The sequence below is a fragment of the Xenopus laevis genome, chromosome 2S, assembly GCF_017654675.1.
Source record: "Xenopus laevis strain J_2021 chromosome 2S, Xenopus_laevis_v10.1, whole genome shotgun sequence".
Taxonomy (NCBI): Eukaryota; Metazoa; Chordata; class Amphibia; order Anura; family Pipidae; genus Xenopus; species Xenopus laevis.
The window spans coordinates 23,007,017-23,151,195 of NC_054374.1; the positions used below are offsets into that span (position 1 = coordinate 23,007,017).

The following is a 144,179-nucleotide window of genomic DNA, read 5'->3' on the forward strand; positions in this document are numbered from 1 at the left end:
ACCCTTGACTGGCAATTAGGCTGGTTGCGACCATGCGACCATGCACTTTTCTTCTTTTGCTTGCTGTTGGGAGTGATTTAGCCTTGCACTGTTTCAAAACTTGGGAGTAATTTTTGTCCCAGGTCTTGTATGCCTGTATTGCCTTGCGATTGTGGCATTGCGGGCACTGTATCAGGCTTGCACTATTTCCACTGACTAGCTTCTTTGGCTATCAGAAGTGATTTTGATTTGTGCTTTTTCCACCAATGGGCCCTTTGGCTGTCGGGAGTGATTAAGCCTTGCACTGCTACGTAGTCTGGGAGCATCTTGTGCCTCGGGCCTTGCACACCTGTTTTGCTTTGCGCTTTTTTTCCACTCACGGGCCCTTTGGCTGTCGGGAGTGATTGAGCCTTGCACTGCTACGTAGTGTGGGAGCATCTTGTGCCCCAGGCCTAGCATGCCTGTTTGGCCTTAAAGGAAAACTAAAGTGTAAAATAGAATATTCTAATATGCTGTATTTTGTGTACTAAACATCATTTTGAAGCAATGTTTACCCTTGTTGTGTTTTCATCGGCTGATTCTCTTGCATCTGTCATTGAGCTTTTGGTCACTTGAATTCTCGTAGATTTCCATGTGTAATAACTTCTTTCTTTAAGAACTCTAGTGATGGAAGTGAATTAACAGATCTACCTTGATATTTTTAGAGATTCAAGGGGTTGGACAGATGTACACAGCAGCTCTAGTGAATGAAGAGATTTTCTCTCCCTATGTTGTAGAATGGACATTTTAAATGCCCTCGTTTGGTCAATTATTTTGCATAAATTGTGAAAGCTGTACTCTTATTGGTCAATTATTTTGCATACTTCTCCTCTCCCTATGTTGTACAATGGAAATTTTAAAGCCCCAGCGATGGAAAGTGTGTGCGTTGGCTTCCTTATGACCCTGGCATTATGGGCAATATAGCAGTCTTTGGCTGTTACATAGCCTGGGGGTTTTATGCATTGCCTTGCCTTGCATTGCCTTGCATTGCCTTACATTGCCTTACATTGCCTTGCTATTGTGGCATTGAGGGCACTGTATATGTCTTGCTATGCTGCATAACTTATGAATGCTGGTTCATCATTGGGCAATTATATTGCATACATTATAAAAGCTGTGCTCTCATTGGTCAATTACTTTGCATAAATTATGAAAACTGTGCTCTGTTTGGTCAATTATTTTGCATAAATTATGAAAGCTGTGCTCTGATTGGTCAATTATTTTGCATAAATTATGAAAGCTGATTCCTCGTTGGTCCATTTTTTTGCATAAATTATGAAAGCTGTGCTCTGATTGGTCCAGTATTTTGCATAAATTATAAAATCGGTGCTCTCATTGGTCAATTGTTTTGCATAAATTATGAAAGCTGCGCTCTGATTGGTCAATTACTTCGCATAAATTATGAAAGCTGTGCTCTGATTGGTCAATTATTTTGCATAAATTATGAAAGCTGTTTCCTCATTGGTCCATTTTTTTGCATAAATTATGAAAGCTGTGCTCTGATTGGTCCAGTATTTTGCATAAATTATAAAAGCTGTGCTCTGATTGGTCAATTGTTTTGCATAAATTATGAAAGCTGTGCTCTCATTGGTCAATTATTTTGCATAAATTATGAAAGCTGCGCTCTGATTGGTCAATTATTTTGCATAAATTATAAAAGCTGAGCTCTGATTGGTCAATTATTTTGCATAAATTATGAAAGCTGTGCTCTCATTGGTCAATTATTTGACCATGCATGCTGTGCCCAGATTGGTCAATATTTTTGCTTAATTTATGAAATCTCTGGTCTCGTTGGTCAATTTTTTTTGCATAAATTATGAAGGCTGTGCTCTCTTTGGACAAAATTTTTTTTGCATACTTAATGCAAGCTGTGCTGTCATTGGTCCTTTATTTTCAATTTTTGCATACCCCCACCGGCCCTCTCCCTATGTTGTTTAATGGATATGTTAAAGCCGTAATGATGGAAAGTGTGTGTATTGGTTCTCTTATGAATGTGGTGTTAAAGGTCCACATAGCAGTCTTGCGATCGCTTCTCGGCCTTTTGGCTCGATCAAGTGTAATGCTTGGTTGGGTCTTAAGGTTTGCAGTAGGAACCCCGTAGCTTGGCCTTTCTGGGATCGTCATTGCGACTTCACCCAGTTGCTGCTTTTGGGCTGTGGGCTATCCGAGGCATACCTGAAGGCGATCTTACCTTTGAAAAGATGGATATTTCGTCAGCACCAGAAGCGCCGAACACGGTGCGCCTGTTCTTTCCGAAAGATCGAAGGAATGAATATGTTCTGCGCAAGATCCAGATCGACATCGTGGAGGGACGTCTTGGAATGGATCGGAAAAGTATTTTCTGTGTTCAGGCCTTTCCACAGCAAGGCTTCTACGATATCTCCTTTGTCGATTTGAGTGAGCTGAGGACCTGCTATTTAAGGAGTCAGGAGATGGCTGACCATCCGGATCTGAAAGATCTTCGTTTTGTTGTCAACGAGACAAGGAATCGTGTGCCAGTGGTTGTACACATGTACAACCCTTTCGTCAAAGACGAGGAGATAAGAGCTTTCCTGGGACGCTACAGTTCCTATGTGTCCCCAGGAGAAAGGAAAATGAATGTCTTTGGGACTTTTAACGGGCAAAGGCGCTTTTGGGCCGAGTTCAAGCAGGACCCGAATGGAATTGGTGGCCGTTTACATCCACCCCAGACCTTTTCCATTGGGAACAACAAGGGTTATCTATACTACCCAGGCCAGCCTTCCTTCTGTAGGAACTGTTTTTGTTTTGGTCATGTTAAAACAGACTGTGAGAAAGGACCTGTTTGTAAGAACTGTTTTAAACCTGGACACAGGACTGTTGATTGTGAGGCGGCCCGTGCATGTCATCTCTGCGGGTCGAATGAGCATCTCGCTAAAAACTGTCCAAAGGTCCATGCAACTCAGGGAAAGGCAATTTATTCGGATATTGTGAAAGGGGTGAAACCTGCAGAGCCTGGTGGTGCAAACACGCTGGCTCCGGTTGCAGAGGAAACGGCACCGAATGATCTGGTCGAGGACTCGGAGGAAGAAGAGGCTCCGGATTTGTTGAGAGCAGAAGGGGATGATGCTGCACCTGTCCCAGAGACCCAAGAGGAGATGGATGTTGGGAAAGCATCCCTAAAGAGAAAACCAGAGGACAGTAGTGCAAGCTCTATTCCTTGGAGTGAAAGAGTGGAGGACTTTCACAGCTCTGAGGAGAAAAAGGATGATGATTCTTCTGTCTGTATAGACTCAGACTCCTCCTTGTCAGCAGCCTTTTTGGATCAGGAGGAGGTTGAAAAGTTGCAACAGACCATGAACGTTGTGGACTATAAGACAAAGAAAAAGAAAACCAAAAAAGATGAGAGTGACAGAAGCTCTAGACAGATGAGGGGAGTCGGCAGCAGCAGTAATGCCGACAAAGAGCCTCTTCCTAGGGCAAGGGCTAGGGGAAGTACAAAAAAGAGTTAAAAATTTGTGTTTGTTTTCTTCTTATTACTTCTTAAATGCCTATCAATGTAGGTTCTATAAATGTGCGTAGCATTTCTTCTGCAAGTAGAAGGGCGGTGATTTTTGATATCCTGATGTCTTTTGCTTTAGATATATTTTTTTTGCAGGAATGTGCTATAAAGGAGGAACCCAATAAAGTTAAATGGAATCGGGGTCCGGCCATTTGGTCTACCAGCCATGAGAGAAATGGCGGGGTAGGTATTTTGTTTAACAGCCCGAATTTTGTTGTAAAACAAGTTATACATATTGTTCGGGGGAGAGTACTTTTTGTTATGGTGGAGTATAATAATCAAGTTTTGAAATTATTTAATGTGTATGCTCCAACAAGCAGGAAAGAAAGAATTTTAATTTTTGAAAAACTTAAAGTGTTTTTGGGTGGGAAAGATAATGTTATTTTGGCTGGGGATTTTAATTGTGTTATAAGTGATAAAGATAGTTTTAACCAAAGGGGTAGTAAAAGGAAAGTGGATAAATCTGGTGTAATTTTGCGAGATGTCATTGCAATGTTTAATTTAAAAGATGCGTATAAGGCTAAAGGAGATCCAGCTGAGCCTTTTACTTTCTTTAGCGATAAAGGGGATAGTAAGTCTAGGATTGACTTTTGTTTTTTTTCAAATTCTTTGAATCTTTTGGATTATTGTGTGGATAGAACACTTTTTTCTGATCATGGGTGTGTGAAGTGTAAGATAGAGATAAATGGTGAAAGGGAAAGTGGGAGGGGTTTGTGGAAACTTAATGTCTCTCTATTACAAGATGAGGAGATTAAAAGGGAGTTTGAAATATGGTTTAAAAAATGGGTAACAAGAAAGGGGGATTTTGGGAATATTGGTGAGTGGTGGGATTGGTTTAAAAAAGAAACTAAAAGATTTTTTGTTAAAAAAAGCTGTCAGAAAGCAAGGGAAAAAAGAGAAGAGTATGATAGGTGGCAAAAAAGGCTACTATATTTGGAGGAGTTAAAAAAGATTGGTGAAGATGTGAGTGTGGACATGGATGAAGCGAGAGAAAAAATTAAAAAATGTTTGGAGAAAAAAGGAAAATCAATTATTGCTTTGGCTAAAGTAGAAGTTAAGGAATTTGATGAGAAATGTACAAATTTTTTCTTTAAAAAAGCTTTTAGGAAGAAAGCGGAGATATGGAGTGTGTTTGATAAAGATGGATGTGAAAAATTTGCAGGTGCGGATGTTTTACAAACAGTGTGTGAGTACTATGAGGACTTGTTTTCTGTGAAGGTAAGAAATGAAAGTATGGAGGAAGAGTGTTTGAACGTAATTGAAAATCGCTTGAATGATGAAGATGTAGATATGTTAAAAGAAGATTTGTCAAAAACTGAGTTTGAGGAATGTGTGAGGGGAATGAGGAAAGGGAAAGTGCCTGGGAGTGATGGGCTCCCAATAGAGTTTTACTGTGAGTTTTGGGATCTTTTGGGTGATGTTGTGTGTGAGGTAGGTAAGAATGTATTTGAAAGAGGGTGTTTGACAGAAAGTATGAAAGAAAGTGTGGTTGTGTTGTTATATAAAAAGGGTGATAAAAGAGAGTTGAAAAACTGGAGGCCTATATCTTTATTAAATGCAGATTATAAAATCATAGCTAAGATTGTAGCTAACCGTTTGAGAGATGTTGTTGTGAGAATGGTAGGTGAGGAACAGATATGTGCAGTGCCTGGGCGTCAGATAAGTGAGTGTTTGATGTGTTTGAGAGATATCTTATGGTATGCGAAAGAAAGGAGTCAGACTGTGGCGGTGGTAACGGTTGATTTTGAGAAGGCCTATGATCGTGTGAATCATGATTTTATGTTTATAGTTTTGAAGAAAATGGGAGTGCCTGAGCGTATGTTGTCATGGATTAAGTGTTTGTATGGAGATATTGTTAGTAAGTTTCAGGTTAATGGTTTTTTGTCATCAAAGATTAAAATAAAATCCGGAGTGAGACAGGGGTGTCCGTTGTCCCCAATTCTGTTCATATGTGCAATAGAACCTTTGTTGTGTGAAATAAGAAGGGATAAAGTAGTAAGAGGTGTGGAAGTACCGGGTAGTGGAGGTAAAGATGTGAGAGTGTTTGGCTACATGGATGACGTCACATTAGTTTGTAAGTCTGTGGCAAGTTTGAGGAGAATGAAGTTGTTAATTGAATGTTTTTGCATGGTGAGTGGTTTTAAGTTGAATGTTGATAAAAGTGTGTGTAAGTGTTTTGGGATTTTGAGTGATTTGGAGTCATGTGGATGGCCAGTATGTAAGGAGGGTATTAAAATACTTGGGGTAGTGTTTGATTTAGATATGTGTGGGAATGAAAGTTGGGGTGAAGTGAATGAAAGGATTAAGAAAAAGATTGATTTTTGGGCGTTAAGATCTTTAACGATTGAGGGGAGAATATTAGTAAGTAAGGCAGTATTTTTGCCGATTCTATTGTATATTGCTACTGTTTTTCCACCACAATATAGAGTGTTGGGGAAAATCATTCGGCTCATTTTTGTGTTCATTTGGAACTCAAAGATGGAGAAGTTATCTAGGGAAAAGGTGGTGAAGACAAAGAGGAATGGAGGTAAAGCAATGGTCAATATAGAAAGATTTTTGTCTATTAGATATGTGAGTGTATGCGTGGTTATGAGTACGAAAGAGAATGTAATGGGTTGCATGATAAGATATGCAGCGGGACATATTTTACGGAGGTATAATATATGTCAACTAGATATTAAGAAGCCAGTGTGTTTTGTGGCACCGTGGTTCTATATGAGGATTGATAGGTATGTTAAGAAATATGAGTTAACAGAGATACCTGTGGAGGTGTGGAAAGAAGGGAAAAAGATGATACTTTCTTTTGAAAGTAGAGAACAAATGGAAAGTATAGGAGGTTTATCTGTTGCTGAAAGTAAGGAAGTATGGAAAAAAGTGAATGATAATAGTTTGGTTAACAGACAGAAAGATTTGTGTTGGATGAGTGCTCATGGTTGTTTGCCAACTAGAGTTTTTCAGAGAAGGAGAAGGTTGGTAGATAGCGAAGTATGCCCGAGGGAGGGTTGTGGGGGTTCGGAGAACATTCCTCATGTTTTTTGGGAATGTGTCTATGCTAGGAATGTATGGAAGAGAATGGATAATATGATAAGGGGGTTAGTAGGAATAGAAATATTGTCCTATAAAATGATGCTATATGGTTTATTTGGGGGAGATCAGGCAAAAGTGAGAATTTTGTGGCTTATTATCAACTGTGTTAAAGAAGCTTTATGGGATACAAGAAACATGTGTGTTTTTGGGGATAAATGTGTTGATGAAGAGGGGTGTGTTGGTTTGGTAAGAAGTAGGTTATTTTTATATGTTTTGTGTGACAGGAGGAAGATGGGGAATGAAGATGCAGAGGGTATTTGGAAGTTTAAAAAATGGAGATTTTGGGTTTAATCCTTTGTAATGTAAAGTAATGTCAAAGTTGATGTAATGTAAAGTAATGTCAAAGTTGATATGTTTTTGATTAAATGTATTGTAATTTTGTAATAAAAAAATGAAAAAAAAACCTTTGGAACCACTTGGTTCTCTGGCTGGCAAGACCAAAGAGGAGTATCTGTTCTAATGATCCTATCTGAAGAACGGAGAAACCAATGGTGCTCTGGACTAGGCTGACAAGCAGAAGCTTGATGAAAGCTGGGTCGCTGTGCTCCCATGAGGGTGGCCACTGACTTGCCTTTGAGTCAGGGGAGATGCACATGCACCCATGCTTAATCAAAGCTTCACGCCCTTGCCATTAGGTGGGTGGGAAGTCTTTTCTTTTTCTGGCTGCCAACCAGAGCCTTGCAAAAGGCAACCAATGGCCTTGCACCGCCCACTCCAGCGCCTTTTTGTGTCTGGTTTGAGCACCCTTGATGGGCTCACGGTCTTTTGGCTGGACTCGCAGACCATGACACGCCCTGGGGGACGCTTCGGCAGAACCCAGGGTAGACGGGACTCCCCCTAGCTTCGGCGAAGGGGAGTCCAAATGTCCCCAGACCCCTTCGTGGGCTTCGGCGAAGGGGACCCACCCGTTCGAGCTGTTCGCTGGCGGTAGCTGGGAACAGCTTGGGCAACGGAGCCCATGCCTTCGGGTAGGACTCGGAAGGATGATTCAATATCATCTTGTGCTGTTTCCGCTGATCAGCCTTTTGGCTGCCAGTAGTGATTTAGCCATGTGCTCTACTCCTGACTGGCCGTTAGGCTGGTGGCGACCATGTGAACCATGCATGCTGTGCCCAGATTAGTCAATTTTTTTGCATTAATTATGAAAGCTGTGCTATCATTGGTCAATTTTCTCGCAGAAATTATGAAAGCAGTGCTCTCATTGGTCAATTTTTTTGCATACATTATGTAAGCTGTGCTGTCATTGGTCTTTTATTTTTGCATACCCCCCCACCGGCCCTCTCCCTATGTTGTATAATGGAAATGTTAAAGCCGTATCAATGGAAAGTGTGTGCGTTGGTTCACTTCTGACTGTGGTGTTAAGAGCAAAGTAGCAGTCTTGTGGTTTTTCTGCTGGTCAGTCTTTTGGTTGCTGGTAGTGATTTAGCCATGTGCTCTACTCTTGAATGGCGACCATGTGACCATGCACTTTTCTCCTTTCGCTTGCTATTTGGCTGTTCGGAGAGATTTAGCCTTGCACTGTTTCATAGTTTGGGAGCATTTTTTTGTCCCAGGTCTTGCATGCCTGTATTGCCTTGTGATTGTGGGCACTGTATCAGGCTTGCGCTATTTCCACTGACTAGCTTCCTGGCTGTCAGAAGTGATTTTGCTTTGTGCTTTTTCCACCAACGGCCCTTTGGCTGTTGGGAGTGATTGAGCCTTGCACTGCTATATAGTCTGGGACCATCTTGTGCCCCAGGCCTAGCATGCCTGTTCTGCCTTAAAGGAAAACTAAAGTGTAAAATAGAATATTCTAATATGCTGTATTTTGTGTACTAAACATAATTTTGAAGCAATGTTTACCCTTGTTGTGTTTTCATCGGCTGATTCTCTTGCATCTGTCATTGAGCTTTTGGTCACTTGAATTCTCGTAGATTTCCATGTGTAATAACTTCTTTCTTTAAGAACTCTAGTGATGGAAGTGAATTAACTAGTGATGGGCGAATTTGTGAAACGGCGAGAAATTCGTGAAACGGCGCCGGCGTCTCGTTTTTGACGCCGGCGCCCGTTTTTTTTGACGCCGGCGCCGGTTTTTGACGCCGGCGTCCGTTTTTTCGGATAAAAAAAAATGTTGCCGCCGTGAATTTTCTCGGGCGTTTCGCAAATTTATTCGCTGCCCGTGAAACGCGCAAATTCGCCGCGAATTCGCGCCTGGCGAATAAATTCGCCCATCACTAGTTTCTATCTATAGGAAAAAACCAAGCAGAGCAACCTCTGTGTTTTCAGTAATGCTGTCAAGACTTTTGTGCACATATATTTTTGTGGTGGGTCGATTTTTTTATTTAAAATGTTGTCCAACCTGCTTTGCATTTAAAGGAAACACCAAGTGAGTATATTTCTCAGCCAACCCTTGAGGCATGTTTTTCTTGTTGGTTTTCCCTTTTAGCCAAGCGATCCTGCTGAAAGTAATTGTAGCCGTATGTCCTGTAAAATCATGACAACTTTGGTGGTTGAAATGAACACGCACTCCTGGAGCCAGTAGCGATTAAACTTGATTTTATTCCAGTTACCTAAAACAATAAGGTTTTGTATCTGGAGATACGTAATCATAGGTATATGTTCTCTAGACTATGTATCTCTAGATACGAAATGCGTTAGGAATTATTGTTGTTTTAGGTAACTGGAATAAAATCACTTTTTATAGGCACCGGCTGGCTCCAGGAGTGTGTTCCATTTCAGGTTGTGGTTGGTAATACTCCCAAAGCTATGGGTTCGGGGCACTGCACCACTGGATGCTATTGGTGAGTGTGGCACATTTATTGCTTAAATTCCCATATTCACTGTCGTTGTGTAGAGGTTGAGCCTGAACGCTATAGACCTGGAGTCTTTACACCCAGGTCCTTTTTCGTCCTGGGTGAGCCACATTTTTTAAATGATTTCACGGCTCGGATTGAGCCGCTAATTTCTCTTTTTGGTGCTTCCCTCTAGTTTAGGAGCCCTAATGGGTGAAAAAAATTGTCACACGTAACACGTCAAAAATCAAAATTGTTGCGCCTTCTCACACATCAAAAAAAAGTTGTCTCCCATAGACTTCAAAGCATTTCGGCAAATTTTCACCGATTCGTATATTTACGGGCAGGGGTCAAAAGGGTCAGATTTGTCCATCACTACCAGTAATTTATGTTGCAGTAAAGATCAAAAATACCCCTAAGACAATTCAAAAAGAGTTCTTCAAAGGGAGCGACTCAGTGTTGGTATCATTACATTACACTTCCTATATGTTCACGGCCAGTGTGAGTGTAATGGGTTTTAAGCATAACAAATGTAAGTACTGGTATGGGACCCAGGCCCGGACTGGCAATCTGTGAGTTCTGGCAAATGCCAGAGGGGCTGCTATAAGATCCCATAGAAAGTCAGTATTTAGTGGGCTGGTGGGGGCTGTTTGGGCCTCTATGTGGGCTGATTGGGCCTCTGAGTACCTGAAATGCCAGGGCCTATTTTAATTCTCAGTCCGGACCTGATGGGACCTGTCACCCAGAATGCACAGGACCTGGGGTTTTCCATAAGTCTGAACTTTATACTTTAAGTCCACTTGAAAATCATGTAAACATTAAATAAATATCTAGGCAGTAGTGATGAGCGAATTTGTCCCGTTTCGCTTCACTGAATAATCTGCAAAACTGTTAAAACATTCGCAAAATGCATTGAAGTCAATAGGCGACAACACTTTCTCTTTTTTCTTTTGTAACTTATATTTTATTTGCAATTTTTCAATAAGTAAGGCACATTTCAGTAACTACATATGTAGAAGCATATGTCACAGTTTGGTGCAAAGTAACAGTCTTGGCTTAAGACATTTATATATATGAGGGGCAGGAAGAGCAATGAGGCTAAGCACATGTGAGTTGGTAGAGCTGGGGCTATGGCCGGAGGGTCGTGGGCTTTAGAGCATGCTATTGAAGAAACTTCTCCAGATATCAGCTGACTTCTATGAGGCCAAACCCCTTAATTCCCACATCGACCAGACCTTGAGATAATAGTCCATCCTGTTTTGCATATAATCAATATTTGACTCTATTTGATGCTAAAGGTTATTCTACTACAGGGTCTCTTACCCAATAACCCATAGAAAGAATGAAAAGATTAACTCTCTATAGGGCCTATTAACCCTACAGCTATTTACTCTCCGGATAATTTCGGCCTTTGTAGGTGGTGTTGGGTCTTTCCATTTGGAGGTGATTGCCAGGCGTGTAGCTGTTAAGATCTGGTTTACCAGAGCCTGACCACCTCTGCATAATTTGGGGATAGGCTTACCAAGCAGGAGAATGATCGGATCCAATTGGACTGGCCGAGCTATTATCTGGCTTATGTGAGCCGCTACCTCTTTCCAGAGCTGTTGTATTTGAGGGCAGTCCCAAAAAATATGTGGAAGCGTGCCTCGGGCCCCACAGTTTCTCCAGCAAGTGGGTGGATGGTTCAGAAACAGTCTGTGCAATTGGTCCGGGGTGTAGTACCAAAAGGTTATGCTTCTGACGGACACAAGAAACCATTCGCCTAGCATTGTCCCAGATAAGGGACCAATCGTCAGCCGTTATTGGTTGTGGTAAAGCCTGATCCCATTTGTTCATATACTTATGTGTCTGTTGTGCAGGACCCGAAGGGAGGGAGAGTAGCTGATAAATTCTAGTGATGAGGCCTTTCTGTGGTAAACCAGTTGCTGCTAATAGTTCAAAAGCCGTGGGACGGTTCATTTTTTCAAGTGATGTAGGGTCCTAGAAAATGTCGAATTTGGAAGTATTCAAAGAGTCTGATGGTTGCCTGTGGAAGCTTTTCCTGGATCGTTTGGAGTGGTAGGATCTCATGAGTGAGCGGATTTAGTCCCGGATCATGAAAAGATGGAATTTGGACCATTTTGGGTAGAATGAGGATTCCATTCCTGGGGGAAATGCAGGATTATGAAGGAATGTGATCAGGGTTGACTTGGACGAATTTAGATTGTGCTTGTGTCTGGTTTTGCGCCATATTGAGCAAGTGAGTCGGGTTGCAGAGTTGGTGATCTGAACAAAGTCTGAATGATCCCAAATATAAGCATTTAGGTGAAAGTCATTAATCAGGGCATTTCAATTTGACCCCAACTAGCATGAGAGGACCAGCTAGACCAGGCCAGTAGCTGACTTAGGTGTGCCCTCATAATATTTTTGTAAGTCAGGAATACCCAAGCCTCCCTGTCTAAGTGGTGTCAGTAATACTGATTTAGCTACTCTGTGGCCTCGGTGAACCCAGATAAAGTTATGAAATTGGGATTGGATAGCCTTAAATGTAGCTGGAGAGATAGCGACTGGGAGAGTTTCAAATAAGTATAGGTATTTAGGTAAAATAGACATCTTTAAAGCTGCCACTCTACCTAGCCAGGGAATGGTGTATTTGAACCAATTCTCCAGTAAGCTCTTTGTTTGCTGTATAAGGGGTTTAAAATTCAGGTTGTATTTCTGACTCAGATCAGCTGGGATTTGGGTGCCTAAGTAGGTGACAGAACAGTCCTTCCATGTATAGTTAAAAGTGGCCTTCAAGGCAGTTAGGGCTCTTTGTGGGATACGTAAGGGAAGGGCCTCGTACTTGTCGACATTTAGTTTGTATCCTGATAGGATGCTGAATTTATTAATCAGCTAATGTAAGTTTGGTAAGGAGATGAGGGGGTTCGTGATGGTAAGCAAGACGTTGTTGGCAAAAAGAGCTATTTTATAGTGAGTTTTCCCTACAAGGACTCCCATTATGTCTGGATGGAGGCATATATCTGCTGCCAAAGGCTCTATGCTCAGGTCGTAGAGCAGGGGGGATAGGGGGCAACCCAAAATATCCCAAATTAGGGTTGCCATCTTTGGGGAAAACAGGCAGGGGCGGGCCGGTGAAAATATAACATGCATCCATCTACACAAGTCTATGGGGGAATAAAATCCAATTATAAAGTGTATTTAAACATGAAAGTGTTTTAAAGGCATGGCAATATAATGTGGTGTTGCCCTGCACTGGTAAAACTGGTGTGTTTGCTTCAGAAACTCTACTATAGTTGATATAAACAAACTGCTGTGTAGCTATGGGGGCAGCCATTCAAGCACAGGATACACAGTAGATAACAGATAAGTACCACTATAGTTTATATAAACAAGCTGCTGTGTAGCCATGGGGGCAGCCATTCAAGCACAGGATACACAGTAGATAACAGATAAGTACTACTATAGTTTATATAAACAAGCTGCTGTGTAGCCATTGGAGCAGCCATTCAAGCACAGGATACACAGTAGATAACAGATAAGTACTACTATAGTCTATATAAACAAACTGCTGTGTAGTCATGGGGGCAGCCATCTAAGCACAGGATAATAAGAAAAATAAATCCCATTGACTTTATTGCATTTGGAGTGAGAAAAGATTTTTGCATGTTTAAAAAAAAATTATGTGTAAAAGAAAATTTTGATGCCTATTGACGTCAACGCGTTTCGTGTATTTTTCACTGTTTCGTGAATTTTTTGAAGAAGAGAAACGGGACGAATTTGCTCATTACTACTCAGAGTGTTTGTTTCCATCTGAAGCATTTGCAGCTGGAGGGAAAAAAAGTTTGCACTAGATGGGGCACCATGGTGCATTTGTCTATGAAAAATAAGTAAAGATGAGCAAATGTGTCCAATTATTGCTTTGCTGAAAATTTTGTGAAACTGCAGGAAAATTAGCAAACAAGTGAAAAAGAGCTTCTGGAAGGAATCCCTGAGGGCTATGCACAATAACAGGACAGTAAATGCTTCTTTCCTCTTGTGAGTTTTTCACCACATTTTTTCCTCCTTTTGTTCCTTTTTCTTTCAGTTTCTGTAAACGTTCTCTCAGTCAATGGCAATGTATTTCTCAGAGGCATATATGTCTTAGAAATTCCACTGCAACTAATTAGAATATCCCTAAACCATTTTGCAGTATTGTTTTGAAAATAGTTGAGCCTGGGGTGTCACAATTTCCAAGTTTAAGTGAAATTTGTTCCGAGCTTCTGAGAACACATATTTTTAAGAAACTCATGCATACATCTCGCTGCTAATGATGTTGATCATTTGGTGACTCAGCACTTTGCACACTGACATCCCAGGTAGTGATGGGCGAATTTGCGCCATTTCGGTTTGCCAAAAAATTGCGAATTTCCAGCAAAATTAGCAAAACAGCGAAAAATTTTGGATGCTGGTTTCCGTTTTTTTGGACGCCGGTGTAGATTCGATGCGGAAAATGCGCCAGGGAATTTTTGCGGCCGTTTCGCAAATTTATTCACCTGCGGCGAATCGCGCATATTCGCGCCAGCCGAATAAATTCGCCCATCACTAATACCAGTTATAGATGACCCCACATATGTGGGGTGGTGTCAAATAATGGTGTAAATGCATGAAATTGGAGGGTGTATAAAAAAAGTGTTCTTTTCAATGGATGATTTCAGGGATCACGATGGATTTAAAATCTAGAAGAAATAAATAGCTATATATATACTATTTGACCCCTACTAATGGTCATGCAGATTGGTCATCTAGAATTAGTAAAACAAGTATCAAAGTATAATTGGTCTGTGAGTGGTCAACTCAATGCAATTCCTTTAATTGTGAGAATACAGTGAGAAAATACAACTCAACCCAATGATGATAGCATTATCAGGGCTGGATTTACATAGTGGGCACCCCTAGGCCCACTGCCATTAGTCGTCCCTGACCCCTGCCCTTTATTCATGCAAATTTTCATCATCTGGACTGGAGCAATGGGGATTGGCGCATGGGAAATGTAAAAAACTATTTTATCTCCAGCACATGCCCAGTGTATTTGAACCAATGTGGGTGTGGTTGGGCAGCATGCCGCCCCCTAAAATCCTGCCACCCTAGGCCCGGGCCTAGGTGGCCTTTCCACAAATCCGGGCCTGAACATTATTCAGTCTTCATTGGTTCCACCAACACTCACATGTCCACCAGCCTCTAGGCTTTGGTCTGGAAGAGTGGGACTTATCCCTTACAGAAAAATACACACATATCCAAGATGACTGTCGAAATGAACATTTATTTAAAGACAAGTTCATGTAAAATTGAGCATTTTTTGGATAACTCATAAATATTTTTCTTTGAGCTTTCGATAAATATCCTTCAAATTTGGTGCACAAGATAAAAATACATTTGGCACTAAACAGGACATGGAAACTTTTTTCAAGCAATTGTAGAAATATAAAGCAAATTGCTGTTCAACTGCGATGCAGTTCCACATCATACAAGGTCAGACTCCGCACCATGGGACATATTATATGATATTTGCCAGAGTCTGGAGATGAGCAGCTCAACCAAAGTCTTTTAATCTGCTCAGTCTTAAAAATCTGTAATCAAGATCCATTCTGAATGTTTTAATTTTAAGGACAGAACAAAGTTGACTGGCACCCCCATAGCATGCAAAATCTTACCAAGGGTACACATTGGATTTAACAATTAGGGACACACTGAATAAATCATTTCTAATAAGAGTTAAAGGATACGTAAACCTTAAAAATAAGTGAATGTAAAATTGATGAGGGTGCTATTCTAATAACATTTGCAATGTACATTCATTCTTTATTTATTTATAATTCCAAGATATTAAGGGATACCTGCACTGTTAATATGAATGAATTGTGTTACAGCAGCGGCACCTGCTGGTCAGTTTCCCACCAGTCTGACCACCAAGTAGTCAAGGAAGTTGTCAGGAGAAAGAAAGAGGCTGCTCTGTTGTTCTTCTGCTTAGGAAAATAATTAGAAAACCCAGATAACTTTTCTCACATCTTTCCTAAGCAGAAAAACATCACAGCAGCCTTTTTCTTTCTCCTGACAACGTCCTTGGCTACTTGGGAGTGCATGGTACATGGCTCTGAATGTGAATTATTATTATTATTATATTATTATTTTATTATTAACGCAGGTTAAGATATATATTTACTGATCGGCAAACCACCATTCCATAGATGTGGTGACCTGACTTGGAAGTGAAGTTAATCAATTATTGGTATTGCCCTCCGCAGAGAGACAAATTAAACAAATATACAAGAATCCTGGAATGTTTAATTTTTCTTCATAAATATAATAAAAGTTTTGAAAAAAATTAAAACAGAGCAGCCAATTTATTACACTAAACTATATTTCAAAAAAGGACATTATGAAACCTATGAGGTCTCCTTAGTGTGCCAGCCCAGAGCTAAACAGTAACAGTGATGAGCTGACACTTTCATCTGTAGCTCATCCCTCTGTTTCATTGCTAGCTCCTTGTGCATGTTTAGAGAATCTAGGTTGGAACGCAACTCTGGAAGGCATGGTGAAGATAGAAAAATTTTAATGAAAAGAAAGGGATGATTGCTGAAAATAAACCTATGCAAAGAATCAAGTAGGTTAAGGATCAGCAGTAGGACTTTGTTTTTCACAATGACATGACAGAGCTAGATGTCCACTATGTCCAAAAACTTACAAAATGTCCAACTTACAAAATGGAATGTGGACTTTGCTGATTCAGAATGTGCAAACTGACTGACTTTATCAAAATATTCCCTGGAAAGAACTTGTATAATATTACCTATATTTACACTGTATAATAACTATTTGTGTATATAGCTCAGAGCCGGCAACCTGCTGTTAAAAAAAGGTTGAAGATCTCTGATTGAAATACTTTTCAACTTGGGGGCCCTGGGAGCCCACTGTACTCTTAAATTAATATGACAGGAGGGGAAGCAAAACTCACATAAAGTCCAAAATCTTATTTTAAGGCTGATATAACAGTTCCCATTTCCATCAGTAGATCATGTTGATCTCCTGGGTTTGCCTTGTAAGCTACTTGGCTCTACGTAGTTTGACTTTGCTGGTAAGGACAAAGAAAGGTACAATCACTATGGGTTACCAAGTGATTCTAGTGTATTTCTTCAGATTTTGCACTGGTGCTCCTTTTTTTTCCAAAAATGCACTGGCCCAGGATATTTTTTATTCTCAGTGCTGCACTGCCATACTCTTCTGGTGACTCCACATAATCTGTGCCACCCTGGGCCAGGCCTTAATTGGTACAGATGCTAGGGAAGATTGTTGGAAGAGTAAAGGTGGCCATACACGGGCAGATAAAGCTGCCGATATCGGTCGTTTGGACCGATTTGACAGCTTATCTGCCCGTGTGTGGGGGCTTCCGACGGGTCTTCCCGATCGATATCTGGCCACGATATCGATTGGGAAGGTTGGATTTTTACCCGACCGACCCGTCGGAGCCGCTTGGCGCATCGTAATTCAATCGTTCGGCCATACGGCCGAACGTTCGAATAACCCACGATATAGCCATGCAGTTAATGGCATATCGGGGAAAGATCCGCTCATTTGGCGATGTCGCCAAACGAGCGGATCTTGGAGTCTATGGCCACCTTAAGAAATGTCCTCCAGGCTAGTGCATTTTTAGAAGAAGAAGATCACTGGGCCAGGGTTTGATTTTGAAGTACAACTTTGCTCCCCCAGTTATACTATCGTCCTTGTCCTTGAGCTGTGGTGTCTGGGCAGGGTAGAATAGAAACCCAGAACATGAGTAGAACAAGATGATATACCAATGGGCTCATTGGTGCTCAAAGTGCAAAAAAACTGCCCGAATTCCAGTGCAATAAGTGTAAACATAAGGTGCAATGATTTGAGACAATTGGTGCACAAATGGTCACAACTTGAGATGGATTGAATGCAATGCAGGTGGTACAAGGTCAGTGACTGTCTCTTCTGCAACAAGTAATCACAACGGGCAGTTTGGTTCCCAGCACGGGTATAGATGAGTGCAAATTAGGACCAAATGCATTGCATTTGCCTTGTTTGTCGATTTATGCACCGAGTATTTTTTTACATAAGCACTTCTTTATGTGAGGTTTAAGTAAAGAAAGTTATAAAATAAAACCAGACATGAATAAAACAATATTTACAACTATTTACATTTACAAAAAAGTAGCAGTGCTTTCCCCGAGAAATTGCAGGACTGCTTGAACTGCCAGTCGTAACATCACCAAGAGATGTCAAAACACTTAAATACCTTGTGGGTAAACTGGTGTCGTCAACAATGTGCTGTTTTGATATAGACAATCATTGCACGTGAGCACAAGAGCGACATTGCTGATGAGTGATCAGTTGCAGATGCTTCTTCCAACCCCTCCCGACAGAAAAGTAAAAAACACAGAAAAAGGGACCACTATTAAAAAATATATTAAGTCCTTTCGTCTTCCGATGTCCTCCACTGGGAAAAGCATTAAAAAAAAAACTAGGGTCAATACATTTATAGCCTTTTATTTTATTCCCCACCATTCTGAGGTTTTCCTTTATCCGTAGGTCTGCAAAAAAAAGAGCAAAAACAATAAACTGAGTAGCACTGCGATGGACACAACATCGACCCCATTTCTTTGCCCCCATAGAATCAGATGTAACTGCAGAATCAGAGATGATGGCAGTTTATTCAAAGAATCAATCTTAATTTTGCCTAATTGCAAATTATTGGCTCAAAGTCGAATTGGCAGAATTTGGAATATGTGCGTTCGTTTTCAGTGTCTGGGAATCTGTTGACTGTTCCTACCATTATGACTGATGAGCTCTCTTTTTAGAAGTTAGGTTTAATTTATTTATTAATTCATTTATTTAATTTATTATTAGTTTATTCTCTTTTTCACTAAGCTAGGAGGGCTGAGTATATTGAACACACAGGTTGTTAGCTTCTTTTGAAGCCTATTGTCAGTACTCTGGTATGTGGTTTCTGGGAACTATGCACATTCCAGTTCAGCTACTAGAGGCTCTCATGGCTGCTCTTGACCAGTCCTCCTACCTATATACTGTATATTTATTGTATTTTCTGTCTGCTCCCTTGTATCCACCCACTTTATTAGTCCCATGTGTTCTCCATCCCATAATAAGGACCCTTTTTAAACCTGTCCATGACCATTGCTCCATGCTTGATCATCTGCGCTCCTGAGCCCGATCTAGCCTATATGATCCCTGGTTCCTAATTCCTGGTTCCTGTGTCCCCTGCCTGTTTCCCTATCTGCTGCCTGTTTCCCTTGCTCCTGTCCTATTGTTCCCATCTTGTTCCGGATACCTGTCTTCTGTGGATCCCCTGGTTTGACCTTCGGCCTGTTACTTTACCCTGCTTAACCACTGCCTGCCACTGACCTTGCCTGCCATTCAGACATTACTAGTCTTCCACCAGCCCTGACCTTCTCAGCCCGTTACTGGATTTCGATCAGTCTTCTGGCCTTTATCTGGACTCTGTTTTTTCAGTTTGCACTGTTGTAGTTTGTTGCTTTAGTTCTAACCATTAAACCTCCTTCACTTTACCATGGTTTCTGCTGTTAATCCTACAGTTAATGGGTATTATCTGGGTTACCCAGCATATAGGCTTCAACCTGGTAGACATTCACCAGCAGTCAGACATGACACCTATAGACAATGTCTAAGGACTTGATATGTGCACCCAACTACTGTATGTGTGATAAGTGATAAGTCTGTGTGTGCAGATAAACTAAGTCACTATGTTTTACTGTACCCCATACTGAAATGTAATATCAATATAACCCCTACTTATAAAAAGGGTTTGTTTCCATTCAGTGATCAAGACGTTGGATTTCTACCTGCATCTGTAGGAATATCCATGGCAGAAACTCTGTAATGTTTCCGTACACGCCAGGCTTGTTCACATTGGCGCAACCAGTTCCCCAGCTTGTGTCCCCAACCAGCCACCAGAGGGAGTTTGTTTTGGTGACCAAAGGACCTCCGCTGTCGCCCTGTGTATATAAGAAGAATCAGCCAATTATAGCCAAAATCTGCTTTTCTTTCACTGCAGAAACAGGACTGGGTACACACCTTGCCTCAAAGCTGAAACAGAATTTTATTAGTTTGTTGTTTAGTTTAAATTATATAGTGATTTATGAGCAGGTGAAGCTTTTAGGCCTCCTCTAGAAACCTATAGCAACCAATGAGATGGTAGCATTTAGTAGTATGCTGTCTAAAACACATGGCAAATTTTTTCGTCATGTTTTGCCGCAGAAATCATGCCCATAGACTTCAATGGGAGAAAAAAATGTTCTGCATCAAAAAAAATGTCCTTGTCAAAAAAAATCGCACTGCGTCCAAAAAAAAATTGTCGCCCATAGACCTTAATGCATTTCGTTGAATTTTCGTTGGCGGCGAATTTTTGGCGAAACAGGTTAAATTCGGTCATCCCTAATTATTAGTCCTGAAACAAGTTGCTTATATTACATTACTCCTTAAGTTTTAAACAACTCACAGACATTTGTTAGTATTTAGTGGAAGAGCTAATTCTCCTTTATTATTCTTTATTACCTGGCAGCTGTCTATGCCTCCTCTGAGGTAACCTGCGCATATCATGGTGGAAGTGACTGCTCCATTGTACACAGCGGGTCTGTTGCATGTGTCGGCGTCTATCAAGGGAACCATAGCCGCATTCAGAACATTGCTCGATGTGCCTGTAGAACAAAAGTAAAGGAGTCAGATTGCAACATGGAAGTGTAGAAGGTACCAAAGGGTCTAGCGAAGGTGTCAGGGACTGTGGGAGGTGTTCCATGGGGAAGGGATTTCTGGGGACTGTAGTCGTTTGCGGGATTGGGTGGCAGCACAAGGGAGGGACGGTTATTTAATGGGATTCGGTCATGATTTGATTTAGTTTTTATTTCTAAATTACACTGCAAATAATTCACTCTACCATATAAAATGTAATTCCTAACCCAGCAAGTGTATTTTTTTAAGTTGTAATATTGGTGTGTAGGCTCCATCTCAGGTCATTTTTCCTGATCATGTGCTTTCAGAAAAAGCCAATGCTGCACTATGGAACTGCTTTCTGGCTATTGTTTCTCCTACTCAACGTAACTGAAGGAGTCACAGTGGGACATGGATTTTTCCTATTAAGTGCTGTTCTTATATCTACCAGGGAGCTGTTATCCGGTTTCCTTCCCATTGTTCTGCTGATGGGCTGATGGGCTGCTGGGGGGAAGGGAGGGGGTGATATCACTCCAACTTGCAGTGCAGCAGTAAAGAGAGACTGAAGTTTATCAGAGTATAAGTCACGTGACTAGGGGCTCCTGGGAAATGGCAATATGTCTAGCCCCATGTCATATTTCAACATTAAATATAAATACATTTGTTTGCTCTTTTAAAAAATGGACTTCAGTGCAGAAGTGATGCATGTTGAAAAAAAATTACAGTATCCCTTTAACTGCATTAGGAAATGCTATAAACCAATATAGTGTTCAGAGTCAGACTGGGCCAGCGGGGCACCGGGAAAAAATTTGTTGAGCCCCGCCAGCTCAGACCCACTGCTGCTGCTACTCCCTGATTTGATTGTGGCCGTAAAGAGAAAACCAACTACGTGCTGGTGGGAAGGTGGAAGAGGCTGGGTCGGTTGCCCCGTAAGGGGTGCTGGAAGGGGGTGCAACAGGGGAGGGCCTGGGCCCCCTGGTCCTATGCTGATAGTGTTTGTTCATTGTGTATGTGACCCAACTTGAAGACCATGAATCGTCACGAGTCTCCTGTACCTTCAGGCTGCAATATTTGCAGCTTCAATCGTTGCGGCAGTTCATTTCTTCTAGTAATTGTTAATGTAGGAACAGGTAAAACAATTGATTCTGGTCTATTAACCCATAGCAACCATTCATTAGGTATGCTGCTGTTTAGAAGCTAATATTTGATTGACTGCTAAATAATAATATGGCTGGAGACAACTTTTTAATACAATAAAAATAGATTTAGGGTGAAGCTAAAGTGATATAAAAATAAATTTGAAATAAATATGTTGAATTCCAAAATTTAAACTCTGCTAAGCAGTGTTACTACTTTGTTGCTTTCTACTTAGGGTGCATGCCTAGGGTAGTCATGTTTATGTTCTTTGTATTGGGGTGTAGGAGGGGGCACTGTTGGCTGGGGCAATTAAATATAGGTAGTTCCAAGGCCCAAAGTGAAAAAAGAATAAGCTAATGGAAAGTGTCCTATACTGGGAGTCAGTAGTTCCAAGGCCCAAAGTGAAAAAAGAATAAGCTAATGGAAAGTGTCCTATACTGGGAGTCAGTAGTTCCAAGGCCCAAAGTGAAAAAAGAATAAGCTAATGGAAAGTGTCCTATACTGGGAGTCAGTAGTACCTGGGCCAACTGGGAGTTGCTCTGTTAGGCCAGTCTGTCCCTAGAAGGTCTAGAACCTGTGGTAAGCTTTGGCATTAGAACTGTCAGAATAAATGTATATTTCTATATGTAGCCCATTTTTCCCACAGTATTTCCTACATTTCTGCCAAGATTGTGGGGAGGCATGCGTGATTTCTGTAGTGCATGCATTAACTCTCGTCTCATACCATTACAACAGTACCACAATGATAACAAAAACACTGAGCCAATCACTTCCTTTTAACGGGTGGAGGCTAAGACAGTAACAAAACCAAATAAAGTACTTAACACATGAAAACAGATACAATCGTAAGAAGAGTAAAACAAGCATAATGACAATACACAGAAGTATAATTTCAGCAAATTACCAGAACCGCTGGGAGAGTGGGTGCAGAAGCTCCACCAGTGCGCCTTAATGGGTTGCAATTGGTTATTAGACCTTGGCAAAACTTTCCAACTTTTACTACATCACCCCCTAAATGTTCTCATTGTTCCTTCAAATTAGATCTATGTTCTCTGCAATTAAAGCAGATGATCCTTTAGTTAGTGCCTTATCCCTTCTTATCTTTAATTACTTAGACTAATTAGAAAATCAAGCATGTTATTAAGTAAGTGTTCTATAGTAAACCTGAAATGTATTCTAATGATTGCCTTGTGCTCTTGGCATTCGGCTTTTGTAACACTCGTGGTTGAGAGCCAATGTCTTTGGTTCAGCTAATTATAATTAAGAGGGATGAAGCTGTAGGATAATGGATTTTACAATCTTTGTTGTTCAATGAGAAGACCTTCCATTCATTGTTTGTTGGTTGGGATTAAACGTAAAAATGCTCCTCTGGTCAAACACATGTAGACTTTTCATCATCAAATGTCTATGTATGTGTGCTACAAAAAGACAGCAATCAATTTATTCCATCAGCTGACTATGTTGGATAAGATTTTTTTCAAACACCTTTATAAAGGCAAAAAGTATTCTACCACATGCCAGATGAATGTCACCAAATGAATTGGATACTGCAACCAGGAATGGCCAGGCAACCCTTATTCAAATGAATACATCAAAATTGAGAAATATACAGTTCTACAGAAATATAACAATACAAGGGTCAATATATGTAGTTTTGATCTCACCTCCTTCATAGGTGGCTCCCCATCCAGAGGTCCAACACGACTGGCCAGATGCCCAAGGCATCCCTGCATTGGGGAGGCACACGGGTTGCACTGTAGCTGTGACAAAATACAAATGAGTGTGAAAAATACAATGTGTCAAACAAACAAGTTTTTGTAAAGATTGTTGAGAAATTGTTACACAGTAGTGATGGGTGAATTTATTCGCCAGGCATGGATTCGCGGCGAATTTCGACACCTCGGCCACTGCAAATGTTTTGGCGAAACTGCTGCGAAAATTCGCTATGGAAAAATTCACTGCGTGTCAAAATTGTCGCTCGTCAAAATTAGTCAGACGCCCATTGACTTTAATGCATTTAATGCGTATACTCGCTTCAAAATTGTTGCGCATCACAATTATTTTGACGCCCATTGACAAGGGGTTTCACAAATGTTTCGCCGTTTTGGCTAAATGAAACGGGACAGAGTAACTCAAAGTAAACCCAATTGGAAAGGACAAAAAAGTGTTAAATGGCTGTAAAAAAATTAATTTAAAGGATGAGGCAACTAGAAGACATCTACAATTCAGACACATTCAGAGACTTGATGTATTGTATTATTATTTTAGCTTATTATTTTTTTAAAGGGATCCTGTCATCGGAAAACATGTTTTTTTCAAAATGCATCCGTTAATAGTGCTACTCCAGCAGAATTCTGCACTGAAATCCATTTCTCAAAAGAGCAAACAGATTTTTATATATTCAATTTTGAAATCTGACATTGGGCTAGACATTTTGTCAATTTCCCAGCTGCCCCTGGTCATGTGACTTGTGCCTGCACTCTAGGAGAGAAATGCTTTCTGGCAGGCTGCTGTTTTTCCCTCTCAATGTAACTGAATCTGTCTCAGTGGGACATGGGTTTTTACTGTTGAGTGTTGTTCTTAGATCTACCAGGCAGCTGTTATCTTGTGTTAGGGAGCTGCTATCTGGTTAGTACATGGCTCCTAAAGAAGAGAGGGCACTTGGCTCCCTAAGGTACACCAGGTGCATTGAGAAGGAAACAATGTTCCACTGGAGAGCAGCAGAACTTAAATCCCACTTGGGGAGTACTCTGCCTTGAGCAATGTCATAGTTTTAGCGCAGTAATGTTGACACTCCCATGTTGGTATATACAGAAAAGTGGTTCTATAACTTGCCAGTCCAAAACTGACAACCTCCAGAGAACCCATTATGAGCCAACCACAACCACTGCTAGGTATTCTTGATGTATTTATACGGATGACTCCAAAAAACTCTCTGTATTATTCCTTCACTAGTAAGCCACTCCCACAGCTCATTAGACACCATTTTGCCTTATTACTTGAAACTACCCACTTCCCAAAGCTCTGACACAGTTCTGTTTGTGGTACTGTACTTTGTCTTACTGTACAGAATGCACTTACAGGAAAATAATATGGAAATTTTCAGCCTCATCAGGGCAACGTCATTGTTCTTTGTCTTTGTATCATATTTCTGGTGCCCAATCACAGATTTCACATAATATCGGATTCCGGCTGTGCTTCTGGAGATGGATCCAACATAAACCGTCCATGCGTATGGAGATGAATACGCGCTAGAATAAAAAGAGAAGACAACAGAATCTTACGAAGTGTACATACAAAGCACAAGAAGAACAGGTAATAAATGTAGGGATACCGCATGACCCATGGGGTACTGAGTTCAGTGAGACTGGTGGGTCACACATTGGGGGTTCTAGAAGAACAAACAGCTCGAGGTGCAACAATGTGCCATGCACTAGAGTATTTCTGTTTCTTTGTGGTCTCTTAGAGGATAGAGTTGTGCCAATGTGCAGGCAGCATGGATGATGACAGCACAGTAGGTACAATATGAAACATGCTGAGGTGCAAGGGAACCATGTATGACCTGGCTTGGGTGACTAGGGAATATTGGGGTTTGTGTGCTACTACCTATTAACGCAAGGTAAGTTAACCATAGCCCATGTGATTTCATCTTGCTGCTTCTTATAATGCACTCAATTTTGTTTCAGGCGCAAAGATTTGCTCCAAATTATGACAGGGGCAAATACTTTGGAAGTCTGGTGCATCATGGATGAATCAATCAGGGCGACTTGTTCATTTAAAAAAAAAAACTTTGCAACACTTTATACTTTTACAGATGCAAGTTTGGAACATTCTGCATATATTTGTATTTATAAATACCCATAGTTTCATTTTGCAGGGCATTTGGGAGAGCTAGGTCATGAATATGTTTGTAAATTTCCATTAACCAAACAGAACAAACACTTATGTGCTGTATGGATTATAGAACCTACTGGTATAACATTTGCATAGCTTTGTTCTGCTCAGTGCAGAGCCCAATGCAGGTGTATTTACCACACTGTATAGTTATTTACTTTGTGCATCATAGTAATGCGGATGGTAATATATGGAAACAAATAGGCGGCTCTCCGGATAAAATGAATAAGGAGTATTTATTCCAACAAGAGACGGATCCATCTCTTGTTGAAATAAATACTCCTTTTTCATTTTACCCAGAGTGCCGCCTATTTGTTTATATATATTACTAAGGCACAGCTGGGGGGCTGGTGGCTGAGTACCCGGTATTGAAGTGGGGGAAGAAAACTCGAGAGGGGTGAGTTTTGACCGGCTATTATTTTTGACTGTATAATGCGGATGGTAGCCACACACACAGGTACTTACCCCTCCACACAATGTGCAGCAGTGAGTATATAGTTGGATGTAATTATGGAGCCGCCGCAGACATGCCTCTCATTGTACTGAAGACTCACTTGCCACGGCCAGTCTCCCAGTGATGCCTGAGAACCCCCCACTATCCTGTTCTCCACATTCTTTGTAGAGGAGCCGCATTCTGCATTGAAACAAATAAATGTAACCGAAATGACCAAAAATATGCATACAACCCTTGTACTAGGTTAAGTAACCCATAGCAACCCATCAATTCTTTGCTTTTAGGAGACCAGTAAATGCTTTATGCTGTTTGGTTGGTGTTGGTTACCAGACAGGTGACTCTTCACAGAGACGTCAACCCCAATGAGTAGGAATCTAGGGGAATGGCACTATCGAAAAATTTGTTCTCATGATGTCAACAGAAGTGATGCCCAGTGCTGACTGGGCATGTACACATGGAACACAATGAAGAAACAAGAAACCCCATGGAAATGGAGTATAGTGACGAGAGACCGGGGAGAAAGGGAAACTACTAGGGAAATCAGGGGAGTTGATGAGGGTTGGACTGGGGTGTCCAGAGCCCACAAGGGCTGCAACCTCAGGGCCAGTCATGAACTCCTCCATCCGCTGATGCACCTCCTCTGCCTCGTTTTAATTTCGGAAGCTTTAGGGAGTTGCTAGCAGGAAGCAGGCCTGGGTAGGTGGGCCCACCGAGTTTGACCCTGTCTGTCCCTGGAGTTGCTATGTCTGTATGCCTGTCTCTGTAGATCTTGGTTTAATGAAACTGTCATAAGGAAGTTTGCTTCTTACCTATACAGCGTAATGTGACCACTCCAGATGTGCAGAAGGAGCTTAAAAAGGAAAAGAAAGCAAATTAATCAATTGAATTTGTAATGTAAAATGTTGCACAATGAAACAAGATGTGATTCTTAGCAACTTTCCAATATACAGTCATTGCGCAAAGTTTTTTTTTATTTGTAAATATAATGGCTATTAAAGCAGCACATGTCTGTCCCCTTCACTGTTCTTCATGACTTTTGAAAAACGAATGTAATCTCTCCTCTTTTGCTTCAAAAGTGAGAAGCAGCGGTGATGCTTTAACTGCCGGCAGTTGCAGTTCCAAATAACATTAAACCATCCAAAATGTTTAATTCATGTATAATGGATAGTTGCTTAGAACTACAGTATCTAGTGCAGTCAGAACTACTGATGTTCTCCTGTTCTCTATTTTCTCTATTTTTTTCACAAATAGAGGGAACTTCCTTGCTTTAGCTACCCTCCATGTGCCTCCCTATATGCCAGGACAGGCAAAAGGCTCTAGGTCAACTTTTCCTGAAGTTCCATCAATCTACCATACCAGGCATGGGTTTCAGCAGTCTGAAACTCAAGGCACAACTGTCCACTAGGTGGCAGGGTACCTTCATCTGTAGAAGTCTACTGCCAACAGTTTTGTTTATGGTATCTACACACCCAAAGAATGAAAAAAAAAACAACCAAACTATATTTAAAAAAAGAAATAAATTGTCTTCAAATTTATTTTTCTCAGCAGACCTTTAATAGGAATGCACATCCTTATTATAGCCAAATGATCACCTTAACAAATGGATCACCGTCCAATAACTGCACGTCTTACTAACAATGATGCCAAAATAATGCCATCCCTACCTAATAAATGCTGACAGATAAGAAAGGGCAAGAAATCTTATATATACTGTATGTATATATTAATGCAGTGATCCCCAACCAGTAGCTCGTGAGCAACATGTTGCTCTCCAACCCCTTGAATGTTGCTCCCAGTGATCTCAAAGCAGGTGCTTATTTTTGAATTCCAGGCTTGAAGGCAAGTTTTGGGTGTATAAAAACCAGGAATACAGAGCCTCAATGTAGGTTGACAATCCACATAGGGGTTACCAAATGACCAATCACAGCACTTATTTGGCACCTCAAGAACATTTTTCATGCTTGTGTTGCTCCTCAACTCCTTTTACTTATGAATATTGCTCATGAGTTCAAAAGGTTGGGGATCCCTGTATTAATGCAATCTCCCAGACTGAATGTTAGACTTGCAGGATTGTGATTTCAGAACAGATACAGGTTACTGGGAAAGAAAAACTGGAAATCCATACCTCTTGTAAATTCTGCTCTGTAGCTTGCCATTAACCACACTGGTATTGAGCTTGAGATATCCCTCGGTGGCAGATGTGGCACTCACAGAGCTGCTTTTAACATAACTGAAGGGGAAAATCAGAGAATTAGAAATTGTATCCCACATTAGATCAATATAAAGAAGAACTCTCTGTTTCCCAGCTCAAGATCTAATAATAAACATAAATATCCATAGATTAAAGAGACAGAATTTGACTTCAAATCAATAAACAGAAATGAGTAATAAGAGTGATGAATTGGTATTGTATGATTTGCTACAGATATCAGCTCATTTCTTGAAGCAATCTACTATATCTGCCATCACAATTTTGACAAAAATTCTACACACAGTTATTTATCAAAATCCTAAAAGTTCTCACTATTTTCTGAAAACGACTCAGACCAAATCCACACAGATTAGATGTCCCCCTATTTATCAAGCAATTTTTATTGTGTGTAAAAAGTTACTATAAAAAAAGTACAAATCCTATGAATTTTTGGGATTTTGCTCTCGAAACCTAAGATTTTTTCGTAAAATCAACCAAAAGCTATAATTAGTTTGGAAGCCCAGTGCAACTCAAATCTTCCAGTTGTTAATGGGACATCTGTCATTGACTTTTACATGTTCTTGGCAGGTCTGAGTTGGAGCACTTTTTTCATTTGACTTTTCACAACATCAGACTCTAATAAATCCCCCCATAAATTTTTTTTCTTGTTCTCTGAAAAAAATTTTTTTTCTCAGACCAGAAAAATTTGGCGTTTAATAAATTGTCCTCACTGGACTGTGTCACCTTCCACCTTTTACAAAGTTATGACAACGGGTTTAGTTATTGAAAGATTTCCCCACTTTTTTCATCCCCCCATTTTTCATCACCAGAAACCTTTCTACCCTAAAAGTGTGCTCCAAATTCAGACGAATTCAGTCAAATAAGGTGAAACAAATATAATTTTTTAATATCTTTGTTTCATGTTTTTACAGGTGATTAAAAAAATTATATTTTTTTAACAGTCTTTAATAAATCCGCCCTGCATGTTCTATGTTTGTAACATTTTGACAGCAATTATATTTTTATTATATGACCTATAATATTCAGAGTATTCCTTTGACTACACGGCGACATGTTAAAAAAAAATTTAAATTGTCCAAATCACACTACACATTCTCAGGTGACATTCCTGACATTCTTTTCTGCCACTACCAACAATTTTGCAAAAATATCATTAAAGAAGTTGGGGCTTGTTAATCTTTGTACCATGGCTGTGACATTTTATGAGAATTCTTAAAACATTTTCTACCGAGAATTTTGATGCCAAGGTGAAAAATGTTGGTACATTATTTTTCCTATGTCAATTATAGAGAAGAATTGTTGGAGCACACATTACATTGACATTGACATTGAGGTGCAGTAACAACATATTTTTACTATTTATACAGGACATTTGAAAAAATGATGGCAAGGAATTTGTCATACAGGTATGAGACCTGTTATCCAGAATGCTCAGGGCCTGGGGCTTTCTGGCTAATAGATCTTTCTGTAATTTGGATCTTCCTTAACTTAACTTTACTAGAAAATCATGTAAATATTAAATAAACCCAACTCCAGTCATAGCCATAGCAGTAGCTTCGATCTCACATTTTTGTTCCTTAAAGGTTTACTATTGATTTTCTGGATTTTAATGTAGAGTTGTGTAAAGTTATCAATTATCAACCAGCCTATCCCCATTCAAGCTAATGTCACATGCAGAAGAATTTCCATTGGTGGATTCCATCCAGTTGTTCCCGTTGACTTCAACTTCAACACATTTTCTCAATTTTTTTGGGTGGAAAAGTGCTCAGACCTGCACTTTGGCATCTGAAGTCAAAGGAGGCAGTGGAAGGATGTCAATGGCAGTTCTCCGCCAGTGTGACATTAGCCTGAGGCTCAGTGAACGTTTCAAATAGCAATTTTGACCTATTGTAGACATTTTAACCAGTTTTGTATATTTTAACGATGCACCATATAGTCTAGAATATTTTTTTTATCACTCTAAAGCTTAGAAGTAATAATAGAGCAATTGGCCATGTACTTGACCCTAACCAGGGGCATTGCTGAATTCTAGGTGGAGGTGTATATCTTCCAAGAAGATATGCAATGCCAATTCTTCTATGGCTGATACTTGCAACCAGTAGGAAGTAGGCAATAGGTTAAAATATACAATGGCAGCAATTATAAGAGCTAAGACTTGCAGTTTGGAGAAAGGGAAGGTCAGTTTCAAGATTTGATCCCAATGAGATTTTAGGATTTAGAGGAAGGAAGCGCGGGTAGTGGTGACGTGGCGGGTGCATTGAACTGTGTGGACAGCTCTGAAGCTTGGGGTTGGGACACACACACACAATACAAAGTAGCAGTCCCTAGGGCTTACGTGCTGTATCCCATGTCCTGGCACACGCTTCTCCCCTGGGAGTCACCCCAGTTCTCGTTGCACACAGACAGCCAGGATGAAGTTGCTGGAATATAGGCTTGCAGCTGGAAATCAGGTCCATACATTCGAACTGCAAGAACATTGAAAGGGACATTAGAGTCAAATGGGCACATTCTTAATTTCTTATACATATGTTCATGTTATATACTGTATTAAGTATTACATGAGGCTTCCTATTCTGTACAATAGGATAGCCTGCCGTGGTGTTTTTGGCAGATAGGACTTATTAGCAAGGTCATTATCAATATAGGTATAGGATCGGTTATCCAGAAACTCGTTATCTAGAAAGCTCCAAATTATGGACAGGTCATCTACCATAGACTCTATTATAATCAAATAACCCAAATTTTTAAAAATAATTTCCTTTTTCATAGTAATAATAAAACAGTATCTTGTACAAGTATGGGATCTGTTGTCCGAAAACCCGTTATCCAGAAAGCTCCAAATTATGGAAAGGCCATCTCCCATACACTCCATTTTAATCAAATAATTCAAATTTTTACAAGGAATTTCCTTTTTCTCTGTAATAATTCAACAGTTAAGAGATACAAATTACGGAAAGATCCCTTCTCCGGAAAACTCCAGGTCCCGGCATTCTGGATAATAGGTCCCATACCTGTACTTGATCCAAACTAAGATATAATTATTGCAAGCAAAACGTATTGGTTTAATTTTATGTTTATGTGATTTTGTAGTAGACTTAGTGGAATGGAAAGATCCATTATCTGGAAAACCTCAGGTCCAGAGCATTCAGGATAACATGTCCCATATCTGTATAGTGATTCTGGTCTTACCACAATAGCTTTCATCCTCTCCACCTGGACACTGGGCGACCCCATCGCACCACTGGATTGAGCGCACACAGCTTCCGCTTGTACCACATTTCATCTGGCAACTCATTGTTACTACAGAAAAATACTGAATTATTTCCAAGAATACATTTGGCCTCGCTTACAAAGTGCAATTTTGGTAACCTGTATGGTATGCAATACCATACAGGTTACACACACAAAAAAGAACAACCAATAACCAATACACTCGACATATTTTCTGGAATTGCTCCCCACCCTTTCCAAATGGACGAGAACAGTGTTGGCCCTCCTGCTTCTAAACATTTGGCCTATTTCATGGTCATTACCTATTTCTACGAGAATAAAGAGGCTAAATAGATGGAATAATAGGTTATAGTATGTAAAGAAAAGAGACTAGGAGAATAGAGGTTGAGTAAGGAAAGGAAGAAAACAATACTTAGAGTGGGCCCCTGGTCTAAAGGTGTTTGGGTGGGCCCCTGGTCCAAGGGTTATTGGTGGGCCCCTGGTGTCCCAGTCCGACACTGGACGAGAACATAAATATTTTGATCGTTCAATCTAATTAAGTTCACCACAAGTTTAATGCAGGATTGGGAGACATCAGACAAAGGTTTGTTCTGTGCTGGCAACATAAACAAAATTATAAAAAATATTATTAATAGATAAATATAAATACATCTTACCAAAGTACCAGCAGAGCACCGCCCCAACGATCAGCAGAGCAATGAGCACACTCGTGGCAGCTACAATACATGCAATTTTTTTTCTTCCTATAATAAACAGGATATGTATGTCTATATGTTTTGGCATTTATATTACTGAGCTTACCAAAACGATCATTAAATAAGTGGGCTTGGCATTAACCAGAAGGCTGATGTCTGTATAGAAAAATACAGATCTAGTTATTTAGGTACATAGGGTCCTATTCCTGATCCTTATCTTGTAAAATGGTAATTCTTTCACTTTATTAGCAAAAGTAGCGATCCCTTTAAACCCAGAGTTTTGATTCTTTTTTTACCTAATACTGTATGCCAGACCTGTCAACCCGGAGGCCTGCTGCATTTTGTGTAAATAAGAAGATAACTGACTCACAGCATGGGAGATCTTGGATAACACTGCTCTAGGCCACATAGGATTATGCATATTCCTTCTTTACAGTAACGTATTATAGTTTAGAGCTGTGATCCACAAAAAGTGGCTGAAGCGCAAATTGTTGCTTACCAACCCTTGGACGTTGCTTTCAATGGCTGCAAATCAAGGGGCTTATTTTTGAATTTCAGGCTTGGAGGCAAGTTTTGGTTGCATGAAAAACATATGAACTGCCCAGTAGAGCCTCCTGTAGGCTGCCAGTTCACATAAGGGCTACCAAATAGCCTATCAAAGCCCTCATGTGGCATTCCCAGGGACATGTTTAATGCTTGGGTTTCTCCCCAGTCTTTATACATCTGAATGAGGTTCACAGGTGAAAAAGGTTGGGGACCCCTCATTTAGAGTAATGCTATGCAATGCTATGAAGCTGTAGGCCTTTTATTTATCATACTACATGTATGAGGGCCATATTACATTAAAAAGATCCCATACAAAGAAATCTATATAGACTATGAGTTAACAATGGAATATAGAAATTCCTTAGAGAGCCACATCTAGTCCATGAACCTCCAGTTGGACAGTCTTGAGATTGAAAAAGCAAGTTCACTTTTGAGGAACTAAAAGTTCTTCAGTAGTGAAGTAAAAAACTACAGTATGTGACCGTTCAGATCTGAAATTGCCAACATTATTTGGTTTTTGGTTAAGGGCATATTTTTTAAATTTTAGCAGATGCTGGAAGAAGATCTGGCCACCATCTGCAAAACATTTGGTATTTAAGTTTACCATGATAACATGTAATACTGTAACATATTAACATAAATAACATGTACGCAGAGCCATGAACTGAAGTATGACTTACTTGGAGTCCACCATGTCTGGGACTTGTGTTCATTAATGGCTGGCACGGAGTGAATTGTAGATACTTGGGGGATATAGTGTGGCGCTGGAGAGAGTTGGGGTCTGGGTGGCTGAAAGGCTTCATAAAAATTGGGCTGGACTGGACGACTGAAGGCATTATTATTGTCCTGCTGGAAGCCATAATTTTCAAAGTATGGGGGTGATGGTGACTTCTGTAGAGAAAGAGAAAACAATAGCCAGTTGTATCCATAAAAATACACCAGATAGCCCAATTTTTTAATGGATTTCATTTTAATTTACATTTGGGTTTATTATTCAGTTCTTTTTAGGGTAGGGGCACACTGGGCGATTGGGGGAGATTTAGTCGCCTGATGACTAATCGCGACTAATGCGCCAGCTATAATGGAAGTCTACTGCGGCATGGCACACGCGGTGCTTCGTATTCCGAAGTCGCCCGAAGTTTCTTCATTTCCCCGAATCGCCCAGTGTGCCCCTACCCTAAGACTTGTCCCTGATGTTCCAATAACATTACCCAACAGGGAAGTACAAAAGAATGGGTAGAAACCAACATGCCCAGGGGCACAATGAGTGCAGTTTCATGTTTGCTCAATGGTATAATGATTACGAATGGCTTTGTTCATTCCTGACTACTTATTAATCTATCTGGGAAAGTTATACATCAGAGTAGGTCTAAAACACAGTTATATCAATAAAGGTCAGAGACAGAAACAATAATTTTTTTTCATTTGTTTACATGCCAACAACCCCATGAAGAGAAACACAATGAAATCTGTGGCGCAATGCTATAACAGGTTTTACAAAGTCTGCTATAGGTCTATTGAGCCCTAGACACCATTAATTTGTTCATTGGTTGCAAAATGGGTTACTAGATCTTATGCTTTTTACATTCCCAACATCTTAAATAGGATGACTGACGTTAGAGCCAGAGGAAGAATAAGATACAGTATAATAGTGGCCTATGACTTGGGACCTCATTGTTGCACTGTCAACATAGTTTCCCTTCAAGTGGAACTTACAGAACTGTTTTAGGAGGTCAAAGAAGAAGGAAGGGTTATAAAATATACTGGAATACTAAAAAAATTGTAGTAGGAGAATGCAGAAGGGGATTTTTTTTTTTTTTTGCTTGAGGAGGCTTCCAATAGAAGGCTTTCCATGGAAGAGCTTCTAAATATATACACTGTACTTATATATAGCAGTTGGTCTCTATTTCAGTAAAGGACTCTTAGTTACTCTTTGTCCAAGGTGTCAACAGTAGAGCAAGATGGTGTCAACAGGTAAGATGGCAACATCCTTGCTTAAGATGACCACTCGAGTACCCTAGGGAACTTTGTACATAATGCAGCTCTGCTTATGGGAGGGAATGTTGAGGGCACAGCTTTGGCGTTAGACACCCGCACATAAAAGTTTCCTTACAACTGAGCCTACGCTGAGTTAGTTTAGTTTCCTCTTACAAATCAGTCTATGCAAAACACGGTGACTTGACATGAATCTTTTATTTGCTTTGGCTTCTCATAAACCAATATAATTCTGGGCTGTGTGTAAACTCATGAGTCAGGAACTGTGTTGGAGGTTACTATCCCTTGACAATGTCATTGTTTCTTCATATTGGTCTGATTATAAGGTTTTACTGGCTATGACTGCAGTTTCAGCCTTGGCACTATTTGTATCTCCCATACCTCCTATTCGGTATAATCTATTATTAAGAGACCAGAAGAGCAAATGGCCTATCAGTCAAAGAACATGCCCTGCTGCCCTACTTTAAGCATGCAAACATGACCATAACTGGAGCCAGTGATATTACTGGGCCCCACAGCAAATTATTTTTCAGGCCCCGAAGATGTCTAGAGGTTGTCCTGTTTTACCAAGTTTTATTGAAATTGTATATGAATTAGGGCCTCCTGCAGCCGCAGTGTCTGCTCCCTCTGTAGTTCTGCCCCTGACTGGAGCACTATATAGCAACGACAACTTCCTAGGTTTGCTCATAGTGTGAACAAAGAGACACTGCCATAGGGATTGCCCTGTGCTAAGCACAATTCAAAATTAACAGCCCTACCCCCACCCCCCAATTCAACATACCCATCGATAATCTCTGCCAGCCATCCGATATGGACTAACTTGGGTGATTTCAGGCCGTGGAATCTAAAATGAAAGTTACAAATGAAATGAAATGGTTGCATTATGGAATTTACAAGACATTAATAATAAAGAAAATCCTATAACTATTAAAAATGAAATTATGTCTACTTTGGCTAAATATAAAAACCTAGATCCTGACACAACCCAGTTTTGTGGATAAATTATCAACAGGAAAGTGCCTCTCGTTTGACCCACAAAAAATAAACCTGACAGAAAAACCCATTCATTGGGAGCTATAGGCCTAACATCCACTGATCATTAACACCATTATCCCTGTCGGAAAAGTCCACTTGATTTTCTGTGTCTCTGTTTATCTAAGTCCCTGGCTTCTCTGCTCAACAAACCTTTTACCCCCTGTGAGAGTCCTTGTTAGGTTATCAGTTAAAAGAACAATTTTTTTTTTTGCAAACAGAAGGTTAAAAAGGTTTCAGCACAAGGTTGAAAACTGTCATATTGTTTCACCAGGGCACAGTATTAGGGTACAGCACATTGCTACTCTGTATAGTTGCACTTATTTCATATTTCTTGCTTCTGCTGGGGCCCTGGGCACTGCCTTAGCTAAAGATGACCCCCCTGAGTACCATAATGAGCTTTGTGCTTTGGTTACAGGATGCAATGTAGAGGGCACACCTTTTGGATAAGATACCCACACATAAAAGTCTCTTTTTCCTGGTGACTGAACCTACCCCAATGTGCAGAGTTTGTTTAGTTTTCCTTTTCCAAATCAGCCTACACAAAACATGGTAAGCACCTTCATGAAGGTGACACGGGACAACATCTCCATCAAACCAGCTGTTTTTATGTTCTGTCCTTGATAAACACATGCCTCACCCTCTTGACGTGCATTTAGTTGAGTGGTTGTCCAGCAACCACTCAACTGACCCAGTACTGTATGTTTGCCCATCTCTCAAGCCCAAGTACTTGAATGCCCAAAATATGCCAATGGTCTGGATGGATGAAGAGGGAGAAAGCAGTGGTCAGTTATGTGTTGTCTAGACCCCTAGACTAGGCAACACTAGGCCAAGTGATCTCTTCAAACAGAGAGGGACTTATGTGGATCTCCCATCATGAACGCATGAGTGTTGAACTAATAGCATGGCTGTCATGCCAACTGTTGATAGATCCAGAAATAGTTAACGCTAGCCTTACATAAAAATGTCTGACTGTTACATTGCCAAATAGTTATACCATTAGACCCAATACAAGGTTTGTCCAATCACTCTCTTCCACTGTCTAGGCTGTAGGTTGGTCAATGGGAATCTCTGGGCAAGTTATCTTGCAATCTCTACTTCTCAGGTTGGTTAGTGAACCCCATGTATTTGCTAGTATATCATTCTAAATGATTTAAATGCATTTGCGCTTCAGATAGACAGCGTTCATCACATGTGACACTTGCTAGCAATCCAGGAAACTGCATTGTTCATTACTTGGTGGGCATTTGACTGCAAAGGCATTCTTGTTGGTACAGCCAATCATCTGTCCTCTGCTGCCACCTTTGACAAGTAGTGCCAATGTTGCTAGTGTGAGCAGGACCTTAATGTCTTTGAAAGAACTGTACAGGTCAGCTGCATTCTATTTAGAACGCACCCCCACCTCAAAGAAATAAATACCTTTCCACTATCTCTATTAACAGAAATATGCAATGGCAATTTCCAAAGGTTAATGTTATGAGATGCTCTTTGCACTAATCAGTCTATTCCCCTCCTGTTCTACCTGTGAATTTCAAGTGGGTTAACCTGCTATTTCTATATTAAGCACAGCTGTTGGATGCTTGCTGAACACAATAAATTCATCAGAATCTGAAATACATTTATAGAATTCTATTGGGGGTCACACGTTTGCACCAGGCAAGCGACGAGCAGGTGGCGTATGCTTATCACGGCCAATTGGGACCTTGTGTGTGTTTCTAATAATGACAACGGGAATAGGATGGAAATGATTACTGGTGTTTTGTTGCCTGGAGGAAGGAATCATATGCTGCATGTGCCATTGCCCAAACATATGTACAAACCTCACTTAACCCTGTGTCTGGTCCCTGCTATCCCTGCTGTGCACACAAAGCCCTGATTCAGTAATACACAAATGCAAAACATGCGCCTGTTGACACAAAGCAAAACCTGCCTGTGCGCCTTTTACCTGCCTGACTGATTCTCTATGGCCGGACACATTTTCTTTGCCAAGTACTAAAGGTTGTGTTTAGAGAGTTGCACTGCACAGTGATTTAGGGACAAGCTTAAAGGAGAACTAAACCCTAAAAATGAATATGGTTAAAAATGCCATATTCTATATACTGAATTTATTGTACCAGTTTCAGCTTGTCAATAGCAGCAATGATCCAGGACTTCAGACTTGTCACAGGGGGTCACCATCTTGGAAAGTGTCTGTGACACTAACATGCTCAGTGGGCTCTGAGCAGCTGTTGAGAAGCTAAGCTTAGGGCTCGTCACTAATTATCCAGCAGAAAATGAGGTTGGCCTGTAATATAAGCTGATGCTACAGGGCTGATTATTAAATTCTGATGCTAATTGCACTGGTTTCTGTGCTGCCATGTAATAATTATCTGTATTAATTACTAATCAGCCTTATATTGTGACATTTCTATTCTATGTGTACTGTATATTGTGAGTGGGTCCCTCAGCTCAGTAAGTGACAGCAGCACAGAGCATGTGCAGTGAATTAGCAGAAAAGAAGATGGGGAGCTACTGGGGCATCTTTGGAGACACAGATCTTTACTGCTAAAGGGCTGTGGTTGCCTTGGGCTGGTACAGAAGCCTAACACATAATGTACAAGATTTCTAGCTACTTCTTTAGTTAGGGTTTAGTTGTTCTTTAATCATAGGAAAGTTATCATACAGGAACCTATTTTAGCCCTTGTCCCTATATTTTTCTGTCTTACAGTATATTCCTATAAATGTGAATTTATACTTGTACATGTAGTTAGGAGCGGCACATGATGAAACATTTAGAAAATTCACCTTTGGTGATGCCTGACAGACTGAGTTAGTTATTAGCTGCTGTCAAAGGGGCCTCTAAATATCAGCTGAACTTTAAAAAAAAAACAAAATATGCATTTTGGCTATTTTAGTTGTTCTTTGAGAAGCTTAATGATAAACATACTGTATGTGTATATAGTCATGCCTTGGTTTTCCAATCAGTACACAATGGTATTTAAAGAGTCAATATTTACCCTTAACCAAATCTCTTAGGTTTTATTCATGTAGAAAACCCAAACATTGCATCCAAGCTTTGTCCCAACTGCCACAAAAACCTGCTCAAGCAAAGCTCAGAACAAGTCCAGTTTGGTATTTTGATTGCCTTGTTTTGCCTGATAACTGATTTCTGATGACCAGCCCATTCAGCTGATGATTTATAATCAGACTGAAAAGCAACTATATGCCTTTACATCATCTGTTCTTATACTCAGTCTGGCATCTGATTATATTTGTGTATAGGTAGGAATTATAAATGTCTATAGGTGGGAAATAATATCATTATATTATCCTATATTTATGTAGTGCTGTGTTACTCAGTCCCTTTTCAAGTAGAGCTCTCAACAGCACCGGACTGGCACAACAGGACACCAGGAGAAAACTCATTTCACCCCAGTCCTGATAGGCCCTGTGATCTGCATGGCTATGACGTGCCATGGTAGAGCATGGGGATCCAGAATGCAGTGATCCATTGAAAGAAGTGAAGATCATGGTTCCGGAGGTTGGTGTCATTACATGGTATGCTGGAGGGGCCCATAGATGAAGAGGTGGGCCCTTATCTCATTCAGGTATGGCTTTTCTACATTCTCCTGCCATAGATTCTTTTGGGTCTAATTCTGACCTTAAGAAGTCTATGGTGGCCAAGGGATTGTATTTTATCCACCAAAGGAAGACAGAGTTGAATCTATGAGCATCTATGAAGATGTCGCTGGCTCAGCTGGCAGATACGGTCTGGCCTAACTGGTCGTTTTCTTGGCACTTTTGGCTGGTGACATTCATTGGATATGTATTATATTTTGAGTATAGAAATGTAGTGGAATAACAACTATTCGCAAAGGGAGGATTCTGTACATGTACTTTTGATTGGAACAACCTCTCATGATTACTTAAGTGCCATTAGCATAGAGCTTTGCATAATGGCAGAGGAAGCAAAAAAACTACAATATGTTGTATTATTGTATAAACAGGACATACAGAGAGGAGCTGCTGTGTTGCTGGCAGAATAAATCCCCATGAATCGGATTGCCTGTCAGTATCATTGTACCTTGTGTTGGGTCGATAAGACCTTAACCCATGGTTCTGGCCTGACACCCCGTCCTCCTGATTTAGTTTATAAGCCTTAAAGTACAGAATAACTTCATTAAAATATTCCTATGTCTCTTTACTTTACTTCCCTAAGTTTAGTGAACTGAATCTCTCGTAAGTCTTTGCAGCCATTGTCTCACTAGCAGGCTGGCTACAATATCTATATTAACAGTGGCCTCCTGTTGTATTTATTTCATTACAAGAAGGGGAGTATGGCATAACAGTCAAGGAGGGCATGGTGTGACATCATTGTGAGCATGGCAAGTCTGAAGGTGGCCATCAGTGGCACTCTCCATAGTGGGGACAACTAACTGGCTTTTATCTGTACAGAAATACTGTATATACTTGAATATATAGTTCCCCCTGAAATAAGAACAATTCTGCTGACAAATGTTAGGGTATAGTGGTCCTAAGACATTCCCGTGTACTTCCATTTCTAGTAAGCCATACCTGCTGATTCTTTGCTATGGCTTATGGGAAATGTAGTTGATGTTGCACTTTTTCAAGGCACCTCTTTCAGTGACCTATACATAGCAACCAAGTAGAGTTGGCCTGGGCCTGCGGGACACCTGGAAAAAACCCGAAAGGGGCCTGATCCTCCTCACCTCGGACCCTGCATACATTTCCCAGTCCAGGGCTGTCCCCTCTTGCCCAATCACAGCAGCAGGAGGAAGGTGGTAAAAGGTAGGAGTGGGCCACCTCAAGGGTGGGTCCTTGAGGTGGTAAGGAGGGCCCTTGGGGTTGCAGTCTTGGTGGGCCTTGGACATCCCTGTCCTACCAGTGCAACCAAAACATTAATTAAACCAGAAGAAATGGATCAAGAGGTTCAGCTGAGCTTTGTCTCAATCGACAATCGCAAGAAAGAAGTGAAAAGCCAGGCAACATGCCAGCAGGGGACAGAGTGGGGGGTAATAGTCAAGAGCAGCAGCAGGAGGCATGAGCAACAGGAAAGGTCAGCAGCAAAGAAATTGATGGGCAGGTAGAAACAAATGCAAAATATAAACAGAAGAACAATCCTTGGCAGTATTAATTGGCTATTAATATTTCTGATTTTCTGTTTTATCTGCAGGTCCCTACAGATTTGCTTTAATGGCAGGGATTCCCAACCTCTTTGCTACCTGTGAGCCACATTTAAATGTGGAGTTGGAGAGCAACATAAGCATGAAACGTGTTCCTGGGGTGCCAATTATGGGTTGTAGTTGACAATTGGAAGCCCCTATGAGGACTGGCAGCCTACAGGAGGCTCTGTTTGACAGTACACCTGGTTTTATGCAACTCAAAATAAAAATTCAAAAATAAGCACCTGCTTTGAGGCCACTGGGAGCAACATCCAAGAGGTTGGTTAGCAACATGTTACTCGTGAGCCACTGGTTGGGGATCACTACTTTAAGGGCAAAGAACCCCCTCTATGGAATTTTCATTCTGATAAAAGCTAATATTGCTCCAGTCATGTGGACTGACCAATAGCCATGGAAGCAGGGGATGTTTCTTTGGGTTTACAGAACCTTCCAATAACGGCATTATGCTCTGCTGACAGTTATGTGTGAGATGGGATTACTGTATGTTCTTCAGCAGACATTAGTACAAGACAGTACAGACTGTTCCACACTGGCACCAAGAATACAGACTACTTGATCAGGATCCTAAAGCACTGATTATGCCATAAAGTAAAAGTATGCAGTTTATATTTGTATACATCAGTTCATGCAACACCTACAAATAAACTATTTCTTAGCAACTCTTATATATAAGAAACATTGTCAGACATTTGAGACCGGTTTATCTTTTCTGTGTACGAACTGTAACCATTGTATTCTATGCAGCTTATCTTTTATCAGCTGTGTATCTGTGCGCACTATAGCCTTATTATTGCAACTTGAATGTCAGCCGCCATAGCTACACAGCACCTTATTGCTATGAACTGAGTTTCACAAACAAACACACAATTTGTTCCACTTCATTATGTGTAAATCCAAACAAAATCTTATTTATACTGAACCTTTAAACAATCTCAGTCATAGAAAGTGTTAGAGAGCTGCTACCGGGAGTCAGTTACAGATAGGATTCGAGCCCACTGGGACAGAATGTTCAGATATAAATAATATTACTAATGCCAGCCTCCAGCCCTAATGATATTTTAACTTCATGATTCAACAACAAATGCCTGATCGTTAGAATATGAGCGTCAGTGAGTATCAGTAAATAATAAAATCCACAAGATATGTATAGAGAACTGATGAAGACACTCTGTACAAAGACTCTTGGATTGTAAATCTCACATGTAATCGCTTGGGTTTGTACCACTGAATCCAACTAAGGGTCAGGCCCCACTGGGCGTTTTGGGGAGATTTGATCACCTGGCGACTAATTGCCTTGTTTTTATGGCGACCAATCTTCCAGAACGCCTTCCCTCACTCTGCGCCGGCTAAAATGAAAAAAAACGCAGGCGCTTTTTTCTGATGTGTAGCCATGGGGGCAGTCATTCAAGCACAGGATACACAGTAGATAACAGATAAGTACTACTATAGTTTATATAAACAAGCTGCTGTGTAGCCATGGGGGCAGCCATTCAAGCACAGGATACACAGTAGATAACAGATAAGTACTACTATAGTTTATATAAACAAGCTGCTGTGTAGCCATGGGGGCAGCCATTCAAGCACAGGATACACAGTAGATAACAGATAAGTACTACTATAGTTTATATAAACAAGCTGCTGTGTAGCCATGGGGGCAGCCATTCAAGCACAGGATACACAGTAGATAACAGATAAGTACTACTATAGTTTATATAAACAAGCTGCTGTGTAGCCATGGGGGCAGCCATTCAAGCACAGGATACACAGTAGATTACAGATAAGTACTACTATAGTTTATATAAACAAGCTGCTGTGTAGCCATGGGGGCAGCCATTCAAGCACAGGATACACAGTAGATAACAGATAAGTACTACTATAGTTTATATAAACAAGCTGCTGTGTAGCCATGGGGGCAGCCATTCAAGCATAGGATACACAGTAGATAGATGAGTACTACTATAGTTTATAGAAACAAGCTGCTGTGTAGCCATGGGGGCAACCATTCAAGCACAGGATACACAGTAGATAACAGATAAGTACTACTATAGTTTATAGAAACAAGCTGATGTGTAGCCACAGGGGCAACCATTCAAGCACAGTATACACAGTAGATAACAGATAAGTACTACTATAGTTTATAGAAACAAGCTGATGTGTAGCCACGGAGGCAACCATTCAAGCACAGGATACACAGTAGATAACAGATAAGTACTACTATAGTTTAAAGAAACAAGCTGATTTGTAGCCATAGGGGCAGCCATTTAAAACTGGAAAAACAAGAAAAGACACAGTATATATAGAGACTAAATAGTTGCCATAAGGAAAAAAAAACACCCTTTGACTTTAATGCATTTGGACAAAGAAGTCGCCAAGACAAAAAAGTCTTCAAGACACAAACATTGCCACAAAAAAAACACCCATTGACTTAATGCATTTAGTGGCACGCAATGAAGAACATTGACAAACAAGTGTTGGGGTGGGCTCCATAAAAGTATGAAAATAGGAATTTCCATTTCAATCTGCATCAGCGAGGAAGGAAGGGAGGAGGATCAGAGTAACGAGCTCTGGATGAGGCTGAATGTCTCCTTTATCAGTTTGACACCTGCCTGTGCTGGAGGCTCATTATCACCGCAAACTGAATAATAAATGTACACAGAGATTAGACACAGTTCAACACCTCAGCCCCTGCAGGAAACTGCTGTTTGTAAACAAGTGTGACCTGATCCCAGTACTGATCAATAGCCATGATTCATCTTCTGCTCTACGTGGGTACTGCTGGCACTAATTGTCACCATCTTACCCTATTATATCCAGTCTTACACACACCCTAAACCCAAATGCTGCTCTGTAGTAGGGATGTAGCGAACTCCTGGATTCCTGCAAATGCCCAATCTCTGTTCTCGGTGGGTTTCACGGGGATCCTTCCACACACAAAAAACATGCGCTGGTTAATACATGTTTGTATAAAAGGAACCATAGATTGTAAACTCTGGGGCAGAGAATGATGTGTAATCCCTGTAAAGTGCTGCTGAATGTTGTGGTCCCATAAAGGTAGGATCCAGAAACCCATCATCCAGAAAGCTCCAAATTATGGGAAGGCCATCTTCATAGACTCCATCTAATCATTTTTTTTTTTATTATTATTTCCTTTTTCTCTGTAATAATAAAACAGTCCCTTCTACTTGATGCCAACTAAGATATAATTAATCATTATTGGATGAAAAACCAGTCTATTTGGCTTATTTAATGTTTCCAGTAGACTTAAAGGAGAAGGAAAGGCTTTGTGCACTTGGAGGTGCCAAATGTTAGGCACCCCCATTTGCCGAAAAATTTGCAAATTTCCCACAAAATTCACGTAACTGCCGCCCGCGTCAAATTTTGTATGCTCATCTGAAATGTCGCACATGCCAATTCTGATGCTGCCATTAAAGTAAATGGGCGTCCAAATATCGGCGATTTTGATGCGAGCGAGTTTTCGGACGCGTGACACAGGCGAATTTTCCCCAGCGAATTTTTACAGGAGATTCACGAATTTATTCGCCGGCGGTGAAATGCAGAAATTCGTGACAGGCGAATTTATTCGCCCATCACTAGTGCCTAACATTTGGCACCCCCAAGTGCACAAAGTCTTTCCTTCTCCTTTAAGGTATGAACATCCAATTTACAGAAAGATCCCTTATCCGGGAAAGCCCTGGATAACAGATCCCATACCTGTATGAATAAAGCAAATTATGCACCTTATACAGCACTAATTCATTATACTGCACAAGATCAGGCCACACATGGCAGCCAACTCATAAGGTAAATGGGGGAATGATCTAAGACAGTGATCCCCAACCAGTAGCTCGTGAGTAACATGTTGCTCTCCAACCCCTTGGATGTTGCTCTCAGTGGCCTCAAAGCAGGAGCTTATTTTTGAATTCCAGGCTTGGAGGAAAGTTTTAGTTGTATAAAAACCAGGTGCACTGCCAAACAGAGCCTCAAGGTAGGTTTACAATCCACATAGGGGCTACTAAATGGCCAATCACAGCCCTTATTTGGCAGCCCAGGAACATTTTTCATGCTAGTGTTGCTCCCCAACTGCTTTTACTTCTGAATGTTGCTCACGGGTTGTAAAGGTTGGGGATCCCTGATCTAAGAGGTACAAGGGCATCTTGAAATCAAGCTTTACTTGCCCTTTATCCTGAATGTTTTAGTAATGGAAAGATTTGCCATTTGTTACTGCAGGTTGCGACCTGCCCATTCCAGTGAGAGTGATGTTTTATATCTATCATGCCAACCTTTGTAATAAGCCAAACAATCAGAGAGAAATGTTATAAGCGGATGGAAAGGAAAGAAGCCATTCACATTTAGTCACTGTGCTTTCTGGTGGCCACTTGCACAACATTCACATTGCAGAATATTTGGTTCCATGAAACAGACAACGTCTAGAATAAACTTCTGAGCAATTATGTTAAACAATGTACATTTAGGCTCTGCACAATGTCGTCTCAGGGGAAGAGCCTCGGTGTTTCCATTGTTTATGCCTATGAAGTAGAAATAACGGCCACGATATGCCTCACACTTCTTATTTGCTGCAATTTGCAACCAATTGAAAGGCTGTTATCAAGAGGAAAAAAAAATCTTTTTTTTCAAAAAAAAAAAAAAGATCCTTATACAGGTAGAGGACCTGTTATCCAGAATGCTCGGGAAATGGGGCTGTCTGGATAATGGATCTTTTTATCATTTGGATCTTCATACCTTCAGTCTACTAACAAATCATGTAAACATTAAATAAAAGCAATAGGCTGGTTTTGCTTCCAATAAGGATTAATTATATCTTAGTTGGGATCAAGTACAAGCTACTGTTTTATTATCACAGAAAAAAAGGAAATCGTTTTTTAAAAACTTAGATTATTACTAGACATCTATAGGAGATTCATTTTCCTTAATTCAGAGATTTTAGGATAACTTGTTTCCGCATAACAGTTCCTATATCTGAACATATAAATACGTTTCCTTTAGAAATTACTTTTAACATTCTGTATGGATGTGGATCTTCACCATCTTGCATTTTATGTTTCCAATTGAACGTAGCACCCAACTGAATATTACTTGTTTTTTTCTTATTCGTTATCTAGTCTGTCATTCTATCCACTGGGTTATTGCTAGGAGCAGTTATCAGGGTATTTCACACATTTGTCTAACAGGGCCCTTATGAACAATCCTATATAGAGAAGTGCCAAACTTTGAGCAATATGGCAGAGACCTTCAACTCCATAGTCATCATTCCCCAACACCGTGGCACACATACATTCCAGGGGGCACAACATCCTGCCCTTTATCCTTTATTTATATAACGCCAACATTTTCCCACAGAGCTTAATGGAAAATGTTGAATCATTTCCAGTCCCTTTTTCAGTGGTGTAGTCACATGTACAGTAGGATCAGTTATATAGTGAATAAAGTACCCCCTCTTGTAAAATATAAGGATATTATAAGTTACCGAGGAGTTTCATGACCATATAAAAACACGAGGCTGAAGGCCGAGTGTTTTTATACAGGTCATGGAACTCCAAGGTAATTTCTAATATCCTCATATTTTACAACTGGGGGTACTTTATTTATTATAATACACAAGTTTCAGTGAGTCATGTGACAGAAATGACATCAGAACTCACTGTTTATAAGGATATAATTTACAAGATATTCATGGCTTTTGTGTATTATATAAGGTTCTTTAACCCATCAGTAGGTTTTTTTCATTCCGGCAAAGGATAACTCAAAACAAACACAGGCACAATATAAATACTCAGGACAGACAAGGCACCCGGCGAGCACAGACCTCAGGGCTCAGCACCATTGATAAACCCACCATGATAATAATGGTGCAACCCATTATTTACTGTATATAGGAAGTGTTAAAGCACTATGGTGGCTCAGTAGCTGGGGTCTTGAGTTGAATTCCAGCTTGAGCTGCAAGGAGTTTATAAATTCTCTCAGTGTCTCCATGGGTCTTCCACAACCCAAACACATACAGGCAGGTTAATGGGCTCCTGACCCTAATGTGTGTGAATGTGACCTTGGATTGTAAACTCTGCTGGGGCAGGGATTGGATTGAATGATCTATAAACTCTCTAAATAATAGATAATAATACATTGTTTTTGTTTAATAAAACCCAGATTTATATAAAATTGTGGAGAAACATAGGAACTGTAATTATGTTGTCCAACTCTATGTTAAGGTGACCAAACATGGACCAATGAAAGTTAGTCCCTCCAAAGCATGTTGCAAGTTTGCCCTATATTGGGAGCTCCTGATGGAGAGAAAAACAGGTATCTGGCTGACTATTGGGCAAATATATATGAGCAAGGATATAAAAAGCTGTTGGGTGAGGACCGCATAGGCACATTGATGTGGCCATCTTCCATTGGCTCTGCATAAAGCCAAATTAGGATCCATCACTGACCTTAAAGTGGCCATAGATGTAGAGATCCGCTCGTTTGGCGATGTTGCCAAACGAGCGGATCTCTCCCCTATATGCCCACATTGAAATGGGCGATATCAGGCTGATCCAATCAAGGGCCCTAGGGCCCAACAATAAGATCAGAATGGATCCAATACGGGCAGTCGGATAGCGGGACCGCATAGATGCACAGATGCGGCCGTGATCAAATGGTATTTTTTAACCTGCCCAATCGAGATCTGGGCAACTTTCGGACAGATGTCGATCAGGGAAGCCCGTTGCATGGCGCCACACACGGCCAATAAGCTGCCGACTCTGTCTGTCGGCAGCTTTTATCGGCCTGTGTATGGGGGCCTTAAGGGACACACAGTCAGATTATGCCAATAATCTGGTGAATATGACCAGTTTTAGCAAGGCAGTGGTGGAATGTCAACCCTTGATAGCATTTAGGAAGAAAAATGGAGTTGTAAAAATGCCTTAAAAATTAACATATTTTTTATAAGTTAGGTGGAGTGTGTCATGTTTGAAGGTGCAGCTTCAAGTCCCAACTTTATTCACCGTCTTCAACAGTCAGTGGCCACCCACACAGCAGAATGTAATCACCCAGCCAGAACAGTGGTTATAAAGCCAGACATTCCACAATAATTGTAGTTATTACAGCCATGCCTAGAAACTATGCCAACCTCTATACCCAAATGGTCCTGCCTCCATCATTAAAAGTTATTTGTCTTTAACATAGAAGATACATATTTTTCAGGTAGAACTTTGTCTTTTATTTGTGAATTTTTTTAAAAGCTCCCATGATTCCCAAGACATTTGCTAATAGAAAATGCCAGTAACGCATTGTGCCAGGAAGGCATTTTTACCTTAATTAGGACACATTTCAGATAACATGCCTGACAAAGTCTCCAAGTGGCTGCATCTGTCATCCAACAAGTCACCGGTGTGGACTGCCTTGTTGGAATCAGTGGAATTGCCTCCCTGAGTTCTGACCTTGGGACAAACAAATACAGCAGCTGCAGCTCTGAGGTTTGACCCTTAACACGCCTTCTGGAATATTGTGTCCATTGTGCACATTGCTATCAAGATGGTAAATGCCACAGCCAAAAACAAACTAAATGACAAAGGCTTCCTCTCCATGTTGTTGATATACTATTACCTGTACCTTCCAACAGCCATAGGACACTGTTGGGGGGGGGGGGTCAAAGTCAAAATTCCATATTTGGTCATTGAGCTTGTAGATTTTGGTTCTGTCTATATCAATACACAATAATCTTGCAATTTGAAAAAAAAAATCCATCTTTGGAAGCAAAAGTGGGGCCACAGAAGCATGAAAGTTCCTGAGACTGCCATATAAGGGCTGAGATTGTCAGAACCCAACCAATGGCTCATTATTCACTGGTTGAGGATCACTTTTCTAGAGGGTTGCAACCATAGCTTTGATTAATAGACCAACCACTATAGAATAAGGGTGAGTGTTCTAATTTATGTCAATGATCCCCTTGTCGTTAGAGAGATTGCACTGCAGCATTTGAGACCTTATTTCATGTCACCATTGAATCCAGGACTGAATGGTTAATTTGCTGACCACTTGTTGTTGGTTGGTCGATGACATGGATCCTACAGAACAGCAACTGTAGGTACAGCATATAGAAACATGATATAACATAAACAAGATAAGAACAATTGGGCAGGTTGGTGATTGCAGGGCAAAATGGGGACAGCAAAATACAATGGTGAACAGATAGCAAAATGAGGGTAGTAGGGCATGATGGGAAGAATAGAGCAAGATGATGACTACAAGACAAGTAACATGTTACTGCTGCCCAACCTGCTACCTGTCAGGTAGAAACATATAGTGATGAAGACCACACAAAAGTCCTAAGCACATAATTAAAACTGTATTCTCAATGCTCATTATAAACCAAAATTCTGCCTGTTCTTACCTGAATCTGTGCTCCCTCCACCCGTATCTTCAGTAATTTCCTTCCCGAGCTGTTCCTTGCTGGTGTGATGCTGACAAATCATGGGCAAAGAGTTACCTATTGACACAGGTATGACGTTCCTCTCCTCCCCCTGAGCCAGGACACGCCTCCCCTGATCCTTTCAGTGCTGGAGGATCTTGAAGGAAATGCAGCTCAGGTGTCCTCAGGTGTCTCTGCCTGCCCTGGAGACATAAATCACAGGGATTAAACTGGAGAATGGAAGAAGCAAAACAAGTCCTCACTTCTCGATACATAATGAAATCATTTGCAAACAATCAACAAAGGTTTTTAGGGTAGGGCAGAAAAGGGCATTTACCCAGGGCCCCTGAATGGATGGATGAAAGAATGTAAATAAAAAATGACATTCTATTACGTAAGGGATGTGCCTTCTGGCCAAATGTTGAACTAGAATTTCCCACATCTTCCCCAATGCCCTTGTTGATAGAATGATTAAGTTCTAGCACACTAGTTCTAGTTCTAGCACACGTGGTGTTTCGTCACTATAATTTTTGGCAGACTTAACAGCTGCAGGATAATGCACAAGTTGTCGCAATGAATTGCGGGACATTTGCGGTATGGCAATCAGTTTCCCATGGTGACGAATCGCCAAGTGTCTTCACCCATAAAAAACAGGATTGTTGTATTATCACCCTAAAAACATGGTATTGGGACAACACTGACGTCATTTCACTTTGGCATGAATCAGCCTCAAGTGCACTGAAGATGTTGTGTGTCTAGTTGGCATAATTCCATGGTTTGGCATGAGTGTGACATTTGCACCTGATTATTTGACACATCTGCGCTCTGTCTATTGACACAGGCTACTGAGGGAACCCTGCAGCAACCACTGGGTTCAGAAGTGGTGGTAGCTCCAGGGTTTCCATTGTGACCTGTGTCAAAAGCTGCAACAGTTCTTTATTTGGAACAGGAGGCAGGAGGAGTTGCCATAAGTACCTTTAATGAATAGGATTTTTCAGATGGAGGCGCAATTCTTAATTCTAGGAAAGAAAGACTCGCACCTTAGAGTGCAACATGCGGTGCAAGGAGAATAGTGCAAAAATTCCAAGCATAACTTTTTGTACTCAATACCAATGAGCAGTGAGTTGTTACCGGTCAACTGCATCAAAAGGAATAAAAAACCCAGATCCCGATTGGTTGTTATGGATTACAACTCCATAGATACAGTTACATGTGAATGTGTTTCTTTAAGAGGATATTAATTAAAAAAAATATATATAAAGTACCTAAAATGCCTTAAAGCAAAAACTATCATTTTTCTCATGCAATTCTACTTAGCAAACAGCCACCAAACTTGTTTTGTAATGGATTTAGCAAGCTTACCGGCCACGGACTAGCAGAGAAATTCTGCACTGTGACAACATTGAGGCAGTAATCTCAGTTATCATTTCCTTTGATTTATATACTAACAACATATTCCATAGTGCTTTACATAGATTATACATCAATCACTGCCCCAGTAGACATTCCAGTCTAAGGTCCCTCTTCAGGACCTGAGACATCATTCTCAATACAGTCATCAAGGTTACCTATTCTGCACTCAGACCAAGGCAAGGTGGGAGCAAGATGCAGAGCATGCAATTCTGGTCCTTCCTTCCACATTATAGGGAACCAAACTGCCTGTATGTTTTTGGAGTGTGGGGGGAAAACCACTCTACCTGGAGGAAGCCCACACAGATAGAAGGAGAACATACAAACTCCATGCAGAAGTGCCCTGGCTGGAATGATCCTAGGACTGTAGCACTACACTTTGCTACTGTATGTGCCACCTCTTTATGATCCTTAATTCGATTTGAGAGGCATGAGCCCTGCATTATATATATTAATTACATCCCCCTGTTAACCTTATTTTAAGCCTATTCATGCACTGACATTCTGGTAGCTCATAGTCCACCCCATGTATCCATGTACTTCATCCTAAAACTACAGCTGGAACTTGCTCCTCAATGGAGTAGAATAAGATATATAAGCAAGCCAATGGATTTGAGCCTGCAGAAATAATTAAAACTGTAGAGGAAAATTTCATAAGCTCCTAACTGATCTAAGTGATTGGAAAATGTACTGATAAAATGATCAACCCCCCCCCCCTCCTACCTGTGACAAAGAACCTTTGAATACTTTAACAAGTTTACACCTATGGCAACTATGTGCCAAGGCTAGTTAGAGATATTCGTCAGGACCGGCTGTGTTTGCTCTGTTCACACATATAAAACACATGAGAGTGGATTAGCTTTTAGTGTTTAATGAGCACCAACAATTGAAATCCAACTGCATAATGGAGCTTTAGCCCAATCTGCATCCCATAATGATTGTAGTAAATATTCTTATGTCACTCAGCAGGCTGTTACCTTTTGGATGCTGCTAATCTGTCCATGTCCAACAGAACACAGACACCCTGGCTTGATTGTAATTTAAAGAGAGACGACTAAATAATAACTGCTCCAATTTTGTTTTTTGTAGTTAGACTTTTTTGGGGGGGAATCTGTTAATACCTGCAAATGTAAAAGGTTGAGGTTAAAAAAAAAGACTCAACCTTCTGTCCAATAAAAACGTGCCTTACTTCTAGAGAAGGATTCCCTAACCTTTTCTACCTATGAGCCACATTCAGCTGTAAAAAGAGTTGGGGAGCAGCACAAGCATGAACAAAGTTCCTTGGGGTGCAAAATAAGGGCTGTAATTGGCTATTTGGTAGGTCCTATATGGACTGGCAGTCTAAAGAAGGCTCTGTTTGGCAGTACACCTGGTTTTTATGGAACCAAAACTTGCCTCCAAGCCAGGAATTCAAATATAAGCACCTGCTTTGAGGCCACTGGGAGCAACATACATGGGGTTATTATGCTACATGTTGTGCACAAGCCACTGGTTGACCCATAACAGCCACTCAGAACATGAGGTTTCATCAGTCTAATGCAATCAAGGACAATGTTTATGATAATGATTGTGCATGTGAATTCATTCTGTTTGCTCCAATACAAAACTTGTAGAGAATGCACAAGGAGGTACAGAGCACTGGTTTCAATTGACTTTCAGAGTGTTCCAAGTGTTTTAGTTAAGGTAACCATCCACCCAGAATGACCAGGAATGTGCAGAGGGCCTAAAGCTGGCCATGGATGTAAAGATTTTTAAAAGATCTTTTCATTATCGCGAGACCAAGATTATCTTGAAACAATCGTTTAAATGTACGATTTGTCCATCAACTAAAAAGACCATTTCAAGCGATATTGTCTACCAGGAAAACCAAGGGTAGCTTCCTGCTTGGCCCTGCAAACATTGATAGATTTCACTGTGACTGATGAAAATTTTTTAACTGGCCGATCAATTCTCTGTCAGATGTTGGACGAAAAATCGTAAGATGTACGATCGTTCGATTCCAACTAACTTCACGATAATTTGACGGATTGGTCGGATTTCACTAAAATCGGTCGTTCACCAAAGAAAAATATTTGCGTCTATGGGGATTTAAGGCTTAGATCAAACTAGAATCTGCTAAACTGGCAGTCAGGTACTTGGCAGCCACCAATGTAGACTCTATGATCTATGGCAGTGTAACAACGTACCTCCCTGGTTGTCCAGTGGTGCGGCGGGGATGCCCGCTGCGCCATTGGCGGGGACGCCCACCTCGCCGTCCTGGTTCCTCTGTATGCGTCAGTAACTAGGGCGCGCACGGCACACCTCTCCTGCATTTATTGGCGCATGCATGTTTACGCCAGCACGCAATGGCGCCAAACTTCAAAGTATTTAGTATAGGTTTCCTCATTGTGAGTTTCTGGTGCCTCTGTGCTATCTAAGCTTCTGTATTCTGCAATCTGATACTCTGTTGTGACCCCTGCCTGCTACTGATGATCCTGACTTCAGAATCCTGACCCCTGCCTGATAACTGACTCAGCTGAATCTGTATCCCTTTCTTGATTGATCTCCTGGTTTGACCCTTGCCTGCCTGACTCCGTTTGTACTCTGCCTGCCCCGATCCGGCCTGATCCGACTACGCTTTCTGTCTACGCCTTGTACCGTGACCTTCTGCCCAAAAGACTTTGCTTTACCATTGTGCCCCTTTACTCGTTCAGAACCCTTCGCCTGGCACCTCTCTTATTTAAGACCTGTCGGCATCCGATTAGCCGAGGGCTCCTCCTGAGGTGAAAGGCGGCGGTTAAAGGCGGAAGCAAGAGCCGAGAACAGGGTCTTTAGCATTGGTTCTGAATTTAGGGTGCCGACCATGACAGGCAGACCATCAGATAAAATGTTCCATTGAAGTGGAAGTACTGTATGCCCGACTATTTGGATAAAACCATGTTTAATCTAGGTATCAAAATAGGATTAAGTGAGGAAACATGGTTGAAGGTCTTGCTATGAACACTTTTTTAGAAACAGGGAAAAGGATCCAAATCTGAACAGATTTTATTCTATATATGCTATACCAATAGGAACCAGTTCAGTTGGTCATGTAAAATGGCCAGTACTCTGAGAGAGCCTAGAGAATCTGGTACCGCTTGTTCTTCGGTTGATAAAGCCAACTTGGATCTCTTTAACCAAGTACTCCAGTAATGGTGGCATGCCATGGCTTACTACTGGATATTTTGTGTTTTTGAGTGCTAATCCTTGGTGCCTGGAGACCCCTAACATTTCAAAATTAAGGGGCAAATTTACTTATGGTCGAATATTGAGGGTTAATTAAAATATCGAAGTCGAAGGATTTACCGCAATTCGTTCAATCGAACGAAAAATCATTCGATCAATCGATTAAATCCTTTGAATCGTTTGATTTGAAGGATTTTGATCTATCGATCGAACGATTTTTCTTCGACCAAAAAATGATTGCTAAGCCTATGGGGACCTTCCCCATAGGCTAACATTGACTTCGGTAGCTTTTAGGTGGCGAACTAGGGGGTCAAAGTATTTTAAAAGAGACAGTACTTCGACTATTGAATGGTCGAATAGTCGAATGATTTTTAGTTTGAATCGTTAGATTCAAAGTCATAGTCGAAGGTCGAAATTCGATGGTCGAAGTAGCCAAAAAAAACATTCGAAATTCTAAGTTTTTTTTATCCTATTCCCTCACTCGAACTAAGTAAATGGGCCCCTAATAGTTCTGATTATGATCAGATGAAGACTTAGGATTTCTGAAGTGAATCCTACATCCAGGAATCCTTGAAAAAGTGGGTACCATTCTTAGTAAGTTCCCCCAAGAGAAGTGGACGTGGAAGTTGATATTGCTCGGTTGCCTAGATTCAGTGAAGAATTTTGTTCATCTTTTGGGTTTGATTAACAGATTATTGCTAAGATTACTGAAAGCTTCTTTATTCATAGTGCAAGTAACTCATTGTTCCTATCATTCTTCAATAATTAAAGTTCCTGTGAGGAGCAGATTCTGTCAATATAAATTACTGAATATAAATTGAGTTTTTTAGTGAAAGAATGCTTCACTTATAAACAATGCATTTTGTCCCATTTAAGTATATATATTTAATAGATTAATCAAAAGCCATACAATCAATAAGTAATCATTACAGATGTGCTAATTGATTTTTTATGTCACTGAATATTCATATTAAGCCTGATCTCATAATTCTGAGTTAATATGTGATGAATAACTCACCCCGTATGACATTAGCCCAGAATAGCAGCATTGTCATTGTAAGCAGACTATCCCTTGTCTTTTTACAGACACACCCAACTGGATAGTCAAGAGGAGAAAGGAATGACAAAAATGCTCTCATGGTTGTTCTAGTAAATTGTGTGTTTTTGGTTCATAACATTTGTTACTAATTCTGCTTATAAACTAGAGAGATTCAGTTGTGTTTCAGATGCTATAAAGTACAGTAACTACACCTTCTCCTTTCAGATTTTAAGCTTTATTGGGCTTCAACTCTTGTATCAGTTGGTTGTATCAGTATCAGTTGTATGGTTGTATTATTCTCCCTCTGCCTGGTCTCTATAACACCTTAAAGCAGCAGCAGAGATAAAACAAACCATACTATACTCTTATTGGACCACATCTTGTTATGGATACTGGCAGAAGAGAAAGTCAGAGAAGTTGCAGCTCCTCTCAGTTGACCCCAAACAAATTGTAATCCTCAATTTATCACAATTACGGTTGTTGCGAAATCTTCCCATTTACCCCAAACATATGATTAAGGCCCAATTGTTTTCTTATTTATCTTTGTAAAAAACAAAATAAAGGTAATTTCATGTAGGTACATACCAGTAGATACAGCAGACCCAGTGTAACCTCAGATCCTGTTAGTTAGCTCTAACACCAAAAAACACATTGTGGGAGGAAACCAAAGAAGTACTTTGGGGCTGACTTGATCATTCAGCCCCTATCACATATTGATTAGGAAGGCCATGTTAATGCTTCCTTGATGGGTCATAAGTCTGATCTATCGGGGAAATCTGTCCAAGTGTGACCAGCTTTAAAAGGTCTTGTGACCAATAGTGTTGGCTCATAATTAAAAAGAGTGGTTATAAACTATTTTGCTGCAATCTGCAAAGTCCATGATGAAAAGAGGTAGCTGAAGAGACTTCAGATAATAAAATCTTACAAGGGAGAGTGTAATATAGTTGGATGTTAGAACCCAGAAAAGATGAGTACTGCAATTCCCTTTTAGATCCGGAAATTTCTTCACCAACAATATGGAGAATGTGTCTCTGACCTGACAGATAAAACAGCATAGGACCAGGGAACCAGAAATGCAGGTAGCCAGGCAAATGTTAAATAGCATATTTGGCACCAAAGTCCTGAGACATGACAACAGATGCCAAGGCTGGCACAAGCACAGGCCCCGCTTTATGCTCATGTGCAAGTGGATGTGGCAGTGTGCCTGGGCAGTAAATTAAAAGGCATGGTGATGATGACAAACCACTGGTTTCTAAAACAACAGATGTTTTATATGAGCCCACATGCAGAGTAAAACATTGGTATTCCCATATCTGAGAGGCAGGCCCGATTTGTAAAAGGGTTACTAGCCCACTTAGAGTAGCAGACCTGTAGGGATAGTAGACTGATTATACTTTAATATAATTATTTTTTAAGAGATATATATATTCACCAAATAAAGCAATGAGCCTGGCACATGGCACATTCTGTCTGTCGCTGGAGAAAAGGGACAGACAAACCAACTCGCTCGAACTCTCTCTCTACTTCAGTGATCCCCAAAAAGTGGTTCATGAGCAACATGTTGCACACCAACTTTTATATGTTGCTCCCAGTGGCCTCAAAGAATCTTGGTTGCATAAAAAAAGCAAAGCAAAGCCTCCAGTACACTGCCAGCCCACATACGATCTGCCAAATAGGCAATCACAATCCTTATTTAGCACCTCCAGGAACTTTTTGCACGTTTGCATTGCTTTCTAACAGTTTTTACATTTGAATGAGGATCATAGAGATAAAAGATTGGGGTCCCCTGCTCTACTTATACAAGCAAATGGCAAGTGTCCTATTGAACACAAAAGGAGCAGTGATAGGACCTTGGCGCAAAAATGCTCAGGCTAGAGGGACATCTTGTCTGGTACTGGTAGAAATCCCATTGTGATGTCTGCTTATATACAATATATGGTTAAAATCTGAATAAAAAGAGAAAAATGGGTTTTAGCATATGTTCTTAGCTTATGGATTTTCAAGACATTATCAACTAAGCTAGGCATTTCATAATCAGCATGGCCATGTGGTCATTAGGAACCGCTTAGATCTACAGCCAGCAGAAAGGTGTCAAGTGCAGAATTATAGCAACCAATAGAGGAATAAAAATAAACCATAGGTCTGTATTAAACACAGGAGGCTTCAAGGAGAAATAAACCCATCATGTAAGCACAGGGCATCTGCACAGGATCTAAGATTCGCTAGCGTTCGTTTATGTCTAGTGAAAAGTCCTTAGTGATCTTACTCTTAGGTCAATTTGAATAGGGCGGATACATTAAAGTTGTATGGACGTCTTTATTAGAGATGGTGCAAATGCTTGAAGTGGCCACTTTTTATTACAAATGTCCAAGGAACCTGAATAAAGACAAAATAGATCATACTGTATAATGCCCTAGGTATGAGCCCACTGAAAAATGAATGTTCCATGGCCCTCAAATGACTGGGGAAATTTTTTTTTTAATTCAATTACTTTTGCATCGCCATTTGGTTATCTAATATTGCTTGAATTGCATTTGGAGGTTAAGTCCCATATTGGTGTGGGTATATATGGCAATTTAAAGTAAGTGTGGACACCTCCATTAATGCGGGCTAGAAATTAGCTATTGATTTACAGTATATATGCACCTTGCTTGGGTTGAATAGGTATATGACTGGGGAAAAATCTTAACCCAAAAAATTGTAACTTTTGCAGGCAATCCTGCTTAAAAAAAGGAGAAGTCGCCAGTGTTTTTTCAACTTTAATGCATTTTCGGCAGACAGGATATGATGTAAGTGACATAAGATTGAGGAAGATCTAGCTTCATGTTAGCAGTTCGTCTGGTCTGAGGTGGCGGAGTCAACTCTGGCAAAAGAGGTAACGTTCAATAAAATCCGCACTTTTCACCATTCGCCTGTTCGAAAAGTCGCCTGGCGATAGAGTGCGAATGAATTCTAGCGACGGTCTCTTTCGCTAGTGAATTGTCGTCTGCGTCTGTTAATGAATTGGCGATGTCTCTGTGGATGTGATTTCTGGCGAAAAGTCACTATCGTTAGCCACTCCGCCCTTTAGTAAATCTGCCCCATGGCTCTACTACTTCTTTTGTGCAGGTTGAATATCATGGAAGATCATGGAAGAAGTGAAAGAGATTGTCCAGTTTGTGACTCATATAATGCCCAGCCATAAAGAGAAGAAAAAACATTAGAGGATAGCATTATTAAAACCTGTATTAGCCTATGCTTGTGCTTGCAAAATATTTTGTAGTGCTCAATACAATGCTTTATTATACTGATATTATGCTAATATTTGCTTTTAGCATTTTGCCGACAGTAGTCCCTGTTTCCCAGGGACAGGCCCTGTTTTAGGACTATTGGTTCAAAACCGTCCCACCCATCTCCCCCAATGATTCTGATGTAGGGGTTTCTGCGTTTGCATTGACAGTAGCAGCAATGTGACAACAGCAGCTGTTAAATGTGACATGCTAATAATTTTTGCATCTGCAATAATGCCGGAATTTGAAGAAGTCATGTGACTATTTTCTACTCCCCCAAGACAAGGAACATCTACTCTTTATCTGAAAGGCTCATTAGCTTCATGTGTGCCCATATTTCTTTAAGGCAAAAGAAGCAGTGGTCCCCTTGGCTTTATGTAGAAGGGACAGTTTTGCACCTTCAACCCATTCCAACCATTCAACATGAACTTGAAATGCTCAATAATTAGCCATGTGGCATGGGGATTTCATCTGTATCTGTAGGGCTGCAAGGGCTATGAATGACAGTCATGCCATATTCGGGGAAAGGTGCTCTCCCTGAGATCCTCGCGATGTTAAATTCTCACTGTAAAAAGAATATGTGAACTCTTCATAGTCAAGGGTTATATCCAATTATAAATCCAAGGACACATTCTGGTCTATATTTCATCAACATTGTTACCAAAAAAGACATTATTTGTTAATTGATAACGTCTGAGTTGACAAAAGTATCAAATAAAAGGAAGAGTCTAATAAATAGCAAAAAAAACTGGACACATTGATTTCGATTTATAAAATATCAAACTGGAAAATTCTAAAAGATTCCAAACAGATACTAACATTTTAAGGAATTGATACATTTATCAAGTTCAATATCTATGTTAATTTCTCAGAACTGGGTCATTCTACACCAAAGTTCAAACACATACACCGTTTTGTATGGATATCACGTATTAACCAATAAACAAACCAATTTTTGAACATAGATCCAACAGTGTAAAAGGCACAAAACACACCTACAATATGTTAAGAGGACAGCTGAAGATCAGCTTGGTCCAACTGGAGCACCGGCATGGAGCTGCTAATGCAAAAGGAGGTAGAGACTTGTGAAGGACACAGTGTAACAAATTACCCTGGTGGTCTAGGGGGCCGGTGGGGGTGCCCGCCTCACCTCTAGCAGGAGCACCGCCGCGTGGTCCTTCCCTCTCTGGTGCCGGTTGCTCCTAGGATGGGCACGGCGCGCACTTCCAGATTTTATGTGCCATGCACGTGAAATCATCACATCCTTGGAGCAAAATTCAAGGTATTTAAAGGGGCTTTGAGTTTGTGATCACTGCCTGTTGTTAGGTCTAACTTGTTTAGTTCCTGGGAATAGGGCTGTATTTAGGTCCGATGCCACCCTAGACATCAGACCTAAACATGCCCCTGCGTTGTGCGTGCTGATGTCACACGCGATGACATCACACGACATATTCAGAGGAAGTGACGTTAGCGCCCAGTGCATGTGATGTCACTTCCGCATTCTTCTTCGACCCCCTACCTCTCACCCCCTCGCCTCCGTCACTGGATTTCCTATGGAAATCGTTGTCGGAGGGTTAAAAAAAAAATTAGCCACCCCAATATATATAAATACAGCCCGGCCTGGGAAGGGATTTTGTATTTCAGCTTTGATCCCTGCCTGTCTGACTGTTCTGAATTCTGCCAATCCTGACCTTTGCCTGACTGACCACTCTATGAACTCTGCCTGTACTGACCCAACCTGTCTGACTGTCCTTGAACTCCACCTGTACCGACCCCGGCCTGCCTGACTACGCTTTATTGTTTAATCCGTGAGAACCTGGTGTTGCCTTCTATCCTAAACCTTGGAAACGCACGTGCCCCTTTGCTTGTTCAGAACACTTGCTTGGTTCCTCTCAAGTTAAGACCTGGGGGCATCTGAGTAGCTGAGGGCTCCTCCCGAGGCCAAAGGAGGCTGTTAAAGGCATTAGATTGAGCTGTGACCAGGGAGCCTGGCACTTGTTCTGAATTTAGGGAGCTGCAAATTACACACAGATATTGAATGCATTTTTTTGAATACTGAGCCCTAATAAAGTTTTTAGTTTTTATGTGATCACATTACAAAAATTACATTCATATTGTAAAATGTATTACATGTGTAAAATCGTCATGCTTCAGAAACACTACTATAGTTTATACAAACAAGCTGCTGTCTAGTAATGGCTACTGTATATGGCACAGGTTAAATAGTGAATAACAAATAACATCATTATTTTCTACAGAGATAATCTGTTATCTGCTGTGTAACCTGAGCCTTTTCTCCTTTGAATAGCTGTCCCCATTGCTACACAGCAACTTATTTATATAAACTATAGTAGTACTTATCTGTTATCTACTGTGTATCCTGTGCTTGAATGGCTGCCCCCACGGCTACACAGCAGCTTGTTTATATAAAGAATAGTAGTGTTTCTGAAGCAAACACAACAATCGTACCAGTGCAGGGAAACACTGCATTATATTCTTATTACTTTAAAACAATTTCATTTTTGGATGTTACTGTTCCTTTAGGCTGGCCATTCCTAGACAGACAAAAGTTGTTGACTTGGTCCCTGTAGCTCAAGTAAGAAGCTCTTTGGTCCATGTATGGGGAGTCTCCTAAAGACCCGCACACCAGTATATTGCTTTAAACAGACAGTATATCATCAGGGATTGGAAAGTCATGTTGGACAAAACCATACAGTCTGCACCTTAGTGGACAAAATGTGCATAGATTTTCATTCTTGGTGCTCTTCATAATTTTTGTGTTTAATTACATATTCATCTCTCTCTCTCTCTCTCTCTCTCTCTCTCTCTCTCTCTCTCTCTCTCTCTCTCTCTCTCTCTCTCTCTCTCTCTCTCTCTCTTCTTAGTCAACTTGGAAGACATTGTGGAAGCAAGACCCCAGCCAACAAACCCATAAAGGACATTTACATTCATTATTGAACTTTGTTATTATGTAACTATGTAAAACATTTCATTATTAATGTGAGCTATACCCAAAACCAAAATGATACCCTGAAATTAAATTAGTAACTTTCAGATATACAGTCACATGAAAAAGTTTGGGAACCCCTCTTCGTCTGCATAATAATTTACTCCACTATCAATAAAAAAGATAACAGTGGTATGTCTTTAATTTTCCAGGAACATCTAAGTACTGGGGTGTTTTCTGAACAAAGGTCTTTAGTGAAGCAGTGTCCAGTTGTAAGAAATTAAATCTAATGTGATAATTTTGCTAATTTGAATGCATGTAACTGCTCAATACTGATTACTGGCAACACCAGATTGGTTGGATTAACCCATTAAGCCTTGAACTTCATAGGCAGGTGTGTCCAATTATGAGAAAAGGTATTTAAGATAGGCAATTGCAAGCTGTGCTTCTGTTTGACTCTCGTCTGAAGAGTGAAAGCATGGGATCCTCAAAGCAACTCTTAAAAGATCTGAAAACAAAGATTGTTCAGTATCATGGTTTAGAGAATGGCTACAAAAACTATTTCAGAGGTTTAAACTGTCAGTTTCAACTGTAAGGAATATAATCAGGAAATGGAAGGCCACAGGCACAGTTGCTGTAAAACCCAGGTCTGGCAGGCCAAGAAAAATACAGGAGCAGCATATGCAGAGGATTGGGAGAATGGTTACAGACAACCCAAAGATCACCTCCAAAGACCTGCAAGAACATCTTGCTGCAGATGGTGTATCTGTACATCGTTCTACAATTCAGCGCAATTCGCACCAAGAACATCTGTATGGCAGGGTGATGAGAAAGAAGCCCTTTCTGCACTTACGCCACAAACAGAGTCGCTTGTTGTATGCAAAAGCTCATTTAGACAAGCCACAGTCATTTTGAAACAAAGTGCTTTGGACTGATGAATAATTTAGTCATTTGGTCATAACAGAAAGCTCTTTGCATGGAGAAGAAGAACACCGCGTTCCTATTTGGTGGAGATTCCATCATGCTGTGGGGCTGTGGGGCTAGTTCAGGGACTGGGGCCCTTGTTAAAGTTGAGGTTCGGATGAATTTAACCCAATAGCAACAGATTTTTCAGGATAATGTTCAAGCATCAGTCAGAAAGTTGAAGTTACGCAGGGGTTGTATATTCCAACAAAACAATGACCCTAAACACACTTGGAAATCTACAAAGGCATTTATGCAGAGGGAGAAGTACAATATTCTGGAATGGCCGTCACAGTCCCCCGACTTGAATATCATCAAAAATCTGTGGGATGATTTGAAGCAGTCTGTCCATGCTCGGCAGCCATCAAATTTAACTGAACTGGAGAGATTTTGTATGGACGAATAATCAAAAATACCCACATCCAGAATCCAGACAGTCATCAAAGGCTATAAGAGGCAAATGGCTCAACTAAGTATTGATGTAATATCTCTGTTGGGGTGCCCAAATTTATGCACCTGTCTAATTTTGTTATGATGCATATTGCATATTTTCTGTTAAGCCAATAAACTTTATGTCACTGCTGAAATACTACTGTTTCCATAAAGCATGTTATATATTAAAAGGAAGTTGCTACTTTCAAAGCTCAGCCAATGATAAACAAAACGTATGCCTTATGATTAAGGGCAGCCGTGACCAAAATTAAAGTACCCCGGTGTGTGGAACTCCACCTTTTGTTCTCCTAACGATAAACAAACCGCCAAAGACTTAAGAGGGGTTCCCAAACTGCATAACTTTTTTAAAAATGTTCTTGACTTTTGTAGATTCCACCCACCATCAACAGAAGGAAGAAATTTAAAAGTAAAAAAGGCACAGATGTTAAAAACCTCAAAGTAATGATCTTTTTACATAGTAAAAATTGAGCTTGTGTCTCAAATAATGTTTTGTTTTGTTTTTTTAAATATTTTTAATATTATAAACAATGCTTTTTCTGCTATGATATATATATATTTACTTGTATGCTTTCTCTACTTTATGTAAAAAAGGTGGATAAACACTTTCTGACCTGCCAAAAATAAATGTATTTTCTTACACCAACATACTTGATTGCACAGATTGAAAGGAAGCCATAATACTTGTCAGAATCATTTCTTAACCCCACTTAGGCTCACAGGGTAATATAACCCATCTCACCTTATTCCATTATAAACTGACGGATTCTGGAAAACACTTTTTCCAGTATGTCAAATGGTAAATAATTGTCATCATTTTATAAACAGGGCCCTTAATGTAACATTGTCACTCAATTGTCCTCTTACGTCTACACTTGGGAAACTTGCTTGACAAAGGGCTCAGTGGAGTCCGAAACGTTGCCCTGAATTTGTATGCACATGGGCTAAATAAACCATTGATTCATTTTTCACCTTTTTCAGAGTGCTACCGGCTTTACTTTACATGAATACATGACCTGAAGGCAGGTCCGGACTGAGAATTAAAATAGGCCCTGGCATTTCAGGTACACAGAGGTCCAACCAGCCCCCACCAGCCCACTAAATAGTAACGTTCTATGGCACCTTATAGCAGCCCCTCTGGCATTTGCCAGAACCCACAGATTGCCAGTCTGGGCCTGCCTGAAGGACAGGCCAAGGTCATCCAGTTTGAGCACCTGACTCCCGGCTCGGGGTGTGTAAATAAGGGTCTGAGCACTACACAAAAGAAAAATATACACAGTCATCACAGTAAAACAGCACTTTCTCACTAGACAATTAAACTTAGGAATGTTCTACATTCTGCATTCTAAATATAGAGGAATAAAAAAACCCAAAGCAGTTCCAGGAAATGTTTTGTGAGCATTTATTGTGTAGCTATTGAGCAGTTTCAGACAATGTCCCTGAATGGATTAACAGCAGCTTGTAATTTTTCATTTATATTTCTGTCTTGCTTGTCTCTCTGCCAGAAATTTTTTACCGAGTAGTTTATTATAGTGCGTAATAAGGCATATTTGCATGATTATGTGATAGACATGGATACCTTTATAACAGAGCATACTGTCTGATCCCAGCAGTCCTGCTCTGCTTTATGGCTGATACTCTAACTGGGACAGAGCATTCTGTCCCAGTGGTTGTACAGATCCCATCTGATCCCCATTGCAAACAGCAGTCCTGTCCTGATTTATGGCTTGAGACAGCTCATTCAATTCTGATTATTTTTTTCCAAGCAAGTGGCTGAAATCGTTCTCCAATCAAAATCCTGCATGTGCTGTATAGAGGAGAACTAAGTCACATACAGTTGTTGCCAGAATTAATTTTTTTTCTATTTTTAAACACAGAGACAGTACTATATCTGCCCTTCTGAAGTTTGGTTCCATAGTAATATCAGTAGGCTAAGCTACACTCTGCTCAGCATGTTATCTAATGAGATGACTGACATTGCACAGGAGGTAAGGATAATTGTCAGTTTATAATTTGCATCAGTAATTAAGCCTGGGATGCCTGTCACAATCAGACTAGCTGATCCATTCGAAATCCAGGTTCACATTTTGAGATCAATAATTCATTTTTGCAGTTGGCTAGGTTATATCCATTTCATATTTTAGGTACAGGTATGGGACTTGTTTTTCAGAATGCTCGGGACCTGGGGTTTTCCGGATAATGCATCTTTCCTTAATTTGGATCTTCATACGTTAAGTCTACTAGTAGTGATGGGCGAATTTGCTCCGTTTCGCTTCACCGGAAAATTTGCGAATTTCGCGCGAAATTCGCGAAACGGCGTCCCATACCTGTACCTTAAATATGAAATGGATATAACCTAGCCAACTGCATAAATGAATTATTGATCTCAAAATGTGAACCTGGATTTCGAATGGATCAAGCTAGTCTGATTGTGACTTGTCAGTTGACTTTATCGTTTTTGACGCCGGCGCCCGTTTTTGACACCGGCGCCCGTTTTTTTGTTGACGCCGGTGAAAAATTTTTTTGACACCGGTGAATTTTTTCGGGCTAATTTTCGCGGGCGTTTCGTGAATTTATTCGCTGGCGGCGAATCGCGCACATTCGCCGCGAATTCGCCCATCACTATCTACTAGTTAATCATATAAACATTAAATAAACCCAATAGGATTGTTTTGCCTCCAATACGGATTAATTATATGTTAGTTGGGATCAAGTACAAGCTACTGTTTTATTATTACAGAGAAAAAGGAAATCATTTGGATTATTTGGATAAAATGGAGTCTATGGGACACTGCCTTTCTGTAATTCGGAGCTTTCTGGATACCGGGTTTCCAGATAACGGATCCCATACCTATACTACCATGGGCTTTAGTTTGGAGCAGTTTATGAATCTACTAGACACGCATTGTGCAATAAAGAGAAAGGAAAACAACAATACATTCCTTAAGGCTAAATAAAAGGAGGCAAACCAGATAAACAGATTTAGATTTATTATTAAATGTGCTAAAGGTCGATTAAGCAATGGCAACCTAATTAAGAGTCACACCCATGGGGTGATTAACCGCTGGGTATTATTATTGACGTGGTTCTTATTGTTTCTACAAGCTGAACTGATATAATGTTTAATCATTACAGGAAAGCAAGTTGGTTTCCCCATAAATGATGACAACATTGTCTTGTTATTGAAACCAGTCTTTACGTTAAATTGGGAGGGGGATAGACTGTGTGAAATGAACCTTTCCTAAAGGTTGTGGGTTCAAGTGGTGCAGACATGGCCAGATTCAGTTGACAATCTAGGTTTCTGTTAAAGCCTTGCATCAGTTGCTTTTATTAAAGCCTTGCACCTTGGATGTGGAGTCGGATGGGGGTGCAGGTTCATTTATGAATTTAAAAAAAATGTATCTTCCATTGTCATCCACTGCCCATAGTGACGTTACTTCTGGGTTATAGTGACGTCAATTCTAGCGATTAATGTTCCATATTGGTCTATAGGGTAAAAATGCAGATCAGTAGTCTTAAAGGGGTAGTTCGTCTTAAATTAAACTTTTAGTATGTTATAGAATGGCCAATTCTAAGCAACTTTCAATTGGTCATCATTATTTATTCTTTTTAGTTTTTAAATTATTTGTCGTTTTCTTCTTTCCAGCTTTCAAATGGAGGTAACTGAACCCATCTTAAAAGCAAATGCTCTGTAAGGCTACACATTAATTGTTATTGCCACTTTTATTGGTCATCTTTCTATTCCAGTCTTCTATTCAAATCAGTGAATGGTTGCTAGGGTAATTTGGACCCTAACAATCATTTTGCAAACTGGAGAGTTGCTGAATAAAAAGCAGAATAACTCAAAAACCACAAATGATAAAAAATGAAAACCAATTGCAAATTGTCTCAGAATATCACTCTCTCCATCACACTAAAAGTTAATTTAAAGGTGAACAACCCCTTTAATATAAATACTGGCCACCTCATTCATCACTCTGGGTAATTGACTTTAACTCAGAGAAATGTGAGGGTATCACTGTGCATTCCATTCATATATCATTTAAATGTAAGCTTTGCATATATCACCAAGGCATGATGTTGTATGTACTTTTTATATATTTTAAGGTTTAAATGTATCTGGAATTACCTTTCCAGTCATTCATCGAACATGTGAGATAACCATTATGAGTTGGCCATTATTTCTTTAGCAAGTCTGGGCTTTCCCCTCAGCATGGATAAGGAATTAGGATTTGGGTATCGAGATAAATCCCATTACGTAACACCTTTCAATCTCACAAAACCTGACATGAAAAGTTTGTAAATTCCTCAGAAAATGCAGAGATGATTAGGTTACAGGAGAAGCTGGAATGGCCAGGGATTAGAGCTAATAACTTAAAACTACCGGAAGGCAAGTCCACTGTCGCTCCAAACAAATTGATTCTAAAACTTTCCAGTTGCTTTTTAAGGGAAGTGGCACACAAGGACTAATCGCCTCTTCTTCGGGTGACTAATCTCTCCTAAATGCCTTCCCGCCAGCTAGAATATATATCGGTGGGATGGCACTCGGAAAGCTCCGTCGGCTCACGAGGAAACTTCGGACGACTTTGGAAAGCTGAAGTGATCCAAGTGCATTTAGGGAACATTAGTAGCACAAAGAAGACTAATCTCCCCCAGTAGTCTCGTGTGCCACCACCCTAATAGGGTCGGACTGGGCCGGCAGGACACCGGGAAAAAACCTGGTGGTCCCCAGAACTTGTCAGCCCCACCAGCCCCGACATGCTTCACACAGCCTGCACTCTGGGTGGGGAGAGACAGCAGGGGATGCAGAGGGGCAGAGAGGGATTTCTGGCAGGGCCAGACTGGCAATCTGTGGGTTCTGGCAAATGCCAGAGGGGCTGCTGTATGATGCCATAGAAAGTTACTATTAAGTGGGCTGGTGGGAGGCTGTTTGGGCCTCTGTGTACTTGAAATGCCAGGGCCTATTTTGACTCCCAGTCCAGACCTAGATGAGGGCCTTGATCCACTAGCCCTCGTGGGCTCCACTTGCCCATACCCACTCCACACAACCTGCGCTCCTGACCTACACCCCCCCGCGCGATCAAAGCAATGATAAGAACAGGCAGGCACGGGAGGCTGATGGTCAGAGAGGGATTAGCTGCTCGGTAGGGGGGTTTTAAGGGGGCTCCTGCGGAGAGGGGCCATTGGGGGCCATGGTGGTTGGGGGCCCGATGCAGTAGCCCCAGTGGCCCAGACCCCCCAGTCCGACACTGCTCTTTAAGGAGTTATTTGGCCCCTGGTGCATAGGGCCCATTCATCACTTGAGTAAATAAAGGGAACACAGACCCTGGGATGCCCAGTGGGAACTGACTGATAAGAAGTTTCAATAAATAGTTATGGAAAGTCATTTCTAAAGTTTATTTGGGCCCTAAAATGATTTTGTAGTGAGGCCCAGTAAATTCTAGTCATTTTCAGCAGATATTGCTTGGTGAAAATATACGGAGGATTAAAAACTGATCCTGTGAACATTCTGACCACCATTGTGACCGTCTGAGTTTGGGTTCTATCTCGGTAGCTCAGCCAATTACTCTGTTGAACATACACTTTGTGCCCTTTATGTGCAAAACTACTTGACAAGTATCTATTAACCCAGCCGCACATATTCAACTGTCCTTATTCCCATGGGAAAGTGCAGAAGTTCAGGCAAGAAAAGGGGAGGTGATTACTGTGAAAGGGGCAGGGTTTGTTAGATTGGGGAATGGCTGGGAATGATTGATGTGTGGTGCAAAAGCTTTCTGGTGATTTAAGCAAGTTACTTGATTTCGGAGTGACATTTACATTTTTTATTTGAAATGTTAAAGCAGGTGAGGATCCTCTAAGCCCCTGGGGGGGTATATTTGCTATTCAAGTCAGGTTCCTCAGACCACTTGCTTCCAATGTGCATGATTTCTAGTAGCTTTAACCTATGACAATTAGTCCTAAAAGACAGCCTGTGCCATTTAGGCCTTCCCAGGAGTGAATATTTTGTTTCTAGGCTCCTGTCTTCATATCCTCTCCTATTTCCCAGGTCCTCCTCCTCATCCAGAACCTTTATGGGACCCCAAACAGGCCCTGTGTTTGAGATTAATGCCCTCTAGTGCTCAGGACAGGAAATGACATGTAACCATAACATGAAAACAGCTCCTCTCATTAATCACCAGCTCTGAACTGCCATTATAGTTAATGAGCATTGCAATAAGGATTTCCACTGGCTCTGAATTTAACTGATATAACTCATATTAATTAGCCATCATTAAGACTCATCATTAGACTTCTCAAAATAATCAGTATTTGATCTAATGACTCTCCAAAATAACCAGTATTTGATCTAATGAAGTCTATTAAATGAAAGGTAATTCAGATCCTAAGGTCCATAATTTTAATGTATAACTGAATGCTATAAATTGCCCAACTCTTTTATATAAAAACTGAAAATAAGTAATGGCTTTCTAATCCCTCACGTCTAATATTTTATCCTTCTGCCACTTAGTGGTGAAATAGAGTACTGCACGTTTTGTCAATGCTATAAGTGGCTTCATCCACCTCCTAGAGCCAATGGTGTAGGGGGCAGGTCGGTGATGTACAGTGGGCGGGCTAGTGACATCAGAGGCAGGGCTACGAATTGGTAACCAAATACTGCTCAAAATATGCATAACTCAAGGTTATAAGGTCATAAGGCAGAGTTCTGATTCAGGCAAATCATTTTCATTTAATTAATTAAATTACTGATGCACCGAATCCAGTATTTTGGATTCGGTCGAACCCCCTTCACGAAGGATTCGGCCGAATACCAAACCGAATCCGAATCTTAATTTGCATATGCAAATCAGGATTCGGATTCGGTTTGGCCAGACAGAAGGATTCAGCCGAATCCTGCTGAAAAAGTCAGAATCCTGGCCCAATCCCGAACCTAATCCTTCGTTGCATCCCTTAATTAAATGAAGGTTCCAACAGTTGCCCCCCCCATCCTGATGCATGTAATTGAGGTGGTGGTGAGGCCCAGCAGTATAATTTTCTGGGATGCATGGGGTTATGTTAATCCCCCGATTACACTACAGGTATGGGATCAGTTATCGGGAAACCAGTTGTCCAGAAACCTCCGTTTTACAGACAGGCCAAATCCCATACACTCCATTTTATCCAACTAAACTAAACTTTTAAGAATTATTTCCTTCTTCTTTGTAATAATAAAACAGCACCTTGTACTTGAGGCAACTAAGATATAATTAATCCTTATTGGAAGCAAAACCAGCCTATTGGGTTTATTTAATGTTTATATGATTTTCTAGTAGACTTAAGGTATGAAGATCCAAATTATGGAAAGGTCCATTATCCTGAAAGCCCCAGGTCCCGAGCATTCTGGATAACAGGTCCCATACCTGTATTATATTTTTACCTGCCCTGGAAAACTACAAAGGTTAAATCCTTTAATGGAATAGAAACTAAATGTCTAAACAGCCTTTCAGATATTCCTGATTTTGCTCTGATCTTAACAGAATGTCTGACGCCACACAAACTTTACCCAGAAATTATAAATGATTTGTAATGATCCCCATTGGCCTTTGTATTAACACAGGCAGATACACTGCCATCTGCTGTGAGCAGTGGGTATTGCAGCAGCTACTCTCGTTTTTCAGAAAGCTCAGTAGGTGCTTGGGTTTATGATTGGGCAACATCAGGCAGGATGTAATTAAACAATTAACATGGATGTGACCCCAATGCCTTTCCCTTCAATTGTACAATCACAGCTTTGTCAGACCCGCATTACAAAAACCATATGACTTCTGTGGGACGTCACCTGAGATTGCACAATGGGACAAACTGTGCGTCCAACTTCCACATAAATGCAGCCAGAATGTGGAATTAGTTTAGTGACTGATTTTAGTGGTCTACTGGAACAGGATCCCTTTTGTGGAAAACCTGTTATCCAGAAAGCTTTATATATAGGACCCATTATGCAGAAACCCTTTATCCAGAGGGCTCTGAACTATGGGATGGTCATCTTCCCTGTAATAAGAAACAGTAGCTTGTACTTAATCCCAGATAAGATATAATTAATCCTTATTGGAGCCATAGATTCCATTGGGTTTATTAAATGTTTAAAAGTTTTTTCAATAGACTTAAGGTATAGAGATCCAAATTATGGGGAGATCCCTTATTTGGAAAGCCCCACATTCTGAGCATTCTGGATAACAAGTCCCATACCTGTACAGGTAGGTCATTCCCATAGAGTCCTGTTTAACTTTAATTCTAATTATTAAAAATGACTCCCTTCACTCTGTAATAATTAAACCGTACCTTGTACTTGATAAATCCATATTGGTGGCAGATTTCAGGTATGGAGAAAGACCATAAGGTATGGAGAAAGACCCCTTATTCATAGGTCCCAAGCATTGTGAATAATAGATCCAATATCTGTAGAGTATTTCTTGCCATCCTAAACTAACTTAGACACAAATGCAGCTGAAAACATGTGATTTTGAAATCCAAAACACAGACACTAGGCTCATACCTCTGCTACCATTGGTATCTCCAGCCCTGCACACAGAACAGGAGAGCAAGCAGTGTTTGGAAATGCAAGAAGTCCAGCTACATGGGGTGAGATTGGTTGGTGGTGAAAGGTGGGCATGGAGGTGTCTGGATCCAGGTGGTGGACAAGCAGGTGTCTTTGCCTTGGGCACCCGTAGCTCTTGGCCTGGGTCTCCCCCATAGTTCTCATTCAATAAGCACTTGAATAACACACAAATTATGGGAGTTGGGATGAGAGGGGGGGCAGCTAAATGCCTCCCCCAGATTATCCCTCATGCATATACAGACTGTCAAATACAGACAGTGTTGCACCAGTACCAGTCACTGTGCTTCAGACCTGTGCCCAAAGGCAGAGTGTTATTGCCCAAAACATGCAACTTACTCTTACTTTTTGCACTTTGCACCCTGTCCTGCAGTTTGTTAATGAGCCCTTCCAATGTAATCTAAATACTGAGGCTGGAAAAAGTCATTCTGCCTTTGGATTCTATCCTTCTGCTACACGGATCCTATTTGAGAGGAAACGTTCAATTGAAACTGGACTTTTTTTCATCATAAAGTTGTCATATTGCTCCAGATTAAGTACATTTCCTATGAAGGTTTTCATTCATCCAGATCATGGTACATCTAGCAGACGTAACTTTAGATCTGGTGTAGATCTGGAGTAGATTAGAAGTAAATCTAGAGCAAGTTCAGTTGCTCTAGATTTACTTAGGGTTGGACTGTGCCTGCGGGACACCAGGAAAAACCCGGTGGGCCCGGCTCTTGGGGACCTGCCAGCCCAGACCCATTCTCGTCATAAATCTTCAGGTCACGCGAAAAAAAAAAGGTACGCATGTGCATGTGCATGCGCAATCACGGCGTGAACCCAGTACTAGCACATACACAATCAGGGGAGGGTAAAACTACATGCGCATGCGCAATCGTGGTGCACCACAGTAGGGCGAAGGCCAGGAGGGGACCTCTGAGGCCAACCCGGGCTGCTGTCTCCAGTGCCCCCTCCCAGCCCTATGCCTCGCTGTGGTGCACGCAAATCCAGTCCAACCCTGGATTTACTTCTTGATACACTGGGAATTCCTTTGTGATTTGGTTAAGTTTTTTCATGGCTCAGCAACTCTATTGTTGTATCAGCTACAGCTACTTTCACCCTTTAGATGAAGTGTGCCCAAATTCACAAAACCACATCGGATATACCCAAACATCTGTACCCAAACTTGGGACTGTTACAGAGATAATGGGGCAGTTGGAACATGGTATCGGAGCATCACACCAGACGTCGGCCAAGTCAAGCAGGCACCTTAGGCAACCTGACAGGCCATCTTGCCTCCCCCTGTTTGTGCGTATGGACATGTGAAGGCCTACGCTGTGAAGTTTTGTGTGTGGGGGGGGGGAGCAAGTATAATGGAGCGATCGGGGAGAGACTTGATTAGGGTTAGCAGAGGACTGTTTAAAGGGTACCTGCCCAGAGCAACCCATCGTGGCACATTAGGCAGGAGCCTCTTCTGCCTACTTCTCCCTAGTTCTGAGCCCTGCATCACACTACAATATGTGCAACCAGTCTTTGGGTACAATCAGTAGTGATTAGCAAAAACCAGTCTTTGGGTACAAACAGTAGTGATTAGCAAATCTCACCCATTTTGCTTCGCTGAACATCTTTCGAAACTACGAGAAAATCTATTGGTGACATTTTTGTTTCAGTGACTTTTTTTGTAGCAAAATACATTGATGTCTGTGGGCGAGTTTTTTGCCTCACGAGAAACGTGCCACGTGGCAAATCTTTGGCTCTGCGAAACTCTGAAATTTGCTGCAAAACCATACATGCGAAAAAATTCGCTCATCACTACTACAATGATGTCGCAGCCAGGCCTTGAAACTTTCTTCTAAATAAGAGCATGCCAGAAGGTGAGTTCCACCAGTTACTCTAGGAAGGTTCCCATTCACTGCATACACCATGGCAAGCTACAAGTAATAGGCTTTGGTTGTGGGCACTTTTATGTGGGTAAACAAATGTAGGAGACTCAAGGAGTTATTTCCTCTACTGGATCAGGAAGTCCCATCAGGCCCAGGAGTGCTTTGGGAAGTTTTTATAAGGGAAGGGGGCACAAGGCTCTTTCTCTTTGGACTCCCCTTGGTACCAGGGTGGATGTGCTGGGGAGCCTGGAATAGAAGGCCCCAGTAAGAAACATTGTCCCATAAGAGAAGGAGGGCCCTTGGTGAATTCTGGCAAAGGGATCATGTGAAAGAGGTATAGCGAGTGGTTGTAGCTCCACTGGGGCTGGGACTGATATGAATGTGGTTTAAAAACATACAATTGATTACAATACAAACTATGAGCTTTTTATTCAATTACCCCATACATGTCTCAAAAATCATCTAAAAAGCTGCATCTCCCAGTTGCATCTTATGCTTTAATACCAGTCATGAACGGCATGGATTCAGAGACACGAGCCTGGTATAACTACAATATGGCAACCGAAAAAATATGCTTAGTGAGTTACTACACACAAGGAAGCCCATGAGAGAATGCCAGGCTCATTAGTCTTCTAACTAGACCTTTGTCTAATCTTGACATAGAGGATCCAACTGTGTAGATAAAGGCAGGCACTCAAGAAGCAATCTCCCAAACAGGCTATTAGAAATTGAAGTGGTTTATAAAGGTACAGATAAGGATGGCCTTACGCGTTTCGTGTACAATAGACAATTAATCATAGGCTGTAGGAGTAGAAGAGATCAGAGATGAGAAAGTCTACAAAAATACAAATTAAAGGACCAGTAACGTCATTTATTTTTAAAAAAAAATTAGTATGTATAGAATGAAAAAAAGACACCAAGTATATCGTGCGCCGCAGGATGGATCGTCGCCCTGTCGGGTTTTCTGAAGAAGAGCGCAAGTGGAGTTTTGTTAAATTTTTAAAAAAGACTTTATTTTTTTAAATTTACATATGGCTTGGTGTTTTCATTCTATTCAAAAAACATTTTTAAAAAAATTGGCATTACTGGTCCTTCAAGAGACTAAAATATCCCTTTCAGCTAAAAAACAAACAAACAATACCTTGTCTTGTCACTAGATGGTGATACAGCCATATGATTATTATATCATCCAACGCTGAACCCCTGGAACAGTTGTGGTTATCAGTAATAATTTAGCAATTCTATTTATTACACAAATAACGTCCAACTAAACCCCTCTGAAGTACTGACTGGGGAGTGACAGATATTCTGTAGGGATCTTCTGCAATGACAAGTTCTATGTGCAAAGCGAAACTGCTGAAAATTTTGCAAAATGGCATTAAAGTCTATAGGCGACTTTTTTGCATTCAAGTCAACGGGTGTTTTTTTTTCTGGTGTTATTTTGTGGAAATTTTTTGTCACAGTTTCGCTTAGTGCTGATCGCTGGAATAACCCCCGGTGCAGTTTTCTGCTGATAGGAGCACGACCTGGGGTGTCAGGTAAGTATATACAATCACTTGGGGTGCCTAACAAGTAAAGAGCACCTTTCCTTCTCCTTTAATGGCAAAGAGCTTTGCTGCCACACATGCTTCCAACGTGCCCCTGCCAGTCTGCTCTGAAGAACTGCATGCAATTGCATGTATGGGCACAAGGGAACCCCGGAATTACCGGAATTCTAGGGGAAAATAACAGCATTGTGGGTAAAAAAATCTGGACATTTATGTTGGAAGGTTGCACTTGAGCCCTAGTGTTTGAGACACATGCACCCCAGCCCCCACCCACAACACAATATCCCCTCCCAGGTAAGCCATATGGGCACATTCACCTGTAATCTCCCTCTTCCTCGCTTGAGGCTCACGTGTTTCATGCTCCCTCAGCAGATGAACGGAGCCCTTGCAACAAAAAACACAAACAACACATTTCCTTATTTTTCTGCTGTGACTTTCCCAAAATATGATTCCCGGCAGGCGATTATGTACATCCTCTATAAATAGATGATAGGTGGGCTCATTCTATAAATAATTCCAGCAGCCAGAAATAGAAACTTACTGTGTGAACAATTTAGTTGTTTCTCGGGTAAGATAACAGATTTTTTTTGTTTAGTTTGTTTATGGGGAAATTTCCCAACGAATGCCCCCTGCAGATAAACATGAGCTAAATATAGCAGCACGGCTAATCTGAGCATCGGCAAGTTAAAGAGAAAATTGGGTTAATTTTATACTGTATTTTGTCACATATTCCACAGCAGAACAATGTTTACACTGTATATATACTGTATATATATATATATATATACAGAGAGAGAGAGAGAGAGAGAGAGAGAGAGAGAGAGAGAGAGAGAGAGAGAGAGCAGGGTGACTGTTACCCCAATGTTTCTATATATCTGTAACCTTGTTATGAGCTAAGGGGGCCCAGTCTGAAGGTCATTTAGGGGAGATTTGGGGTGAGTGCTTATTTGTGCCCTGGGTACCCCTGGAACTATAGCAGGGTGACTGTTACCCCAATGTTTCTCTATATCTGTAACCTTGTTATGAGCTAAGGGGGCCCAGCCTGAAGGCCAGTTAGGGGGAGATTTGGGGTGAGTGCTTATTTGTTCCCTGGGTACCCCTAGAACTATAGCAGGGTGACTGTTACCCCAATGTTTCTATATATCTGTAACCTTGTTATGAGCTAAGGGGGTCTAGTCTGAAGGCCAGTTAGGGGGAGATTTGGGGGGAGAGCTTATTATTGTACCTGGATACCCCTGGAACTATAGCAGGGTGACTGTTACCCCAAATGTTTCTATATAGATCCCATTGTTTTTAGATTTTCAAACATCTTTTTAAACTTATCAAAACAAAGACTAATCTGTGCGTGGGAAGAGGGACCTGGTGCATTGCCAAAAACAATGTATTCTGTGAAATCAGAAAACAAATTCCAATATAAAGGAAACTTACTGTAATGAGAGAAAAGAGGGGGGGGGGAGGTATGTAATACCTGAGAGTTAAACCAAGCAATAATAAATTTTAAAGATTGGTTAAAATACAAGTAAAGGACATTATAGTCAGATGAGCTCTGCAATTTCTTTATGACTCATTGGAAAGATGGCTGATGTAGAAAACTATGGAATTAGTAATAATGATGCCTTGATAACCTGTAAGCTCTTCTGTCCAACAAAAATAAACATGTCTTGTGTTTTCTTATCAACCGATAAATCGACATAAATCTACTTACTATTGTTTATTTAAGGCTATGGTCCAAGAAGAATTTTGTCCTTTCAGAGTAATGGAGTATGCAATGCTCGTGGCCACAATGGGTTGCTTGTTGGATAAATCCAAGAATCCCTACCAGTTGATTTTCATTGACTGTAGTAGGAACTGCAACCCAAAAACTAATATCAAGATGTTTTGGGTGGACTATAATGAAATGCTGTTTAAAACTCGGTAGGCAGAGGCATTTTTTGTGTTTAGGGAGGCTAAAAAACAACATTCTCTACTCAGATCCCTTCATAGCAGTGGTACCTAACCAGTAGCTCGCGATCAACATGTTTCTCACCAACCCCTTGGATGTTGCTCCCAGTGGCCTCAAAGCAGTTGCTTATTTTTGAATTCCTGGCTTGGAGGCAAGTTTTAGTTGAATAAAAACCAGGAGCCAAGCAGAGCCTCCCGTGGGCTACCAGTCCACATATGGGCTACCAAACAGCCAATAACTGCCCTTATTTGACATCCCCATGGACTTTTTGATGCTTGTGTTGCTCCCCAACTCTTTTTTTAAATGAGGCTCACGAGTAAAAAAAGGTTGGGGAGTCCTGCTTCATAGTATGCCATGGCCAATTCCATGTATAATACTCCAGAACATATCAAAAGATACAATACAGGTATTGGATCTGTTATCCAGAAACCCGTTATCCAGAAACCTCAGAATTACTGGAAGGTCATCTCCCATAGACTCCATTTTAATCAAATGATTCCAAATTTTTAAAAATGATTTCCTTTTGTTCTGTAATTATAAAACAGTACCTTATACTTGATCTTAAATAAGATAATAAGTTATCCTAATTGGGTTTAATTCATACTTCTATTAATTTTAGTAGACTAAAGGTATGGCGATCCAAATTTCGGGAAGATCCCGTATCCATAAAACCAGGTTTCGAGCGTTCTGAATCACAGAATCCATTGCCACTGTATGTATCCTCTTCTGGGATGTATGATATTGATACAGGTATCAATTTTTTATATAACGCCACCAGAACACGTGGTCATATAAACAAAGTAGCAATTTAATTTATAATCCCCCAGAAGACATAAAATGCAGGGCCAACTTCATGTTTATTACCTCCATCCTGTTTTTGGTAAGCAGTTCATTGGTGTAGGTTTGAGCATCCCAAGCCTTCATGTCTGACACTTTGTATTGCAGTCAAGAGTCCGTGGCATTTCCCAGTCTTTATACTAACTTTGTTTTGGCAAATATACATATAAACACTTTGGGACTGATTTAGGAAAAAATCAAATGTGATTTTTTTTCAACAATTCGAATTTTGCACCCAAATTCACACATTCAAGTTATATTTTCGAAAACTCGAATGTCTGTGAGTCAATAAGCAAAAAAACTCGAAAATTCGAATGTAAAAATTCGCCATCTAAAAGCTGACGAGTTCATGTAGAAATCAGTGGGAGTTGTCCTAGACAAAGCTCAAGTTTTTGTGGTTGATTTGAGGATTTTTATCCAAAAACTTGATCAATTTGTGTTTTCGGGACATAAATTTGACTGATTGGAGTATCTTCGGGACATGAATTCGATTTTTTTCCCCGTCGTTTTTCATTCAAGTTTTTTTACATTCTGATTTTTCCACAAATACTCAAACATTCGAAATTCGAGTTTATCCAAAGTACAAAAAACCCTCACACAACTCACATATTGGATTCTTGATAAATATGCCCCATAATATATGAAGTCAAATATTGGGCAAGTTTAAATTCGTAGAGAAAAAGGTTTATCGTATGAAAACTCTCGGACGAGATTCAATTCAAGGAGAAATATCTTTTCTCCTAATCAAGTTTCAGTTTATTTCCCCGTAGACTTCAACAGAGTTTTCATGTGATAAATCGTAAGATCATTTTTTCTGAATTGAATTGAATCTCAGGCCTTACACCTGATGGCAACTGACACCAAACTGTTGTTGAACCCTAGTGGAAGCACTCCAATTTGTGATCCAATGAGCATGATGCTACGGATCCTCTGCAAAATTTTGCATTTCACCACCAGCTAATTTGTTTTTGTGAAATCACGGCAAACTGTTTCTGTGAACATTTATGAAGTGAAAAAAGCAGAACAAACACTGAAAAAAAAACAGCTAAAAATGGCAACTGACTTCAATGGAATTTGCATGAAAAAAATGCTGCAATTTTTTGTGATGATTTTTTCACAGTTTCGCAAATGTTTAGGCCAAGTGGGACAGATTCGCTAATGGGAAGCATGTTACAGCAACGATACTGGGGCTGTCAAAAATTCCATATTCAATTACAAAAGGCAGGTTCTCAGACCTTGTCCTCAGGCAGAAATACACCATTCGACTAAATACCCCATGTGCCATTAGCCATTGGCCATGGTTGAAAGTGCAGGTCAAGCCAACAACCCCTTCATAGATGCATGGAGGCTAAAGGGAAATCAATATACATTCAGCTGTTTATATATACTTTATGATCAGGAAAAACAGTTAAAGCCTACTTATAAATTTCCCTTTCCCTAATGTCATAAGCACACCTGCATTCCCACATGGGAAACTACGCTACTGTTTACAATTTAAAGCCCTTTAAACATGTCTTCTCTTCAGCAATCAAATAAAATAATCAGCACCCTTAGGTCAAACTCACTGATTATACTGTCAAAATACTGCAGCTTGGTACAAGCCTTATTTCTCTTTCAATTGCATGGGAACTTGACTTTTCAAGATGTTATTTTAATTCAAGTGCTAATCTGTAAATGGCCAGGGGGGAGAATGTGGGAGAAATATGTTTTCTTAAAAGCTTGCAAAGAAATAATTGCTCCGGCTTCCAGTTTCTCAGAGTTTAGCCCAAAGTCTACTAATATTACAGAGCAGCAGCGGTGGGACTAATGAAACGAGTAGACGCAGGCTGTGTACAGCGTGGCAAACATGAACTAACAAGATTTTACAAGCCTGCCATGTTCTGTGAGATTGAGTAACCTGGAATAATTAATATAATTTTGTCCAAAGTGAATAGGTGCAGCCACCCCCGAGCCTGATTTGTTGGCAGCTATAACGCAGGGCTTTCACCATGTATGATTGGTAGGGATTTTTTTTTCAGTATGAAGGATTAGGGGCCTTATTCATTAAATGGGTGCAGGGCACTGTGCATACATACCAAAATAATTACCCAGCGTTTTGTGAAGTTGGTGATATGTGCAAACAAGCAGGACTAATTCTAACCAAATTCCTTCTCAGTTTCCAGGCCCAGATCTACCCAACTCTAAGTGCAGCACAAATATTATCTTTCTCTCCAGCTTTAGCCTTATTCTCATTCCACCAATGCCTGAAACCTTTGCTCCCACCACACATTCATACATTCTTTCTACCACGGCCTTATTCCTATCCTCCCACAATTGCCTTGATCCTCTCTCACAGGGTATAACCAGGGCAACCATCGGGGGAGCACAGGGGGTACTAGTGTACCAGGCCATGGCCTAATGGGGGGCCCAGCTGTGCTGCAGTTTTTTAAACAGCCATGACCCCCTTGGCAGCGCTGCCTCTTCGAAAGTCCTGAACCGGCGAAAAGCCGAAGTCCCGAACTGCCGAAGCCCCGAAGTCATGAAAAAGGCTGAACTGCCAAAGTCCCGAAGCCGCGAAAAAGAGCCAAAGCCACGAAAAGAGTCAAAGTCACGAAAAGAGCCGAACTTGAAGTCCTGAAGCCGCAGAAAGACTGGGTAGGCAATGCCCAGGGGGCCCTGTAAATGTTGTTGTAGTGGGCCCCGTCATTTCTAATGGTGGTCCTGGCTATAGCATTGCTTATATCCTAACTTGTCCTCACCAGAAGTTGTCCACAAGTTTCTGAACCTTCTGTCTGTATTTCCAGGACCAAAGTCCTTCCTACATTTTCCCCTGAACATTTCTGCTTTGTTCAAGCTGATTTGGCTAAATCATTCATCTCTTGAAATATGCACCACCACAGCATGCCTGGTTTACTACTACATTACTATGGGCATACATTTTTTGTGAAAAGCCTGTGGTTGGCACTAAAAGTCATTCTCTTCACTTTTAGCAACCCTTCTGCATTGTATCTGAGGCCTGAACTGCCATCACCTGGCACCTTCAGTCCTTCATCTCCAAAACTCTTCACAATTTCTTATCCACTGTATACCGGCTGGCCAATATATTTGTGCCTCCAGAATCATGTTATTTTAATAGTATGTATCTTTAGGATTATTATTGTCTTTATTGCATGGAAAGGGTAGATGGTTAGATGTTGAGGGTCAGACACATATTTGCATAGATGTTAGAGAGCATGATATGCTTAATTTAAATTGAGGGCATCTGTAACATATTGTCCTGAAGCTTCCCACAGCACTGTTGGATTTTGGATCGGTACTAAAAAATACCACCCATCATTCCCATTGTGACTATTGAAACATTGACCAGTCTACTCAGACCATTCTCTTACTTAATCAGGTTCACCTGATTCTGCTATTCAGAGATGGCCCAACAGGACAATTGTAAGGGATGTAATTATGAAATTTTCCAAAGTTATATCTACAGAAAAGAACAAGAAGCCCATGACGGAAAAGAACAAAGAGGCCTGCAACGGAAAAGAATGAAGACCAGTCGCCGTGGAGGAACTTTAAAGGGTAATTTTAATTGAACACAAATGCTTTTTTTAAATTGCAGGGGGCACCATTAGTTTTTTTTAACTTGTAGGGGGCCCTGGCACCAATGTTTTTTTTAACTTGGGGACCCTGGCACCAATTTTTTAGCTTGTAGGGGGGTCCTGGGCACCAATGTTTTTTTTTAACTTGTAGGGGGCCCTGGCACCAATGTTTTTTTTTAACTTGGGGACCCTGGCACCAATTTTTTAGCTTGTAGGGGGGTCCTGGGCACCGATGTTTTTTTAACTTGTCGAGGACCCTGGCACCAGTTTTTTAGCTTGGGGTAGGTGGGGTCTGGGGTGGTCAGGGCCCAGGGGGCCTAGAAAATGTTGTATGATGGCATCCCTGAATATACATATAGGATAGAAGAGACAATCTTTCAATACCAGCCCAAGGTAGTATTTAAAATGTCATCAAACACTTAAAACACAGCACATATTAAATGTATCACAGTGCAATAGCAGAAGGAAACTGGAAACTGGAACTTCTAGGAAACTGGAACTTCCAGAGGTTTTCATCAGATGAGTTTCCAAATTATAACAGGTTCATTTTCTGCAAAGAATATCTTTTTACGTTGGCTGAAAAGAAGGTTTTATCTTTCTTTCATCCTACTCTTGTCCCAAGTATGAAAAGCTTGGTGCAATTTTACCCCTGTGTTTTCTTCAAGTACACAGGAGACCTTATCATGTTTATTTTGTTATGTGTAGAGTCTTTGGCCTTTTGTATAGAAGCCATGATTTCAAATGCACCTGGTTGCAATACTATCTGCAGGTTAGATCATAAAATTAATGAGCAGATTCAAGAATTATAAGGATCAAAGTACAGCTAAAGCTGGCCATAGACGCAAAGATCCGATCGCACGAATCGAGGATTCGTACTATCTTCGAAGCGTGTGTGGAGAGTCCCGACATTTTTCGTCCGGCGGAGATCGTTCATTTGGTCTTTAATTAAAAGATTTCTGTCGGCTGCCGAAAATATCTCTGCATGTATTGCTGATCGTACGGTTTTCAGTGGGAGACTCTCACTAGCTTTGTCGGAAAATTTTTGGATTACAATTTTGGAAGTCCTGAAAATTCAAGCTGAGAAAGTAGTAAATAGTCAAATTCATAATTAAAAATAATTGCCACAATTTTTTTTTTTAATAATTAAAATGTACTAAATTCACTCATGACGCTGTTTTGTTTTTCACTGGAATGTCATCATGACAACCCTAAATGAGGATTTGTTCCTGTCAAGAAGCCTTCTGAAATATAATGGCCTATTTTGGATATGAAAGGTATTTGTTCTACAGAATTGCGCACACTACTTCCATTGTTGGCTGAAAATCCCCCAAAAATTAAGAAGAGATTTATTTCAGCATTTCCAGTGTCTTAGTAAATAAAGGTAATATGGTCAGAAGAATTTCTTACCCAACAAACAAGATACTGAAGTACTCAGATTGCCTTTGCAGTTTCAAATGAATTCATTTACAAAACAATGAAGTCCAGTGGACACTTAGGGAAACTACTTTCTCACTGCTCATCTTCTGCAGAAGACAAAGCTTTTCCCATGCTCACGGCATCTGTTCTATTCTCTTCACGGGATAATTTTCATCCATTTCAGTTGAAATGTCATGGATTAAATGAAGGCAGACACGAGATATGGTTGAGTCATTTAGATGAAACATTAAAAGATTTGCAATATAATGTTTGTACCTATTTCTTTTACAAGCATCGGAATGTGATTCTAATTTCAGTTGGGTGTGGTATAAAGCATGTACATCGGCACTTTTTCCTTTTTCTTATTGTTTTTAGCATCAATGATAAAGAAATATAAATTGAGAAACAGAGAGAGAGATGCCAACTAAACCCTTTTATTATGGTGCCAAACTTCTACTTCAGATATTTTAAGATTTCAATGAGGTCATTTACAAAAACACCCGCAAGTGCTCTAAAATGAGAAGACCTATTGAGGGAAACCTTTAAGGTGCTTCCATCAAAACATGCTCCTGCACGTCTAAACCATTTCCAATGCATTATCCATTCTGCCTCTTCTGATGAAAGGTGCGCAACTGTATTTACTAAAGCTGGGGAACCTGCTACTGTAGACCTGGTGACAACTCTAGGGTTCCCACAACAGGTTGCATTAACAGGTGCACCTGACTTACAAAAGTGGATGAAACATGTAGTGCTCATTTGTTCTGGAAGTGGCCTGACTGTGTTGACGCATTGGGTATAAATTCAGATTCACAACCCAGGGTACGATGGATTTATGCTACATTGTGGATAAATAGAATGCTAATTTAATTACAAAATTGTCCTTTGCATACTGCACTGTGTTGCATTTGTGACCCTTTACAAATGTTACCATGTATGGATTAGGGATGCACCGAATCCAGGATTCGGTTCGGGATTTGGCCAGGATTCGGCCTTTTTCAGCAGTATTCAGATTCGGCTGAATCCTTGAGCCTGGCCGAACCAAATCTGAATCCTAATTTGCATATGTAAATTAGGGACAGGTAGGAAAATCACATGAATTTTCATCACAAAAAGAATCATTATTTCCACTTTTTCCATCCCTGCCACTAATTTGCATATGCAAATTTGGACTCGGATTCGGTTTGGCATTCGGCCGAATCTTTCACCAGATTCGGGGATTTGGCCGAATCCCAAATAGTGGATTCAGTGCATCCCTAGTATGGGTTAGTGTTAAGGAAAAATGCCGAAGAGCCTGAACCACTTAACAGCACTTAAAAAGAGTCAATTAGTCTGCCAATTTGGTCCCACAGACCCAGTCTACAGATCAGTGGCCTATGTATGGGGCCCCCTGCCCAATCACTACATATCTATCCTGATATCTCTCTGACAGGTTCCTTGAGGTGAGCCTCATTTAGTGGGTCTCAGTAGACCTCACTGTATGATTTGACCATTAGTCCAACCAGTCCGACATGGCCCAGCACGTGGACAGCCAAATCAGGCCATGTATGGTTTAGAGAACTCACACATCCAACCATAGCTTTCCAGTGATTTGCACCAATCCAAATCTTTTTTTCAAACAGGTTATGGTCCAGCAGGAGCCACATAATTATACCCCCTCTCCCATTTAATATTATCTTTTAGAAAAAGAAATTAAAGAATTTCTACTGGTATGGTATCACTATTTACTGTACAGACTTTTTCTAGAAAAAAATGGCATTAATCTTGTTGGTATTTTTAGTAGTACCATTTTTACCTCGTGTAAGACAAAACTCAGTAAAGGAAAACCTTTAGTAATAGTCAGGCAATTTATTCATACAGAATACAACATAACAGTTTTGTCTGGGTAAGCTGTTGGAGTAACAAACAGAATGTCACCCAAGGACTCACCAAAGACACACCTCTTGGTCCAGGCGTTATATAGCTTTCAGAAGGCATTTACAGTAATTGTGACAAGGGGTACACGGAAATACCATACATGGTCTGGCGAGGAGACTTACTGGCATATACATTTATACATTCCTGTAAGATGAGCAGTTTTGCAACACAAGAGTTTTTTGGTTCCAACTGTCCACAGCCTCGTAAACATCTGTTGGCTAAACATAGCCATTGTGGTAAAGCCAGTAATTGAGCAACAAGAGACATGCTGACACTATGCTGACACTCTGGAATCTAAGTAACAGAGTGGAGATCATTTATTTGTATGGCCTAGTATAAGTTATATGAGTGACCATTGTCCACAGTTGACCATAAGCCCTTATAGTCCATCCTGCCTTGGGCCCTATAGCGTTATGGCGTCATAGAGGGCGGGGGTAATCAGGGGCGATCCTGGCCCCTCCGCTGCCTGAGGCAGCAGCAGTTGCTGCTGCCCCCCCTCCCTCGGAAATTCGCTCTTAAAGTACCAGGTGCAGCATTTTTGCTGCACCTGGTACCTGGTGGGGCACTGCTGCCTGAGGCGACAGCCTCAACTCGCCTCATTGGCGAAGCACCTCTGGGGGTAATAGATATCGACCCTCTGACACTAGCCATTCGTCCATCATAGGAAATAGACCGTTCCAGATATATAAAAGATATAAAATATATAAACAATCTGATGGGGTCTTTTCTTCCCTTAGTTGGCAAGCCTGATAAATAAACTTGGTAGTGTGAAAGGTTTGTGGAATGATCTGACTCGTGGTAAAGCCCTGTCCCCTTGTCCCCAGGTTGTCGGAACAAAAGTGTTTTTTTAGCACAGGAAATGTTCGGGTTTAGCTCATGTAAAACTAGACTCAATGACTAATGCACAAAGGATGATTTCTGGAATTACAGTATAATTAAAGCTATAGGGCCCACTTTAATTTCTAAGTATTATATTTCCTATGCCTGCCTCTGTGCTAGAAAGTAATGAGATGCTATCACATTGCAGAATACAATCAGAAAAAGGAGGAATTTTGTATTTAAACTGGATTTTGTGTTTTTGGATTTTGTACAGATGGGCTAATGAGATCCTGAATACACCCAATCAAGTTTTCTAGATTCTATTTTTGTTGATACCCTAGTTGTCGAAAATAAACTGCCTCCAACAAATTTTTTTGTTAGAGAATTTGTGCAAAGTCATCACAGCAAATCACATCTAAGCATAAAAGCTTTCAAAAAACTTTATCTTAAACACACAACAAGACTGTGTTTTTTTTTTTTTGGCATCATTAGAGGAGTCCATGACTGCGGTGAGAGCCTACATGAATGAGAAAGAATGGAACCCATTTTGGCAATAGTCTATGAGTAAAAGGGACAAGTTTTGACATTTGTGGTCAGAGAAGGAGAGAGAGAAATCCAAGACTACTCCCAGGTTGGGCACAAGGTCAGTACAGGCGAAATAAGTTCAAGATACAAAAAATCAAGGCTGAAGGTCAACATAGGAAAGTCAGTCTGAAGAGAGAGCTTAGTGTCACACTAGTAGTGATGATCACTTCGCAATGAGAGGCCTTGGCAGGTATTTAACTGTAACTTCTGCCTGCCAGCATCAACATGTGTTCAACACATATCTGTGCCAAGGTGCACCCGAGGACCTCTAGTGCTGGATGCCTAACCCATTACTTTGGAGGTGTATCCAATTAATGTAAAAATATACCAGCTAAGGAAGAGCTCCCCATGTTTTGTACGTCCAACAAAATGTAAGAGAAACTCTTCACAGAATCCCCCCATCACTGTACCTAAGAACATTGCCTTTAGTTAAGACATTTTTTTTCTGAGTTTAAGTAATTATGAAATTCTCCTTTTTACGTGAGAAATCTAGTGCGTGAGAAGGATTTTTCATCACCTAATTATGATTGACTCATTCAGACAGACGTGGAGTAAAGGAGAAGAACGCATTATGCAAAGCACACAGTCACCTTGACTCAGCCCCTGGAAAACACATACTCCATAGTCCTAGTGTTCCAGGGAAGTGTGAGGGGCTGTGCTCATACCCCTGTAAAGTCCCGGACAGGGTTACAGAAAATTAACCCTTGGTAGTTCAAGATATTGAGTAAAACAGCTCACATGTAAAACCCTGCTTCATGAAAATAAACCATTTTAATAATAACATACTTTTTCAGTAGTATGTGCCATTGGGTAATCATAAATAGAATATTGCCATTTTAAAAAATAAGGGCCATCCTCTGGGATCGTAGGATTCAGGATGCACACAAACAAACCGCATGTTAGGTCACATGAGCCAATTAACAGACAGAGTTCTGTCTTTTGCTCCCACACTTCTTCCTGTTACAGTTAGAGCTGCAGTATTTCTGGTCAGGTGATCTCTGAGGCAGCACACAGACCATCACAAAAAGGTGGTTCAAGGCAAGAGATGTAAAAGGGCAAGATTTACTTTGGTTTGATATTTTGGTAATATGGCACTTAATCTGATATAAACTATCTGTTGCTTAAGTATTTATTTTGGGGGGTATAGTTTTCCTTTAACTCTACTAGAAACTAATGTTAACAATAAATAAACCCAATAAACTGGTTTTGCTTCCAATAAGGATTAATTATATCTTAGTTGGGATCAAGTACAAGCTACTGTTTTATTATTACAGGGAAAAAGGAAATCATTTTTTTTTTAAAGTTGGATTATTTGGATAAAATGGTGTCTATGGGAGATTTTCCATAATTCGGAGTATTCTGGATAACGTACTTCTAGATAACAGATCCCATACCTGTATATGTTTTTATTCAGTACTGCAGAGGCGCATTTACTGATATTACAGATACCTTCATTCTTATACCGTCTGAAGACCCAATAAGATAACTTCTAATTTGTTAGACACTTCTTAGATCCAAGCCTGATGGTCAATTAGATTGAGATTGGGGTGGACTTTTATAGCACCTGCCAAATCTATTCATCCCCTTAATCACTTTTCTCCTTTTAGAGTAAAACCTACAGTAAATCTGTGTCTCTGATATTTTGGTTTCAAAGCACTGAAACTCTTTTTGTAAAACAAAATCAGAAAGATTATTTTTTTTAAATGTTTTTGGGAAAGTATTAATACTTTTTTTTAATAATAAAAGGTTTAATGGTCTTATTTATAAAAATTTGAGTTTATGTAAACTTTAGTGTAAGTAAAATCGAATGTTTGCTAGTTTACTAAAAAAAATCAAATATACAAGTAAATAATTTGATAGACAAAATTTGAGCAAGAAATTAGAAGAACTTGCATTTTTACTCTACCATTTTCAGTGGGTCAAAAAAATGGAAAAATTTGAATTAAAGAAATGCCTTGAAATTGCCACTTGATGCCTTCATGAACTCCGCAGCTTTTAGATGGCAACATTTTACATTCAAGCTCCTTGCACTAGTATCATATGTACAAATGTTTAAGAGCATAATTTGAATTCATGAGTTTTAGAGCAATAAAAATATAATAGTTAACCCCCCGCCCCCAGTTCTGACTTTGCACATTGTAACACATGGAGTCATTTTGGCTTATTTTTCCTGGCAGGTTTTTCTCTTTGTTATTCAAGTCAGAAGACACCTGTGGACCTTAATTTTCTAATAGACCCACAGCTGGACTGAGATCCTGAGGTCTACTTGCCCATTGCCAGCACTCTGTAGTACTGGGTAGAGAGCTAGAGGGGTTTGCCTGTTTATTGCAATTTCCACTCCACCCCAATGGTCAATAAATGACCCCTCAAGGCTGCAACAAGGCCACTGAACACTATGGGGTATATTTATCAAAGAGTGAAGTTAATAGTGAACGTCCACCACTAGAGTGAAACTCCGCCACTTCCCATTAATTTCTATAGGGTCTTTAAAGGCGTATTTATCAAAGGGTGAAATTTCACTTTCACTCAAGGATAAATACGCCTTTAAAAATCCCATAGAAATGAATGGAGAGCTGCGGAATTTCACTCTAGTGGCGGAACTTCACTCTTTGATAAATTTACCCATTTTCATCTTCTTGTCCTTGAGTCACTCCAATTTTACGTTACCTTGTGTTTGGGATAACCTGTCGAATAACCTGTTGAACGATGAACTATCAAGAACACCCGAGATTCAGGGTTTTTATCAGACGTAAATGGTTATTTTGTAGTATTTCTACCCATAGTTGGCATCATTCATTTTCCCTTCTACTTTGACAAGATTCCCACACCCTATTTATGAAAAGTAGTTCAAAAGCATCATGTTACCAACAACATGTAGGGTTAAATTTGCACAAAATAAACTTTGGCTAGGTAGGAGGTTGTAAATGGAATTCTCCAGAAGAGGAAAGTTTACTTTTATATATATATATATGGCAACATAAGAAATCCCTTGTGCTAAGCACAATTCAGCAGGAACAGCCCACTAAATTTGCTCATAACCTGTACAGAGAGATCCCATAAAACTATGGCAGTATAGGTATTCCTCTGTACTAAGCACAATTCAGCAGGAACAGACCCTAAGTTTGCTTATAGTCTGTACAGAGAGATCCCATAAAATGATGGCAGCATAGGTATTCTACTGTACTAAGCACAATTCAGCAGGAACAGCCCCTTAGTTTACTCATAGTCTGTACAGAGAGATCACATAAACTATAACAGCATAGGTATTCCCCTGTACTAAGCACAATTCAGCAGGAACAGTCCCCTAAGTTTACTCATAGGGGCAAATTCACTATGCGCCGAAGCGCCTAACGCTAGCGTCAATTCGCTAGCGTGGGCCATTTTCGTTACTTCGCAAATTCACTAACAGACGCTGGTGTAACTTCGCTAGTGTAACTTCGCACCCTTACGCCTGGCGAATTTGCGCAACGGACAGAACTACGCAAATTCACTAACACGCGCTTTGTTCTGAACGCTACCTTTTACGCTAGACTTCCTTCGCCACCTCAGACCAGACGAAGCGCAATAGAGTAGATTTTCTTAAAAAAAAAGTTAAAATTTTTTCTATGTCCCAAAAAACGCTGGTGTTTTTTCTATATTATGGGTGATAGGCTGAAAAAGATCGAAAAAATTTTTGGGGCTCCCCTCCTTCCCCCCCTACATTTCCTAACTCATAGCAACTTAACTATAAATTGGACACATGTGTAGGGCAAAATAAAAATTTTATTTGATGTTTTGAAGGTTTCCCAGGCTTGTGTAGTGCTACTACATATACCTCCATTGAAATTTGAATTTGGCGCCGTATGCAAATTAACCATCGCTAGCGTAACTTCGCTTCGCTTAGCAAATCAACGCTAGCGCAACTTCGCAACCTTACGCTACCCCTGAGCGCAACTTTGGATTTAAGTGAATTTGCGAAGCGCTGGCGAAACCACGCCTGGCGAAGTGTGGCGAAGTTACGCCTGGTGCAACTATGAATCTTAGTGACTGTCGCACATAGTCTGTACAGAGAGATCACATAAACTATAACAGCATAGGTATTCCCCTGTACTAAGCACAATTCAGCAGGAACAGTCCCCTAAGTTTACTCATAGTCTGTGCAGAGAGATCCCATAAAACTATAACAGCATAGGTATTCCCTTGAACTGAGCCCAAATCAGAAAGTAAAGAGTTGAATTCAGTAGTAACAGCCCTCCACAATTGCTCATAACCTGAACAGAGAGATGTCCTAAAACTGCCAGTGTCCTCCAAGAGAAAACAATTTAAAACATTCTCCCAGCTCACCCAAATGTGCAGTTATTTCTAGACACACACTGCAGTTATGCTACCTTTAAGAGCAGGGTGATGTCAACTGTTATAAAGTTCTGAGCGTACGTATCTCTATTTCAAACAATAACCAGGACATACTGTACATGCACAGCATCCAGCTTACGATACACAAAGGAGAATGCACAGGGCTTGCCTCAGGCCACATCTCCTATGTGCTAAATATAGACATGGAATGGACTGTTTCCTTTTGATATAGGAGTTGCAGCTTGAGGGCTGTATTTGACTACCCTTATGTGTAAATAAAAAACATATTGTTATACAGTATTATATATTATGTCCTATGTCAATTATAGCTACATTATGTAGGTCCATTGAACTGACCTTTCAGCAAATGTGAGTGCCGTTTATATATAGTGAATAAAGTACCCCCTCTTGTAAAATATAAGGATATTATAAGTTACCGAGGAGTTTCATGACCATATTTTTATACAGGTCATGGAACTCCGAGGTAACTTCTAATATCCTCATATTTTACAACTGGGGGTTCTTTATTTATTATAATACACAAAATTTAGTGAGTCATGTGACAGAAATGACATCACTACTCACCGTTTATAACTGATGACATCACTACTCACCGTTTATAAGGATATAATTTACAGGATATTCATGGCTTTTGTGTATTATATAAACTATATGGATGTGTGGAGAAATGTTTATTATCCCAAGAGTTGAGGTGTATCCAAAGGTTGAAGTGTGTTCAGAACCTGGGGAAGGCAGGCTCTGGGAAAGTTGTGGAAGGGGTCCCCATAAACTTTTTTAATCTGTGAGTCATATTCAAATTTACAAAAAGTCGGGGAACAACACAATTATGAAAATGGTTACCAGAAATGCAAATAAGGGCTATGATTGGTAGGATTTTGTAGCCCTTATTTGAACTGGGAGCCTACAGGAGACTCTGGCAGAGCACCTGGTTTTTATGCAACAAAACTTCTCCAAGTCTGGAATTAAAAAATAAGAACCTGCTTTGAAGCCACTGAGAGCAACATCCAAGGGGTCGGTGAGCAACATGTTGCTCGCAAGCAACTGGGGAACAGTTAGTAGAGGGCTAGAGGGCTAATAGTGGTGCAGCCCTGGGTAGAGGGCAGATTGTGTAGGACAAGGTATTTAAAAGTTAACAGAGTAGAGACCAACCAACCAATGGTGTCTAGTACTATATGGAAGGTTCCCTTATAGATATTGAACTTCACTGTTACTGTCATTGTTCTCTGGTTTATTTCGTGAATCTGTTTATCCCGCCTGTCACTCAGTTGTCAATGAGGGAATGTAGAGTTGCAGGTCTAGTTCCTGCTCAATGAAAGATAGGAGGTGCAGCAGAACTTGGTCCTGTAGCCTTAATGTAGCGTTCCACCAGCAGTGACATTATTGGGGCATGACTTCTCAGAAGCCTCTCCACGCTGACAGCCCCTAGCACGAGATCTATATCATGTAGCCTTAAAGGAGAACTAAACCCTAAAAATAAACCTGGCTAAAAATGCCATATTTTATATACAGAACTTGTTGTACCAGCTTAAAGTTTCAGCTTGTCAATAGCAGCAATGATCCAGGACTTCAAACTTGTCACAGGGGGTCACCATCTTGGGAAGTGTCTGTCAGTGGGCTCTGAGCAGCTGTTGAGAAGCTAAGCTTAGGGGTCGTCACAAATTATCCAGCAGAAAATGAGGTTGGTCTGTAATATACAGTAAGCTGATGCTATAGGGCCGATTATTAAATTCTGATGCTGCACTGGTTTCTGTGCTGCCATGTAGTAATTATTAATCAGCCTTACATTGTGACATTTCTATTCTATGTGTACTGTATATTGTGAGTGGGTCCCTTAGCTCAGTAAGTGACAGCAGCACAGAGCATGTGCAGTGAATCAGCAGAAAAGAAGATGGGGAGCTACTGGGGCATCTTTGGAGACAATGATCTTCCCTGCTAAAGGGAAAGGGTTGTATTGGACTGGTACAGAAGCCCAAAACATAATGTACATTTTTAGCTACGTCTTTAGTTACGCTTAAGTTCTCCTTTAAATGTAGTACCTGCTATATCTACATGCTGGGAGTTCTGGGGTTTACCTGCAGTTATATCCAAGTGTTTCTAGTACACAGTGTGGCTGTCGTTGTATGGCAGACAATGAAGGCCTTGCACATCATTCATTGCTTCTTTTTTTGCAGTATTTAGGCCCAAGATACCTAATGCAAGCTTTTTTTTGACTGATCTCTAATTATTAAAGTAAAACAACTTAAACTGCTTTCCGCTGTCCCCTTTTGCCATATGTGTGCTGGTCTAAAAATCCCAGCACATTTTTACACAATTCTCATCTATAAATGTTCCCAAACCTATTGTTTTAATGGTAACATTACACTTCTGATAAGTTTTTAGAGATCTGTCCCCTAAAGAAACCTAAAGTGGGGGAGACGCCAGATGAGAAGGTACAAGTCTACCATAAGCAATACGTCAGGGCCACTTCAGCATGAATATGATGGTTTAGTCTTTTTACAATCATAAAAGTTGCAACTAAAGGCCCATATTCCAGGAAATGTTCTTTAATCATTGCTGGTTTTGGTGTGGTTGTAGCATTTGGATCAGTATCTCTTCCGTTATTCTTTAATTAGCCTTGTACCCCTTTTTTTTAAAACCCTATTGTTCTTGATTTTTTGGGAGGAATCATGCTTAGACAACAATTGGGGGGTCCAATTACTAGTCCTTATCCCAGTAACGTAAGTACTGGGTGTGTGATCACACCTAAGCCTATACCTTCTTGGGGCCCATCAGAGTAGTGAAAATGGTAAATCACAGGAGGGAGGGGTGGATGGGGATTTTTTTCACAAGTGCAATTGGAGAGGGGACACATCCTGCACCCAGACCCTGGCCTCATTAAGTACACCACTGCTTTATCCTTAAAAACCAAAGTAAGGAACTTATCTGCTTGAGGCCTTAGAGCTGTGGCACAGCAACAGCACCCAAAACCACCACAACTGTATCCCATTCACTTGAAGTGCTGGTACTAGAACTTTTCATCTCTTTTTCCATTCACATGAATGGGAGGAGAATATGCCCTGGAGTGCCATTAGTCTGAGATCAGCTAAACCAGTCAAACCCATTGTGGGCTTTTTGTTCACTTTAACTTCATTTTTTAAGGCTCTACATTGCAAAATGTGTGCTTTGTTTTGTCTATAAAACTAATAAAAGGATTCTAAAAACAAACACACAAATAAAACTGACCTCAGTCTTAATGTGAAATTCATTTGCAGCATAATAGCTTGTACTGGGAGGATAATAATTCCTGTCGGACAGGTTCTGCAGGATTCCGACAGGGATGTGATGGCAGCCACAGTTTGCATACAGCAGGCTTACAGAATCCTCTCTGAATGACATGTTCGGCTTACACAAGCTGTGCCGAAGACAAATGTCAGGACATTGCTTTGTTATTGTGGGGCAGTGTAGCTTAAGGGTGATGAAACAGAAATCCATGTGTTATTTCCAGAAAGAAAACTTCCACAACAAATGAAAATAATAATACAGCTAAAATGACACTCTTGTTAAACTCTACTCCCTCTGTTATGAAAGACGGCATTGTAGCTCCAACACAAAGGGGAATCATTTATTCCCCAGCTTTTAAATAAGGAAAGATCTTTTTAAAGCACCAGTAATCTACTGCTAAGGGGTCACTGTAGAGAAGGGTTCGTTCAGGAAAGCGGTGCCACATTCTTCATGTACATATATTTATATATATTTACCATAGATCACATGCTAACACATTGCATTCAGGAGGATATATATATATATATATATATATATATATATATATATATATATATATATATATATATACATATATATATATATATATATATATATATATATATATATACATATATATATATACATATATATATATATATATATATATATATATATATATATATATATATATATATATATATATATATATATATATATATATATATATATATATATATATATATATACATACAGCAGAATGCCGGCACAACTGGTGTAGGAGTATATGGTGGCTGGGTGCAGAAAGCTCAAACAAATGTATGTAGGCTCAACAGAGGCTCGCACTCACAGGACTTACAAAAAACTAAAAGTGTTCATTAAGCAAAAAACAACTGACGTTTCAGCTAGATCCCTAGCCTTTCTCTGAGAAAGGCTAGAACAGTGTAAAGTCCTGGTGCTATCCAAAACAGCCTTATACAAAAAATCAAGGACAAAGGATGCACACAGGTAGTTTTCAAAAAAGTTAAAAAAAATCTTACATTTTATTTAATACATCTTAAAAAGCAGGTCGATGTTTCAGTCTGTACCTAAGACCTTCCTCAAAACAATAAGCCTTGAGGCTTATGGTCTTGAGGAAGGTCTTAGTTACAGGCTGACAAGTCAACCTGCTTTTTAAGATGTATTTAATAAAATGTAAGATTTTTTTACTTTGCATCCTTTGTCCTTGATATATATATATATATATATATATATATATATATATATATATATATATATATATCCTTAGAAGGCCCCAGTATGGGCCGAAACGTTGGAAATGCATTGTGAATAAAGTACATCTATTTTTTCATGATAAACAAGGAGTGCGGGTCCATTTGCTATGTTGTATTATAAGATTTGACCTACGCACCCATCTGTATATTCCAAATCCGGAAAGAGCGCGTTCACTATATGGACATTATATATATCCTTATATATATTCCTTAACCTTCCTTCCTTGATACAACAAAAATAAAGATTTTTTGTATGGATATGCCGGTTGTCTGATATTCAAGAATATACATACATTATAACCGCGCACCCCAGCTGTATATGAAAACTGCCTTGGAGTGCGGATACTCATTACATATATATACTGTATATATATATATATATATATATATATATATATATATATATATATATATATATATATATATATATATATATATATATATGTAGCAGAGAAAGAATTTCAGAGAAACAGCTAACATTAAAATTAAAATTAAGAAACCATACAAAAGATGTGTAAACACAAGGTGCATGTCATGGTAGAGAAAGGGGTGATGGCATTAGAGGTAAACATCAGGCCTTCCCCATGATGAGTTTTCCTGCCTTGGTGGGCCAGGGTGACCCTGCCATCCCCATACATTTGCTGAATCAAGATCATAATCCTGAACTACATCAACACTGTAGATCGGAACATCTTTGCCAAAACTTAGTAAAAGTGAAGGAATTAGTCAAATCACATTTACGGTACTCAGGTTTATTGTCATCAGGTGTAGACATCTAAAGTTTTTGTAGCTGTAAATTACTTTTAGTGAGGTGATCTGCACTGCTTTAGTTAAATATTAAGCCCGCCCTAGTGCTTGTTTGTCTATTATTTCTACTGGGGCCACACACAGGTGTAATGTCAGATCAGATTAGATGGAAGAAGCCCACTCAGTTTTACCAGGTTCTTCCCAGTCTCTTCCCATACCCCATCATGTTGTGACTAATGTTTGTCCCATGGCACCGAAACCAATCTGACTCTCCAGCATTTGTGGATGGATCTACTCTACTGGTTGGATGGATCCCATCTGAAAGGGAAGTGCTGAAATTTATATGGGTTGATTGATTGATTGATGCATTTCTGAAGCACAATATATATAACATTTCAAACTAAACACCATATATTTTGGATAGCTATTGATTTCATGCATTCAACTGATATGATATTTTCTTGCAAAGACTGGCACATTTTTTTACACCTCAAGGCAATATCATTGAGAAATATTCCTAGTTGTGTGGGTGGGAAACTCTGCAGAAGTTCCAGAATCTTCTGAGGATATTTTTAAATGAACTGTTAGCAGGAAAAATATTTTTGTTTCAACATATCCAACTTGGAAATAGACAACCTATGCCAAATATACATACAGGGCTAGTGGCTGTGGAAGTAATTATAATTAATATCTTGGAAATACTGAATTAGCTGCGCCCTTAAGGGTCAATATAATGTGTTAATGTCCCTACATGACCAACACTGTCACCTTGGGGTATCTGGAAACCCCACTAACATGATGCCCACATTAGAAGCACCATTGCAACTTTTATATTTTTCACTGACAGATGCAAGTACTACTTTTTTGGTGGGTCTACAACATTCCCATGTTCTGTTCATTTTGGGGTTTTTTGGGTTCTTTTCAAAGTTTCATGCAACGCGTAACCTCCCCTAGTCTGCAATAGTGTTATACAGAAAGGGACATGAGCCAACATCATTGAGAAAGTATTACTGCGGCTGAGGCCAACAAACATCTGGTAATGGAAGGCTCCATATAGCAATAGGTGGGATAACCATCTAAAGTATTGTATCTCAGAAGGAAAATATTATTTTCGTGCATTCAGACAATAAATGAAACTTCGTCTAAAGGTAATCAGCTTAGTGCCTAGTGAAAGTGAATATAAAAAACACAGTTACTGATAAGAATCAGTGTGACTTTGGTCCTCTCTTTGCTGCTAAAAAGCTTATCCTCTTCTGGGAAGGGTTTGAACTAGATGTTAGAACATAGTTTCTGGAATATATTGTTATTCATACTGTATGTCAGAGATTTGATTAAAAAAGCAGCAAGAATGTATCTATAGCAACTTTTTTAACCATGCCATTTTCTGCACAAGTTTCAAGAAACATAAGCAGCTTATCTCATGAAAACTAAGTCTATGGGAATACTGTATTTTGAATCTACTGTAATTAGGATTCTCACCAAATGGACTCTGACCCATGGTGCCAGATTCAATCCAACGCGAAAAACTTATCACATAATTGAATTCTGTAGTTCCTCATAAACATTAATGGAAGATAGATAAAGTCTTCATATTGATATAACTCTGGGTCATAGTATGATACCTTGTCAGTAGTGATGGGCGAATTTGCGCCATTTTGCTTTGGCGAAAAATTTGTGAAATTCGCAGAACGGCGAAAAATTAGTGAAACGGCCCCGGTGTCTCGTTTTTGACGCCGGCATCCGTTTTTTTTTTACACGAAAATGCGAAAATGCGTCCAAAAATTTGCTGGTGAATTTTCGTGGCCGCTTTGTGAATTTATTCGCCGGCGGCGAATCGCGCAAAATTCGCGTCTACCGAATAAATTCTCCCATCGCTATTTGTCAGTGTCGGACTGGTATGCCAGTGGCCCACCAGAAAACCTTGGACAGTGGGCCCTCCAGAAAACCTTAGACCTTGGGCCCACCGGAAAACCTTAGACTGTGGGACCACTTTTCAAACTATTATTCCTCCTCTCTCAATATTTCTACTTCTACTTGCTATATTCTTCCATTATTAAGCATTTTCCCCCATAAAGAAATAGGGAATGACCATGAAATATGCTAAATGGTTAGAATCAAGAGGCCCACTGACACCTTGGCCCACCGGGAGTTTTCCTGGTATCCCGGTGGGCCAGTCCAACACTGTACCTTGTAGTTAAAAGGGTTCAAGTAGTAACTTTTATAGATTCAATGAAAATTAAATGGTGGCATTCTTTGATGGCAGAAAGGCTTATTTATTAAGTATTTTAAAAAATGTTAACATTTTCATTAATGTTGTGGCAACAGTGTAGAAATGTTGTTGAAGTGGTAAAAGGTTACTGAAATCCCATTAAATTAAATGCATGTCAGTCACTTCGACAAATTCTCAACGGTTAATAAAATAAAAGTTGATTTTTTTTAAATATATATATTTTTTTTATTAAATCGTTCTTTTCCTCCTTGCATAGGGAATAATGTGATTTAGCTTGGTTTTAGCTGGTAAACAAACTTGAACTTTGAGTGAAGTTGACGTTGAAGGCGAAATCATAATGAAACTTTTCTCCCAATGGGCCAAATTCAATTCAGTGAGAAAAAGGTTTATCACATGAAAAGTCATGGAAGAGATTCAATTGAGATGCAGTTCAGTTCAGAAAAACTTTTCTCACTGTTTATCACGGGAAATCTCTATGGCCGTCTCTGGGAAAAAGACTAGTGATGAGCAAAAGTTTTCACCAGGCATGGATTCAAGGCAAAATTCTTAACTTCGCCATCTGCATTTTTTTTTTTGCTAAACTACAGCACAAATTGGCACAAAAAATTCCACCACAACAAAAAAGTCGCCAAGACAAAATTGTCACCTAGACGCAGATTGACTTCTTCTGCAGCTCCCCCAATGGTTATCAAGGTGCTCCGGCCCCAGGATATGAACAAAAGAGCGCTGCCAAAAAACTTGCTGCAGAACCTCGCCCATGCCCACTTTAGGTAGAACTGAAGGGGAGGGTTGTTATAATGTGGTAATGTTTTTTATTGGTGCTCACTTGTCCTTCCAAATGGAGAGGGGGACTTAACCCCATGGGGCAAATTCACTAATGCACGAAGTGCCTAACATTAGGCAAAATTCGCTAGCAAAGTGGACCTACTCTAGCGCTACTTCGCACCTTTACGCCAGGCGAAGTTGCGCTTTGGCGAAGGGTCAATATAACTACTCTAATTCACTAACTTGCGCATTGATGGGCTGAAAAAGATCGTACATTTTTTTGGGGGTACCCTCCTTCCCCCCTACATTTCCTAACATATGGCACCTAAACTATACAGTGGGCACATGTATAGGGCAAAATACCAACTCTATTTTATTTTATGAAGCTTTCCCAGGCTTGTGTAGTGTAATGTATTTGCTGCTACATATACGTCCATTCAACTTTAACTTGGCACCGTATGCAAATTAGGCATCGCTAGCGTAACTTCGCTTTGCTTGACGAATTAACGCTTGTGCAAATTCACTAACATTCGCCTCCCTGAGCGCAACTTTGGATTTTAGTGAATTGGCGGCGCCCTGGCGAAAATTGGCCTGGCGAAGTGCGGCGAAGGCGTAGCTAGCACATTTTTGATGCTTAGTGATTTTGCCCCCATATGTGCTGTAGTATTGGACCTGAATGAAAAATTGTGATGACTATTGACTTCAATGCGCAGGGGCGCTCCACCAATGAGGCGAGTTGAGACACTCGCTTCAGGCGGCAGCACCCCCCTGGTTACCAGGGGCGGCAAAAATGCCGCTCCTGGTAACTAAGAGCCGAATTTCCGGTTTTCAACCCGGAAATTCGGCTCTTCTAGTGCAGAGAGCGCAATTGCGCTCTCTGCACTAGCGTCGTGCAGCGCCCCGACCCCCTCCTGCGCAGAAAATGTGAGCGCCGTGAGGAGGGGTCGGGGCGGAAACGGAAGGCCGCCTCAGGCGGCATAAAGGCGCGGATCGGCGCTGTCAATGCGTTTCACAAATTTTTCACCATTTCAAGAATTAGAAGAAACATTTTTTATCCTTGAATTTAACCTTGTCCATGAGTTTTCAAGTGATAAACCAAGAGATAACTTTTTCTCACTTAACTGAATCTGGCCCAGCATTACATAAAAAGGTCCGCTAGAAATATCAGCAAAATCTGCTAACTTTACTACTTTAGAGCAGTAACATTTTGAGGGTTATTCAATAAAATCTGAAAATGTCTCAGTATTTTCTTAAAACCAATTCTACCAAACACCAAAAATAAAGTTATGTATTTAGCTTGTAGTCAAGTTTGGCAGAACTTGAAAGTATCTGGTCTTTTATTCAAACCTAGTAATGTAAAAATGTTTTTATAACATCAAGATTTACATCGTTTGAATAACTTTCAGTGTAGAAATGGCAAAGGTCTCCTTTAATGCTCTTAATGTAGGTTATGTGCTAAAAATACGCTCAATGTGGTGAGAGCTGTTCTAGTAAAATATAAAGCAAGATTAGTGCTTGCCCTTTAGCCTGTTCTGACAAATGTGAAGAATAAAACCTGTCGTACTGCATGCTTATTACTGTGGGAATGTAAATGTTTTGTCATTTTAAGTAAACAGTTGTTGCCCAAGAGAAATGACTTCCAACTTGTAATGCTGGCCTGGTCTGGGGCCCTAACGTTGTGCTTATTTATGGTCTTACATATTAAAAATACAGTGAATGATGAAGACCATAACGTCCTATATAGTGTTAATCTTATAAATGTTGGTCCATGAAGGACCATTCCAAAATTTGAAAACCTTCCGCCCTGACTATTCTCATTCATATTGATTGACAGCATGTAGCCACATTAATATAACATTTCAAACTAAACACCTATTTGGTTTACAAATCTTAAAACAGTTATAAGGACTTTACATAATCGGGCTGAAATTGTGGCAGAAGCCGAAGAGAAAGAATACAAACATCTGAATGGAGCCCTGAAAACTTGTGGATTCCTGGACTGGATTCCCTTTATCAAAATGAAATCAAAGCCAAGCAAAAAGACCAGCCCATGAAATAAAGGGGAGGAGCACAGCAATTTTCAAGAAAAATCACATTCCTGTGCAGTTCAAACCCAGTAAGACAGAAGTTGGTGCATCCTAAAGACCCAATACCAAAGCACATGATGAGCAATGTGGTCTATGTGTAGTGAAGAGTTCTCCGAATTATACATTGGGGGAGACAAAAAACTTGTAAGAGAATGGCCCAACATAGAGGGGCTAAGTCTGCAGGAGTAGAAAAGGGACACTTTTTGAGGACAACAATGTGCACATTTTGAATAGAAAGGACAGATGGTTTGAAAGAGGCCGTACATGCCAAAGTGGAAAAACCATCCTAGAACAGAGGAGGAGGCCATCAATGTACAATGTCGCTTTGACAGCCTTACCCCAGTAACACTTCACACTTCCAGTCATGTACGTTGAAAGATTAACACCTGCCTCAGTGAAAATCATGGTACCATTGTGACTGGATCCCACATTCACACATCTGTGAGTTTTGGCCAACACCTTACTGAAGTTCAGTGTGGAACCATTGTGAATGGATATCAGTAACTTTACTACCCTCAAGGGTTTAAATGCCAGCGATTTCCCTACCACTTCAGTTGAACTGAAGAAGCCACTTTGATGTGTGATGAAACTGTAAATGTCCAGTTGCCTTTGAATGAATTCTACTAGATATTGTATATTAGTACATTGTAGTAGACTTTATTCCTGGTCTACATAATCACTAAAAAAACATTTCTCCCTTGCTATGGGTTCTGTATATATTTTCCTGTCTTAAATGATCTGTCCTACTTTGAATCAGACAAACAACACTTTTAGAAACTTTATAAAATTCCCAGAATTGTACATCAACAAGGTCTACATCGGAGCCATCCAACAATAGCGGGTTTTGTTGTATTCTGCTTACAAGAGGTTGGATTCTAGGGTACTGGAACTCTCAAGGAACCTCCTCTAAGGATGTCAAGATATGTTTTCATTCTTGCAGAATGCACAGACCAATCAGATGTATTCGTGCATACAGGCCTAATTAAAGGTAAATATCTCTCAAAAGAACAAACTTCTCGTAGATAATCCCCTGGCTGAAATCAATCCAAGGAACTCAATACAGAAAAGCAGCAATGCTAACCACCGTGCCACTGAGTTAATTTTTACAAATTATTCAAACGATTTTTTTTTAGAAATATGCAGTGCATTGTCCTAAGTTTTTATACATGCAACCATTTTGTCCAAATAAATGTCAATGGGCTTCTGAGTAATTTTGACGCTCTGCAGTTTCTTTTGTAGTGGCAGATTTTTCGCCGGTGAATTTTCACCACGGTTTTGCGAATTTATTCGCAGGCAGCAAACCGTTTTGCTGTGAATCCATGCCTGGCAAATTCATTCGCCCATCAATAGTTGCCAGTTTTATTCTGTACATCTCTACAGATAATACAGTGATTTGCTTAGTTTTGCTTATGAAGGCCAGTTTGAAAAAAGATGAAGTGAAACCTTATGACTGTTACACAAGCCACAATATACTTGGGCAGTTTGCGTGAGTTTTGGCCTTAATGTATATAGCGGCCATCATGGAAGCCGTTTTGATTCTGCAATTGTGTTTTATTTACTCCTTTTGCTGTCTGGCCCTTGCTTTCCATCAATGAGTATAAGTCAACTGATATAAAGCCTTGCACAGCGGCTTAACTAGATGTTAATGGGCACCACAGCAAATCAATTTGAGGGCCCCCACCATATCCATAAGTTGTCCAGTTTTACCAATAGAACATGATGGGGCCCCCTATATCTCCTGGGCCCCCCTGCAGCCGCAGGGTCTGCTTCATCTGTAGTTTTGCCCCTGGCTTTGCACATCGATGGCCAAATAGGACTAGATTTTTCCATTTGATATCACATTGCTATCTTTCGAGACATCATCTTCCCAAATTCCTCACCATCAATCAATCAAGCATTTTAATTCCACCTATAAATCACCCATCAGTCATGGATTCCGAAGTTTCATGTCTATTATGAGGCAAACTTCCGGCTCTAGGCTCTGTGGGTAAAAATGTCAATCAATCGTGATTTACTTGTTCAACGGATTCCTTGTCATTGAGGCTTCTATACAGGTGATGGAACTCTTAAAGGGATTCTGTCATTGGAAAACATGTTTTTTTCAAAATGCATCAGTTAATAGTGCTACTCCAGCAGAATTCTGCACTGAAATCCATTTCTCAAAAGAGCAAACAGATTTTTTTATATTCAATTTTGAAATCTGACATGGGGCTAGACATTTTGTCAATTTCCCAGCTGCCCCTGGTCATGTGACTTGTACCTGCACTTTAGGAGAGAAATGCTTTCTGGCAGGCTGCTGTTTTGTCTTCTCAGTGTAACTGAAGGAGTCTCAGTGGGACATTGGTTTATACTATTGAGTGTTGTTCTTAGATCTGCCAGGCAGCTGTTATCTTGTGTTAGGGAGCTGCTATCTGGTTACCTTCCCATTGTTCTTTTGTTTGGCTGCTGGGGGGGAAAAGGGAGGGGGTGATATCACTCCAACTTGCAGTACAGCAGTAAAGAGTGATTGAAGTTTATCAGAGCACAAGTCACATGACTTGGGGCAGCTGGGAAATTGACAATATGTCTAGCCCCCATGTCAGATTTCAAAATTGAATATAAAAAAATCTGTTTGCTCTTTTGAGAAATGGATTTCAGTTCAGAATTCTGATTCAGCACTATTAACTGATTCATTTTGAAAATGACAGTATCCCTTTAAGTGATCATCATATTTTATAACAGGGGGTCCATTATTTGTTATGCACCACAAGTATTTGTGAGGTATGACACTAATTATTCATTAAGCACTGATTATAAGTGATGACATCACTAAGAGCCATTTATATGGATATCACTTACAAGATATTCGTGGCTCTTATGGAAACCTGTTATCCAGAAAACTCTGAAAGACTGTCTCCCATAGACTCCATTTTATCCAAATAATCCAAATTTTTTAAAAATGATTTCCTTTTTCTCTGTAATGATAAAACCTTGTATTTGATCCAAACTAAGATATAATTAATCATTATTGGATAACACTTCAAATTCAGGTTAAACATGTCACGTTAGGAATGTTGCAGTGTTCCTATAAGGCCTGTGAGCAATACGTCCATCATTGCAAGGGGGGAGACGTAGAGTAAGAATGTACTGCACCCAAGGCTGACAAGAAGCTGAATTTGCACAGCTGGTTTGTGGGTTTTCCAGGAGCAGCAACACATAAAGACTATTGAAGTCAGATCTGAAAAGAACTATCAGCAGATCAGGAGGAACAGGAGTTACGAACTTTCAGTACATTGACTTGTAATTTGGTCTTTCTGTGGTTTTTTAACTCCTGGCATTCCATAGGGTCAATGGCTTCTTTTATGTGTAGCATCCTTATTAAATATGTGAGCAGGATACTATTACCACTGAACCCCTCTGAACCCCAAAACCAATGGCCTTGCAAATGCAGGAAATATCAAGGAAGAAGAGACATTAAAAAGGACAGTGTTCTTCAGAACAATTAGAACTGGTGGACATACAGACTGTCCTTCGCAACTAGCAGTATTGTAAATTGCGGCACCTCCTTTCCTCTCCTAGCCTGGTGGTGCCGATCCCTTTAGACGGTCAGCACACATCAGTCACATGTAACTGAATTATGGAAGAGAGTCGCACAACACCAATTTTGTCGCAGGTGGGAAGCTTGCCCCTTTTATTGGCACCACACTTGCATCAATGTTTCGGGGGAGTTATCGCCCTCCCTTCATCAGGGTGAATATCCCCCTGAAACGTTGATGCACAAGTGGTGACACTAAAAGCTCCCCACCTGCGACAAAATTGGTGTTGTGCGATTTTCTTCCATAATTCAATTGCTTCTCAACTAGCAAGCCATTCAGTGTACTTGTCAATTATGACTTGTTTATATATGTGTAGGGAGCTGAAGATATAGTTACCTTTTATTCAGAAAGTCCCCTAAAGTTTCGCCATACTAAGTGTCCTCATTTACATTTGCAACTGGCCAGGAGATTTTATTGTTCTATCCTATAAAAGAGGAAGCCATCATGTGTTCCGCTGGGTGGCAGTAAGTCCAGTAGATGAAGCTAGTGTGAGGATAGTTCTGCAATAACTCACTCTAGTTGTGATGAATGGATTTAGGTTAGCTACTGAGCATATTAAGACTCCATTGAGGTAGGGATTTGAGTGTACAAACTTAGAGACTTCGATAGTTCACCTAAGTTCCACTTAAAGGGCTTGACACTTAAGTGTTGACTAAATTCAGTTTGAATCCTGGTGGGTAAAGGTCTGGCTATGTTCTTTGTAACTGAGTAAATGTGAATATCTGTGCTGTGTACTATCCTAGGTTTTTATTTGGCATTTTCTTGGCATATTTAGGTAATAAATTCCAAAAGTCCACATTTTTGTTTTATATTTTATGCAACCATGCATGGAGGCTTGTTGTATTTGGTATTGTTTTACCTTGTCAATGTCCCTTATCCTCTGTTAGTTGGGATAGAAGCTTCCAGTTGAGCCATTACTATGGTCACCCATCCGCCTCATTACATATGTATATAGGCTGGCAGGTGTCGATAAGTGGGGATATATATCCCGCTGATGGAATCATAATTAATCATGTAAAGGATATTCACAGGCTCAGCCAATCGAGAGAAGCTGTGGTGAGATCACCATATGTGGATTAAATTTAAGTTTTTCTAAGGTTAGAGGGTGAGTAGGAGAATATTCCTTCTGAAGAAGCATGGTGGTCCACATGAAAGGATTCAGATCCATGCCATTATATCTTTTTCAATTGTACAATGTTCTCAATTTCCTATTATCTTCAAAGTATGCCCAGTTGTGAGGGCACTGTTATATACTCTTTCCCTTTCGTGATCATGAATATCAAGTGAATGCTTAAAGACAATATGGACTCCCTGGTGTATTTACAACTGTGTTCCCATTAGCATAAAACAAGCAATCTCATTAACTAATATCAGACTCTGCTGCAAAAAGGTCAATAAATTCACCCCAGAGGCAATACCAAACCAACCCACACATCTTGGGCCATGAAGACTGAATTAAGGTCTCCTGCTGACCTGTAATGTGAGGGCTGCTTTACCCTTAGAAGTTACAATGACAAAAATTACAGCCCCCTCAGGAATGTAAAAGAAAAGGTTGAGAACTTCATATTGGAATGTTGATGGGAACTTGGACAACAATGCAAAGTTCTAAAGTTAAACAGGTGACCCTATTCCAAATGATTTGTAGATTAGCAGTAGAATTAAAGCATTTGCATGAAACTATTCATATGGATCTACATTATACTAAGTACAAATAGTGGGGGCTATATACTCTTACCTTTTGGCCCCAGATAGATCATCGGATCATCTCCATCATGCATTCTAACCCCTCTCATTCTTATGTGTCACTGTAAAAGTGTAAAGGATATTCACATAAGACAGAAAAAAAAGATTTTGTTCTTCTAAACACCACATAGATTTAGCTTCAAAAGCTTTGTTAGACAATCTCCAAAAGAGGAGATGAGAAATATTATCCATAATCATAGTCTGAGACAATGAAAGTATTCGTTTCCCCTCTGGAAGGCTACTTCCTTCTGTTTAGTACAGCAGAACAATAACTCCATTCTGAATCATATTAGATGAAAGAAGATAATACCAGGAAGACATTTGTGTGTATATTGGGGGTGAATCTATTAATGACATGGGAGGGAGAGGGGATGAAGTGTTGTTTCATGAGTAGATTGGCCTGCTCCTAGAGTTGACCTCACCGATGGTCAATAATGACTGAAATGGTTAGATATTCCTCTGTGAGTAGGACCCTCATTCAGTGAATCAAAGCAACTGAGACCAAGGTTTGATCTGATTGTATTGTAGATGGAATGTCTGCCAGCTGATGATGTTAACGTGTAGGAGGGATGCTTCTAAATTCATTGCTAATTAGCCTAATTGGATGTGGATTCATTGAGTTTGCAAAGGGTGTGGTGGCAACCCAACCAATCACAATGCTTTTTTAGAAAAGTAGATAGGGTATATTTCCACTCAAAGATGTAAAGAGACAATATCACATAATTGAGTGTATTGCATGCAAGCTAATTTGAACAACACTCATACTCTGATCAAGTTGCTTTAAAGCCTTGAGGGCACATTTAATCATACAGCACAGTTGGGGGTCATGCATAGTTTGCCACCGTCGTTGAGCGAATATATGCCATTTATTTAATGCATCTAAATTCACTCCTTGCTGTTCTGCCTAGTTGCAGTCAATGCCAATGTTTCATTCCTGCCTCCTCTTGGGAATCTCATGCAGTATGTTAAAAGGCTCAGTGATTTGCACCTTAAGAATCTGTCATAATCTTCATTATTCAGAACTATTGCAACCAATTTGTGTCACGTGCAACTGAGCTCATTTTAGCAAATCGGTCACAGCTGCATCAGATACATTGCCTCCTTGTGGCTGCAATTAGGCTAGAATTAAGAGGAAAGCTGCATTGTGGGTAAGAAACATTGAGGCTTGGGTCCGAAAATACACTTTGCACATTGTAGTCATGAATTACCTCTTTGGTGACCCAGGGAGAAAACTTGAGGGAATTGTTCTACAGCAGATGCAATCGTTTTCGATATGGGGTGCTATATACATCTACATCTAGGGGTTATTTTTCAAAATTCAAAATTTTCTAATTTCTGAAAAACTCTCAGACCAAATCCGCATCAACTTTTCTTCCCCATTTATCAATACATTTTCAAAAAAAAATTCTTGTGCAGGACAATAATTGATAAAATCGTGAAAAAATCAGAATCCTACGATTTTTCCAGATTTGCCACCTGAAATCTCAGAAAAACACGAAATCTTCGGATTTTTTATAAGAAACCCAGCACAGATCAGGATATCTTCAAATGTCAATGGGACATCTGCCATTGACTTCTGAGTTTAATAAATCTTGTAAAAATCAAGGGTTTTTTTCCTCTGAAAAATGTGTGTTTTCCCTTAAAAAATCAGACCTGAGAAAATCTGTTAATAAATAACTTCCTTAGTGTGACTTTATAGGGCTCTGTTTGCAGTTTTAGCCTTTGTCTAAACTGCCATTGTCTCTTATTCAGACTGGCCACAGCCTTTCTTATCACCTTCCATAACCCTCTGAACTGTTAGATGTACTGACAGATACTGTCTTACATTATAAACAATGTCTACGAAGGTTTTCATTAAGCCATATCATGATATGAGTCAATTGGACCTGCTCTCCACGCTACTGGCTTGACTGCTGGAACAAATACAAAAATGACTCATCAAGTCCACTTGACTTGGAATTAACATAACTAGATATCATAAACAATGTGCAAGTTCCATAGTTCACAAATGCAAAGCAGATAAAACTGGTTGTAACTTCCCTGTGATCCTTACTGAATGTTGTGGTTGTCTAGGCTTCCCAATCTCTCTCTTTGCAGATTTCTGCCAGTAGGTCCTGCTACAGAGGCCAAATTATGACATATGCAGCTACACAACTTGTATTGCCCCAAGCATAGTTTTTTCCCTAGACATACCTTCATATATATAATTATAAATCCCCAAGAGCCCTGCAATTCGGTTTATATGGAGAAACTTTTCTCAGAAATTTCCCCAAAAACTGCAGTAATCGATGCTTACTGTAAATGGGAATTTAACCCAAAACAAGATATTCTCTTGCAAAAAGCCTTCAGAGCTAAGCAGCCTTCTTCCGTCTAGTGACTCATGATAAAGCCCTTATTGAGCTGAACTAATTGAAACCTTTGAAATTATAGGTGTGTTTGACATTGTCTCCAACTGTCTTACTATGATGGGAAATCTTACGGCGCTGACCCCAGTTCATGTTATTTATAACCGTGCCTGCAGTTATATAGGATGGTGGGGGATTATTTCTCGTCAGTTCAGATTTATTACATGATACAAATAGTAATTAAAGTTCTTTTGTGTCTACAAGAGTGGATTGTGTGGACTTGAAATGCCAGTACAGATGATGAACTGTCATGGTGCCATCACCAATTAATCTGATGAATTTTCAATTTAGGCCTCAGTAATTCAACTGCATATATAAATAAAAGGTTGTTGATACTGACCCACCACATTAAAGTTTCTTATTGTAATATGCAAGAGCAGCACTTACCTTTTATGGTGTAAAATTATTTTATAGAAGTCTCTGTTACCATACTGGGGAGTAGGGATCTCCATGGGACAGAAAATGAAACATTCTTCCCCCATTCCCCAATTTCATGCAGTGACATAAGAACAGTGTAAGGCTATGGTAGTGTGTTGGGGCCTCTTAAGTAAAGATTTGGGGATAATTGTGGATAACAATCTGTGTAACTGTAGACAGTGTCATTCAGTGGCTACTAAAGCAAATAAAGTTCTGTCTTGCATTAAAAAGGGCATTAACGCTAGGGACGAAAACATAATTTTGCCTCTTCATAAGTATGATATAAATGAGCTGGAGAGAGGCCAGAGAAGTGGCAAAAGGAATGTATGATCAGGAAAAACTGTGAAGGTTGATGCTGTTTCCCCTGAAGAAAGTGCTTGCATGGGATTACTCTTTACAAGTACATGTAAAGACCCATAGGATTAATGTGCCCCTATGGCTTTAAATCCCTACACTTCCTGATCTCCCTAGTTGCTGGGCAGATGCCCATATAACTAGTTGTAATTTGCATAGTTTTTTTATTTGCCAAGAGGCACTGTGACTACACCCTGTAACACTTTGGTATAGTGAGTGAGAAGGGGTGGATCCTCCTCTTTGGCTTCTGGTTGCTGATCCAGCTGGATGTTTCCAGGGAGCCTGGGTACAACAAGGCCCAGTAAAGCCAAGTTGCCTTAGAGGAAACAGTACCTCTAGAGAGTAAAGTTAGGGAGCAGGGCCCCCGTGAATGAGGCCAGCTAGAGATAGGATACTACCCATAATAGAACTCTCTAGGAGAGTAAGACAAATAGAGCAGGGGCCCCCAACCTTTTTTTTTACTTGTGAGCCACATTTAAATGTAAAAAAGAATTGGAGATCAACACAAACTTGAAAAAGTCCTTGGGGAAGTCAAATAAGAGCTGTGTTTGGCTGTTTGGTAGCCCCTATATGGACTGGCAGCCTACAGGTGGCTCTGTTTGGCAGTGCATCTGGTTTCTATGCAAGAAAAACTTGCCTCCAAGCCTGATATTAAAAAAATCTGCTTTGAGGCCCCTGGAACTGCAGTAGAGGATATTTTAGGCAGACAGCAGGGGATCTTATTGCACATAGGAAAGGACCTTGACAGAGGCCATCCCTTTATAGGAACAGAACTTCCATTTGAAGCAACGTAGAGGGTTCTTCACAGTCAGGACAGTGAGGTTGTGGAATGCACTGCCGGGTGATGTTGTGATGCTGATTCAGTTAATGCCTATAAGAATGGCTTGGATGATTTCTTGGACAGACATAATATCCAATGCTATTGGGATACTAAATTCTACAGTTAGTTCAGCATAGGAATGTATAGTAAGTTAGGTTGAAAAAAGACACACGTCCATCTTTTTCAACCTTAAAGGCACAGTAACATCAAAAAATAAAAGTGTTTTAAAATAATAAAAATATAATGCAGTGTTGCACTGCACTGGTAAAACTGATGTGTTTGCTTCAGAAACACTACTATTGTTTATATAAATAAGCTGCTGTGTAGCAATTGGGGCAGCCATTCAAAGGAGAAAAGGCTCAGGTTACACCGCAGATAAGCTCTGTAGAACATAATGGTGTTATCTGTTATCCACTATTTAACCTGTGCATATAGCCTTGTTACACATATCGCCATTGCTACACAGCAGCTTGTTTATATGGACTATAGTAGTGTTTCTGAAGCAAACAGTTTTACCAGTGCAGGGCAACATTACACAATATCTTCATTACTTTAATTGGAGGTCCAGGACCCACTGGGGCTTCAGATTCAGTGGCCCACCAGATGTAACCCCCAGACACATCACCCCATGTACTTTCTTCTCTTCTTGCGGCAAGATCAGGGCCAGAGCAGGAGATGAGAGAGCAGCGTTCAGCTTCTTTGACAGGGAGCAGGTCTGGCTCGGCAAGCTCCACTGTTTTTTTCCTGGTTTCCCACCAGCCCAGTCCGACCCTGTATATTTGAATATATTTGAATATATTTTTTGGAGGGGTTGTACTTTGGGTACTTTGGGAAACATTGGGGCTCATTTATCAACACTGGGCAAATTTGCCCATGGGCACTTACCTATAGCAACCAATCAGCTATTAGCTTTTTGAAGCCAGCTGCAAGCAGAACAATGAATGCAGCAATTTGATTGGTTGCCGTGGGTTACTGCCCATGGGCAAATTTGCCCAGTATTGATAAATGAGCCCCATTGTCTTTTTCCCCATCAACTGAATCATATTCCTGTGTTATTGTGGGAACAGACCTATAAGCTGCAGAAGGTAGAGAGAGAGAAGACCTGTTAATGGTAAGTGCCCAGAATCCCATTGCCATTAGCAGCCCATTCTACAAGATGACTATGTGTCAATGGTAGAGGTCATAAGTAGGGGCATAGATATTTTTGATTAAGTAACACCCCTGGTTATATGCAAGGATATTCAATTATTTTTGTATCTGGATCTTGTGTTGATCATTAATGAACATTAAATTGTGGTTTGGTTAATGATCATGAGAAAAAGTACACTCAGCACAGTGTTACATGATATTAATATTATACAGTATATTATGCGTGTCGTTTCCATTGCACTTATAATGCAGTAACCCAAGTTCTTATTAACAGACAAATCTCTTATATATATATATAGAGAAGGAATGTCGTGTTTTGCTGCCATTGGTTAATGTATTATCAGATTATTGGAAATACAGCAGGAGTCCTTTGACCCTTAGGTTTCTATGTCAAGACTCATAAGATAAACAGATAAAACAAATCATTATTGAAGGGGAAAAATATTGTGTTAAAAAAGCCTGGGAAAGTTAGACAGCGATAGTTAGTAGCTCTGTATAAAGTACACCAGGCTCATTCCAAATTAATTTTTAGTGCTGATTTGATGTTCTAGAGCTTTTTAACTCTTGCCGTGTAATGGGCCTGTTACTCACTATATTACAAGACTCACTTACAACCTCAAGAGCAATGTGCAAAGTGCAACTTGAGATGCAATTCACTATGTTTTTTTTTTTTACCTAGAATGCTTGGTTTTTGTCCCACAATTCCAGTGTCATTGTACCTGAAAAGGGAATAGAGCCATTGCCGTCAAAATGACATCTCTACTTGATTGTTTAGGCTGAGTGCAGCTATAGAAAAGTGCAAGGAGTGTCTTTGGAAACAAGTATAGGTATGGGACCTGTTATCCAGGATGCTGGAGACCTGGGGTTTTCCGTAATTTGGATCTTCATACCTTCAGTCTACTAGAAAATCATATAAACATTAAATAAACCCAATAGGCTGGTTTTGCTTCCAACACGGATTAATTATAAATTAGTTGGTATCAAGTACAAGCTACTGTTTTATTATTACAGAGAATTATTTTAAAAAATAGTTCATGTTTAATTATAACGAAGTCTATGAGACTGCCTTTTTGTAATGCTTTATGGATATTTGGTTTCCCGATAATGGATCCCATACTTGTACCATTAATTAATACTTTCTGCTTACATCACCTACAGTGTATGTCCATTTGTGAGTGGTTGCAGTTATAAATAATCCTTTACATGTTCTATATATATGAACAAAACTATGACCAGCAGGGCTCTTGGGCAGTATTGGGCCCACAAAAATCTCTTAGACAAGGGCGATTGTGTGCCCTGCACAACCTGAGACATTCTTCTAGCGCCATCACCATTAACTCCCACCGCAAATGTGCTCTCTACACTAGAAAAGCCAAATTTCAGGTTCCTAAAGTTACCAGGGACATCTTTTTGCCACCCTTGATTACCGGGTGCTCACTAACATCTTAGACAAGGAGCCTTATGGTAGGAGAGCCACATCTGAAAATATGAAAGCCTTGTTCTGCAGCGCTAATGTTTAATTGATCGCTTAGTGTTAGCAGAGATGACCCGCAGGAACAAAGGTCACAGTGCCAATAACATATTTCATTGGATACCATTTCTTAGTTCCAGTAAGAACCTGAGACACCATTGTAATCTAGGGACCCAAATCTTCTAGTATGTCTTATTGCTCATAAACTTTAAAGCAGACTTGGACAAAGAATTGGGATTTCCAAAGCTCATGGTGCAGAGGGGGAAGGAAATATATAAGGCACCAGTTTAACCAAAGGTCAGACAGCCTAGCAAGTTTATATCCCAGGAATTCCTCTCCCCTTAACTAACACACTTATATACAGCTGATAATTCAGTTTATAATAACATATTGTTAATAATTAACCTGTTATCATTTGACTTTGCAATTTTACATATTTGTGTAGGTTAGAGAGATTCTCCGGGCCCCATAATTGTTTGAAATATAATCTTTCCATCTTGGATGAAAATGCTGTTTTCCGATAGCTGAACAGTCAGACCTCTCTAAATATAAATGGCAAAATACAAATGATGTCCTCCGCACTGCCTTTTCAGTCTTTTTAGGAATGCATCAATCCTCGCTTGGGTAAACCGCTATCCCAACAAGTAACAAAAATTAAAGAATGAGGAGAGCACTGCTCAATAGCAAAAACGCTGTGGTTTTGTTTAAACACAACCACAGCATTTTTGCTATTGAGCAGTGCTCTCCTCATTCTTTAATTTTTCTCTCTAAATATAAATGGAACATTATGCGTTTGGGTCTGGATTCAAAGGAGATTGTGCCAGGTCAAGTTCTTTCTGGTCTTTGTAAATGTTTTTATTATTGAAAGCAGTATTTGTTCATCCATGTCTGTCCTCTGGTTTGTACGGTCCATGCATGTACCGATAAATAGGAACATTGGCAGCTTATTGGCCCGTCTATGGTATCTATTGTCTTGTGATATCTATCCAAAAATTGGCCAGATGTCGATAGAATAGCCATAAAAACCGGGGCAAGGAACTTATTAACTCTTTGATACGGTCCTCACTCCGATGGCTTGCTTTTACTGTTTTGTAAGATCAGCTCAATATTGTCTACCTCAAGGTGGCCTAGTCAAACAAGCATATCTTATAATGTATGGGCGGCTTTATTCTTGAAATAATGTAGCAGAAGAAAGTTTATATCAGCAGGCTTCTGTCACATTGATCCCCCCTAAAGAGGATGTTGACCTCGAAATCAAGACAATAGGTTTCAGTTTCTCCCAAAAGGATTCATAGGCATGCCCACTGATATCAATATGCACGTTTATACACTACATCACCAAAAGCATTTGAACTCTAGATAGTTCAACAACTTGTTCCAACGGTATAAATATGGAGGACTGCCTTCATTTAGAAAGATTCACCTCGAAAAACCTCAATGTATCTGTAAATGCCAGGCCAAATCGTTTATAATAAGGGACCATTGGCTGTAGAGAATCCCAAATGGAAATTGGATCACCATGAGAATTCAAAAAACAAAGATGAACTTAGAGCTCTTGCTTGGAACAAAGATGAAGTTTCGTTTAGGACAAATTATTTTAAAGGGATACTGTCATGGGAAAAATATTTTTTTCAAAACACATCAGTTAATAGTGCTGCTCCAGCAGAATTCTGCACTGAAATCCATTTCTCAAAAGAGCAAACAGGTTTTTTTATATTTCATTTTGAAATCTGACATGGGACTAGACATATTGTCATTTTCTCAGCTGCCCCCAGTCATGTGACTTGTGCTCTGATAAATTTCAGTCACTCTTTACTGCTGTACATCAAGTTAAAGTGATATCATCCCCCAACCTTTCCCCCCAGCAGCCTAACAACAGAACAATGGGAAAGTAACCAGATAGCAGCTCCCTAACACAGCTGCCTGGTAGATCTAAGAACAGCACTCAATAGTAAAATCCAGGCCCCACTTCGACACATTCAGTTACAATGAGTAGAAGAATCAACAATCTGTAGAGCTTTGGTTATTGCCGAATGTTCTTGGCACCTAGTGCATTATGTCACAATGTCTGAGAGCATGCAAACTATGTAGAATGTCATGCTGGGTTTTGCTTGGACCAGACTTTGAGGTCCAATGTACCTAAGGAATGCAACAAATCAGTAATAATTCCAAGCTTGTAATATATAAACCATCAACTGTAGCTGGTATTTAGTGCCACTGGAGCACCCTTTTGGCATCTCCTAATTTTTGGTGTATCCCAAAGCCACAGTACATAGTGTTTTTTGTGAGGATTTTTTTTATTAGAGTATTAGAAAGAAAACACTGTAATTACAGGTGTTTTTCCACTGCAACCAATGACAGGTTCCTCTGGCAGAGAATAAGCCATGAGCCTAAATTATCTGTTGAACCAAATTAATAACTGAGCCTCTCCTTAATTAACAATGTAGAGTAGTTTGTGGGAAAATATATTTAAATCTTGCAAAAATAGTCCTTTACAAATGAAGGGGCAGGGTGCAATGTCCAAAAGAATGGTGTAGATACTTTGCACCCTATCCCATCATGAGTGCCCATGGCACCAGTCCTTGTGCTCTAGAATATAGCACCAGGATCTGAACCTTCCCAATGAATACAACCTGTGCTTGGGAACACTGTATTCATGAGGGGCTGGGACCGGGTTAGGGAGAAGCATAGCCAAAGAGCCCTTTCAGTCAGTATGTACAGGGTTGATTTTTTAATCAGGCACAAGGGACAGAGCACATAAACTGTATGCTCCAGATGTAAGTGCTGGATAAACAAGCCCTAAGGTGTAAGACTTGTGCCTAAGGCAAGAAAGTATCAGGAATTAGCAGTATGTCTTTCCTTTATGTCCAAGACACTAACTATCTTCATTACAGAGCATTCAGTCACAATAGGACAGATCTCAATCCTCCTGTATAGTAACATATTTATTGTAAATTAGAACAGTTAAGTTGCTGTGTTGCAGCGCTGCCAGGGAACCATAATTGTGTCCTTCAAAGCTGTTACACATCCCCCCAAGACCAAACTCTTCTGCTAACCCCACCAACACAACATATTTGCTGGACCACAACCCAGCTAGAATGCTTGTATTACTCATCACAGAAAAGAGGAATCTCATGGGGACAGTTCAAAAATTATATAAGCATTCCAATGGATTTGCGGCCAAATAAACTTGATGCCCATGACAACTAATAACTTTCCCCCTAGCTCAGGGCCCTTGTGGCCTTCCGATAAATCCAGGTCCAGGTTTCTCCCTATAGACATTTCAGAATCCCCACCCCATTTCATGTCCTAGCTCAGGGAAATAAGCCATAGACCTCCAGCTAGTGAATGAAACAGAGACAATGTAGATAGAGAGAGGTCATACATACATTGGCCCAATGATGAAAGACAGGTGCCTCACTTCAAAAGTGTGTCCAACAAGGCTACATATGTGTCCCCAGGCTAACCTCTACTTCTGCCACCCACTGATGGATATATCAAATTGGTGGGTCTTGGGTGCTGACTTTAATAAGCATGTGCGTCCTGGAGGAACAGTTGAAGCCAATGATAAAGAAAGCCCCACCTCTGTGCATTTTCATTTTCCCGTCTGACCCTTTCAAGCAAACTAGCTTTGTTTAGTAATAAATGGAAGAATGCACCTTCTGTCTATGAAGGGTTTTTTCAGAGCTTATTCTGCAATTAATGTGATAATTTACTTGCACAAATGCAATTGGCAAACTGCATGAACTCATGCAAAGTCCCTTGTACCTTTGCTAGTGTAGGCGCAACAGGCAACAGAGCCCAGAAGGTCCCAACTCCTAAAGGTAGGTATTCATTCCAGGGCTCCCTTGTTCTCCTTGTACTGTGGCAAATATTTTTTGCACTAGGATAAACTGCAAGAGGCATGTATAGGCAAGAGTACCATTGTGAATAGCATCTAAATTCATGCAGTTCTTGGGGAAGCTGGGTGCAAAGGAAAGGCTCCTTTATCTGGTCATAATTACTGACCCACTTAGATTGTCAGTGCGAAGTAGCCCAAAAAATACTTCAAAATTCGAAGTTTTTTTACTTCGAATCCTTCACTCGAATTTAGTGAATCGGCCCCTAAGTCTACTAGACAATCATTTAAACATTAAATAAACCCAATAGGCTAGTTTGGCTTCCAATATGGAATAATTATATATAAGTTTGCATCAAGTACAAGGTACTGTTTTATTATTACAGAGAAAAAGGAAATCATTTTTAAAACTTTGGATTATTTAGGTCCTTTCTGTAATTCTGAGCTTTCTGGACAATGGATCCCATACCTGTAGTTATTTATGCCCTGATCACATACTGTTTTATTGTACAGCTTTTGTGTATAGAAGTAGCGCTTTACAAATAAAATTATACATACGTTCAATATCCACAGCTCCTACAAGCAGATATGGGGCATTATAGAAATACCTCCTACAGTAACTGACATCAAAGGACTGTGATTAAAGAGAAACATAAGGGGCAACTTCAAACAGCATCTTATTAGCCTAAAGTCTACTAATTTCATAAAAGTTTTTAATTACATATTTTTTTGTCTCAGACTGCTGAGGTATGTACACAGCGCTGCGTCAGAAATCGATATCTGTGTGTGTCTAGGGCTCATTTGGTAAGTGTTAGTAACAGCTGTCTGGATTGCCTCTACTATCTGAGCCAATGTTTAACTACTGGGATATTTGCACTCCCATGCCAAATGCAAGCAGCCATCGGATCAAAGTCACATGCTGGAATTGCCTTTTGTCTTGCATTGCAGAGCACTATAATTAGTATTACCTTTTGTCCTTCCACCAGGGTAATACAGTTCAAAGCCTGCCTTTACCTTTTTATGACAGATACTGCTGGCAGATATTAAAGATATTAATAATTGTCTAAACTATTAGGACAGAAAGGACTAGATTGTGCTTTGATTTTCTGTCTTAAAGCTTATAAGTTTAAAGGCCTTATGGCAGAGATTCCCAAGCACTGGGGTTGCCACATTGAGTTGAGTTGGGGGAACAGTCTGATTCCTTTTTGGAACACACTTCAAATAATCCACTTGTACCTTTGGTAAACCAACCAATAGGGACTTAGCTGAGGAAGGCCCTCTGAACCATATCTGTAGAATGAATGTGAAAGAACCAAAAATGGGAAAATAGTCTCTGGGAAGGGACTATGGCTGTGGTATAGCAGGTATAGGAGGGAGAGATGGTGCCTATAGTAACAGTGGATAATAGTCTCTGGGAAGGGAGTGTGACTGTGGGATAGCAGGTATAGTAGGGAGAGATGGTGCCTATAGTAACAGTGGATAATAGTCTCTGGGAAGGGAGTGTGAATGTAGGATAGCAGGTATAGGAGGGAGAGATGGTGCCTATAGTAACAGTTGATAATAGTCTCTGGGAAGGGAGTGTGACTGTGGGATAGCAGGTATAGTAAGGAGAGATGGTGCCTATAGTAACAGTGGGATAATAGTCTCTGGGAAGGGAGTGTGACTGTGGGATAGCAGGTATAGTAGGGAGAGATGGTGTCTATAGTAACAGTGGGATAATAGTCTCTGGGAAGGGAGTGTGACTGTGGGATAGCAGGTAAAGGAGGGAGGGATGGTGCCTATAGTAACAGTGGGATAATAGTCTCTGGGAAGGGAGTGTGACTGTGGGATAGCAGGTATAGTAAGGAGAGATGGTGCCTATAGTAACAGTGGGATAATAGTCTCTGGGAAGGGAGTGTGACTGTGGGATAGCAGGTATAGTAGGGAGAGATGGTGCCTATAGTAACAGTGGGATAATAGTCTCTGGGAAGGGAGTGTGACTGTGGGATAGCAGGTATAGTAGGGAGAGATTGTGCCTATAGTAACAGTGGGATAATAGTCTCTGGGAAGGGAGTGTGACTGTGGGATAGCAGGTATAGTAGGGAGAGATGGTGCCTATAGTAACAGTGGATAATAGTCTCTGGGAAGGGAGTGTGACTGTGGGATAGCAGGTATAGTAGGGAGAGATGGTGCCTATAGTAACAGTGGGATAATAGTCTCTGGGAAGGGACTGTGGTCGTGGGATAGCAGGTATAGTAAGGTAAGTTAATACTTATAGTAGCAGTCATGTATTCTTTGAAATAATTATGTGGTTACACTTGATATAAACTGGTTGTGGATATGCAAATACCTTTCTCCCTTTTCCGCTGCTGCTGTATTTGAATTTCAGTTATGGTACTAATGTTACAACATGCTCTTTGCTATAAATACAAATTGTGCTTTTTGTGATGTTTTTTTAAAATAACTTTTAAAGGAAAACTATACCCCCAAACAATGTAGGTCTCTATTAAAAGATACTGAGTAAAACAGCTCATGTGTAAAACCCTGCTTCATGTAAATAAACCATTAACATAATAATATACTTTTTAGTAGTATGTGCCATTGGGTAATCATAAATAGAAAATTGCCATTTTAAAAAATAAGGGCCGCCCCCAGAGATCGTAGGATTCACTGTGCACACATACAAACCACATGTAAGGTCACATGAGCCAATTAACAGACAGAGTTCTGCCTTTTGCTTCCTCACTTCTTCCTGTTACAGTTAGTGTTGTAGTATTTCTGGTCAGGTGATCTCTGAGGCAGCACAGATAGAGTCACGAAATGGTGGTTCAAGGCAAGAGATGTAAAAGGGCAATATTTATGTAAATATATATTCCAGTTTGGTAAGATTCTTTAATATGTCATTCAATTTGATATAAACTATCTGTTGCTTAAGTGTTCATTTTGGGGGTATAGTTTTCCTTTAATGCACAGATGACATTACAATATATACACGTTGCAGACAGTGGAGCAGTGTTTAGCAATGGAAACTGCTACTTTGGGCATCATTCACCTAAAGGGGACAAAGTGCAGAATACAACATTTCCCCTTAATTTGAATAGGAGAACCCTACTATCTGTATAAGTCTTGCTTGGCATGTACTGTATATATGTTAGCTGTGAGCTTCAATGGGGAGAATGAGAGTTTTTGGCAGGAAAGATAAAGCCGTCAAGGTGTGTGGAGACAAAACAGGGCACAGCAAAGCTCAGACACTGTGTAGGTGTATAATCACAGCCAACCAAGGATGAGATTTATCACCAGGCAGGGCAGCTAAAAGTTTAAAGCAGAGGAGAAAAGACTTGCCAGCGCCTTGGTATTGGGAAGGGCATTAACAAAGATCAGAGGTTAGAAGACCAACATCTTAGGGTTACAGCGGTCAAACTGGGTATGGGAGGCAATGGGCAGCATTATGGCAGTATATAGATATACAATAATACAGAGGTGCTAAGGAGCCTATACACACGTCTTTCACCCCTACCTGCAGAAGGTGCAATCTTCACTTTGCACCTTACAAAAATATCTGGAACAAACTGCAGTGCAAAGCAACATAATCAGACTTGGAGCTGTAGTTGTGCCTCCTACAGGAATGTGGACCACCATAATCCATCTTTGCACCTACCATTAAATGATACAAAGAGTTGCACCTTACAACACTGGGTGCAGCAAAGGAAGGAAGTCAGAAACATACTATTTTGCTTCAGTTTTTGCCCTTTGCATACACCCTCACAGACTTACACCCCTACTTTATTATGATTTGCCTCATGGAAATATCAATAGTCACTCTTTCTATTTTATGGAGGTGTCTGTGGTATCTGTGCAGGTCAGGAATGCATTCACTACTCTACAACGGGACTTTCCCAGTGGTTAAAAATTGCCAAGGTATAAAAACAAAAACATTTAACATAATTCTCCCTTCCGCTAAAAGCTTAGCAATGGAATGCAAAGGAGAATTTAGTATTCCCGCCAAACTCTTCTACTTTGGGTCCTGGTTTATACTTGGTGAGAAGCTGGGCTATCTTGTAAATGCGCAAAAGGTGAACAATGCTAAAGCATCAGTAATTATGCGCTTTTGCTAGAGAATGTCCCAACCTGTCCAACCATTGCCCAAGGCTCCCTACCAGCTCCAGACTTGATGTCAATTTGTGTAGCCAATGCCCCGCTCCAGATACTTCATTTTAGGGTCTTCTGAATCCCACTTGGGAGGTCTTCAGAGAAATAGGTAGGAAGAAAGAACTTTACTATCTCAATGTTGGCTCTGATATGACAGGGAAAGTCTCTGGAATTCTGGCAGTGCCTGGCAAGTCAGGCAGATGCGGGCACCTATTTACTATTGGGATACTCATTGCTCATACATTTGAACTTAACTGTGCCTTGCAGTAGATCTCTATGGGGCAGTCACCAGTGCTCACATGGACCTTTAAGGTGGAGACAAAGAAGTACCGAGCTTCATGCTCCATACTCACCCCACAGTTTTGTATTTAGGCTCCATCTACCCTCTTTACCCCAGGTACTTTTAGTTTTTTTTAGGTATCATAAGCAGTGGCCTGTTGGAACTCTGCCACACAGAGGGTATTTGCATTACTAAGAGGAAGAGCTCTGTTGTGTTCATTTACCTGGTAATTAGTTGAGTGTATCATAATAAGAAAGCAATCCATCTGTCAGACCGCAGTAACCAAGAATATAGGTATCTACATAAATGGCTGATTCCATAAATACCTGTGTGTCACCAGTGCATACTGTAACTCAATTATGGTGCCTTCACACTGTACAGGTCACTTTTCCACTGCCTCAGTCCATGCCCAGGTGCACAAGGGTCATGATACAAGGCCATCCCATACTACAGACACTGGATCTTCCACCAGCTGATGATGCTTAAAAGTAGCTCAGTTGAGGAACAGTAGCCTTTATTGACCACTACCAGAATAATCATAGCAGGAACATCATTAGGTCTATGTGCTCAAAGTGAAGACCATTAATTGTTCATTAGAGTGTCCCTTATCTATATATGTTCTTCAAGAGCCAAGTAAATATTTCTTGCCCAAAACTGAGAAGAATTGACATTATATTAGACATTTTATCATGCCATACTAAACACATTTTATTTTGGTGATGATATTCCTTCAACTGAACCCAGCATGATCATGGTAACATGAAACCCAGCTGCATTGTTGGCTGCATGATGTCACATATCCATCCCCAATAAAATGTCATCCAAGCAGGTCTGTTTACTGGTAATCATTTACTCTGACATAAAATAAACCCCTGCACAACAAGTTCTTGCTGCAATGTGACTTATGAAACATTCCCAGGCTTGGAATTTCTAACACAAATCAGGGAATGTGCATCAGTGCTGGGTTCTAGTGACACAACATAGAATTGTGACATTATTCCTTATGTGCACACATTTCTGTGTTGATGGATTATCTGATCGAGCAATTGATAATCCAAAATACAGCATCCAGTTTTCAGACTTTATGCCCCACTTTGTGGTCATTCATTTGTCCGATCCTACCTAAACTTATAATAAGGTGCCACAGTTACACAAACATTCACCTGCTATAGTTCCAGGGGAACCCAGGGCAGTAAATGGTCACCCCAAATCTCCCCTAAATGGACCTTCAGACTGGGCATCCTTAGCTCATAACAAGGTTACCGATATATAGAAACATTGCACTAACAGTCACCCTGCTATAGTTCCAGGGGTACCCAGGGCACAAATAATCACTCGCCCTAAATCTCACCCTAACTGGAATTCAGGCTGGGCCCCCTTAGCTCATAACAAGGTTACAGATATATAGAAACATTGGGGTAACAGTCTCCCTGCTATAGTTCCAGGGGTACCCAGGGCACAAATAAGTACTCACCCCAAATCTCCCCCTAACTGGCCTTCAGGCTGAGAGGCCTCTTTAAACATCTTCTAACAGCTCAAATGCAAGGGGTTCTGATGTTTTTTACACCTTTGCACAACAATTTTACCTCCATTGTTCTGACTCGTGTATCCTGGAAACATGAATTTACTCTGTACAATGGCTGGAGGTTTTATAATCAGTTCCATTTAACATGAACATTCCCACAAGGCATTGTCTTATTTTTACATCTCCATGGTAAATAAGACAGAAATAAAATATGAATAATTTAAACTTGGAGCTCTGACATTGTCACCTCCACTATTGTGCATAACAACTTTGTGAGTAATAGATGTCAACCACACCCCTTTAGCAGTAAAGATCTGTGTCTCCAAAGATGCCCCAGTAGCTCCCCATCTTCTTTTCTGCTGATTCACTGCACGTGCTCTGTGCTGCTGTCACTTACTGAGCTTAGAGACCCACTCACAATATACAGTACACATAGAATAGAAATGTCACAATATAAGGCTGATTAGTAATTAATACAGATAATTACTACATGGCAGCAGAGAAACCAGTGCAATTAGCATCAGAATTTAATAATCAGTCCTGTAGCATCAGCTTATCTTACAGACCAACCTCATTTTCTGCTTGATAATTTGACAACCCCTAAGTATAGCTTCTCAACAGCTGCAAGTCACAGGCACTTTCCAAGATGGTGACCCCCTGTGACAAGTTTGAAGTCCTGGATCATTGCTGCTATTGACAAGCTGAAACTTTAGGCTGGTGCAATAAATTCAGTATATAAAATATGGCATGGCTAAACATATTAATTTTTAGGGTTTAGTTCTCCTTTAAGACAGAATAAAACATTAGTGTTCAGAAGTGGCCTTCTTCCTCCATGGTGGGTGGTCTTCTTTATTCTTCACCGGTGACAGAGTCTTCATTCTTCTCTAGTGATGGCTTCTTCATTCTTCACTGGCACGGCTTCTTTGTTCTTCTCCGGTGCAGCTCTTTCGCTCTTTCGACACACAATCTTTGTTGGTCTCTGGCCCGGCTTCACCTACAAAACAACCAGGCCCCCCCTTAAAACCAGAAATCCCTGGGACAACTTTCATCCTGTGCCCCTCTGATGGCAGCCGTGAATACTTGGTGGCCTTGTTTAATATTAAAGACAGAATAGTTACATAGTTCGCTTGGGTTAAAAAGAGACAACTGTCCGTTATGTTCTTGATCCAGTCTCTAAAAAAATGTGCACCAAGGCAGGACAGTGGAAATGGAGCACTAAACACAGGATCCCAAAAATATAAAGTCACTCTTTTAAACAGAGAACCAGGACTGGCCCTACTGCCATCATACGTCTCAGAGATCACTGCTACCATGCACCCTTCTATACTGCAGAAAGAGTCCAAGGATATTAAGAGCTTAGCACCAGCACAAGATTAAAAACTGAGCCTTGGCTGATACTAAATCTAAAAATGTTGTGGTGCTCCAACAGTATCAGGTAAGGCTCACTTTTTAAGCTGGAGCAGTTGCTGTTGCTAAGCTATTTGGGTCTCTGGACCCTGTGCAGTGTAGAAGGGTGCATGGTAGTGGTGGCAATAGGGCCAATCTTGGTTCTCTGTTTTTGAGTTAAACATTCCATAACTTATGGCCAATAGAAAACCTGTGATGGAATTCCCTAGAATCTGGGATTTTATTGATCTGTAGCCCATCCAGGCAGAAATATGTAAAAACAAAACAAAAAAAAAAATCTTTAACATGTCCAAGATGTTGGACAGGTCTACTCTTTGTGACACCACTGCAAACTGAAGAGAGTAGACTAGATTTAATTTAAAAAAAATAGAGACATGTTCTGGGGCAGTCATCTGCAGAAGACCAATAGTAAACCAGCTTTGCTAAGAACCCTGATTTTCAAAGACATGACATATACATTTTTCCCCAGGAAGGTATGGAGGCACCAGTTATACACAACTAGTTTTGTTCTTGAAAGAGTTTTGTGTGATGTCTTGTGTATACCTTGCACAGAGGGACCCTGGTGAGAAAGTAGCCTTTTCTCACCAGGCACACCAGCAGTAATATAAGAAATTAGCAGAACAGTAGCCTCGAGGGTGAAGCATTTAATTGCATGTTAATGTATCTGACCCTCAGTACAATGGACCAGTGCCCTTGGGTAGGGCAGAATTTTGCCCTCTGGTGCAGTATCGTTGAAGAAGAAGGTTGAAGGGTTCTGTTGGGGGAGGACAGAACGACTCAACATACTGTATACATACATATATATTTATACTGTAGATATATAAAGAATTATATGCTAGTAATGGAACCTTCATGTGGTCCCTTACATAGGGATCTATGTCACTGGTCCATATCTCTACTTACCTTCGAGGTCCATAATAGTACTGGTTGCTTCTCTGGCTTTATCAGTGTCTTTGGACCTCCTTAGGGAAGCTAGCCTCTCAGTTTGGGAAGTTTTACTCTAAGGTATGTGTACCTGCGGCAGTGAAAATAGATTGAAAGCTCCATTGGAGACTGTGGATTGAGCCCATGGTAGTTAAAGCGTCATGCACTATTGCCATAACGTAAACTAATACTCATTGGCCATAGAAATGTAGAAAATAAATGGACTGGGATTTCCAATAAACCCAGGAAACAAGGGCAGGTGTGGGAATCAAAAGATTCCAAGGTAATCGAAATCCGCCTTCCACAAATGCTTTCATTTTCTGCCTCATTATTAACCTCTCCCTAACAAATACATTATTAGTAAGCTCTGTACATTTCCACTGCTTGGGTACAGACATGTCTTTAGGTCCAAACTGAGGTGACATCCCAAGGCTTTGAATATAGTGGGCTCTACAGTGCAGAAGTTACATTGGGCAGGGATTGGGCAGATTGTCGTGGGCAGGGCTTTAGTATGATGGGTCTTTCTTTTTCATTGGGGCTTTATACTTGTTGGCAGGGCCCTCCACCCAGGGCCCCAGGTGGAACCCCACTACTAGTATGGGGCACCACAATGCCTGATGGAGGCCCTGACTGGACTGCACGCACAATACATTGAACCGAAATCTTCGGTACCCAACCTCATATTGAGTTTACCCTTCCCATCATCCCCAGTGCCATAGCCATTGCATCCTGGCCCTTAAAAGGGGTTAAACAATAAAACTGGGCTAAGAGTTCCCTGTAAAAAATTTGTAACTAGGGCGGTGAATGAATTTTATAATCCATTGCACCTGCTCTGACTTGTGTGTTCAAGCCTGCAATGGTGACTAAATGCACATAATTCCTCCCCTGCCTGACAGGGTTTGCAAAGCTCCCTCCTCTCAACGTTTAAAGCTGCCTGGCTAATTTATAGCTAATCACCAGCTCATTTCTTTTAATTCCCTTCTTTACAAGGTCTGAGCTTGGCTCACACAGTTAATCAGAAAGATTAATGCAAGAAACCATGAGTAGAGAAACAACCAGTGTGGAACCAAGTTCAGCCTGCCACTGTATTATAAGGAATATGAGAAGATAACACACACAACCAAGTTAGCAGTTTCACACACAAACACATTTATTGGTTACAAAGAATTTTACTGTAAATAAGAAAATCAAAAAATTCATACATGCCAAATGAAAAAAATGCATCCTACTGCCACATGGTCCCAATGTTCCACTCTCCTTACGCGTTTTGCGCCATTTGGGAATTCCATCAAAGGAGCAACCAATGGAGCTTCTCTGATGAAGATTGAGGAATGTTATATTCTTTATTTGGCAGACCCAGCAGCTGCTGAAGGGCATAGGATTGTAGGTAGCTGGTAATGTGCAACTTCAATGGAAATGTGCAAAACAGATCATGTACCAGTAGTTTATTGGGAAGGTGAATTTTACCTGTGGGGACCATTAATGAGCACAGACTAATTAGAAGGTATATGGGTGCATGTGATTCATTTATGGCACTGACTTAGCAATGAATTCAGCTGATTAATAGGACAGGCTATATCATTCTATGCAAATTGTGAATGATTCAATGTGACTTCACAATAACTCTGCTTGAACCACGAGAGACTGTTGCCCAAAACAAGCCTTTGTTGTTTTCCTAATGTTTCCTTCTTCATTGTTATAAGCAGCAACGCCTTTGTCCTACCGCCAAAAGTTCTTGGGCGGCAGACTAGGGTGGCCCCCACATCAGTACTAGGTCTTGTTTTGTTCCAGTTCGGAAATAGACTTTTTTTTGCTGCAACTTTTTAGTGCACAATACACTGGATCGTGAAAAATATCGCTCATCGCTACTCTTTAAAGCAAAAACATCAACCCTTTCAGATTATTTAGAGGGATTAATGGTGACAATAATACAGTTTGATGTTTGGAAAATGAGTAATTAGCAGATGAGATTTAATGTAGATAATTGCAAGGCTATCCCTACAGGGAGTAGCTACACAATAGAAAGGGAATGGCTTTTCAGTTGCATGATTAGTCTGTATGAATTTACCCAAGGTCAAAGCAGGGGACTCTGGGGGTTCTGTGTGTAGATGAACCGCACCTCTCACCCTTTCCACGATGCTTCCTGCCCTGGTGGTGCAGATCTCTCTAGAGTCTAGACGGTCGGCACTCGTCAGTACAATGTAGAAGATTTAAGAGAATAGCACAACACCATGTATGTTGCAGGTGGGGAGCTTACCCCTTTTATTTAAAGTGACCACCTGTGCATCAACGTTTCGGGGGGGATTCTGGAGGTGACACCAGGCTAACCTTGATGACTAGAGGAAATAATAAATTATAATTACAATGCAAGCTGTTCCTATATGCTGATGGCTGATAGGCTCAGGACAATTTGCAATTGGTCTTCATTTTTATTTTCTGAGCGTTTTGCAGTCCACTTTTATTATTTTTCGTCTGTCAGAATTTGCATCATTGGCAGGGGCAAACCTGGCCATTTTGCCGAGCAAGGCGGCCTTCGTTCTGCTGCCCCTCCCCACAGCACTCACATTTTCAGCACCGGAGGGAGTCGGGGGTGTCCACGTCGATAATGCAGAGATCGCAATTGTGTTCTCTGCACTAGAAGAGCCGAATTTCTGGGAGATGAAAAAACTGAAATTTGCCTCTTAGTTAACAGGAGCAGCATTTTTGCCGCCCCTGGAACCAGCGGGACGCTCATTGGCAGAGCACCCCTGATCATGGGGCGTGGGCTGGGACAAGCCAGTGGCGTAAAGGGTTGGGTTGTGGGACAGATTTTGGACAATCGGGACTATGATGGAGCTGGGATTGAGGTAGATCAGTGCTTAAGGGGTGGTCCAGGATGATGGAGACACTCACTAAAGATAGTAAGTTCTACATAAAGAGACACCCCTAAACCCCAGTTGTATCCCATATTTAGACAACCTTAAGCTGGTCATAGAAATGCAGATTTTATTCTTTGGGTGGTGAAAGGTCATTCATGCCAGTCTGCCGATCTACAACTAGCCATGCAGATTAAACAAGTAGGAAAAATAACAAGACGATGTTCTGCCCATTAACTGACAGACAGCAATTGTACAAAAATGATGCCTGCCAAATACTAGCGACAGTCACCCATTGATTTCATCAGATAAGCAATACATGCAGAGATCTTATGAGTAGCCGACAGAAATCTTTAACCTGTCCGACTGACTAAACAACTAATGACCCTCCACACACAATGTGAACATCGTCCGAATCTTCATTTCGTACAACTATATCTTTACATCTATTGTTGCTTTAGGCAAGTGAAATGGAGATTTGAAATAACAGAGAACTGTCACATGAGCCATTTTGTGCAAGTGCATAATAAGTGTCACATTAAATCTAATCTTCAGTTGCTGGGGTCAGAGACCCCAGGCCAGAAAGAGACCGAACTGGAAGGCTAATAATTCAAAAAATAAAAAAATACATAAAATGAAAAACCTTTCTGTTAAACACATATTCTGATCAAGTCCCACTATGACGCAAGAGATACGGATTGCAGGCAGGGAATGAAGAGTTTGGAAATGGACTATCGTTTCCAGATGAAGAGGCCAAAATGTTCACCACATTGTCCTTATGAAGTGACTGACAACGATGGAACACGACCAAAGTCAGACTGGACCTTCTACAACCCACCAGGGAACATGACATCAAGGGCCCGAAAGAGTAAGATGCCAAATGTAATAGGTGACATATATTCCTATAGTGGAAATAAGAAAGGGCAGTGGGAGATTAAACTAGGCTGGAGGGGGGGCAGGCCAGTCTGACCATATACACACCAGCTGCTCCAAATTGTTTCCCAGTTGCAGTGTTTCCCAGATAGTTTTATGAATAATTCTGCAATACAATTGCAATTATATATTTTTTTTGCTTTTTTTTTTTTAAATTTTATACCTGGGCTCGGAGTAAGGTAGAAATCTAAAACTAGGGTGTTTTTTTTCCCAGCCTTGATGGCTATGTTGTGCTACATCCATTATTTATGCTATTTTGCTCACATGAGAGATTGCTAAACTGTAAATCTATTTCAGGGTTGTTTAGCAAGGTAGGTGGAGCGGCTTGTGTGTTACTGGCAGCTAATTAAGATTCTCAAAGAACACACAGGCTGTGACATGCTGCTATTTGCACTCACGTGTCATTAACTAGATGTGCTCTTCTCTCCACTGTTTATCATTCTGCATGGTGATACTGGTACTTTGTGTATATGTACAGTGCACAGATGGGTTTCATCTGTACACTATTTGGAGTAGTTCAGTTGGGAGCAGTGCAGTTGGGCACATTCTAAAATGAAATTTGAAGACATTCTTAGGCTTATGGCATGTACTGTAGGTAGGTTAGGGAACACACATTGGTGCTAAAAATGGCCCAAATCGATCAGACCACCATGGAGAAATACTCAAACGAGAATGAAAACAGTGGTGATCAAAATGTCCAAATGTGCCATTAGCCCCATGGCTATGTCTAAGGGCAGAGACACGCTCAGATTTGGGGAGATTTAGTAGTTTCTTCAGGGCGACTAATCTTCCCGAACTGCCTCCCACCGGCTAGAATCCATCACCGATAGGATGGCACTCGGATCGCTTAGTTTTCCGAAGTCGCCCGAAGTTTCATTGTGAGGCAACTTCAGGCGTCTTCGGAAAACGAAGCGCACCGATTGCCATCCCACTGTCGATTTACACTGTAGACGGCAGGAGGGGGTTCGGGGAGATTAGTCGCCCCAAAGAAGAGAAGATTTGTCGCTGGGCGACTAATCTCCCCAAATCTGAGCGAGTTTCTGCCCTAAACAAGATAAATGTCCTTCGGCATTTAAAGATACAGAGTTTCCATTGTTTCTACCTCTGCAACAATCTGAGAATAATGGGAAAGGATATGCTAAACCACATGTTTAACATCAGTTGTCTGTAGTCTTAGGAAAGGAAAATCTTGGGATAACTGGGAAGCAGCATCCTCTCCGATCTCTCTCCGATATGCCCAATATCGGGCGGATCCGATCGTGGGCCCTAGGGCCCAACAATCGGATCCTAACAAAATGGGAACGGACGGTCGGGTCGCGGGACCACATCAACGAACAGATGCGGCTGCGATCTGACGGGATTTTTAGTCCCACCCGATCGAGATCTGGCCGACTTTCGGCCAGATCTCGATCGGGGAAGCCCGTCAGGGGGCCCCATACACGGGCCAATAAGCTGCTGACTCGGTCTGTCGGCAGCTTTTATCGGCCCGTGTATGGCCACCTTAAGGGAAAACAATACCACTGAATTGTTTCAGATCACATCTGAACTTGTTACATAATGTATTTTAGTGGAATGGATTTTCTTTAAAAATTTGACAAACTCAAATTCAAACTCAAAAGAGGTCCTATAGAAGTCAAAGGGAACTGCACTGATCCAATTGGCCTTTCTTTAGCCAGACTTTGAGGTTTTCAGATTTTTTTTTTCCGCTAGTAATTGTGTTTTGTGGAATTGTGTTTTCATATTTTTGAGGGCATCGTCAAGCATTTCTTTCCCTCATTCATACTTTTTATATTGAGATATTTTGATAAAATTCATGACAGTCGGGGAAAATGAATAATCGTGGTTTCAAATAGCTCTAAGGCCACTAAAATTCAACCATTTATAAATGGGCCTCCGACTAAATATTTCTACAAACAAATTGAGCATACACATTTCATTTAGTAGTAAAATAGTTTATTGATAAAAATCTTTTTGATATGCCATGATGAAAACAAAAGGACAACACATGTTAAGACCACACGGGTGTATTAGAACATACACAAGCCAAACATTTCATAACATTCTGTCACAGAAAGATACATACACATATATGCAACGTACGTCTCAGCAATATACACAGTATATTAGTGTAGCAGCTGTGTATTTTCTTTACATAGTAATATGTACAAAAAGAAAAAAAAAAAAAACACGGACCCAAAACCTTTGGTTTATGGTTTGAGAAACCAGCTTTTGCAATAGCAAACAGGACTCGTTTCTTACTGATCTCTCAACCATATGGCGAGGGCAATTAATTCAACTGGAGAGGGCAGGAGGATACCAGTATCTCATTCAAAGCCAACTGGAATTCCAGTAGCTCTGGGAGTTGCCACTGTGCAAACCAATGACTTTCCTACCACTGTGAACCAAGGGTGTCATTTATTTAAGTTCATTGAGATCGGCCAACTTTAATGGTGCCCTACTGAGTCAATGCGATATTCTGCTTAAATTTTTCTGATGTATCACTTTGTTCCCAGTTAAACATATGGGGCCCTCCGACGGGCTTACCCCAAGCAAAATTCGCCAGATGTCGATCGTGCAGGATTAAAAATCCCATCGGATCGAGGGTTGCATCGGCTTGTTGATGGGGTGCTCTTTCTGACCGCATGTATTCACTGCGTTGTGACCCGATCGCCGGGCCCTGGGACCCACAATTGGATCTGCCCAATATCGCCCACCTCAAGGTTGGCACAACGGGAAGAGATCCACTTGTTTGGTAACCTCTCCAAACAAGCATATCCCTGCATGTATGGCCTGCTTTACTTATGTTCATGGATAATGTTTCAACTTCACCTACTATACTATATAAAGTCATTTTCTATATCAATTTAGAAAATGGACATCCAAATTGTTAATTGGGCACTCGTACTCTGTACAAGAGCTGAGCAAACTTAAGGGACTGTTACTGATGCTGAAACTTTGTCAATATAGGATTGAAAAAATGTGCAATTTTTCATCATCAGATAAGGCCCCTTTGGTCACAAGACCTCTTCGGCCTTTTTAAAAAAAAAAAAAAAAAAAGAGCCCTGTAGCAGGAATAAGGTTCACATGCAGTCAAATGTTAGTATTCTAATAAGTAAATACAGGTTTTCGTGTTTAATGAAGAGGTAAACCCAACATACTGCACTCATAGGAAGGGAGGGTATTGCCACCCTCTACATCATTGAACCAAATGAGGTTCATCTACACTTTAATCCAGGGACAGATGGCTGAGATTTGAATATTTAACACCATTTCTATGGGTATTAAACTCCTAATTCTCTCAGGGCCCCAAAAATGAAGGCATAAAGCCCCACTATAAAATAACCATTTTTGTTTATTTAAGTACAAAGTAAGATTTTTAGTGGAACCTCAGGGGCGGAGTTTATCAAATGCACAGCCCTTTTTTCTTAGAAATTCTCTCTCTACCTGAGCTGTTTATTCCCTCTTTATGCATTTCACCGATTCTAAACTGACCCTCACTTTGGTTATCCAAAACACAACAATTTACATCAGATAGTTGAAAGATTTGATATATATGCATATATATATATATATATATATATATATATATATATATATATATATATATATATATATATATATATATATATATATATATATATATATATATATACACATATATATATATATACACATATATATATATATACATATATATATATATAATGTATATAAATATATATTTTTAAAAAATCATAGACTATTTACTATTCAGCCACTTGGTTACACCAAAATCTGGCTATCACCTTGGTGGGATTAAAGTTTATTCTCTATATACAATAACATTTACATACCTAAACTACACTTCCACAGTCAGTTCTGCATTAGATGCCAATAAAGAATTGGTTGACTGGTTCTGTCACAATCACAACAAGGCTTTTTTGTTATTTATCCACATTGGAAGGTCTGGACTGTGCCTGCAAGTATGTTACTGTCAGCACAATCAGGTCTAAGGCACTTTCAAAACATTTAAAGGGAAGATTCAAACTTAAATTTCTGTTTGCGTCATTCTCATGTATTGAAATTTTTTTTTAAAAAAATTAAAAATCTAAAAAAAATGTGAGTAAAAGAATAATGTCTAAATGTAGTCAATTAGTCTCCTGCTTTAATGATTTGTCATGAGCAAAGAAAAACAGCCAAGCAACAACAAACTTAGCTTCATTTTCTCCATTTGACAAAGGAACATTATAGAAGCCCGCCATGGTATGGTGGACAAATCCAGGGTGAACAGATGTCAACACGAACCTCCTTAGTTCTTTACATTTGGGTTTGAAAAGTGAAATGATAAAGTGACCTAATAGACATTGTCCTTTCCACTCTATTCAAAGGGACTGGCCACTTTCTATCGATGAGAAAGAATCTTCTTCAAGTGTCAAGTCTTTTAGTTTAACATTTGACTGTTCATCCATCAGCAGTTTGACTGCAGAATAGTGGCCAAGGTTGCTCGCTAGATCTAGGGCAGTGAAGCCTTCGGTCGTTATGGCATTTATACTGGCACCCCGGCTGAGAAGAAACCTGGCTGTGCTGGTGTGCCCAGTTTCTGCAGCAACATGAAGAGGTGTTTTCATCAGGTTACTTGGAATGTTCACATCACAGCGTAAGTCCACAAGAATTCGGGCAACTCTATAATGGCCTCTTTGGGCTGCAAGATGCAATGGGCTTCTTCCATCAGATGTCTGGGCATTAATGTTGGCACCTGGCTGCTTTGCCAGAAGCTTGACAATGTTTAAGTGGCCCTGCCATGCCGCATAATGCAGAGCAAGCCAGTTGTCCTGCCCTTTAAAAGTGAGGTCAGCTCCTCTTCTGATAAAAACACGAACAATGTTCTCCTGCCCATGCTGACAAGCAACATGCAAGGGGGTTCTGCCTTTAATGTCTACCTCGGTAAGGGAAGCATTTTTTTCCAGAAGCATCCTGGTGATGCACTCATCTCCATTTTGGGCAGAAAAATGAAGAGCTGTGAAGTGATCCTCATCCTTGGTGTTGACATTAATCTTCTTTACAAGAAGTAGCTCCACAATGTTCTTCAGCTTTTTATCAGAAGCTATGTGCAATGGGGTGGATCCTTTAAGGTTGGTCATGTTAGGGCTGGCATTGTAGAGCAGAAGCAGTTTGGCGCACTCTTCTTGACCATTCTCCACAGCCAAGTGAAGAAGACTGGATCGACCCTCCAAAATCAAGTCAACATCCTGAGGCTGGAGTATCTTCATCAGCTTAGTAGTGTCACCTCCAACAATGGCATCAACAAGCTTCTTCTTTTGGATGTCACTTGCACTGATATCTGAAGGACAAAGATAAATTTAAAAAAAAATTTGAATTAGGGCATAATCCATGGGTTTAACATATCTTGGCTTTAAACTGTGATATGGGCATGTATCAAAGAAGCAACTATAATAGTAAAGGTGGCCATAGACGTAGAGATCCGCTCGTTTGGCGATGTCGCCAAACGAGTGGATCTCTCCCCGATATGCCCACATTGAAGTGGGTGATATGGGGTTGATCCGATCATGGGCCCAACAATCGGATCATAATGCATCCGAAACAGGCGGCCGGATCGCGGGACCGCATAAACGCACAGATGCAGAGGGGATCCAAATGGATTTTTTAACCTGCCCGATCGATATCAATCGGGGAAGCCCGTCAGATGGCCCCACACACGGGCCAATAAGCTGCCGACTCGGTCGGTCGGCAGCTTTTATCGTCCCGTGTATGGGTGCCTTAAGAGCAAAAAATGCTGTGACCTGGACCTAATCTATGCCCAATTATGATTTGTCAGAATCGGTTGTGGAAAATCATCATTAGCTCAGCAGTTCTAAACACAGGCAAGACTTACCAAGTACTGAGCAGTCCTTTTCAAAGGAAAGAGACAAAGATCCCCTTGATGAGAATGCAGAGTCCACAGAAGACACCCCAGAAAGCCTCTTATCACTAGATGCCAGCTGAGGCTCAGAGACACTGTGGCTGAGACATCTTGGACCTTCCATCGTCTGGGAGATGCCTGAATCCAACTGTGAAAGCAACTCTGAGAGACTGTAGTCTTTACCGAAAGCAGGCGTTGAAGAACGTTTGCCCTCAGCCTGTGAAGTCACTTTCTTTAAAGAAAAATAAAGAAAGAGGATCATCTACTACATGGCTCCCAGAGTAGACAGGAACAATACAATGAGGGAGACAAGTCTATCAACCTTCTAATTAGCTGCTCAATCCAATTGCACTTAGACCCTTATTTGTCATGCCCTTGGGACGAGTCTAGTGGCCTACAAATATACAGATTTAACAACATACCTCAAAGTCACCCTGAAACCCGTTAAATAAAAGGGAAAATGAGGTTCCAAAGCCACAAATATGTGCAATATTTATTGGAACTATGGTCCGTAACAAATGTGGTTCCTGCATTTCACTTGCAACACCAATCTTTTCTGGATTAAGTGTCATCATGGAGGCCCTATAGCCACAACATCAGTCTCACCTCTAGCTCCGCTTCCTGGGTGACCTTCCCCTGAAGTAGTTGGGTTTGCACACAGCTGGTCTCATCTTCATGTTTTGTGCATAAATATTCCGTCTCAGAAGTAATTTCTATGAAGAGGGCAAAATGTATATGATTTAATAACAAAGCAACAGGCAGTAACTATGATAAAGTCTAATAGCAGCATCAATATCTGCTCTCCTCTTGGACCTTTATCAGGATTATATATCAAAGGCGGCTGAACAGAACTGAAAGGTTTTGAGTATGTTTGTCAGATGTAGGAACTAGGATTATAATCCTTTATTCCCAAAAACGAAGGTATTTATGTTATGTCTATTTTGTACCTCTATCTATAATACATTATAGAACATTCTCTTGTCAAAAGAGGAACAATTTGTTTGTCTCATTGCTGTCCCTTTACCATAGGAGATTGCAAATTTAGAAATCCACCTGAATTTCCCCTGTTTCCTCAAGGGAGAGCCCCATCACTCACCTTGAAATGTAGGCCTCTTGTCTGGCTTGTCATTCCAACACTCCTTCATCAGCTGGATCATTCCCTGGCATTGCTGGGGTCGGACTCTGGGAATCTGGGATAGGTCCGGGCGTAGCCCACCCCCTACTTTCACCATGATATGGAGGATGTTTTTCTCATCTAATATAAATAAACACACATAACACTAAAGTAAAAATACTTCCATAGTTTTTTAGAACATTCTTATGATAAAGTCACAGTGACGATAAGCAGGAAGCATATGGCAAACATGCAACTATCATATCTAAGATATCTTGCATTTGTTTTTTTTACTCTTGGGCTGCACCCAAGGACCAGGATAGGGCCTAAACTCAGTGGCAGCAGGGCCTGAGAATAAAACCCAGCAATTTAATATCTACAACAGTCATCAACTTGAGAGACAGTGTTATATAGGTTTCACGATCTACTGTAATAGGTTAAAGGGACGCCCATTTCCGGCCAGCCGATCAAGGTTGAAGCACATCAAACCGGTTTCTCTGCCCCGAGGTTTTTGAGAAATCAGCGAGCTCAGGGGACGCATTCCTTTAACTGCCTTTCATGTTGGAGGAGGATACTCAAATGCAAGCCACTGTCTCACCTGGCAGTCCACTATTTCTCATTTCCGTTCTGCTCCAACATTACACAGTTCTGCTCTCCACACCCCTAGGCAGCCATGGCTCAGGTTTAGTAAAACCTATAAGTCACACCTTGCCTAATAAATAACAATGTGACTTCTTAATGCATCTCAGGGTACAACCTTGGGAAACAACAGAGAATTCTGCATAGAGAGCTGATGCCATTTAATGAGGAAGTTTGCCTTACAAATATCCAAATTCTTGCAATTCTAAAGTTTGGGAGCAAAAGGGACTGTGATGCCCTCTGAACATGATATGCACATATAACGATGAGGCATGACTGGGATAAAGTCCTTTTTTTCATTCTGCAAAACATTTAGACCAAAGATAAGGTTGGGTTTTGCTTAAACAACAGGAACAAGATGGCAGCAGACAGCACAGCCAATAGCAAAACCTTTTTTAGGGAAAAGGATAGGATTTTGGCTTTAAAGAGCTCCTGTATCTAAATCCCATAACTAAAGGGAAGATTAGGCATGTTATAATAGGAATGCTTCAGTGTCCCTTTAAGAAGTTATTTTGGCTCACTAAACCTAGCAACCTACCCCTGTGTTAAAGGTAAAAAAAAGACAAGAGGCATCCAGACAGAGCTTTCAGTTCCAGCTACAAAATTAAACTTAAAGGCAAAGAATTCAGAAAAACATGTAATGCCAAGATCTGTAACCTTGCGTTGTGCAAATGTCACAATGGGTATAGATTACAACTTGGCAAACTGCCCGTTACTAGGCAACACAAATGCAAGACATTTTGTCCTCTGGGGGAATGAGAAGGACCATAAGGAAATAAATTGTATGGCACATTAACAGCCTTTATCAGCTTTGTGTGGTGGATAAGAACAGTGGAGTGGAATCTCTGATTACATCCCGAGCAGGGATTGGCTGCATAAATCAGCTAATGGGTAAGACTTACTGCACACCCCGGATTTTATTATTTGCATTCATGCGTGGGTGTTGCCATATTGCCAGCGATGATAAAGGAACAGCCAACAAGAAAAAACAACAAGAAAGCAGTGCTGTGACCGGAGACCAGCAATATTACAGCTCCCAATCAAGTATAAAAGGAAATGGACAAACAATAAATATTGTGAAAGCAACAAGGAACACAAATACAGCAGGGGAATTTTCTGTGCACACAATACTTTATATACTTATATATTTATATATATATATAAATATATACAAAAAGAGGATAAAGCTTTTACATAAACAACACCTTACATTCTGGCACAATTAATAAGGCTGGAGTATAGGGGCCTCTCAAGCAGTTATACTACAACTCCCACCATCTAGCAGGAGATTTCAAGATTCCTTTATAGGAGGGCTAAACCCAAGTGGGAAACAGCCCAGGCCAAAGTCCTGATCCAATGTGCTTGTCCAACAAAAGCAGCACAGTGTGGTTGGCAACCGCCATATCCGGCCATTTTTTTTTTCATGCCTTGTGTACTAATAGACAGTCTGGTCTTGGCATCGAATGCTCATGCTCCTGGTCAGCACCAGAGAACTGGGGAGCAGAAGCAAAGCAGACAAACATGGCAGCTACCAACTGCATTGCACAGGTCTACCTTAGGACAGATACAGGGAATAAGACCCATTATCTGGAGCCTGCTTGCTGGGATAGGGAGCTGGGCCTGTGCAAAGGCTCTGTAATCTGGAAATAGATTAAAGGAACAATAACACCAAAAAATTAAATAAAATATAATGTACTGTTGTCCTGCACTGGTAAAATCGAAGTGTTTGCTTAAGAAACACTACTATAGTTTATATAAACAAGCTTCTGTGTAGCCATGCAGACAGCCATTCAAGCACAATAGTACTTATCTGTTATCTACTGTGTACCCTGTGCTTGAATGGTTGCCACCATAGCTAGACAGCAGCTTGTTTATATAAACTATAGTAGTACTTATCTGTTATCTATTGTGTATCCTGTGCTTGAATGGCTGCCCCCATGGCTACACAGCAGCTTGTTTATATAAACTATAGTAGTACTTATCTGTTATCTACTGTGTATCCTGTGCTTGAAAGGCTGCCCCCATGGCTACACAACAGCTTGTTTATATAAACTATAGTAGTACTTATCCGTTATCTACTGTGTATCCTGTGCTTGAATGGCTGCCCCCATGACTACACAGCAGCTTGTTTATATAAACTATAGTAGAGCTTCTGAAGTAAACACACCAGTTGAACCGGTGCAGCACAACAGTACATTATATTTTCATTACTTTAAAATACTTTCATTTAAAACGATGAGCTATTAGCCCAGAGACCAGCACATGTACAGACTTGACCCAGCTGCTTTAAAATGCAAAACATGTAGAAGTGACTTACCTGCAAAGGGTTTGCGCTGTGTGAGGATCCCCCAAATCACGATAGCAAAGCTGAAGAAGAAAAGAACAAAAGTCATATTAGTAACCAGTATATTCAATAACAGCTCAAATCCATATCCATAGAACAAAATAACAAAATACAAGACTAGAAAAAGATTTATTTCGTACTCCACTACATGAAGCACAATATAAATGTATAGAGGTCCCTTTTAAGAAGGACGAATATGTGCCGATTTCAGCTCTACCAGTTAGCCTTAAGGTGGCCATAGACGTAGAGATCCGATCGTTTGTCGATGTCGCCAAACAAGCGGTTCTCTCCCCGATATGCTCACATTGAGGTGGGCGATATCAGGCTGATCCAATCATGGGCCCTAGGGCCCAACGATCGGATCATAATGCATCCGATATGGGCAGTTGGATCACGGGACTGCATACACGCACAGATGCGGCCGTGATCCCACCGGATTTTTTAACCTGCCCAATTGAGATCTGCCCGACTTTTGGCCAGATATCGGGGAAGCCCGTCGGATGGCCCCACACACGGGCCAATAAGCTGCCAGCTTTTATCGGCCTGTGTATGGGGGCCTTTATTGTATAGAAGGCTGTGATGCCCAGGAGACCTGTAGCTCATGTCCACTTACCTATACACATCATGTTTTGTGTCGAAACATCGGTTCTTCTCCTTAAAGCGCTCGGGAGGCAGGTAAGCGATGGTGCCACAGATACCATCCAAGCTGAGCTCATGGGAGTTAGACAGGCCATTCCACTTTGCCAACCCGAAGTCAGAGATCTGTAAGGAGAACAGCCGAGACTGGTTAATGAGTTCAAATGAAGGAAAGACAATCACTAGTGCTCCTCACCAAACACCAAAGCCAATATATACATGAATGCAGCACTGAATTAGGAAAACAGTGAAGAAAAGGATTCACTTGGGAGAGTATTCCCTAGCACTCCAGCAACCGTGGCTCACACTATTCTGCCAAAAGACGGCCGCCCTCTCTTGTCTTTGGGAAGTTAAAGCGCTAAATCAACGGCACATAAAATGAAGCAACGTGCAGTTTTTCCTCTGTTTCCACTGCAAGAGCTTGGCTTTCTTATCTCAGCCATCTGACCAGTTAATCCTCTTGTCCCCAAAGCGAAGGGTAATACAGGCAATTAAACCTCCGGGGATGACCGTCGGTCAGTTACTAATGACAGCGTTGTGATTCACTTCAAAAATGACAAAGAAAGCTAAAAATCAAACCATATATTGGGAAATCATATGTTTCTTCAGCAGAATTCTCCCCTTTAATCTCACTAATGGATTTCTTTTCAGCTGAATGCACAATGTTACAGTTGCTTTGCTTACCTTGCTTTTAAGTGTAAGTGACTCAGCTTGCAGTTTGGGACTTTATTGCCTAAGTCTGTCTGGCCAAAGCCTTCCTTACAATCGAACAAAAGTCCCTTTGCAGCATTATACTCCCTTTACAAGCTATGGAATGGCAGGCTATGATGGGCCCCAGTCTGAAGGCCAATCAGGAGGACATTTGGGAATGAATGCTTATTTACATTCAGAAATAACCCTGGAACCACAGAAAGGGGGTTCATGACTTCTTTTATCTGAAGCTTTCTTATGAACAATGAGGTTCTGACCAAATGCTGGGTCTAAAATCTGAATCCCCCCAGCAGGGACCTTGAACTAATGACCATTGGGTATGGTATGACTATGATGTAGAGTCCTGCATCGGGTTGGGTACCTGTGGAATACCCGCAAGGCGGTCGGGGTTTGGCCAGAAACATCTGAGTATGGAAGTTGTGCAGGTAAGTCAGTGCGTAACCAGTTTGGGTACCCGATTATGTTGCAGGACTGGTCCCTTCTTCCCTCTCCTCAGTTGTGGTAGAGGAATAGGGTCCTGCATGATGTCCCTTCCGGGGCTAAAGGGACGGCACTTCCGGGCTAAAGGGACAGCACTTCTGATTTCTCGGGCGCCGGGTCGGGCATGTCCGAGTCGGCACATCTGCCCGATTGGATCCGCGCAGGACTCTATTATGATGTTACTGGCGGCTAAACCAAGCAACCATGGTTGGTAATGGATTACTAAATGCACAGCAGCACCTACATTTGTTCACTGCCTACAGAGAGATAACACTACTATATGCACAATTAGTCAAATGGAATTATTTTCTTGTACCAAGTCCAACAATGAGGAACCTTACCTCAACTTAAAGTGAATTTCTGAAAGGCAGCCAACAGACCGGTGTGGACATGCATGGCCCGGCCCAACATACAGGCAGGCCCGGTTAAACAAACACACGCAGCTTACAGTCAATTAAATAAGAGGGAGAAATTGCTCTTTTATTTTCTCAGAAAAAACGAGGGCCACATACATTATCAAGTCATAAAGGCTTCCATTGTTATTGGTTCCATGGGAGCAGCCCTGGCCCAAACAAGAACAAAAAGGGATAAACTCCACTTTACAAGGTGCACGGGGTGAATGTGAACATAAACACAATGAATTGATCTATGCCACTTCCATATGGTAGATCACCTGATTATAATTTTTGTTCAGTTATGCAGCTAAAAATAACAAAACGTCATCCTGCCAGCCATAACAGGTAACATTATATTCCAAATAAGACAATAAATGCCAGTGGGGCTTTTGAATCAGGATTATAAAGCAGGCTTTCTTATTAATTGCTTATTAAGTATCCATCAAGGTACCAAGAGTATATTTAGGGTTCCTCTAATTGCAAGGCCAGCTGCATTCCACTCATTCCAGGTTAGTCATCAATATCCGCCCTTAAAATTAAAGGCACTTTAAGGAGCAAGTACATTGCACTTGATACATAGCGGTATGGGATCCATTATCCGGAAACCCATTATCTAGAAAACTCCTAATTACGGAAAGGCTTTCTCCCATAGGCTCCATTATAATTAAATAATCCAGATTTTTAAATAGATTTGATTTTTCTCTGTAATAATAAAACAGTAGCTTGTTCTTGATCCCTAACTAAGATAATGAATCCTTATTGGAAGCAAAACCAGCTTATTGGGTTTATTAATGTTTAAATGATTTTCTAGTCAACTTAAAGGTATGAACAGGGTTGGACTGGGCCGGCAGGATACCGGGAAAAACCTGATGGGCCCAGACCCGATCCTTGCTGGCGCTCCACCAGGCCATTGATCTCCCTCCCCTGACTCACTGATGATACTTTAAATTTACGTTTGCCCAGGGGAGAGGGTAGGGCGGGTGGCAGCAGCCCTGTAGGGGGTGCAGGCAGTGCAGGGGGGCACCATAGGAATGTGGGCGGCACAGAAGGAGACCCATGGGAGTGTGGGCTGCACAGCAGGGGGCCCATGGGAGTGCGGACGGCACAGCAGGGGGCCCACGGGAGTGCGGACGGCACAGCAGGGGGCCCACGGGAGTGCGGACGGCACAGCAGGGGGTCCATGGGGGGGAGAGAGGGGGATCATGAGATGGCAGCCCCATCTTTATGCCCTGGGTATGAAGATCCAAATTATGGAAAGATCCGTTATCAGGAAACCCGCAGGGCCCAAGCATTCTGGATAACAGGTCCCATACCTATACAACAGTCACGTACCTTCACATGGTAATGGCCATCCAGTAAGATATTGGCAGGCTTGAGGTCAAGGTGCAATAGGGGTGGGTTCATGCAATGCAAAAAGTTCATGCCCACGGCAGTCTCGTGTATTATCCTGAAGCGCAAATCCCAAGGCAGGCATTCCGACGCCAAGAGCTTCTCCAAGGAGCCGGTCTCCATGTACTCCATCACCAAACCCACTGGATCACTGCAGATCCCGTACACTGGGAGAATGCACCGGAACTTTGCCATCTCCATCTTCTTGGCCTCTTCCAGCAGTTCTATCCGCTCCCTGTGGCATCAGGAAACAGGTTGTTTAGCAAAAGAATAACAGGTTAGTAAGCTCTAATAAATTACTAATACATTACTAATAACCATTGAATGTAGCCTAAAATATTGATGTTACAGTTTACTTTTGACAGGTGGATCTCCTTTAAGTTAACTTTTAATATGTTATGGAATGGCCAATTCTAAGGAACATTCATTTTTCCTAGTTTTTGAAATATTTGCCTTCTTCTGACTCTTTTCAGCTTTCAAATCTCTGTAAGGCTACAAATATATTGTTATTGCATACCTCCCAACATTTTGAAAATAGAAAGAGGGACCAAAAGATTACTCAGCGAACATTTTTGACCCTGCACATTTTATGGCCACAACCCCTAATTACCATGTCCATTTTATAAAATGGAAAAACTGTGTTTTTTAGGGTCAGGTTTTATGTGTTATTACAGTATTTCTAATGAAAGTGAATTGCCCTTTAAACTGCTAGTCTCAGTTCTCCCAAGGGACCTGCTTGTATATTAGTTACAATTGTAGCTTTGCTTATCTTAAATTGTTACAAATGTAGCAAACTGCCATCTATTCTGGGATCTCTGCCAAAAGCCTCTTAATTAAGTTTTAGAGAGTTTGTATATTTTTCTGGCGTCAGCGCAGGAGATCAAAGAGAAAGTCATGACATTTCGGTAACAAGCCAGGACTGTGGGTTGAGCTGTCAAAATCGGGAGTTGGGAGGTATGTTATTGCTACTTTATGTTATTGCTACTTTTTATTACTCATCTTTCTTTTCAGTCGTTAGTTCAGTCTCTTTTTCAAATCAATGCATGGTTACTAGGGGAACTTAGACCCTAGCAACCTAATGTGTGAAATTGCAAACTGGAGAGCTGCTGAATAAAAGGCTAAATAACTCAAAAACCACAAACAATAAAAAATGAAAACCAATTGCACATTATTTTCAGAATATCCCTCTCTACATCATACTAACAGTTAATTTAAAGGTGAACAATCCAGTTAACAGAGGCAACAGGCTTGGACAACTAGGTAGCAAGTATTACACATCTCTGCTTTTCCGTGCAACCACATGACTAGAAGATAACAAGCCCGGGCAAATGCTGTGCAAGTAATTAATACACAGGTTAACCCTGCAGGTGCCAGATATTCTCTAACAGACACAAAAACAGCAGGTTGGACAATCACCTTAGGCAGCATATGATGGTATTAATTCAAAGTACAGGTAGGGGATCCGTTCTCCAGAAAGCTCTGAGTTAAGGGAAGGACATCTCACAGACTCCATTTTAGGGCTAGTCCACACGGGGAGATAGCCACGCGTTTGCGGTCGCGGCGACAAAGCGCCGCGCCAGTCGCTGCGACCGGCGCAGGCGACAGTTTTGTATGGGCGCCTATGTAAAAACGCCTGTGCTAACCACACGAGGCGATGCGCTTTTCAACAGTCGCCTGAAAATGCCTCGCCAGGCTTTTTCAGGCGACTGTTGAAAAGCGCATCGCCTCGTGTGGTTAGCACAGGCGTTTTTACATAGGCGCCCATACAAAACTGTCGGCTGCGCCGGTCGCGGCGACTGGCGCGGCGCTTTGTCGCCGCGACCGCAAACGCGTGGCTATCTCCCCGTGTGGAATAGCCCTTAATCAAATTTTATTTTTTTAAAAATGATTTCCTTTTTCTCTATAATAATAAAACAGTACCTTGTACTTGATACCAACTAAGATACAATTCATCCTTACTAGGGGCAAAACAATCCTTTTGTGCTTAATATGGAAATTATTTAAGTAAAGAAAGATCCCTTATTCGGAAAAACCAAAGTTCTCCAGGTTCCCCAGGCTGGGTGCACAGATGCCCCTGGTAGTGTCTGATCTATCAGGTAAGGCTCATAGCAATCCACAGCTTCATTATAAAACAGGGCAGCCTATTCCAACAGTCAAGTTCAGCCTGGGCAATAAACAGGATCATAACATCACAGAATTAACACCTAGTGCTACGTATGACCACGAGTCCCATATATATATAAGAATGCTATAAGAAAGCATTCTGGATAACAGGTCCCATACCTGTATAAGAGTGACTTCTCTTGTAATTCTTACAATATTATAAAGCAGGAGGAAATCTTAGGACCCCACGTGCAATTGTTCCCAGAATACAGTCATATGCACATACTTACTACAGCCTCACATTCCTCCTGCAGCTCTTGTCCCACCCAAGCCAATTCCATAATAACTGACAATATGCTCCAACTGTGCAGCCCCTCGTTCCCCCCCAAGAAATCCATTTACACATCAGTCATTTTCATTAACATGACAACAGCACTAAAATCTCTTATGGACAAAAGTCTCGCAACCTGTTAATCCTGTATTCCCCATTCACACCACACTGAGGAAATTGTGCCCCCTCCCCTGTATAGTACTGTTCTGCAGTATATAGGCAATAATATATCTCCTTTTGTATAGAATATTCATGGTTATGTGACCATATAAAGGCACAAGGCTGCAGGCTGAGTTATACAGGGAACTCTGAGTATCACTCATGTATTATAAGGGATAA

At 40.6% G+C, this 144,179-nt stretch overlaps 2 protein-coding genes across 2 annotated transcripts in view; both read right to left on the bottom strand.

Annotated features, from left to right (window-relative positions):
• Positions 1-16,955: 16,955 nt before the first annotated feature.
• Positions 16,956-49,122, bottom strand: tmprss2.1.S (transmembrane serine protease 2 gene 1 S homeolog). The gene is made up of 14 exons (XM_018248924.2): positions 48,893-49,122; positions 35,067-35,129; positions 32,971-33,181; positions 31,706-31,792; positions 31,008-31,118; positions 30,154-30,283; positions 27,732-27,836; positions 26,416-26,456; positions 25,618-25,786; positions 24,340-24,509; positions 22,923-23,018; positions 19,969-20,111; positions 19,257-19,409; positions 16,956-17,969 (listed from the first exon to the last, which is right to left on the bottom strand). The coding sequence occupies exons 2-14, from the start codon at positions 35,088-35,090 to the stop codon at positions 17,958-17,960; spliced, it is 1,452 nt and encodes a 483-aa protein (XP_018104413.1). The 5' UTR covers positions 35,091-35,129; positions 48,893-49,122; the 3' UTR covers positions 16,956-17,957.
• An 82,496-nt stretch (positions 49,123-131,618) lies between these two features.
• LOC108709253 (receptor-interacting serine/threonine-protein kinase 4) overlaps positions 131,619-144,179 on the bottom strand; it is a 16,082-nt gene continuing 3,521 nt past the window's right edge. The window contains exons 2-8 of the mRNA XM_018248925.2: positions 141,350-141,641; positions 138,409-138,557; positions 137,769-137,818; positions 134,795-134,953; positions 134,305-134,411; positions 133,672-133,930; positions 131,619-133,119 (exon numbers count right to left, since the gene is read on the bottom strand). Coding sequence (XP_018104414.1) covers positions 132,161-133,119; positions 133,672-133,930; positions 134,305-134,411; positions 134,795-134,953; positions 137,769-137,818; positions 138,409-138,557; positions 141,350-141,641 — 1,975 coding nt within the window. The 3' untranslated portion in view covers positions 131,619-132,160. The remainder of the gene's footprint in view (positions 133,120-133,671; positions 133,931-134,304; positions 134,412-134,794; positions 134,954-137,768; positions 137,819-138,408; positions 138,558-141,349; positions 141,642-144,179) is intronic.

Coding starts and splice junctions, on each gene's coding strand:
- tmprss2.1.S (XM_018248924.2), bottom strand. CDS start 35,090: ATGGCTGGCAGAGATTATCGATGG. Junction 31,793..32,970: donor CCAGACATGGTGGACTCCAA/GTAAGTCATACT, acceptor TGTTTATTATAG/GAAGAAAAAAAATTGCATGT. Junction 24,510..25,617: donor GCTGCACATTGTGTGGAGGG/GTAAGTACCTGT, acceptor TTTTTATTCTAG/CGCGTATTCATCTCCATACG.